This window comes from Homalodisca vitripennis, chromosome X, assembly GCF_021130785.1.
Source record: "Homalodisca vitripennis isolate AUS2020 chromosome X, UT_GWSS_2.1, whole genome shotgun sequence".
NCBI classification, from domain to species: domain Eukaryota; kingdom Metazoa; phylum Arthropoda; class Insecta; order Hemiptera; family Cicadellidae; genus Homalodisca; species Homalodisca vitripennis.
The window spans coordinates 57,290,066-57,404,987 of NC_060215.1; the positions used below are offsets into that span (position 1 = coordinate 57,290,066).

The 114,922-nt window shown below is 33.0% G+C and overlaps 2 protein-coding genes across 3 annotated transcripts; one reads left to right on the forward strand and one right to left on the reverse strand.

Moving 5' to 3' along the window:
• Window positions 1-251: 251 nt before the first annotated feature.
• Window positions 252-35,281, forward strand: LOC124369028. Its single transcript, XM_046826703.1, has 9 exons — window positions 252-488; window positions 7,772-8,022; window positions 9,813-10,050; window positions 13,372-13,588; window positions 15,053-15,150; window positions 19,415-19,532; window positions 23,098-23,458; window positions 25,869-26,080; window positions 28,421-35,281. The coding sequence occupies exons 1-9, from the start codon at window positions 485-487 to the stop codon at window positions 28,587-28,589; spliced, it is 1,668 nt and encodes a 555-aa protein (XP_046682659.1). The 5' UTR covers window positions 252-484; the 3' UTR covers window positions 28,590-35,281.
• A 30,584-nt stretch (window positions 35,282-65,865) lies between these two features.
• Window positions 65,866-112,041, reverse strand: LOC124369030 (histone-lysine N-methyltransferase PR-Set7). Of its 2 annotated transcripts, none has more exons than XM_046826705.1 (6): window positions 111,702-112,041; window positions 103,974-104,240; window positions 92,058-92,205; window positions 78,766-78,952; window positions 74,277-74,467; window positions 65,866-68,521 (listed from the first exon to the last, which is right to left on the reverse strand). In XM_046826705.1, the coding sequence occupies exons 1-6, from the start codon at window positions 111,709-111,711 to the stop codon at window positions 68,311-68,313; spliced, it is 1,014 nt and encodes a 337-aa protein (XP_046682661.1). In that variant the 5' UTR covers window positions 111,712-112,041; the 3' UTR covers window positions 65,866-68,310. The 2 variants fall into 2 exon arrangements, with proteins under 2 accessions (XP_046682661.1, XP_046682660.1); XM_046826704.1 differs by having other exon boundaries at window positions 92,046-92,205.
• Between the last annotated feature and the right edge of the window lie 2,881 nt (window positions 112,042-114,922).

Sequence of the window (114,922 nt, forward strand, 5' to 3'; positions counted from 1 at the left end):
CCTATTCTTGCCGTTTTCAAAACAGATCCATCCATTAGAATAATAATTGGAGAGTCATTGATTCATATCCGTTCGTAATTAACAACCACTTTGAGAAAGTCTGATTACAGCTCAATGCATGCATCACTCATGAACTTTTAATAACTTATTCTAGGAACCAAATATATCATTATTAATCTTAGTCTGGATGTGTCAGCATGGGCTTTTCATTTTAAAGGAAAAACATCTTGATTGGTGGTGGTTCTTGGCGTACAGATGCATGTCAGTGGTCGATGACGGTCACTACTAAACTAAGGCAGAATTAGTTATGTGAGTCAAGAGTGTCATTGTTTTATTTTTTGTTTGTTTTTGTTTGTTTTTAATTTATTAAAGACCTATTTGTGTTACAGTTATTGATTTAAGTAAAACAACAACAACATCAACAATTTAATGAGCATGATTTTTATTTCATTCACTAAATGGTTCAACATGAACTCCAGTAGATATGGGTAAGTCCAGAAAACAAACACACTAAGGTTGATGCTATCATTAAGGAAACTATTGCAAATTTAAACAATTTGTTAGTATTCTTGAAGGATTCAAAAATGCATATTGTTTAGGTAAGTTTAAGAAATTTCATTTCGCTTAGTTTATATTTTCCAAACAGGGTTACATGTTTATAAGATGTCCTATAAGTAGTTAGCCTATATTGTGAAGCATAGGCCTCCTACAATATTCAAATTGTTGGGATGTTTCAATCTCATGATCCAAACAAAATGATTTTAACTTAAAAGGTTGTCTGTAAGTTTGTGTGTCACTGAGTTAAACTTAGCATTTCGTGCTTCGGGTTTTACATAGGTGAAGTACAGGGGAGGTGGCTTTGGGCTCCCCACCAGCTAGATTTTAGAGAAGGTATTTTATACTCCTATTGAACTTAACGTAGAACTGAAACTTGGGTAAATGTGAAGTTAACTGCTGCCATGGTTAGGGCTGGAGTTGCTAACCATTATTTCAATTCTATCACCTTATTCTGCACGTCTTTCTGATCTCTGAGTGAAAGATGAAACTTTGTATATATTGTACATATTTAAATAAGGTAGGATCCAAATTTAGTATTTCATTTTATAAGTGACTACTTCTTTTGGCGGACTATGGATGTATGTTTTGCACGGGGAAAAATTTTTTGTTTCGCCTCACGCATGTTTATGTTTTCCACATGCTTTTAAAGTAGAATGACAGCTTTACCAAAACATAAACAAACCATTATATAAACATCTGATCTGAACTAGCAAAAGTTGACATTAACACGTTCGCTGCTGCAAAACGGACAACCATACACGACGAGTGCTGAGAGCACACTGACTGGGTTTCTAAACAATGGCGCTGTGCAGTAGATCTACGTCATGCGCGCCTGGCGCGAGGCAGCCGTGCAGTAGATCTACCGCAACCGCATTGAACGTGTTAATGAAAACTCTGTTAGGAGAGATTGAAAGGTAAATATAAACTACAATAACATACAATATTATATATGATAAGGAAAATAACGAAACGCCTCTCTAATCTAGTAGTGTTTTATAGTGACTTGTTTTCTAACGGTTCAATCAGTTTACTCATATTATTGACGTAAATGTTGTTCGAATTACCACATCGTCTGGATTATCCCTGCTTCTGCAGACTTTCCTTGGTTATGGAATTTTCAAGTTAGGTTACTTAAGCTCTAATTTAAAAGCTGTCAAAATTTTCAAATTCAATTCATACTCTGCTATTAGTAGCTATGTTGAATTTAACACACAAAAAACTTCCAACGCCAAACAATTGTTGTAAAAAGACTAAAATATATGGTAAAATACTGATTTGAATAAATCTATAAACTACTAATTTATTTATTAATGAATTCAACAAATACATAAAAACAGATTTTAATACAAATTTTGCTGAAGAAACGTCTAAATCTTTAATTGACTTTAAAAAAAATAAATTAAATTTAACAATATCAAACGATAAAAACATAAGTACAAGATCTGGAACAATAAAAGATGTGTTTACAAGATATTTAGCAAGATTTTATTCCAGAAGTTTTTTTTCTTATTTTTTGTTTATTTAAAAAAGACTATTTACATGGAAACAATGGGTTATTGTTTTTATAATGTTCTCCCAATATTTGTGAATAAATTTACATATAATTGTTTACATTTGGAGTAACTGTTATGAAATGTGATACGTTGTAAAGAATATCTGCGTGGCTGTTGAAATAGAGCCGCCGGTACATAATGATACCTTTGCCAGTTATAGGGTTAAGGGATGACGATAACAAACAATGAAATTGTTGACCATTAACCCTTCGAGTGTCAAGAGCTGATGTGATCAGCCGGCTGGTATTTCTGAAAAGTGCTGAGGGCTGATGAGATCGGCTTTTCAAATATTTATTATTCTGTTACTAAATGTTGACGACACATGGCATTGTACTTAGTCTTATGTTATACATAATAAATCAAATAAACATAGATTATCTTGATTTGATTTGTTATAGCTGGTAAAAGGTATTTGCGAAATATGAGAGACAACTTGTATGCGAGTGCAGATTTTCAATATTTTGCACTAACATATAAACATATAAAAGTCATACTCAGTATTACAGATACTTACTTTTTTGAAACTTGGTAAGTTATACAATACGTAAAAAATGTTTATATATAATTTTTGTCATTCATTTTGTCTTAATTATAATAACAGATTTTATCATCTAAATAAATATTATAAGTCACATTCTACTTTCCTCCCAATCCAATAAAACAAAATAATCCCATTATGTTTATTTTTGAAAAAGTTGTGAATTATTTTGTGGAACAGTGCACAAATACCAAATATAAAAAGTCAAAACTCAGTTATACAGATACGAGGGGGTACCCAAAAGTAACCGGAATTGTATTGCTGGCAGCCGGCAGCGTGTAGTACACATTCCTGCCGCTAGGCGTGTGTCGCGCAACCCATTGCGAGCTCAGTGACCCCAGTTCCGTTGTCCTAGTGCATTCTGTTCGTTCGTAGTGAACTGTTTTCGCTAACCCTGTTTTGTTCTTGTTTCGTTTTTTGTCATGGCAAGTTTAAGTGAACAACGTGCAGCTGTGAAATTTGGTTTTTTACTTGGTAAAAATGCTGCAGAAACTATTTTAATGTTGAATACAGCTTACAAAGATGATGCTATGGGGAAAACTCAGGTCTACGAGTGGTTCGCTCGATTTAAAAATGGCGACATGTCGATTGAAGACAAACCTCGTTCTGGACGTCCATCAACCTCTCGAATGGATGAAAATGTTGAGAAAATTCGTGAACTTGTGCTCACCGACCGTCGACAGACAATTGAGGAACTATCAGAGAGTAGTGGGTTAACTTGGAGCTCGGTTCAGCGAATTTTAACAGGAGATTTAGGACTGAAAAGGGTTGCTGCCAAATTTGTTCCTCGACTTCTGACTGACCATCAAAAGGCACATCGAGTTGAAACTTGCCGCCTTCTGAAAGAACATCTCGAAAATGATCCCGATTTTCTGGAAAAGGTAATTACTGGTGATGAGTCATGGTGCTATGGTTATGACTCAGAAACGAAGCAACGGTCAAGCCAATGGAAGTCGCCATCTTCACCTCGTCCAAAAAAATGTCGGCAAGTCAAATCAAACATCAAAACCATGTTGATTTGCTTTTTTGATGCTAAAGGTATTGTTCATTCTGAGTTTGTTCCTCCAGGTCAGACTGTCAACCAAACATTTTATTTGGAGATTTTAAGAAGATTGCGCAACAGTGTTCGCCAGAAAAGACCCAATTTGTGGCAGACTGGAGACTGGTTCTTCCACCACGACAACGCACCGGCACACACAGCCATCTCAGTTAGGCAGTTTTTAGCCAAAAAACGGCATGGTTCCGCTGCCCCACGCACCTTACTCGCCTGACCTCGCTCCATGCTACTTTTTTTTATTTCCACACATGAAAAGAGGCTTGAAAGGTCAACGATTTGACAGCGTTGAAGAGGTTAAGAAAAAAAACGAAGCTCGAGCTTGCAGCCATTTCTAAAGATGACTACAAAAAATGTTTTGATCAATGGAAATACCGTTGGGACAAGTGTATTAGTTGTAATGGAGATTATTTTGAAGGAGATAAGGTCGTATTGTAAAAAATTTGATAATATATAATTTTTATAAAATAATTCCGGTTTTTTTTTGGTACCCCCCTCGTACTTCCTTTTTTGAAATGTAGTGTGTTTGTTCCTATGTACATATGAAACAATAAGGAAATGCATACAAAAATTAAGATAGTAAAAGTACAATTTTTGTATTTCAAAGTTTAAATTTTGTTTAATTAAAGAGGAACTGAACGGTCTATAAGAGCCCATATTAAATTTGCTAAGTTTAGGTGCATCTTTCTCAGGAACCCTTTAACCTACAAGCTTTACACAGCCAATCTGTATGCTTGAAGAGTATACTGAACTAGGATTTCGTCTCTATGGTTACAACTATGAACAAATTTTTTAAACCCCTGTATTTTTTAAATTTATTATAAACTAGATTGACATGATCCAAGTTTCACATATTAGTTATACAGGGTGATTCAAAACTAAACGGCAATCTCTCGAGAGCTTATTCTATAGCTAAAAACAAGTAAAAAAGTTCATATAACCATATGCCCGGAAACGCTTCGTTAGCGAGTTTACGCCTAGCGAAAGATTTCACCCGGAATTTCAGAACCCTTGGTGAAGTCAGGCCGTATAAAAAATGGTAAAAGGTAGTTACAAAGATACAAATACGATTGTTTTTTTAATGTTTTTTTATATCTGAAAAAATTTATTAAAAATTCGTCCCAGAGCTGTAAATGCAATACTTTCAGAGATATCTTACGTAAAACACAAGAATTGGTGCAAAGAAAATAACACATTTTTGTGTTTAACGTAAGATTACTTCCATAAAATGTGTTAAATATAAAAGGTCATTTTTTTCTTAAAAACAGATTTGTAGAACATTTAATTCTGAAAAGATTCATGTGAATTACTTAGGAAAAAAATTAATAATAGGTATTGAAATTTAGCTTTATTATAAAAATAAAACAGACGCACAAAAATGCATATTCTTATCTGCATAAAATATTAACTAATGTTTAGGTTGTGAGTAACAGCTGATCATTTATTCAACACTTTTTTATCGTCATATTTTCTTTGCAAAGGTTGGCAATATCAGCTGATCAACAATTAAGTTCATGAAGTAATATTTGAATAACCTTTAATGGAGGTTTTTTGTATTGTGGCGTGTGAAGATTGTATTTTGTGAGATCCTGTGATTATTTGGAAATATTTTATACAAGTGTATAAAATATTTTATTAAATATTTATTTTTAAAATATTTTATAAATATTTATTTTTAAAATATTTTTATAAAAGTGTGTATGTAATTATCTTAGTAAATAATGGCAGATAATGTAAATGGTATGTATTCGTTTTGAAGAGTATACGGACATGATACTGATTTACGGCAAAGTTAACAAGAAATGGTTTAGCTGCAGTTCAGGAATATCGTGATACTTTTCCCACAATCGAAGAACCACCTGATCGCAAAACATTTGAAGCTGTGGAGAGACGACTTAGAGAAACTGGTAGCTTTAAACCGAAGCGAATAGATTACTGGTCGTCAACGTAGCGCAAGGAACTATAATAATGAACAAGCAATAATAAATGCTGTAGAATTATCACCAACCACAAGCACCAGACGATTATCACGTCAGTTAAATATTTGCCAGTCAAGCGTATGGCGGACACTTCATGAAGCACAGTTGTACCCATTCCATATAACACGTGTTCAAGACTTATTACCGCAAGATCTTAATAAACGGAAGATGTTTCTGCCGCTGGTTAAGAAGAGAAATTGTTTACGACATCAGTATTTTCTTCGGCGTATTCTCGTTACTGATGAATCCTGTTTTACTAGAAATGGAATTGTAAATTTTCGTAATACCCATACTTGGGCGTACGACAACCCACATGAAACTGCGACGAGGCATTTTCAACATACATTTTCAGTCAATGTATGGCTTTGGTGTTCTGGGTGATAATTTGATTGGTCCATTTTTTCCCTCCCTAATCGACTTAATGGAGTAGCGTACTTAAATTTTTTAAGAACAAACCTGCCTACCCTCTTGGAAGATATTCCTGTTCAAAACAGAATAAATGCATGGTTTATGCACGACGGAGCACCTCCACATTTTTCTAATGATGTGAAAAACTATTTAAATGATACATACGGTAGACAATGGATTGGTCAAAATGGACCAGTAAAATGGCCACCACGTTCTCCTGACCTCACGCCAGCAGACTTTTTCTTATGGGGTTGGATGAAGTCAATTGTTTATTCAAAACGGATTAACACCATAGAGGAGTTACGTAATCGCATTACAGAGGCGGCAGAAACTATCAAGAATGCTCCAAACGTTATGAAACGCGCTAGAAAAGAGTGGATTCGTCGTGCGAAAACGTGCATTGCTAACACAACGGAGGACACTTTGAGCAACTATTATAGGTGATTATTACAGTTTTTATAAAGATAAATACATTTTATGTTAATGTTCAGTCTAGAATAAATGATCACCTGTTACTCACAACCTAAACATTAGTTAATATTTTATGCAGATAAGAATATGCATTTTTGTGCGTCTGTTTTTATTTTTAAATAAAGCTAAATTTCAATACCTACTATTAATTTTTTTTTCTTAAGTAATTCACATGAATCTTTTCAGAATTAAATGTTCTACAAATCTGTTTAAGAAAAAAATGACCTTTATTTAACATTTATGGAAGTAATCTTACGTTAAACACAAAAATGTGTTATTTCTTTGCACCAATTCTTGTGTTTTACGTAAGATATCTCTGAAAGTATTGCATTTACAGCTCTGGGACGAATTTTAATAAATTTTTTCAGATATAAAAACATAAAAAAACAATCGTATTTGTATCTTTGTAACTACCTTTACCATTTTTTATACGGCCTGACTGACTTCACCAAAGGGTTCTGAAATCCGGGGGCGAAATCTTTCGCTAGGCGTAACTCGCTAACGAAGCGTTTCCGGGCATATGGTTATATGAACTTTTTTACTTGTTTTTAGCTATAGAATAAGCTCCCGAGAGATTGCCGTTTAGTTTTGAATCACCCTGTATATAACAAGATATCTTTATTACTTTCTGAACAAAGTCTACTTATAAAAAAATGTAAAACACCATTAGGTTTTATTGTATTTTCTGGGTATAATTTCCTGATAATGTACTGAGCCAATCTCATTTGGAATCTGTTTCCTTGATATAACAGTGTGCTATCGTAGTCAATGGAATACAGGGGATTAATTAAAAAAATACCTCATGGTATAAAAAGTGGAATGAGGTCAAGTTTAAACTAGGAACTCAGTAGCCTACTAAACTATTTCAAGATGTGGGATAAGTGATAATGATGGATCAGGACCTATCAAATAAAAAGATATTCAAAGATCTGGACGCCTCTTTGGTTAGTTCTTCAATTGGAGATAGAAACAGTATAAAAAGGCTGACTAAATAGATTCTACATTCCAAGGTTTGGAGGAAATAAACACAAACATTGTTGGTGTACAATAGTAGCCAATAGTCATGATCTTTTGTTTATTCCATATGATTATTTTATTTGTTAATTGCTGTAAATAATAACTAATTATAAAATGAAAAAATCTCTGATTTAAATAGGCTAGATTACTAAAATTATTGATTAAGTATAATAATAATCTATTGTTTTGTTAGATTATGAAAGCCCTCAGCCAAAAGTCGAGATGGTGGCCAGTCTTCAATCCCGCAAGGATTCTCTGGAAGCAAAGCTGAAGGAGAAGAATGAAGAACTGAAAGCACTATGTATTCAAGAAGCTGAGTTGACGGGTGTGTTGCCTCCAGAGACTCCCCTTGAGGCAGGGGAAAGTCCTCCAGTCTTTCGCAGACGAGTAGGAACAGTCTTCACCTATCCTGAGAACCTCATCAACAAGCTCAAGTCCAAAGAGGCTAGTTTATTATCAAACTTTTACATAAGATGCTTAAGCTATATGGTAACTCATGTTACTACTGAAAAATAAAACAACAAAATCCTTTTCAAATATGACTTATCATCTAATCCATCTTTTTTATTTTAAAAATAAATAACTAGAATATTTCTTTATTGTCTTAAAGTGCAATTTAGTATTTTTATTGTTAGAGCTCATTTTGCTAAAAATCATTGCTTTCAAATTGACATAAATAAAAGGTAATTCTTAAATCCATACCTCTCATTGTCTAAAAACCAGGGACTGATCTCAATGAAACATTACATTTCTATAAGATAAGTTTTTAATATTTTGACACATGTTGTATTATTAAATTAATAATTTTTATGAACCTCTACTCTTTTAATTTAAGAATGTTTATCTGTAGTATGGCAAGAAAATGTCCGTATTTTCGTCTTTTATCTACAAAATTACACTTTTATAAACAACTTGATAACAGTTATCTGTTGTGAGTGCAAATTTATATACAAAATTTTATATCAATTTGCTTTTAGCTTTAGTTTATATTTTATGTCTTTGACAATGCATCTGTATTGTGTACCTTATACCCATATAATACATCATGTGCAAATAAAGAATGACTAATGACTAGTTCCCAGCATTTTTGTTTTGTTTCAAAATGTATTACATGTGAGGGAACACCTGAATAACTTCAACTGCTTCGAAGAAATTTATGATTATGATACTAGACCAGCTAACATATTATTGCATATTATTTTAAACTAAGGAAAACATTAGTAGTAGCAATAATAATAATTAAACCATACTAAATTTTTAAAATGAGAATTGTACTGTCTGTAATGACTTGCTAAATGGTGGATGAACCTATATTATATTAATTTTATTGATGGTATCTATTTACAGTTTACGTTGATAAATTACATCAAAGAGATTCTATTTTATAACTTGCAAAATTATTTTCTATTTGTATTGATTAACCCTCTGACTGATAATAAAAAAACTCTCAGAATGATACACCAGTTTTGTCTTTGTACAGCATATTTTTAGACAGTTTAAAACAAATAAATGCTAAATGTTAAGTAATAAGTGTTATATATCAATTTTTTGATAGAAACCACAGAAAAATGTAAAATAGTAAAAATATGCACTTACTAGAGTTTGTATTATTTATGTGTACATAAATTGAAGAATAAATTTGTTGTTTTCTAAGTTTCACTCCATGTAAATTTCACATGGGTTGAGATACTAAGATATTGTAAATGTAAAAAATATACACTGTTTTGTAGTGAACAAAAAGATTATACACACACACATACCCATATATATATATATATATATATATATATATATATATATATATATATATATATATATACACATATTTACAACACAAAACAGTTTTTGATAAAAATATTAAGTATGTACTACTTTTTTTGGCAGTACACATTCATATTGGTATTTGACTGCAAGAGGAATTCCTTCCGTATGCCTTTGGGCATGAGGATTATCGAATTATGATGAATTATTGTCACTGTCACTATTGATTTGTTCACAACCCAACTCACATTCCACCGGTTCATAATCATCCAGACTACCTGACAACAAATCTAACAAAGAAATATCATCACTTCATTTTCCGATATGTCACTTGTTTTTACAGAGAGGTTGCAAACAGTTTTATACAAATTGATTAGTCAGTTAATTCATTATATAACAATTACTATATTAATATGTATACTATTTAATCTTATAAGTGCTAAACTATTATATATTTACTATGTTTTCCATAGGAAGAATCACTGGCTACTTTGGAGTTAGAATTTAACATCCAAACTGGAATTGCTGAAGCAGCAAGAAGTCTTGCTAATGATTCAACAGCAAGCAAAGCTGCACGGCGCAAGCACCGTGTAGTGTATCAACAGAGTCAGCGGCGGTTGTTGGAGCTTGAAGCAAGACTTAATCTTTTGCGCCAGGCTTCACGATGTCCTCTCAAACAACGAAAGAAACCTAGACCTCCGCTCGAATCAGGTATCCCCTGGCCCATTTTTTCTGCTCATGACAAACTAAAAGTATCTCATATTTTTTATTGTTGAGAAGTGACGTCATTTTTATACTACCACAAGCATTAACTCATTTAGATTTGGAGTTAAAATGATCTTTGTTTTTAACAAACATTTTCATCAATTATCTTCATGAGTCATTGGTGACAGAAAATGGTCGACCATTACTTTCATCATAGTAAGTTTATAGTATACTAAATACTTCCTCTCAACTTTACAAAGTACAATGTGTGATAACGGAAGTATTAGTAGTTTTTGTTTAGAAAGGATCTTTATCTAGACATATTATAAGTTTCTCTTAGATGTCTTCTCCATGGAAATAAAGCTTTTCCTAAAAGCGATTGTGCTGCCTGTGTGAATAAATGTTGTGATTTATAATCATCAAATAGTGACATTTCTTTTGGAGATTTGGTTATGGTCTTGTATAACTTCAATTTGAAATAATTACACCTAATGCCACTTCTTTAATTCTCATTTCTCATCCATGAAAGGCTTAACAATTATGTGAAAGGCCTTGTTTTTATAAAATATTTTGTTAATTTTATAAAAAAATAAATGTGAGATTACAAATAAAATAATAATATTTTAACAAATTAAACAAAATTACAAAATACAACAATCACAATAACAAATATAGAACTAAAGATTAAAAATTAATTTTTAATATATTTTGAAATTAATCTGGTTAAAGATTTTTAAATTGTTACTTTTCTACATACTACATTAGTTGCAATTATTGGTATTTTTGTTGTGACTGTTGAATATGATTGTTTATCATAGATTTCTCTAAGTAACATGTATTTAATATTTATGCTATATACTGTTTCATCCTATTTATTCCAGCTATAATACTCTTGTTTATTGGGTATTCCACAAAAACACTATAATTGTGGTATAATTAGTAAAATGTGTTATTTGAACATAACTATAATAGCATTCTATAGTAGTATCATGTGTGAAAGGAGCCTTAGTATATCACAGTGATCGGGAAGACAACAATGTGACTATTACAATTAATAGGACTAAAATATCTTTTAATGTTTTTCATTTTACATTGAAAAATAATGCAAATAAAACTTGTTTTGACTATTATATATTATGTAGATACTCAATAATATAGAATTTTAAAAATAAAACAGTTGCATTTATTCCAACTAAAATGTGAAACATGAAGATATTCAAAATAACACTATTTCTAAAATTTAGGAATAGAAGATAACAATGTGCAATTACTACCCATAAACACCTCTTATTCTGGATTTGACAGCAAGCATAACATAGGCTCTACCCTAGTTATATAAACTATTTTCTATTATCTAATTTTTAAAGATTCAGGATGGGTTACTTGGTAAGTTACACACCCTTAAGTCTGTGACTTTAATAATCGTGGTATCTGTTCATCCAAGCACTGATTGAACAGTACTGAAATTGATGCTTGTAGTTAAACAACTTTAATTTTTCTTAATATATAAGAGACACTGTTTTGAGTGTGTTCATATCTCGTCGTGTTGAGAACTATTTTGATGCCTATCTCCTATCTTTTATTACTTGAGGAACTCAAGATTACTATTGTAAATTTGTTACCATACTTATGCAAGAGCTGTGTATTCTTTCTTTGAGAATCTTGAAAGCCTTGTGACCTTTTTGTCTGATAAATAGACCACTGGTCTGTGGTGATGACATTAATGTATAGTTGGACATAACCACAGATAAATGGGCCAGTTATATACTTGTCTGTGGTGATAACATAACCACAGATGAAAGGCCAGTAAGATAATTCCTTAATCTGTTCAATATGTATTGAAAAGAAAAGGATTTAGAACATTTACCATTGTTATATGTTGTAAAAAAGTATAACACTTTAAGGATTAAAATCTACCCTCTGGAGTAATGTATACTCTACATGATCTATCCTAGAAACGTAACGTTATACTTTTTTGTTACATGAAAAGATGACAAATGTCTGAAATCCTATTATTCTTTCAAATAATCCATAGCCAGTAAAAAACTTTAAACCATTGTGGGTGACACCAGTGGCCGGACTTGTTTACAGTGATAGGCAGTTGGTCGCCCCGCCACGGCGCATACACAGTTTACTTGTGGTAATTTTAAAAGCACTATTTTAACACATTATATATTTTTGTAATTCAATATGCATTTATTTATTTAGATAAGTACTCAACTAAAATAAATCTAGAACATTCAACTTGTTCGTTGAAGGCTTCGCAAAACTCGGGATTGTACACTAATATTCTCGAACAAATTCGAATTAATTCATTGTTAAACAAATCATTGTTGTTACCATATTCTCCATCTCTGCAACTTTCTGATAACAATGTGTCAAGTTCTGAAGAACACAAGTAAACAACAAACATGACCGACTGCCATTTATTACAAACAAAACTGAAAGTGAAGATCATATTAGTAACAGCTGATATTATTTATAGGCTAATACTGCAAAAACAATACAGTACCTAATATAACTAGGAGCATCCGAGCGTGTTCTAGTGGAAAAAGCACGAAATAATTAGTAATTGTTAAACAGCGAACAGAGGACGCATAGCTCACGTCTTTTGGCGTTTGGTCCACTGAATGGTTGGACGTGTAGCACGCGTCTTCCGCCTGCAATGGGTTGTCAGTCATGATACAAAAATCTGTATTGCCCTAACTCTGAATCAAAATGCTCAAATGTGTCTAAATCATGTTTTCTCAAATATTTCAAGTGGTAATTATTTCTCTTATGTGGAACATTTTCCATAGTCCCACCACAATTTTCTATGTTAAGGATCCATGTCACCTATATATCCAACATCTGTGGGTATGAGCTTACACCACAGCTACTCTGTAAATAGTATTTGTATAGGATTTTTTATAACTATTATGTTAATCAACAACTAATGAAATAACAATAATAAAATAATAAATTTTAGGTTAGTAATGTTAAGAATATTTGGTTTATTGCATACAATTTATAAAACACAAATTATTATTTAAAAAATTGTTGAACAATTTAAGTCGGAAACTATTCAATTCGGAAATAGACAATACATTTTGTTATGACTTGTAATAATTATAAAAAATGCAATTTATCACACAACCAAACCATCTTCATTTTACCATTTAATGAACATCTTAAATTGAATTAACCCTTCTTTAGATATTTTACTTCCAACTTGAGATCTCATACTATTGTAACTAACAGTAGTGAATGTTCTTACCATAAGCTTGTATAAATAAATGAATAGGTTTATAGTTTGTATATGACATAGTTTTATAAAAATCTTTACAGAAGTAGACAATGGAGTGAGTGCAGACATGGTGAATGGCGTCAGTTTGTCGCCAGTGCAGGAGAAGTTGTATCACCAAAGCCACCAGATGAGCAAACATCAACATCAGTCGCTGAATCTAGTAACTGAGAGAAGTCACACAGTACCTTCACGATACAGCAGTGCGCGGGAACCCGTTGTTAACTTACCCTTGCACAACTACAATCGTAATTCTCACAGGTAAGAATTGTGGTATAATTTATTACAGTTATTTTACATATTACTATTTATTATGTTACACACTTTTACCCAGGTATAACATTATTTTGTTATCTAGGGCTCTTTGATATGAAGCTTATACTACTTCATAAAAGTATAATCTCATTTTAACTTTAACGCATGTTATGCATCATCACCAAATTTAAATTGTTACACATTGAACATCCATGCATTGAAAAAAAACATGCATCACTGATTAACTGATTATTTCTTTCTTTTCTTTTGCTTTAATTTTCTGTGTCTAGTTTGTATATTTTAGATAAGTAGCTGGTTATACCTAGATATTTTGAATTCTGAGAGTGCAAAATGTACAATCCGGGCCATAACCTTTCCAAACCAAAAATGTTTATCAATGTTGTATTCAGTCTTGTATCATTGTTGTACTCAGAAAAGTTATTTATATACATGCATTTTAATAAAAGCATTGTATTTTATTTTGTGTTGGTATAAAAGATTTATAGTTAATAATTTGTTATGAACTGTATAGGCTTCTTCTTGCAGCGTCTTACCCCAATCTCCAACACCAGCTACGAGTACCTTTATTTGTAGGATATTGAATTTAGATTTGACACTAAGATAGACATATGTAGACCCAGTGTTTGTGTACTTAGCTACTGGTATCGTCAGTTAGTAGTTTTCACTATCTCAATGTTTTTTGTACTGATAACATTGGTCCTGATAAAGTGTACTTCACCCAGTTATGCCCTGTCTTATTTCTTCTGTGCATTTTTTTCTTTTATTAGATGTGAATTTTTCACTTATTGTTGGCTTTTGTAGTGTAAATTAATGAGCCTATTTGTATTTTTTTAAATAAAAAATCAATTTTCATCAAATACTTCAAGGGGTGATCTTGACATTGATAAAGCTTTGAGCTTATTGAAATATGCTGATTGGAATATAAACTCTTACACTTTGTATACATCGTCTTAGGAGGTCAAAACCAGAAAATGTGATAGCCTTAATTCTTTATAATATATATATATATATAGGTTACAAAATTAAACAAAGTGAACATAAAAACAATATTCACCATTTTTAATACCTTATAAAATTAGGATTGGACAGATAACATTTTTCTTTTGGGCAAGTAAACAATCTCAATCTCATCATGGACAAGTGTATTTGAGTTTTCAAACTCGTTTTGTGAGTAGGCATGGGTTTATACTATAAATTAAAATAATTTAATTTTCAACTATTTAGACAAAATATTTAAATCAATTGTTATTCCTTCAAAATGTCTACTGCTTGTAATACTAAAACTATTTTATTCATATTATTTGTATTACCTCACATTAAATGATAATGTTTAATTAGAACTTCAAGAAACAGATGAAAATATTACTTATGTAGGCTGTATTAATTTTCAATATATGAACTTTGTAAAATTATTTTGTTATTCGTAATAAGTTATTTTCTTATTTTCAGGCAAGTGCATTCTGAAGTACCATACACGCAAAATTGGGCCTATCAACAATACCCTCGTGAAATGGAGAGACAGCAGCGAATTAATTATGACTCTCAAGGTATATAATATTATTTCAATTCTTACCATTTATCAACTAGAAACCTACTCGTTCTTTCAGGATAATGAATTACCCATGTGTTTCAATTTTCCCAGTTCCTGGGACACCTTATGTTTGCCATCACCTAGCACACACTTTTCAGCATTCAAAGTTTATCCCTGAGATGTGGGTACTGGTATAGTATTAATAAATCAAAGATTATTGATGTTTATACTAGTAAGGCCCCTAGACTACAAGTGCTGAAATTTTTTAGTGCGTGGGAATCCATTCCCTAGGTTGTAAAGATGCTAAATGACTATCCTGAATTAACTTTACGTAAATCGGCATATCAGTTTGTACTTTAAACTGTAATTGTGCATCAACTTGGATAAAAACGTGCTCAGCCACTATTCTGGTTAAACATGTAATGGAACAAATGATCTATCTATACATTCATAAGATGCCCAGTCAATTGTGTTGAAAATAATCTTTTTTCAGAGGTTCGACTCTTCCACTTCACTTTAAAAACTATTTTGCGTTAACATTTTTTCTGATTAGGTCCAAATCTAATTATCCATTAGAACCTCAGGCCAGTTGTATTCAAAATTGTTGATATCTCATGATTCCACTGTCTTGGCTCCAAAATGACTCAACAATTATTCTGAGTAGACGTTATATTTGTGGATTGTCTGTATCAGTTTACCTAAACTCCATAAGATTCCCAAGCTAGTAATGTGAAAAAGACAGTTTTTGCAATATCATCACTCAAAACTGGGGTTGTGTTCTCACTCAGAAATCATAAAGTTTACTGTCTTTAAACATGAATCATGCAATCGACAAAGTGATCTTTTACAGTAAGGAATCACTTATTATTATATCCATGTTTTCCTAGTGTGTTAAATCAATATAGGAAATAACATAACAGGCAATATTAACAAAATGCATTCCATATATATCTTCAAATTAATTGCTATATCATTCTAAAATACAAAAACTTAACAAACTTAAAACAACAGCAATGACTTAACAACAATAAAAACAGTTTTTTAGATAAAAATGTGAATAAATAAATTATTATAAAAAACAATAATCAACAATAAACAGATATTACACTAGTTTAAAATCTTAATTTTACAGAGTAAAAGACTTTATCCTCAAACCATTCTTTACAATTTCTTTAAATACTCTTAATGGTAGATGCTATGCTTCTTGTAGTTTGTTAAACATTTTTACTTTCAACTTTCATAATGAAATGACTATTTCTAGTTTTTTACAATTTTATGGGTAACATTTCTATCATATGGTTCTTTCTAATAGGATAGCTGTGTATCTCTTGCCTAATCTTGTATGTTGATAGATTTTCTTTAATATCAACTTAACAGCAATAAATGTATAAACTCTATTGAGCCATTATTTGTAATTCTCTAAAAAAAGGTTTACATAACTCTCTATCTGAAATGTTTGTTATTGCCCTTAGAGCTCTCTTTTGCCATATAAAAACTTTTGGATAACCATAGCTATTTCCCCACATTATAATGCCATATCTAAGATGTGAGTGGAAAATACATAGTAAGTAGTAATTAAAATGTTCACCGTCACAGAAAACCTAAGCTTAAGTAAAATATATGTTACTCTAGATAACTTTTTATACATAACTTCTGAATGTGTTGATCCCAACTTAATCAAGTATCAAGATGTATTCCCAACAATTTCACAGGTTTTTTAAAAATATTTATAAATATAGTGCATCAAGGAAAAAATATTTTTTCTGTTTTATTACTATTTACAAAAAGGTTGTTTCCTTCAAACCATTTAAATACTGTTTCTGCGGCTTGAATTTCATTCTCAACCAGTATATCCAAACTTTTATTTCAGCACAAAAGTGTAGTATCATCAGCGCTTAAAACTGAGAGCATGGTAAACTAAATGCTACGTCATTAATTGAAATTACAAATAAAAAACCGCCTAAGGACTGATCCCTCTGGAACTCCTACATATTTACATCTTTGGCCCTGTACTACCATTTGTTTTGTATCCTCTAGGTAAGGTGAAAGTAAATCATGCTCTTTATCTCTTATTCTATGTTCTAGTATATACCCCTTGTTCTAATATCTTATTAAAAAGAAAATTTAGGGGTTCTAAAATTATTTGAACAATGTGTTTAACAAAAAAGTTTGAAAACAAGACGAACTGAGTCTCTGTGCATTTTTCAAAATATCGGCTTGTCTAATTCTTTCCCATTTAAAATGTTCTTCACCCTCAAAACAGTTTGCTACACATTCATTTAAATGATTAATAGTTTGATCCTCAGGTACATTTTTATTATAACTGCTTAAATATAACTTACTAAATTAACAAAATATTCATTAAATGTATTGGAATCAATAACACTTGCTTGATTAGATTTCTTACAGCCATTTTAATTATTTGATTCAGTTTTTAAAATGTTCCAAGTGGCTTTAGATTTACTAGAAGCATTGGTAATAAAGTTTTTATTATAATATCTTTTCTAAAACTATTTTGTTTTTGTAATTTCTTTTTGCTTCTATATGTGCTATTTTGTGTTTACCTTCATCCAATGTTATATCAATTTTGTATTTGTCATATAATGAAGTAATAAATTATTTTATTTTTTCAGTTCTGATCTAAACCATTAGATTTTTAGCCTGTTAGAATTTTTTTAACTTAACCTGTGTAATTTAACAGCATTCGTTAAAAGAATTTGTCAAAATATACATAAAATACCTGCTCATCACTGGTCCATCTCTAGTAACAATCAGCTAATACTGTATTATCAGCTGTTAGTTCAAAAGTTTGCCCATATTTTGGAGCCAGCTTCTATTAAAATTTATATTTGATTACTGAGCTGTCTGGCCAAGTTAACAAATTACATTTAGTAAAATTTATTAAAATGTTTAAATTAAAATGGTTGTGGTGCCCTCATACTGTATCATATAACATTGCAATGTTTACGGAGCTACAAAGCATAGTAGAAACAGTTTAATGTATGTTACCGTTATTTATGAGACTGGCACACTGACAGGAGACATAGACATTAGTTTATGATCCATTAAAATGCAAGTAACACTGTGTATGTAGATTTTATTACTGTGGTTTAATTTTAAAAATAATAGAACTATGATTGGTCATTTATTTACAATGAACCATCTTTAATGTGCAATGTAATTCTAAAATTATGTGTAAAATAATCTTAAAACTATAATTTCTCATGAATATGAAGTTCATCTATAAATTATCCATTGAAGAAATATAGGCCTACCCTTGTCTTAACATACTGTACTAAATAACTGCTTATCTTATCATCTTGTACTAAATACCAGTAGATAAAAGTCAAGTACTAAATCAGATTAACAGCTATTCATTGCAGATTAACATTCATTTACGGGTTACTTCAAGACTTACTAGTAATCAAACTCATTCTACTCTAGATTTACAAATTTGTTAGTTACATTTGTTTTCTTGTACTTGCATATTTTTATACTTTAAATGATGACATACAGAACTGTATTTGATTTACAAATTCTAAACTGTCGTGTCTGCAATCATGCCGACAATCAAAATATACATATGTATCTACAAAAACTTAAATGTTATATTTAAAAAATTCTTGGTCATCTGTATAAATAATAATTGATATTTAAACAATTGGAATTGTGTATGTATTTGATAACATTTTGATAATTATGAATTGTTGTATTATGTCAAATATGTAATAAAAAAGTTAAATGTACGTAAAAAATTTGTGTATGCAAAATGTATGAATTATAAACCCTCTGTGTTCCTTTTAAATGGAGTGTGACATCATTAAATCACTTTTATATTCTGTACATGGACTCAATTTCAGAACATTGGCAGGTTTCGCATTTCTGACCCCATTCGTTCCTGATACTGTTTCTAAGTGCCACATTTATGTTCCTTCCTCCCTTTTTTCTGTTCACTTCAGAATAGTATTTAATCGCATTATCTATTTATTCTTGTTCGAAATAGATAATAATAATTCACTTGGCTTATCAAGTTTCAATCACTAAGGTAGTTATTATTGTGTTACTGATGGTTTTTATAAAGAAATATAATGTATCTAGTATCTTTTATTTTGATTATCATATTGGGTTATTTTGTCTTTGCTCTTATATGGAGCATAACTAGTATATATGTTTAGAAAGTATTGTATAATTTTATCAATTTGGCATCTATAATTTGATGAGTAAAATCCCTTAAAATTGGTTATTTTTGATAAAAATTAACTGTTTTTAATTATGTCCAGGTAATAGATGCAAAGAAGGAAACAACTGGTATAACACTGCTCCCACCTCACGCTATTTGGGGGTTGGAACAAAACCTGAAGAAGATGACAGAGAGAAATCTGTACGCTACCGTGACAGGTATAATCATCATAGTTTTCACATATCCATTTCTCACATAAGCTACATAAATATGATGTTTTGCCAGCTGATTCACATAAGCTGTCTTAACCCTTTTAACCCCGACGTCCGTACTATACGGACGTCGTAAAAATGGCGTCAACTCCCGACGTCCGTATAGTGCGGACGTGTACTTTTTATTACTTTACTGGCCACCTATTTCACCAAATGCTTTGAAATTTCACAGACTTGTGCACAAAGATATTTTGCATCAAAATATATTAGTTTGTAATGGTTTGACTTCGTATTTTGTCAGTCTGTGACTGAGCAATTGCAGTTCGTCTCGACTGACTGCTCACGCTTGTTGCAGACAGCTGTATATCACGTATATCAGCTGCTCTTCACAGTTTTAGGTTAAAGCAGTGTAAAGTACGGCAGTTAAAGTTTAGTTTATTATTTGTTTGATTTCAAAATGAGTAAAAGACATCGTTCAAAGTCTCCCGTAAGTGAAAATACACTAATTAGTAACCTAGTTGCAAATGGTGTGGATGTGATTAGTGACGACGATTTGAGTGATGGATATCTTGAAAATTTACATTTTGTAGTGATGTAAATATTGTTTTAAAAACTTTTTTTAAATTTATATTATGAACAGTTTTAGTTATTTTGTCAGAAATAACTTTGGTTTTATGTTTATTTTAAGTACAGTGAATTTTAAATGTCTTGTTACGTTGCCTTGCCCAAAAATGGCAAAAAGAAAAATTTACACGGCTTTACAAAAATTGATGTTACTCCACTTGTAAATCAGGTAGGCATATAATTTTTGTTTCCTTTTATTAAGGATTAAATATATCATAAAGTAAATGGGTATTATTGTGTCAAATATTTTTTTATCTATATGGTTTCCATGATCAAACTTGAAATTTTTTCATTTTTATTTATTTTTTATATATTCATATGTATGTAAAAAAAATTACTTTCAAAATAATAATTTTATTTGTATATTTCTGTAAGCTAAATGTATAAAGAAGTAAAACAAAAAAAGAATTACCTAAATATCTTACAAAATAAATGAGTTATGAATTTTTTACAAAACCCTTACATTTTGTCTGAAAATGGCTTGGGATTTCTGGCACATCACTCGATTTAATGGCCGGGGTTAAAAGGGTTAAATTGACTTTGGACAAAATAGTGTGTGTAAAAAGTTTAAATGACTGAAGACTTCCAAATTCTATATACAGTAAATAAACAAATTTTGTTAAATAGATTAATACACAAACTTAATGTCATAAGTTAAACATCTTGACATTTTCTTACTTAAAGCTGAGTTATGGTGTATATAATTTTAAAGCTTATTCAAACTATAAAACACTGTAAATAAACAGTTTTTAAATAAACATGTGTTGCAAGATAGTGACCAACATTGTAAACACTTACGTTGCACTTTCTGTATTTTCCTTCAAACTTATGCAAAACTAGAGACCCGTTGTTGTTCCAACTTTACAATTGGCAGGAACCTTACATTAGTGTTAACCTGTTCCCAGACATTGCTTAAATGTAATGTGGTAGTTATTTGAATAAATCACAGATTTATACCCTAACCCGAATCCATTTGCACTGCACCAGGTCCATATTTTCACGTGTTGAATATGGACATTATCGAGCACTGTTACATTCATCATTGTAAACAAACGTTTCAATTTTCACGCCTTCACATATAATATCTACGGTAGGGGTGAATTCATGTGAGTGATATAACAGTTCTTCAATTATTCACAATTGGTTATGAAATCGTGAAAAACTCACCTTTAGTTTATATATTTAACCAATATAGGACTCTTATGGTAATATTAATGTTTATCAATTTCGAATGTGATCACGGTTCATAGATTTCCACGGTTAGCCTGTGAAATTTTCATAACTGTTTATTAGTCAGCACCTAAGATGTAAGATGAATATGAGTAAAAAGTTCTATTTAACTCAGTTCTGTAATTTTGGAGATTTCGTGATGATAGAAATTGTAATTAATAGTATTTACAGTTCTTTGTGAATTTCCACAATCAGTTTGCGAAATAGTTGAAATAGTTTTTTAGTGAAGAAATATGACCCAAGGGAAAACTACTCTTCATATTTCAAGTATCATTACACAATATTTACAAAGATTTCGTGAGGAGTTAATACGTGAGTATTATCAATATTTTTCACAAGTTCTTATGATTGGTTTTGAAAACATGCAAAAAAAAACCACATTTTGGGGATTGTTTGGGATCCTTTGATAATTTTAATGTTTTAAAAATCCTGAATGTAATAAAAATTATCATTAAAATTTAGGATGGGTCGATTACTATACTCAATACCTCGATATTTAGTGGTATCAACAATTCTGGATACCGTGGCTCTTTGCACTCCAAGCTAAATCCATTGAATCTTGAAATAAGTCTGTTCACATATGATAGCTGTTCGGCAGTATGCAAATTACCAATCACTAAAACGTGTTATTGTTGTACTTTCTATAACAATATACAATGTAGATGAATAAAATATTGACTCTAGTTTTTTAATATTATTGTACTCACAGTTCATATTTTATATATTTATGTTGTGCTTCACTGTGATTCTGCTGCTTCTATTTGTGGACAATAGCTAATCGACATCATGTAAATTGCCAACCACTAATACGTGTTATTGTCGTTCTTTCTGTATGAATAAATGTACATGACCTAATTATTAACACATTACCAATTTGTGAACATATAATTAACAATAACAAATGACATAGTTCAATAAATAATATTTTGCTTATAGTTTATATTTTATTTCTTTATTTACACTGCCTAGAGTGTGCTGCATCTATTTATGGACAACAACTGATCGGCAGTACGCCAATTACTGATGGATAAAACGTATTTTTGTCTTACAAGGGCTATTCCAAAAGGAACCGCTGTTTAGTTATTAAAAAAACATATATATATATATATATGTTTTATATATATATATATGTTATATATACATATGTATTGTATATTCACTGTATTTGTTAAGGGACATTTATTTCAACTTTTTTTTAAGTGCTCCAATGACTAATACTGTACATGCAGAAGTAGTTGATCAATTAATGTGGTCTTTCCGAAGAAAGATGATTCTATTTGGGGGTCTCTTATTTGGTTAACTGTCATAATATTTTGTCTATTAAATAAATCACAAATATTTACTAATTTGGATGTAAGAGATAAATTTATCAAGATGTAATTGGGATGCTGACGTAAGAGACGTAAATTATTATGGGATCTAAAGATTTGTTTTACCTATGATGGTTTTGCAAAGTGGGAAGATTAAGAGTACACATGATATTGTAAAATCGTGTCTTAAAAGCTTTGTTTCTATACATTTTATTCCACAATGCACAATTTGAATGAAGTTAAAATAGTTACAAAATTATTCAACTTGAAAAGTATTACCTGCTTATTTCTACTTTTGTAGATGGTAGATATAACAAAAATGTACTATTATGGCACTATTGGCTCTTGGCAATATGTTAAGCAATAGTTCTACGTGCCAATTGTTGACTATTTCTGTCTGTAATCAGGTTTGGAAGTCTAGACCGCCGACGGGGTGGAGGGGCATGCAGCAGTGTAGAGAGCTTAGAGCCAGACCTGCGCCAGAGTCCAGTCCATCATCGATTGTACCCACCGGCCCACCATCATCCCCCACCCACTGTACTGCTGCCCAACCAGACCTACCCTGAGAACAGTCTGATGCACACTCAGTCTGTAGGGTCGGACCACTCGTCTCGTCGTAGCAAGGAGAAGGACTGGTTTGAGACAGCATTAGATGCAGGACCTCGCCCTACTCCTACCCCGCCACCAATTCATCCTCACCATTCTGGCAGTGAAGGAGACCCCGCCGAAATCCATCTACCTGTTACTCAGCAACTTTCCTTTGACACAGTATGATTGATTGATACTCTGATATATTTTCTGATAGAATTTATAATAAATCTGTTACATAAAATAATTTTGCTCTAATTCTCCAGTTTTCGTTGTCACTGGTTTAGCAAATTTTAAACTGCTCACCACATTTCAAGTGTAAAAATGATATAACTGGTTGTTTAGTTGTCAAATAATCTTGTACTTCTGATGTTTGACGCTACCACCTACCATCCTATTTATGTTGTACGGTGTTAGTGCTTATATACCCTATCCTAGCTTGATAATTTCATGAACATTCACATTGAAACAATGTTGATTTACCAATGTTAACTTTTGGGAACAAACTATTCTAACCAACTGCAAATCAAGTTGATTGAGCGCCATGCCACAACGGGTACAAATAATTTTGTCATGGCACAGTGACCGGACTAAGTGTGTAGTGTCACATCACTTATTAAAACTTCACTTTACTCAAAACATCTTTTAAAATTAAGTAGATTTTAGTTTGAAATATTTTGTTATCGTGTACATACATCTTTCACTCTTCTTAATTTTGTTATGCAAGAGACTATATGCTACAACATTTGAACTCGCCATAGTTTGGTTAGAAGACCAATATATAAAAAGAAATAGTTAATACTACTTAATGTGTGTTTAGCATTATAAAAAGGTTATAATGGAATCGCCTGTTCATCTAGTAATCACTGCAAATAATGTAACACTTTTATGCAAATTTATGCTTGACCTAATATTATAATTTGATTTCACATTCTTAGTGTCACCACCTCATATCAAATTGTTGATAATTTCTTATAGTTGTATTATTAAACATTTTTAATATGTTTAGTTACTGTTATTGATACAAATATTGGGAATGGTAAATTTCACAAATAATTAACTTAGTTAATAACGGTAAACTTACTTATTTGTTCAAATTCTTCTGTGTATTGGTTAGCTCTGCACATTGTGTTATCAACTGCTTCATTTTGCTGTAAATTTTTTGTTTACATCTGTATTATGATTAATGTTGAGATATCTTGTGTCGTTACAAAAATAGCAACCAGTTGTTTAGTAGTAAAGAGGAAGATCTTTATTTAAGATCAAAATTTATCCTTTTAACCCCGGCCATTATATCAGGTGATGTCCCAAAAGTCTCAAACCATTTTTAGACAAAGTGTAACAGTTTTTTTAAACAACTCATAACTGGGCTATGTTTTAAGTTATCAAGCTAATTCCTTTTTTGTTTTACTTATTAAATATAGTTTACGGAAATAAGAAAAAAAACTAAATATGTAATATCTTGAAAATTATTTTTCATATATATATAAAATAAATCAAAATTTTAACATTTCATGTATGTTGATGCAAACCATATACTTAAAAAAACATTTGACACATAAATATGTATTCATTTTATGTTACATTTTATTCTTATTCTAAGAAAACAAAAGATATAGGCCTACTTTATTTACAAGTTTTTAGTAACAAATTTTTGTAAGGATGTGTCATTTTTCCTCTTTTCTATTTCTGTGCAATTTAATTAATTAATAAGTTTTGAAATTCGAGTACTTAATATAAAACCAAAACTAATTCTGATAAAATAATTAAAACTGTTTATAGCATATACTTAAAAAACTAAAAAACTTTTAAATACAATATTTACGAAAATGTTTTCAGAAATGTCCAGATAGCTATCATTCAAATCGTCGTCATTACTCACATCCAAACCACTTGCAACTAAGTTACTAATTGGTGTATTTTTCGCTTACGGGAGACTTTAAACGATTCCTTTTACTAATTTTCAAATCAAATAAATAACAAACTAAAATTTAGGTACTGTACTTTATACCGTTTTAACATAAAAACATGAAGCAAGGTGGAATATTCACAACATAGTGAAATACAGCTGTCTGTCACAATCAGTGAGCAGTCAAGTGAGATGAATTGCAATTTCTCAACACAAACTGACAAAATATGAAGCTTTATGAACAATTATATTTCAATGCAATACATCTTTGCATACAAGTCTGTGGAATTTCAATGCATTTGGTAAAATAGGTGGCTAGTAAAATAATAAAAAGCGCATATCCACACTATATGGACTTTGGGGTTAAAAGGGTTAAAGTGATTGAAATTTATTGTAAAAACAGAAAGTTTGTATTAATAAATTTTTGCATTTTGTTGATATTTATTTTTTTGAACTACTGCAAAAATTTAATTTTTAAGCATTTTGTGTTTGGCTTTGATGTTGAATTCCAATGTTTGAATGTATTTTTTCCTTTCAGTTTAAATTGTAAAATAATTAATTGTAAATAATCTTGTTTACTAAATCATTTTTTGTATCTTTCCTCCCTACTCAGTTGAGGTTTATTGCTTTGTGCTCAATTTTTGTAGCTGAATATTTTTTAATTGTTTTTTTTTTTAACAGGTGGTGCCTTTCGAATCACCCAAAAACCATACAGTAGTGCAAGCTGGTATGTGGCAGCCATATCGGGAAGTGACAAAGCCGTTTGAAATGGCAGATTTCTACAAGTACAGCACAAAGTTTCGCAAAAATGCAGCAGGGCTACCTCCTGTACCACAACAAAAGGCTCTCTACCAACCACTACAGCCAATGACCTGTCAACCTCTTGTACCACAGTAAGTAGAAATTTTGCTATTAATTTGGTTGTTTAATTGTTAACAGCTGGTTATATCCAGACTGTACATAGAGTTTACATTGTGGGTGATGCTTGTTGTACTTTACATGCAGGGACCAGTGGCATCTTATAGGGTGGACATTGGATGGGATCCTCATTGGTGAAAGGGGGGGTTAGAGTGTTATAGTACCCCCAAAATAGTGGGGGGCCTAAAGTAAAGCATCCTTCACTAGAAAGTTTTTTAAAATTCAGTAACTAGTTCTAGTCTGATTCATTAACAACAGACAATCAAAACAGCAGTGGCAGTGGTAGATCGAGTAATATTCAGTCAGTTTACAGTTTAACATTTTGTTTAAACGACATGACATTGTAGCTTGTACCTGGTTACTCTTTGATCATAACATGTTCTAGTTGAGTTTATTACTTTTAAATTAATGCACTTGTTTAGTATTCTAGTTGTAATAAAAAACTACTTTAATTCAAACAAACTTTTGCATTATAAATCAGATTAAAATATTGTTAATCCTTTGAGTGCCATGGGTGAAAAATTTTGTCATGGTAAAAAATGCCAAAATATTTGTATGGGTAATATGTGAGAAGTGCCACGGATTTTTGGCCGAAAGTGCAAGGGTTTGGGAGAGACTGTATAAAAATTTTATTTATGAAGATATCAGTAGTTATGTTGTAGAGCATTTAAAGGCAATCCAAAAAGCATATAAAAAATATTGTGTTTGGGTATATAAAGTGGAAATAAATATGTTAGTGATTCCCTATGTCACACAGGATTATGTGTTATGTAAACCTTTATGTATACAAATAAATTAATAGTGTTCGTTTTCTTTAGGTCCTTATTAGTTGCTAATGAAATTATATAAAAAGGTTGGGAAACAAATTCTGATACATAAAAAAATGCCCATTGAATGTTGTATATTAACCCTTTTAGTGCTATAGCGTCTACATCGTAGACGCTGCGTTTATGTCTAAAAGTGCTAGCGTCTATGTCGTAGACGCAGCTTATTTTTATATATATTGGTTCAGTTTATGCAAGTTACTGGCTGCAAACGATGACAGTTCATCCAAAAGCCATAGAATAACGATATTTGTATATTTAATTGCCGACGACCAGCTGTTTATACGTCATTGACGTGAAATAAAAAGGTCAGTTCGGATGTTTACGTTGCGAGCGAACTGACGCTGTGCTTTGTTTACTCTGTTTTATCGATGAAATTGTACTATAATTGTGAAATACTACTTCATTAGTATTCCAAATCATTGCATTACTTCATTTTTCATTTTTGTTTTCCGTGTGTATTATATTTTACTAAGTTACAATGTCCAATAAGAACATTGTAGGTTATGATGAGTTACTTCACCTTTTTTTATAGTTTTATTACTGAATAAAAGAATTATTTAGGTAAAAAAGTGTTAACTGTGCTTGAATTTCTTCTGTATTAATAATAATAAAGTTAGTAAAGTATTTATGCTAATAATAGTAAGTGTATTACTTTTTCTCTTGAGCGTTTCAAACATTAGGCCTATATGTAGGGCAAAATTTGGCGCGGACAACATATTATATTTTTAATCCACACTTCTTATTTGTTGTGTAAAAATAAAATCAAATATATGGAATTTTTTTAGTTTTAGTTGCCCTTCCCGATAGAAATCTCAGAAAAATAATATAAAATTGTTTACATACTAAAACTGTATGCCAAAGTGGAAAAAAAAATTATAAAAAAAATTTACATTATAAATAAATTTTTTTTATAACAATCCAAATATGTACAAATGTATTTTTTAGTATTTATTTATGTTTATTGGTTATTTATCTTCAATACAAAAAAAAGTAACAAGATATGACCTCAATTAAGGAAATAGTAAGGAATTTACTAAAACTCTGCATTTATGCCCTAAAATGCTTAGCACTCTTCGGTATGGCAATGCGCCAGACCCCTTAGCACTAAAAGGGTTAAGTGAAACAAAATCAAAATAGAAGTTTTATTTGGAAAAAAAAATATGTGAAAAAGTAGATTATCTTAAATAGTAAATCACAGTAGCGAACTGCCACAGTGCAGCTGTTCTGCTCATGCCAAGGTCAACGTTTCCTCCCATGCTACAAGGAAAACAAAACTTTGTTATTTCAACTTCAATTTGATGTTTCAATCATTTAGTTATCTTGAATAGTTTTTAAGTAAGATCCTTCAAAATACCGGCATTCTTTTTTGGAGACCCTATATATATTTTCTGATAGGAAATTCTACTATTGTATTCCAAAACTTTTATCATTTTACCCTATGTTAGAAATTTGTGTACTTTTTTCTCTATGTTGATATCACTGTTGCAGGGAGTCTGTCAGTGAAGTCGGTGCTAGCTCAACACAAGATAAAATGGCTGCTGTTACAGGCTCCAGCAGTCTCACAGATACAAATGTGGGTGATAGATTCTCTCATGAGATGTTGTCTTGGTATCAGGACCAGAGTGCACCACAGCCACGTTCTGCCACCCTTGTGTAATATACATCCACTAAACAACATTGTACATTACTTTGTGCTCGCACTGATCTCAGGTTCATACTTATTTAATCATCTTTAATGTAAATTTTACTGTCATATTAACTTATGTCACTTTCATGTTGAAATGTACAAAGTCTGATGGACACTTCGGCTTAAGTTTAATTCCCTTTAAGGGTCACTCTATTTTTGGAAGAATTAAGCTGAATTATTAAGTGAACTTGTTTTGTCATGGATAAAGAAGAAGAGTAATGTTGTGTATTTGTAATCTATATTTATTTTTAATTGTTTTATTTGATAAGACATGAAAACACTTTCAACTTATTGATTCTAATAGTTTTACTTTAATTTATTTATATAAATTATGTTTAAAAGCTAAATTCAATCTATTTTTAGGATGTAGATTTCCAAAAAATCATCCATACAAAATATATATATATATATATATATAATTTATTTTTAAAATAAGCTATCTTATCTTCTTTGTTCTTGAATTTTATTTATTTTATCATTTGTATTCAAAATACAGTTTGTTAATTTAGCATGATATTTGTTGTGACATAATTGTACCGTCTATTCAAAAATTTTTATGAAACTGCTTATTAAATAATGCATTGAAGTATTCAGCCCAAACACTTTTCATTCAAATTCTAAATTTCTTTATTCACACATGTACAGGTTACAAGAATAGCATCAATATAGATTTATATTCCCATTGCATGAGCATATACAATTTTATTTCACATTTATAAAATAAAAACCATTAACTGGCAGAGATTGGCCCTGTAGGATTTTATAAAGTAAGCTACGACAAAAAAAATCATTACAAATATTACAGACAGTGCATCTACAACAGTGTGTACATTTACATTTGTTTTAATGGCATTGTCAACACGATTTTAGAACTTACCATGTAGATTTTGATTTATTAGTAAAATTCATAATTTTATGATTTGAACTGTTTCTGTTCATTATAAATAATTAATCTGTAATTTAACTTCCCTTAACTATACTCTTTATCAAGTGTTAAAAGTTTGTTATTTTTAATTTTAACATAATTTGAAATCCACTTAACATGATCTTTTTTTCTAGTTGTAGTAATTTGGGAAAGCTAGTTTCAAAGGCATAAGCATATATAGAATAAAAAACATTATATTTGGTTTTAACAGTAGGCTGATAAAACATCCAACCAATTTTCTTGTGCCAGAAATTACAAAAATAAATCTATATCAGCCTTTGTAAATTTTCTACAGTTTGTTTTCATTTATATATAGTATATATATATTTGTATCCTCTAAACCGGAAATTTCCAATAATTGTTCCTCATGGTCTGATAAAAGTGTGTTATAGTACCAGATGTCTTTAACTTTTTGCATTTCAGTTAGTAATAAAATTATCTATTTCAGTTTCGAATTCTAACGCAACTCAATTAGGAAAGTATACTTTATACTCTAAATCATATGAATGTAAAATATAATTAAAAGCATTTTAAGTTTAATCTTCATTCAAAACATTTATGTTTAAGTCTCCTGCAATAAGAACATTCCTGTGTTTTTTGCACAATGAATCACAAAGGAAATCAAGTTTGTCTAAAAAAGATTCAAGAGATTGGTGGGGAGAATTGTATATGCATACCAAGATAAATTAACATTTATTTACAGTGATTTATGATAAACAACATTCAAATTCTTTATTTACAAGAAGTCTTTGTATGACAGGGATTGATATTGATATTTTTTACTTTTCGTGCAATTTTTAACCAGTATCAATACACCACCGTCCAATGAATGACGTCTTGTGAAAAATGGACAGGTTTTTTACATTCAAATATGTGATTTCTGTTTCAGTTATTTTATGTTCTGATATTGCGACAACATCATGTTGAATTTCATTTAGATTAATGTTTACTATGTTTAGGTGTGATGACAAATGTTAAATGTCGTAATGTAGTATTTTGAGGCATTGAAATGAATGTTGTTTAAATTATTATTTAAATTGTAATAAGATTTTGCTAAAAGTACGATTGCTAAAATAACTGTTATTATCATTGTGTTTAAGTTAGTTCCTACCTTATTAATATCTATACCAATAATATTACAGACTAAAGCAGAAATGTCTTCATTATCGTAAAACACTAGTATAAATTTGGAGAAGACAAACATAAATCACTATCACTCTTGCCCATGGATTTTTCCATTTTTTACTGGAAATTGCTTTTGATGTAATAGCATTCACATTACGTATGTCTAATGATACATTTTCACAGAAGTCTAAATGTATACCTCTAGATGATGTAGTTCCCAATATTTCATTTAGACTGTTAAACACTTGATTCCTTGGTCTATTTGATTTCACTATGCTGTGGAAGGGATTGTTGGACATGAGATATTGCCATCATCAAGTGTTCTTGCATTAATTTGCCCTTCTAGATGATGCTGATGGATGTTCTTCTTTTGCGCTGTCATCATGGGATGTCCCAGAAGTTGTTGGATGATGCTTTCCATCTTCTTAATAAAAACTGCATACTCTAAGCCATTGTACAATCCATTGTTGATCTTTTTCATAAGAAAAAATTGTCACTTCTGCTCCAGAGGATTTCTGAAATTCTATTAGATTAGATAAGAAATGTTTTAATTGTATTTTATCACTAACATAGACCATTGGTAAACAAAAGAGATGTTTGTATCCTATATTTGAGTCTGCAGTTAATTAATGGAAAGCTGTGTCATAGTCTGTAGTAGTTGGTTTGTCAAAATGTCTTGTCTTCTTAACAAGTCCGTATATGCCAGCTTTGCCCTTCTATTTGTTGATAGGTTAAGTGTGAGTGGTTAATGGCTTGCCGAAATTTCTGGTGAAAACCACTGTGAAACTTGCTGTCAACGTGTCCGTCTAATCTGCTGATATAAAAAGGCTGAAGCTGTATTTTGATAATTTCTGAATTGATGAATATTACTTTGTTCCTGTTTTCGTTTTTAATTTTGCTAGATTTAGTTTTTGTTGGGTTACTACTGGCTTGAGACATTGACCAAATGACATGTGCCTCAGCTGAAGTATTGCTGAGCTCACTAAGGAAAGTTACACTCAATGACATTATACATTTCTGCTGTAAGACAACTTTATCTTGCTTGATTCCTCTTGTAGCACCAACAATCATTTGGCAAATCTTTCCTTCCCCAGCTTGTTGAGATAAGGCCATGTTTGGTGTAAAAATGTCTAGGCAGACTGAATAGGCATTATAGAGATACAGATTATTCCGGTATTTTTTACTCAATTGCATTACATCCTTTCACCAATAAATTAAAGTAATAAGAGGAACAGTTAATGAAGAATCAACTCCACCAGCTGAACATCTGCCTAATAAAGACTGTGAAGAAGTCTGTGAAACATTTCCTCCTTTTATACAAATTTATGTAGTTTGATGTTTTTGCTCGATTTGTATTTTAAGTAAACATTGACATATTACAATACAATAATCACAGTTAGTAAAAAATGTTCAAAAAACATGGTTGGGTGTTTCTGATTTGGTCTTAAATTTGGTATCCACCAATCAGTTCTAAATTCATGGCATTTATGCATTATGTAAATTTTTAACGTTATGAACAAATTGTTTATTTGGATGGAAACATACATAATTATTTTTGATAAAATCAAATGGACTTTTGGATTGCATTTGTAAAAAATCCTACCCTTTATTTTCTGCTAAAAGAAGTAGCATTTTGTAAGAATATTTAAGTAACATTAATGAGCTCAAATGTACCATTAGAATATGTTTTAGCCTATTTTCATAATAAGCATATTTTTAGACTTTGAAGTAGTGTGCGAGATTTTTACAGATGCAAGCCTGAAAAAATTTATATTTCTTGTAATAAAATATAAAATCCAGCCCTGCTACTCTGCATAATATTTTAAGCATATTTAAATGAAAGAAAGATTATAATGACAGTTGAGAACTTTTACTAATTTATTCAATTGTAGTATCATTTGTAAATTAGCTATGTGTATACTGCATAATATCAAAGAATAATGTGTCTTCAATCAAAACTTCATTCTATTTTTAGTAGTTTTAGAAAATGTTGTCATAAATATCACCTTATGTTACATATTTTTTGTACAGTAGAACCCCGGATAACCAAGCCTCTACCAACTGAGGCTTCTGTTGACTGGGGATATTCTCATGTTAAGATAAACTAGTCAGGTACTGCCACTCAAGTGGGAATGAGTGTGCCAAGAGCAGCCGGCCAGTGCACTAACCTTGAACTGTTCACAGTGAGGTCACGTATAGGGTTGATTCAAAAAGAGTTCCGTTTTTGATATATCAAATGAAGAGATTTATTTTAATGAAAATCTAAAAATAAATACATCCAACATGTTCATATATTCCAGTTTCACATATTAAAAATTATTTTGTGCATGAGGCCTCTTCTACTGAGCTGGCAAGCAACAACTCCATGAATGTCCATGAATTTCACTATGTCTGCTCAACAAGTTTCCACTTGCATTTCGCCGACAACCCGTCAAATTTCCTCCTTCAAGTCCCTGTTGTTTCGGGGTTTATTGGCATACACCAATGACTTCAGATAACCCCAAAGACGAGTCACAAGGTGTCAAGTCACATGGCGGTTGTTAACGAAATGAGAGTGGAAACTTGTGGAGTACATTTAAAAAAATATAAATTCACTTGATGGAGGTATTATTATTGGTTCCTCATTGTTTTCAACCACTCTCATTATTAAGTGAGAATTTCATTATTTTAGGTAACTATCTACCAGCTTTTTAACCCCTCCCCCACCAAGTTTGTCGAGGTTCTACTGTAATTACAAATAGGTTAGTGATGTTATCTAATGTTAATAATAGGAATTACATTACTTTATTAAATAAGTACTATTGCTGTTTTTAAACATTTAAAAGGTATAATACAACTATTGCATGAAATTGAAGACTGAGATATTTTTAAATTTAAAAAAAGCTCATTTCTTTCCTCTCTGGTGCTGTGTATATATGTATTAAGGCTTTAATGTTTATATTTGTTATAAATGCATCTTTTCAAATCATTCATCCTAAAACTAATTATACTTAAATTATATTTTCAATTTAAGTGTAACTACAATACTTTTACACAATTACACAAAGTTACATACATTCATTAATAAAGGCAAATGCTAATATTATAATATTTCAATCTTGTAGTATGTTTCTTTTTCTAACTGCCATATATATTCCAGATTTTGATTTTGCCGTAGGCTCAGCAAATTGTTACACTGTAAAAGTTTGTTTTTTATTTGCGAAATATTCTAGGAGATATTTAACTGCTTAGCGCAAGTAAAATTTTATTTTTTTTAATTATCTAAAATGGACACAACCTGAGTTAGATGGGACACAAATAGTTCCCCCATCCGGTTTGTGACCAGGCAGAGAAAAGTTTCGGTACTAATTGTATGATCCCTGTGAGATAATAGCAGCTAAAAGCCTTTTCAATAGCTTTTGATGGGTATAATTGGACATACTGTTATTTCTATTCTTCATCTATTACATAGCTTATTTTCAAAAGCCACATGCTAGTTTTGCCATTTAGCCTCTAGCCATATTCTTGTTGTGCTTATATTATTCCATTGTGAGTAAAGTAAAATATTTATTGGTTTCAAGTTTAATATAGGTAAATTATTTACTCATATTAAATAAATTAATTTAGTTTAAATTTGGCCAAATATACACAGGTTAATCTTGTATGCAGGGATGTGCGTCTTGGAATGGCTTAGTAATTTTAGAATGGTTTCATTTAAAAAATGGATTCTCTTACACAGTTATTTCATACCTCCAGAGCCACACACCCATCAGAAGCATAAAAAATGTATTTGATTTCTCAACTTAATAATATTAATGATTTTTTACAGTATGTAATTACCACAAACTGATAGATTTTTTATATTTTAATGCTTCTTTAAAATGGATGAATGGATGGAGGGACTTAAGCTTTGAGTCTTAATACATTTTTGTATCTGAAAAAATTATAATGTCATTACTAGAAATTCTCAACACTGATACACTAGGTGCATAATAAGTATATATGATGTATTGAGTTTAAAAAAAAAAACTAGGACTTTTAAGTGAACCATATGCTTTCTCAGATTTAAGTAACTTGGTTAGAATACATAAATGCTGTAAAAAAAACAAACAATAATTTATTAAAAACAGTGTATTTCATAGACACAAGAGTAATGTGTAATGCAGATCGTAATAATGTGGAAAAATGTTTTCACCTTTGAATGAAGACAACATTATTTTATTGTATACTATGGGTCTGTTTAAATGACTTAAGTTCATATTAAAGTTGATGAACTTTTTATTACTGCTTTACTGCTAAGTATAACAAACTTATAGTGTGTATTGGTATTGACTAATATGAGTTAATGGAGATACATAAAGTATTTTCCTTCTTTATATGATATGCAATGATTTTCTATTTGAAATGACTGAATAGTTTGTAAGTTTGTCACAAAAAATACAAATGCAAACTTTGACAATAAGTAGGTAAGCTATGTTGGTTCCTTGATACCAGTGCCTTGTTCTCAGTTTGACCATGGAAACACATACCTTAATTAGTAAAAAGTACTCTAGTTTATACAAGATTCAAGAAGCTTTAATTTATATTTTCTATTTTGGTAAGTTATTGTTAATAAAACTAATTTAGAGAAATATATCTTTTTTTTCTTTACACCTTGGTTTATAAAACCTTATTATTGTTCTCTAATACCACAGACAATGGATACGTTTCTATAGAAACGTATCCATTGTCTGTGCTAATACTTATATTATGATCAATTGTAAAAATATATGCTGGAAGTTTTTTATATGGAGTGTTAATTGTTAAACATTCCTCATTTGGTGTTCATTGTCGTATTGATGTAGACTTATTGTGGTTATTTTTCGGTGTACCTGATTTAGCACCCCTGGACATAGCACCTCCTCGCTTGTGACATCAAATTGATGTCATGAAAGGGGGTGCTAAGTCAGCGTCTTCACTGTGTCCATGCCCTGATTTAGCACCTCCTTGATCATATTTCCAATGACTCTGTGCTCTGTGTGCTTGTTTATTCCTCAAATATTGTAGTGAAGGTATAACGACTTGGATTGTAGATATTAATATTCCAGAGTATTAAGATTTAAATTATGAATGAGACATCCAAGACAATATAAAATATTTTTTTATTAGTAAGCTCTGAGTGAATATTCAGTACAATTTATTAGTAAATTGTTAACTATTAAATATTATCTGGTTTGTCTAAAATAAAAATCACAGTTCTAAATCAAAATAATGGATTTATTTTAAACTGGCAAATTAATAAGTACAATGTTTCAGAATTTTCATCACTCTATTTTCCACAAAGAATTGACAAACCGTTTAGTAATTTTAAAAGGTCCTTTGGCAAGAAATAAAAATATATTAATCAAATATATCAAACTAAAAATCAGAGCTCTCTTCTGAAATAAAATAATAAAGTTTTCAAATAAAAATTAAATACCGCTTGGAAATAACTAAAATAAAAATGCTCACTTCTAAATTCACTCAAAATTCAAAATAAAAAATCAAGCTTCTCTTTCCACTAGTTGTGCCTTAACTTTCAAGTCTTTACAATTCAGATACAACTCTCTCAAACAATTATTAAAGTTTAATCAACTTCCAATTAATAATTCACAATAAAACAGTACAAATTAAATATTAATAAATTACTAAATTTCCAAATTTCAATTAAAGTTATTAAAAACGTTCAATTTTAATTCACTTTTCTTGCAAGTTTGAACCAAATGTAACTTGTATGATTCTATTGTGCTCTATTGTTCATCAAGAATCAGTTATTCAGATTGCTCTGTAGTTTCTATAAATTTAATTTTTCCTATAAAAAAAAGACAACAAATTAATTTAATATCAGATCTGGAAGACTATTTCAATATAACGTACAATAAATTTGGTGCTTACCTCAAAACCCCTCATGGAAAAAATCTAGAAACACGGTGCACTGTAATCAACGTAATTCACGATAATAACCAAAAGAATGGTGAAAATTATGAGCTGGCGGTTTTATAGTTCCCTTTCCCCCCTTCTGATGGACATCCGTGGTGTTCTCTCATTGGCCCAGCCGTATTCAACTCAAGAACAATAGCCTTCTCAGATCTAACGTAACTGCAGAACAAGACAAGTTCTGATCAATTCAAGGCAGTGAACCGCCTTCCTAATAATTTAAAATTACCAACACTAACTTGTCAAAGGATTACATATTCGTTTTTATCCTAACTTCTCACAATCTAATTAAAATTAAATCCCAATATTTCTTTCCCAACATTTTCATTTAATTTAAGTTTTAATTATTTAAAATCAACCAATGTAGCTTTAAAACCGCTACAGAAGGCAAATGTCTTATTGGATCATGTACTAACATTATAGTGTTATAATCATTAGTCCGGTCACTCTTTTTTATATTCCTTTAGTTACTGTGAATATTCACTGCCATAATGCCCAGAGTCCCAATTATGGGTTACATACATATATTGACAATTTCGGTTATTCAATTTAATTTTATAGCAATGTTTAAGTAATATCCATAATACACTAAATGGTTCTTTGTTTGAAGTTTATTTTTGACGATGGAAGGATTTTGAAAGAAACAGGTGGCCCATCATAGGTGGTTGGTAGACGAATGCAGACGTATTGTGACCTGTATTCTGTAGTTCAGTTCTAATGATTAGTGTTGTGTATAGTTTTTTATTAAGTGCATGTTTTAGAGTTAGTGAAGTTGACACACAACATGGTGGTTGTGATTCCTGACTGAAGGGTGTCAAATCAAATCTGTTTTATTGCTGAGACAATAATTACATCATATGGCAAATGTCAATTAATAAGGATATCATAACATTTCTGTCATACATACTATAATACACATACATACATATAATCTTTACAATCACACCTCTTTCATTCATCACCAATGCAACCCACTTCGACCCTGATTCAGGAGGATGCTCTGCATATGATCTCTGACGAGATGCCACAAAAGTTTTCCTTTAACAAACTCTTTAGGATTATTATACCCTCTAGGGATGATTGGTCGGAGGGAAGGAAATCTCTTCCACCAGAGAAGCTTGAATGGTTCACAGACGGCTCTAAAAAAAAGCGGCACAGGCGCTGGCATTGTGGGAGTGAGACCATGTAGGGGCTGGTGGTCCCTATGGGTCCGTATCCGACAGTTTTTCAAGCGGAGGTCGCAGCTACTATGGAATGTGCTCGTGAGAATCTTTGTCTGCGATATAGGAGCAAGACGATTAATATTTTCATGGACAGTCAGGCGGCTAATGGCGTTGGACTCTTGCGTGATCAAATTCAAACTGGTTTGGGATTATTATCAGGCCGTTTCCTCTCTTGCCAGAATCAACAATGTGACCGTTTGTTGGGTTCCTGGTCATGAGGGGATCCCAAGGAACGAAAGAGCTGATGCCCTGGCCAACCGGGGCTCAGCGTCAATTATGACGTGCCCTCAACCGTTCTGCGGTGTTCCAAGGTGTGAATCCTTTAGGGCTGTCTCGAAATGGGTTCGCGTGGAGCATGAGAGAAAGTGGAGGTTGCATCCGGGCTTGAGAATGAGCAGAATAGTATTACAGTCGCCTTCCTCCAGAGTGGCGTCGGACCTTCTCTCATTAAATAGATCAATGACTTCTCGGGTTATTGGTCTTATCACAGGGCATGGTCACCTGAGGAAGCATCTTCACAGAGTTGGCATCCTTCAGGAGGATCCGCTCTGTAGAATGTGTGATGAGCAGGATGAAACTGCTGAGCACCTGCTCGTTGACTGCCCTTCAATAGCAAGGGAGCGGTATGCCATCTTTGGTAGTTTGGACAAGGGTGGTGAATTTCCCCAGGAGGACCTGATAGGTTGTTTTCGGCGGTTTGTGGAACTGCTGAAATCATAGACTGGTAGGCCTCATGGTGTGTTTCCAGGGTGCGCAAAAAGCCCTTGAGGCTTAAGTGCATGGCAGTAGGCTGCCCCAAGAGGGTAAAAAAATAAAACCACTTCAAACAGCGGGGTCAGTCTTCTAATTGGGCAGCATCTCAGTTGAAAGCCAAAAGCTTACCTGCATTATAAAATGCTTGAGTCACAACGCTTTGGTATGATTTGTTTATTTTAACCTAGTTTGTAATATTTATTAGGTTAGTTATTTACCTGAAGAAGAGATCAGATTGCAGATCTTGTAACGTAGTGTTACTTATTTTTTTGTTTTACTGAACGATGGCAAATGTTCAGAAAAATCCTGTTTCCTTTTACAGTAAATGGTGCATATATACTAAAAGTCACATTACTATACATTGTCATTGCTGTTTACAGTACACTACTATCTCTCAAAATGCTTGCAATTTCCTGTTTCATTGGAAACTCTGGGATTTATACATGTTTCCCATTTTCATCCATAAAAATAGTGGATTATTGCGATATTTTCAAAATAAAAATAGCCTTATCGGTCCACCCGTTCTATAACATTTTATTTGTATAAAATCACAGGTAAATTATTCATAGGTTTAATCAAGTAAGCTGCACTGACATAAGTTGTATGTTTTTTACATTAATGTAACAATGCGTTGCAGTATTATACATCTAGCAACAATGCATAAACCAAGCATATAGTTATTGTCACTCCGCTACAATATACTCAATAAATTACTCAAATAACGCCCTAATGACATGGAATTTTTTCTCTAATGCCACAGGTTATATCATTTGCGGATCTCTTTTCATCCAAGGAAACTTGCCAGTTAACACAGTTTATAGGTAACATGGAATAATTGGCTCTTATGGCACATTATTACTTTTGTGAAACATTTTTTAATATAAGAGTAAATCATACTGCACGTATTAACAGTGAAATAGTAGCGAAGTTTAGACATTTTGTGAATTTAAGAAACAACTTAATTGTGATTAATTTTTATCTTCATGACAGCAACTCTATAAACACGAAAGGCTGTTGTCCCTTTACATTAACACATTAATTAATCTAACTTCAATGTTAGTTAAACTGGCCTTTGCAATCAAATGCATGCAATCTTGGCAATGGTAAGGAATTTATTTATCTGCTTAGAAAGGTGTTTAGAAAATATATTGGACATTTTAGCCAACAGGACACCTTACAGGCTAGACCTTGCCTGTCAAAAATAGTTTATATCCTGTATTCTTATTAACATGTAAATAATTATACAGTTGTATAGTTGTTTGTGATTCATCAGAAGGATAATTTTCATATCTACACAACTTAACATTATCATACCAACTGACTTTTTTTTAAGTTGTACTATTTTTACAGATAAGATTTAATATTTTAAATGCCCTCACAAAAAAGTTTATTAATCAAAATCAGTTTATTAAACAACTGAAATCTAAATATTAAATAAAAGATGTAATGACTTTGTGTAGTTGAAAAATAAAACAAATAAATAAATACATTTAATTTCAATACACTTATTTCAATAAATAGAAATTGCTGTTAGTTCACTATAATGAATTTGAAGAAACCAACATTGCACTGCACATGTCTCACATTAATGAAAACATGATTAAGTTTAATTTTATGTTGAAAACTATTGGAAAGTTGTTGAAAATGGAAAATCATTACCACAATATTTTATAACCACAATAGAGATACAAGGGTTACAAACATGTGAAGAACTTAAAAGAGTCAGTTATAAAACATTTGGAAGCTTCTGAAAATATGGCTCCAGAAATTTAGATACCAGCAAAATTTAGATACACAGAGTGCTACAGAATTAACTTATGTTAGATGTTTCATACCCTGTAATAACTCATCCCTTTATTCCATTTGGTTAATTTGCACATGGCCATGAGAACAGATTTGATTCAGTTTAGAAATCTTTTTGGATTTTTTAATAATTTTTTGTCATAGAAAAACTGTTAAAATACGACTTTGTACGTAAAAACCAAAATTATAATTTAACAATGTTGCATCCAAAATTTTACTACAAATCAGGAAAGGTATTATCAGTCAAGCAGTTAGAGTGACAATGATTATATTTTCCTAGGTTACCAGAATTACTGTTGTGCCCAAAATTTCAAATGAGTTTCTTTGTTGTTTTACTTATTTCAATATTATGAGGGTTGTTAAGTCTATGCAAAAATAAAATGTGCTTAAATTTTCATAATGAACAACATAAGTCAACACTGTCTCTTCTTAGGCTTATACCCTTTGTCCCATGCTGCTCTAGTTTTTTGATCCTATCCAAAAAGTACGATTTGCACAATTCTGCAACTAACTGGTTTCAGGAATTATATCCATATTTGAATAAAAATCCCTTATCAACTAGCCACTTTTTCATATCAGAGAACAGATAGTAATTTGAGGGAACAAATTCTGAAAAATAGTAGGGACAAGGAAACTTATTATCAATTTTGCCCTAAGGCCTAAGGAATGCATGACAGAGGGGTGGTACATCAAATGAAGCCTTTGAGAATTGGGACGCCTTCCATGGGTAAATAGCCGTACCTGACCATATGGAGCTCTCACCAGGTGGACTTGTTACTTCCCTGGTACTTGTGGGACTCTTAAAAACAAACAAAAGCTGATCAAACACATCTAGATCTGGAATTGTTATACAAGGCAGTTGCGTATAGCAACCTGGGGCATTGGACGTCTCAGCCTGTTTACTGCAGTCAATCACCACCGATAAAAATGTGGCAGTTGGTGGTGGTAATGTAGAGGTGAGTTCATGGACTCAGATTCTGAGTTAGTTATATGTGAACTGGACTGAAACCTTAAGTTGCCATTGAAGATGCATAAGCAGATGGTAAAAGAGCAAAATATTACTAATGAGTCTTGGCTTTTGGATACTGGAGGAAGCTAAAGGGCAAGCTAGCTATGGGTGGGGAAATTAAAATCAGGGTGCTTCAAATCAACCTTCAACACAATATAGTGACATAGACTGTGTCTTGCAGGCATTTTTTGGTAGAGGTCTTTCATGTGCCTCTTAATATAGAAGCCTCATGGAAGGGTGAAGTGTCATGGCTGTTGATGACAGGGGCTGAACTAGTTAATGCCCTTCCAGAATGTAAAGAGCTTGTACTGTTTTAAACAATAAGTTGAACAACACTATTCTGGGGGTTGCTTCCAGGGCCTCTCTACCATCAGACTACTTGGGACTAGGGCTGGCGCTGGATGAGCCCTGATGCTCTTATTATCATACCCTCCCTATGATAGGCATGGATTCTCTACCCTCTATAGAACTGGCTGCTTGCATAGTGAAGTAGTATGGGGCACCACCATCACAAGTAACAAGGGTAAGTCACCTCAGGAATTTATCATCCCTAGTAGTCATTGTGAATGTGGAAAATGAACCACCAGGATAATAAGAGATGTTATTGATGTAATGGTGACGATAGCATGTGTCTGACGAACCTTCTAAATTCTTTAGACCGATCTGTTGTCTTTCTTCTAAGGCTTTGGAGAAGATGATTCCAATATTTGTTTGGATGGGCCTCTTTTTGAGCATCCTTTTTATCTAAATCTGCATACTTACCAGGGAAATCACGCGACCCAGCCCTGCACCAATTATTGTTAAGAGTGACGCAAAAAATGTATTTCTGGTCATCTAGAAAGCTTTTCTTAACACTGGCTCTCAAGCGATTCTTAATGCAGTCTTGAAAAATTGCAAAGACTACTAGGGGCTGCCTCCAGCCAGGGTGGTGTTGTTTCTCCTCTCCTGTGAACCTATTAGTGGACAATCTGCTTAGGTCCCAATAAACAGTAGTTGTGTCTTCAATCAGCTATATGCAGATGACATTCTTTTTGTTCTCTTAGGACAAGAAGCTTATAAATTGCATCTAGTCCTATAAGACCTTTACGCTGCTTCCGGAGTGACAGTATATTCTTGATGGGTAAGGTTGGGGGTAGGGGCCGCCTCCTATCAGGATCCATGAGTAAGAATTTAGGCCACTAATCTCAAGTCATGTTCCCTCGAAAGAAGGGGAGGCCAGCTATGAACCAGTCTCTCCAGTAAAACCAGGCAGGGGGTGGCACACCCTTATGTTAAAGCTAGCAAGAACCTCTGATACTTAGGGAATAAACCCCACCGACTCCAACAGTCATCTCCTGCAGTAGACTAGACCTAACGAATTACCCTTGCACCCTAAAATCTCTACATTTGCGGTTAGTGATGTGCCGCTCCTGGACATCCATAAGGTTGTCCAGATTTAAGTGAAACGTCAGATTTTGCTGTGCCCAATGGTAGGTTCAACTGGAAGGTATAAACCAGTCAGAAGCGATCCCTGCTGGATAAATGATGTTATATATCTGGATACTTGGAAGTTTAACATAAAAATCATGGAATTAACTATTTATATTTGTTTACTAAAGGTGTTCATGACACGATTAGGCGTAATAAAAACCATTATTGATTTTTATAGATTTAGCTAAAGCTTTTATACAGTTGATAGATAATTATTACTACAATAGTTAAAATATATTGGAATACAAGAGAATTCTTTGAAATGGTTAAAAAGTTATTTGTCCGATCGATATCAAGTTGTTTCTGTTTTAGGCCATACAAACGTTCCTCAGAAAATTGAGTATGGGGTTTTGCAAGGCAGTACTCTTGGTCCCTTGCTTTTCTTAATTTTTATTAATAATCTAGGAAGATTGACTTTGTGTAAAAGACAGATATTTCTTTATGAGGACAACACCACTTTGTTGTTTAAGGGTAAACGCTGGGAGGAAGTGAGGGATGTGGCTGAGTGCGGTCTACTCACTGTCAAGTGCTGGTTTGATCAATGTCAGCTCACAGTTAATATAACCAAAACTAAATGTATGCCAAACTCTATATGAGCTCACGGCGATCCTTTAGTTTTTAAGCTACATTTACAGACATGTGGTAGCCAGGGTGGATGCGTTTTGTGTGAATGTATTGATAGGGTGAGTGAGTGTAAATACTTGGGTGTAGTAAATAATCGTTTGAAGTGGTATAATCATGTAGCTTATATGCGGAGTAAATTTAATGTAATATTTTGTAATCTGCGTAATATACTTACAATAGATCTATTAAAAACTGTATATTATGCTTATGTATAATCAATTATTCTGTATGGTAATTCAGCATGGGGTGGCTGTTTTCAAAATAACCTTGCTCCTTTAGAAGTTGTTCAAAAAACTATTATAAAAGTAGCGCTGAAGCTAAATCGTAACTGTCCAACCAATTTATTATTTGAGGAGTTTTAAGTTTTCAACATCTCACAATTATATATCCGAACATTAGTTTTGTACATTTTTCAACATCGAGATTCAATTTTCACTCATAGTAACCACAGTGATTTTACGCATTCTTCACATCATAATAGAATTATTGTTCCTAGACTCGTTAAAACCTATAATTCAACATCATTTCACTATATTGCTCATATAATTTTCTCAAAATTATCAAACTTTATAAAAAGCCCAAGACCCTGCATTATTATTATATACAAAAAATTAGTCAATAAACGGTTAGTAGATGCTGGGTGAGATGGGTTTCGTTAGTATTTTTCCTCAATCTACAACTAGGTATGCTGTTTTTTATGTATTAAATTTCTGTTATATGTTTTTGTAATACATTCAATGTTAGTTCGAGTGTTTGTATAATCTTTCGAATGCAAGGCAATGAGGTGCGTGCATGTGTTGTGTGTGTGTGTGTGAGTGGTGTGTGTGTGTGTGTGAGTGGTGTGTGTGTGTGAGTGGTGTGTGTGTGAAGGATGTGCAGGTGTGATTCAAGTCTCTCTCTACTTTTGTTAGTTAATTTTTAATTAAAGTCTTTCTGATTGCTCTTTTTATGTAAGTTTTTTACATTACCTTTTTAATGTTCCAAAATGTATTTCCTACATAAGTTATATTCCATTCTAATTTTAGATTTTTTATTACCTAAATGTACTCAGGTATTCCATGCTCTGGTCTTGTATCGCTTCTTTTAGAGGTTAAATCGTTTTTAATTTGTTAATGAAAATTTTATTAACAATTTTAATTCATTCGCTTATTTTAATTTAAGAATTATGAGTGTAATTAGTTTAGTGCAGGCTGATGAACTCGTTTCCCCACACACAGGCTGATTGATGCCCATGTGAGGATAATTTCATAGAAAGATATTTAGTATTTATCTTCATTACTCTGTATGTAAATTTTGGAAATAAATGCAATAAATCAATCAAACTATATCAGCCCTGAAGACGCTAGGAAACTGTAGTGACAATGTTAATATCAGTGTTAATACGACCAAGCTTACCACTGTCAACTTAAAAAGGTGTCAGTTGGGGGTCATTGGTGGCTTGTTGATGAGAGGCTCTACCATTAAGCTGATCTGATCTGGGTGTTGTTCTTGATAGGAATCTAAACTGGAGACCACATCTGGAAAGAATCGTGGTGAAGAGAAAGTGGTCCTTAATGTAGACCAGAAATGCAATAAACAGGTCCTGGCTGCTTAAGCCGAGGCTTCTGTACTGATTACACTTGCACTGATGTTCAAGGCTACTGTGTAGTAGACAAATATGGAAGTGAAGAGGGTAGTGACCAGGCTGGCAAATATCCAAGGATGGCCTGCCCGGCTGTCAACCGAGCCTTCCCAAGTGCCCCGGGCTCTGCCTTAGACCACAGTCTTAATATTACGTAATTGTGTGCTTACTGTCTTCAGCAAGTAATAATTTGATCTGTGTCAGGCTGCAGCAGTGGTCACTGTAAAATTAGCATGCTGATTCAAGGAGATAATATCTTACTCATAGTGTCTGATCACATGCCTCAAAATACCTGGTTTGGTACCTTCTAGGGAGGCTTCTTGGTCTCAGGAAAGGAAACCTCTCTTTTACCAGTGGAGCTTGAAAGGTTTACTGATGGTCCTAAGGAAGAAACTAGTACAGATGCTGGAGTTAGGGTGAGACCATGCAGAGAACTGTTGGTCGCATCCTCATCTCAGTTTTCTTAGGCAAAAGTCACTGCCATTATGGAGTGTGCTTGTGAGAGTATTTATCTACAATATAGCAGCAGGACGATCATATTTTCACAGATAGGTGGGTAGCTTTGGATGCTTGAGTGTTTAACTCCAAACCTGTCTGAGATTGTTATCAGGTCGTTTATTCCCTTGACAGAGTTAGCAATATTACTCTTTGTTGGTTCTTGGTCATGAGGAACTAAAAGTTGATGCTTTTGCACACCTGGGCTTATGGGCCTATACAACAGGGCCTCGGCTGTTCTGTGGAATTCCTAAGTATGATTCCTCAAGGAAGGTTCACACTGAACAAGTGAGAAAGAGGAGATTGCATCTAGGTTTAAGAATGGATAGGCTGGTTCTACAGTTACCTTCCCTCAGGGTAGTGTCTGATCTTCCACCCTTAAGTCTAGAATCTTAAGGGTCTAGGGGATGGGCTGAACTCAGTTTAGGTGATTCCCAATTGACTGGGAAAGTACCTCCCAGTGGTGACACTGTCTCTAGTGCTACTCAAGACCAATGGGGGATCTAAATCTAACCAATGGTTGTGCTCGGATAAACGCTTGTCAAGCATCCTGCACAGCCCTGCTTATACAGAATCCCAGGATCTAGGCTAGTCCCCTCATTATGCACTCCGCGACGGTGATTATCCTAAGCGTCTCGCAACAGTTGAGCCAGTTCGGGCATGGCCAGTCTCGATTGGTCTGTCTGGAATCGTACCACATACATACTTTTGTATAATGAACTGGGAGTCTCCAATCCCACGGTGTGAAACGATCCTTGCCTAAGGTATGTATAGCGCAGGGGCAGTGCGTCGTGAATGGAGTTAACCGCCTCCCAAGCGTAAATAGCCTTAACTGGTCATTTTTTACTCTGACAGGGCGAACCGGTTATTTCCTCGGTACTCATGGGACCTTTTATGGATCCTGAAATAAAAAACACAAAACAAACCCCACAGATCTTGAACTGGAAAGGTTACAGCATGAAGCTGCATCTGACAGTTTGGTTTTGGATGTCTCTCGTTGTTCATCACTCTTAGCTACCATCGACGAATACTTAGTAGTTGATGGTGTTGATGTAGAGGTTGTGCAGGCCAGATAAAGACATGAGGTGATTTTTGGCGGAAGAATTTCACGTGGCTCTGATACAGGAACTCTGGATACGCAAGGGTACAGTATCAGGGCAACAATGAATCATTAATGACAAGGATTAACCACTCAGCTGTAGAGGGAGACATATGAAGCGTGCCACTCACTCACAATGTAATTTGGCGTGTTGTGTAATAACCCTCAGAGTAGGCGATTGATTCGTTTAGTTAGCTGCTGAGGGAGACTGAGTAAGATGGATATTCTCCTTCCCCGGCTGTGCAACGCTTCTGTTGCACTCAGGTACATTCCTCTCTCTTGAAGCGCCGTCTACATTCAAATCAGCATGTTTACATTCCAGGAAGATTATACAACTCAGCACTGCATCAATTGTTATGTAGGATAGAGAAGGATTATTTTGAGTGACAAGTTCAACACAATGATTAGCGTCAATCTCACCAAGGATTGCCTTTACAAGAAGGTGTCAGTTGGAGGGTATTAATCCATTCTTATGAGAGGTTCTTCCATCGAAAAGTGTGAGGTCAAGTAAATGGGCGTTATTGGGTACTGAACTGGGGGCCCATTTGGAAAAGGTCATCGCCAGAGGGAAATGGTCTTTGATGCAATGCAGATGTGGGAACTAAAGCCAAGGCTTTTGTATTGGCTTTATGTCTCCGTGGTTAGAACTGCATTACTTTTTGAGATTGTCTTCTGTTGGCCAAAAATGGAGGCCAAGATGGCGAGATTGGTTGCCCCTATGGGTCCTTACCTCACAGTTTTTTCAGGCAGAAGTCACAGCCATTATGAAATGTGCTTGTAAGAATCTTCGTCTGCGGTATAGAAGTAAGATGATTAGCATTTTCACAGATAATCAGGCACCATTAAAGACTTTGGACTCTTTGTGTTCAACTCTAAAACTTGTCTGGAATTGCTATCAAGTTGTTTTTTTTCTTCCCTTGACAGAATCAACAATGTGACCTGTTTGTTGGATTCCTGTTACGAGGGGGTCTCTGGGAACGAAAGAGCTGATGCCCTGGCCAATTTGGGCTCATCGTACTACATGATGGGGTCTCAGCCGTTCTGTAGTATTTCTAGGAGTGAATCCTTTGGAGATGTCTCGAAGTGGGTTCATGCTGAACGTGAGATAAGGTGGAGGTTGCATCCGGGTCTGAGAATGGTCCAACAGTTGCCTTCTCCCTGGGTGGCGCCTGAACTCTCCTTGAGTAGATCAGTGTTTTCTAGGGTTGTGGGGCTAATTACGTTACATGGTCACCTGAGGAAGCATCTTCACAGAGCCGACATTCTCCGAGAGGATATGCTCTGTAGAAAGCGTGATGAGCAGGAGAAAACTGCTGAACTGAAAAAAGTCTTTGGGCTTTTTGATGCACTCTCTCCTCTGGCAACCTACCGTACTGTTTGGACTGTTCTTTGATTTTAAGTCTGTAGTAGAGATTTAGGTTTCCACCACAGTAACAAAATTACATTGAAAGTCATCTGGATTTCACCAAACAGTTGCAAATTGTCTTTGGAACACTCCACAATCATATTTCCATTGTTTATCAATTGTGAGCAATCACACCACATTTTGCAGAAAGATTGTTCATGTTCAAGTGTTGGTGCAAAGTATTTATATTATGTACCTTTTCACTTGAGTTGCTTACAACACTAATAATCTCAAGTACCTTCTTTTTATATATCACCAGAACATGAAATTAACCAATGACTTATGAAGTAGTATTCTTGACAGAGCGTTTAAAAATTTCAGTCACTTGGGGTCATGTGGCCACCCTGGAAAGTTTGAAACCACTTGTGACTACTAACCTCAGGTGATTTACTTTAACCCTAGAGCTGGTATGAAACGAATTTTCGTCGCCAAAGGCCCGTCCGATTTGGCAATGACGAATATTCGTCGCCAAAGTAGACATGTACAGTTATTGAAATTTTTAGGCAATTAAGGTCATATAAATGATTTTTATTTGATATATTCTGGAAGAGCAATAACTATAGTACCGATTTACTGTTCTTACTTTGATTATTGTCTTCTTTGTTTACCGTAAAACATAGTTTTTTTTTTTGGACAGCTGACGTGAACGTAGTACGGGTCAACCACATTGTTGTGAAACTGTAAACAAGTGCCGGGTTTTGTGTTTGAGGTTACGAATCCGATAGTATTTGGTGTTGTTATTATTGTTTTTTTTTTTAGCTTTCTTAGGTTATAGTTTTAGTTGTTCAGTATGGGTGAAAACTTTAGAGACCGATCAAATGATCTTAGAGAGCTCGCAGGGCGGGATCTAGTGACGCTGAGTGAAAAATGAAACTTTGTATATATTGTACATATGAAAATAAGGTAAGATTAAAATTTATTATTTTATTTTATTTTTGTTTTAACTGTCATACTTATATAAGTATAAATGCAGTGAAGAGATTATGTTTACCCACGAACAATAATATTTATTTAGAAATGTACGCATTTTTGAAAATAAGTAAATATGGGTGCTTTTTCATACAAAGCCCTATAACACATACGTTTTGAGGTAAAAGTTGCAATAATTATATATTTTTGGAATCAGGACAAAATTTCGAATAAGTTATACATTTACGGTTTTGATGTAAAGCTTATTGCTAAGCAGTTACACAACGGAATATTTACAAAAAAAATTTCCAAAAAACATTTTTCTTACATTTTGTAAAAAAAATAAAAATATGTTTCCGTGGAAACAATAAGATATTGTTATTATAATGCTCTCCATATAGTTGTGAATACATTGACATATAATAGTTTATATTTGGACTAACAGTTATGAAATGTGATACATTATAAGAAACATCTGCGAGGCTGTTAAAATAGAGCCGCCAGTACAGAGTGACACCATTGCCAGTTCTAGGGTTAAGAAAGTAATATTTATTATTTAAAACCCAAAATTATTCCATCCATTATAAGAAATACTAAAATGATTCCTCCAATAAATAGTATTGCACTTATAACCTCAATACCTGCAACCATTGATATTGCTTTGACTTTTCACAGACTTATCAAACCTGTCTCACAGAATAGCTACGAGGTGTGTTAGAAAAATAATGAGACTGATTTCATACTAACCAAAGTTTTTATTATTTTCAAACAACAATGTTATCCCCTTCAAAGTAGTTTCCTTGGGCAGCTATACATCGGCGGAGTCGTCGTTCCCACTCTTGGTAGCAGCGCTGGAAGTCTTCAATTGGTATGGCTTTTAACTGGTCGGTCACAGTCTTTTGAATGTTCTCCAGAGTTCCAAAATGACGTCCTTTTAGGACATGTTTCAATTTCGTGAAGAGGAAAAAGTCACAAGGACTTAAATCAGGTGAATAGGGGGGTTGAGGAACAACAGTAATGCGTTTTGAGTTCAAAAATTCACAGATGGAAATGGCCGTGTGACATGGAGCATTGTCATGATGAAGCATCCACTTGTCTGCAATTTCCGGTCTCACACGGATCACTCTTTTCCTCAAATTTTCAAGGACACTTTTATAAAAAACACTTGGTTGACAGTTTGTCCTGGTGGAACAAATTCTTTGTGTACGATACCTTTCCTGTCAAAAAAAACAAATTAGCATGGTCTTGATCTTTGATTTGCTCATTCGACATTTCTTCGGCCGAGGAGATGACGAAGTGTGCCATTCTTTACTTTGCCGCTTTGTTTCAGGATCGTACTCAAATATCCAGGATTCATCACCAGTGATCACACAATTGAAGAATTCTTGGTCATTAGCAATCCTCTCAAGAAGATCAACGCACACATTTTTTCGATTGTCCTTCTGTTCAGTTGTGAGATTTTTCGGCACCAATTTGGCACAAACCTTTCGCATGTTCAAATCATCTGTCACAATTTGATGCACGGTGAAAGTGTTTAAATTTAGCTGTTCACTGATCATCTTTATTGTTAAAACGACGGTCTGATCTCACAAGCGCCCTCACACGATCCATGTTTTCGTCCGTTCTTGAAGTCAAAGGTCTCCCTGAGCGAGGTTCATCTTCAACGTGTTCTCGGCCTTCCAAAAATGATTTGTGCCAGCGGAAAACTTGTGCTCTCGATAAGCACTGTTTCCCATAGACCTGTTTCAACTTTTCAAAAGTCACACTCGCGGATTCACCAAGTTTAGCACAAAACTTTATTGCACAACGTTGCTCTAAATTTCGATGCTCCATTTCTGTGACGCACAATTAAAACACAACTTTACTAATGGCGCTGTCAAAACTAATGTGTTAACTGTACGGAGTTGTAACTCGGACTGAGGAAGTGGAAGGGATAAATAAACAGGTTTAGCGTCAGCCGGTAGACACAACGTTGCCAGATCTCCCGCAGTGTTACCAATCTCATTACTTTTCTAACACACCTCGTATATCTTTTTAATATGGTATGGAAATTTGAGACTAAACCTGCACAAAATAAGACTAATAAATCAACTAGAAAGGATGTTAAGAAATTGAATTAATTGGTGAATTAGACAGAAGATTTCCTCAGATAATGTGTTTCTCTATCAAGGATGAAAATGAAGCTTAATGAATTATTACCAAACAAGAAACAGACACGCAAAAATAGTTTAATAAGATCTTTGTAGAGTTACCTTTAACAAACCCTAAATATTAACCTCCCTCTATGTTTAGAGCAAATATACTGTAAGCCATTTTTTTTATTGTCTTTTTATTGTATAATACTTTATCAAAATTGTGTTGTATTAGTACATATTCATTTGTACCACTATAAACAAATAAAACTATAATTGAGATGTATTATTTTCACATGTATCAATTATGTCTTTTACAAATCAAACAAAACAATGAACACATAAAAACATAATGATTATTATTGACATATAAAGAATTTTTAATGGGGCTTATTTAATGTTACAAATTCATTACATACGCAATTAAAATATGTAAATTTAAAATTATATATATCTGATTTTACTTCCAGGAAGCAGTTTTTAGGGAGAGGCAGTGTAGTGTTTATGTTAAACAAAAGACACTAATTGAGTTTTTCATAAAGCCGTAAACAATGTTTTTGGTTGTAATTTTATTGGTTTTCTCTATAGTTAATTTCTGTAAAATGAAATAAAAAATTGACTTTCTGTTATTCTTATATTTATAATAAATCAATTTCTTACTATCTATAATGTATTGCATTTTTACTGTAGTTACTGTTTATCTTGATTTTTATTTGTCCTCAGCTCTGCCAGTCCCAATTAATTCAGATAGACAAGATTTCACTAAATATGACATTTATATAATCACAGATTCAAAATATTAAATGATTCATTCAATTATCACTTAAAAAGACAAGGTTTAATTTAGTTTTTAATTTATTTAACAATTTTTTAAAGAAGATTGTTATTAAAGTCCTAAATATGACACCACATTAATCACCTGCTTGCTCACATACTCCATAATTAGATCAAAGGGTATTTAAAATGATACAATACATTGAAGGTCAATAACTTTTTAATATGAACAGTTCTCTGAAAAGTTCAAAAAATAAAATAAAACAAACTATTTGCATCATGCTAATTAATAATAAAGGGCCCTGGTCTTCATACTAAACCAAATACTTAAAGAGACTTGCATCTATTACTACTATTAGATAAATATGAGATTGATTTTACTAGGTTAAGGTTGATAGAAAGCTCTACCTGTCTTATGATAATAGAAAAATGCTGATTTACCACATGATAATTGTTTCCAAATGGATGGTACAGCCTCTAAAATATTGTGTAGAGGGAAGTAAAGGCTCCACTTGTTAAATCTCTCGATCTCATCAAACCTTCATTACTGTACCAGTGCGGAATAAGTCCATAAGTTACAGAGAGCAATTTTTTTATTGTCCAGAGTGAGCAGTGTTGGATGTGGAGGTTAAACATGGTATCAAACAAATTTAATCTGATAAAACAACAGTTCAATAGTTAACAAATTATCAGTTGTTAGTTGATACATATTTGTTTCTGCTTGTAAACTAATCAATAATGAACACACTAAATATGTACCTTGTTAACATAATCTCCACCATTTTAAACAAAAATAAAAATAAAAGGGAGCCTTGTTTTTAAAACATTCTAAAATAAAGTACTATATATAAAAATACATTAACCTTTTTGTTGAGCTATTACTAAACTTGGCTTCACCTTGCTGCGAAATTTTCCCCGTGAGTGGTACTTATTGTCGAGGTGATTACTGAACTTGGTTTCAACTTGTTACACAACTTTCCTCCTCGAGTAGTATTTATTTATTGTCAAATAATAACACAACTAGGCTTCACCTTGTTGTGTAACATTCCTCCTTCAGAAGTACCTATTGTGAAGTGATTGCAGCAACTTGGCTTCACCTTGTTGTGCAACTTTCCTCTTTGAGCAGTTCTTATTGTCGAGTGATTACTGAACTTGGCTTCACCTTGTTCCATAACTTTCCTCCTTGAGCAGTATTTATTGTCAAGTGATTGCAGCAACTAAGTTTCAACTTGTCATGTAACATTCTCACTGAAGCAGTAATACAGGCCATTACATAACTTGTTAGTACACAATTATATTAATTTAGCATGTTATAAAGTATGATATCCAAATTGAATCAGGTTCATTTCCTATTAATATAATTTTTTAAATTATTTAGTTTAGGGGAGCCCAACGCCATAATATTAGTGCATCATTATTTAAATGCTTCTATTCATCTTTTAGAGACTTCTATTATACTTTTAGATTTTGGGCTGATTTAGAGTACAGGTGACCTTTCTACTCAGATTTTTTACAACCTAACAATAAAGAAAAATAAATCTCATTGGAATACACTACAGAGCTCTAACAATATAAATTAACAAACCGGTACAACCAAAGAATATATATAAAACAAATCTTAACAACTACAATGGTGTTTTTATTCTAAAAAAATCAGTTCTAAGTGCATATAACAAAAACTTACACCAGAATTCACACAATAAACAATACAACTACACTCTAATAAACATGCTTGCTTATCAACAGTCAAAATTAAATAAAAAGAAACTCAACTATTAATGTTAGTGCAATCTGAAGTAAGATGAAGACATTAAATTACAAGTACAATGATTTGTAACATTTTTGGTTATGTTTTTTATCTTTGCATATACTTGCTCATAGATTTTCATAGCTCATTTTTTATCATGAACATAAAATTTATTTGTACATATATATATGATCAAATTTCAATATTCAATAGGAGAACAATTATTTTGGATAAAATTAAAAAATAAATATTGTATTTTCCCACAAACTAAAAATTAAACTTGCCCAAGACACCTACTTTGTTTAAAATAAAAATCCCAAAAATATTTAGGAACTCCATAGATTCTGCAAACTACTCTTTAAATTCAATGTAAAATCTTCAACCCGTCAAATGATTTCCTGCTTTTTTGACGTCATATTGTATGATTATTCCCTACAGATTAAAACTGTCACTCAAAGGCTTTATTTAAATTTTATAATAATTTGAGAATCTTATTTAAACCTAATGTATGTTTCATGGTTACATAACTTAAAATCATGGACTTTTCCATAAAATATCTTAAAATTCATCCCGATTTAAATTTTGGGTTTTACACCTTAGATGTGTAAATTCAAATTAATTGTTGCAAATATTGATGTATTTGCTACTACTTATTTTCTGATGAACAGTTCATATTTTCACAGTGCACAGATAGATAAGATAAAATATTAGGCTGTTATCATTTAGATGTTAGTAGTCACACAATGATAACGCTTAGAAAATATTTAAATCTCAAATAAATTTTGAGTTAAAGATACATAGTACAAAAGTAATATTTATATGAACCAGAATTATTTTTTTAATTATACTCCCTTGTGTAAACTCCTAAAAATCATCTGAAATATTAAAACTCAGTTTTGTTTTAAAACAATTTTTAAAATAGGTTTTTATTGTAATGAAATTAATTATGAAAATATATGTTCATATTTGCAGTTGCCCATATTCTTCCATTCTAAATTATGAAGCACACAATATTTAGTTTAGATAACATTAATCATTAATATACCATATACATTAGATATTAACTTTTTAATCTGTATCTCAAACTGAAAAAATACAAGGATCATTAAGTTACTCCTTTCACAATGTAGAAATTAAAAAAAACTTTGAAATTTCAGTTAGCAACAGTTAATGTTAACAGGTTAATACTTATACACGGCATCATGAAACATTAATAAACAATAAAATTAAATATCCTTGTAGTATCATCCTAACGTGAGTTTTACATAATAAAATGTAAAACAAATAAAATAATACATATATGTAATAATACAGTAAATAAGAGATGCATGGAAATCAGTAAATTATTACCATCCTCTGCAATCGCCAAACACAGTGACTCAACACCCAGTGGTCTACCTGAAGATATGTGTTCTCATTCTTGGTATCAACTTAAATTGTTTTTGCTCCAACAGATAAGTTAATAGAATTTAAATAATTCACCAAAACACACATGGTGTATTAACTTTATCAAAGTAATATGACATGCAAGTAAATATTGATTAGCATGGATTTAAGTATCATTGCTTAGGGGTTTCCTACAAAGCTTAAATGGATTCAATTACTATGCGATACCAATTCTTTAGTATAATATTAAAGTTCAACAATTTTCTGGAAGATGACACAAAAATATTTATTGTCAATTCTTAAATTAAGATATTTTTCATAGTGTTAAAGTATTTTTATTGTTGATTACGATAACATAATATTATAATGAGTTGCAAATGTGATCTTGAGCACTACGAAACGAGAGTGCAACTTTTGTTGAAATTTTACACGATAGCATTGTGATGAGCATGAGTTTTAACTTCAAAGTGGAGGCTTGATAATTTAAATCGACTCTCAATTGACCAGGGCCCAACTGATATGGTTGGGTTATTTAGAATTAGGTGCTATCTATTTACTAACAAAATAGTTACTTATCACTACTAATGAAGTATAATTTTTAGGGTACCTTATTTTTCAACTTTTTAGCTGATTTATTAGTGTGGCCCATTGGCGTTTCACTGTTCTTAAAATAAATTTTCCTTTTCTCAACGTTTTGAGGGGGTATATATCCTGATATCTCCAGTGCTAAGCCACTGCTGATGTATAGACGTGCTGACTTTTGACCCAATTATATGGTTTGATGTCCATATAACTAGTGATGAGCTTAACTTTTATTACCAGTAAGCTTTGTTACAAGTCACGTTATATAGATCATGCTAAAACAACCATGTAAAAGGATTAAAATCAATTTAATTGTAACATACTCTTTACTTGCTTTAAAACCTAAAATGAAGCAAAGAAATTCTGTTAAAAAGCTTGAAATGTTATCTTGTGTCAGCATAATAAGCCATGATATCCTCCTGTCCTGTAGAACTGAGAGCTATACTTGGACACTTGCAGTTTTGGACTAGATATCAAGAAGTCGGCAGCACTTGGTTCCTTGTAAATTGTTATGTTTACAGAGGGAGAAAGTTATGTTTAAAAACAAGGATTATTATCAATATTATAAGACTTTCTTGTACTGAACATTAATGTGAAAATATTGTCTTAGACAGCAGAGGACAGTAGCTCACAAAGGTATGTTTACATCGCAAGAGGTTTTTAACAGCTCAGGCAAGACATTGAGTAGACCAGGAATATAGCTAGATCTAGGTGAGACATTATATTAGAACATTGTTTTGACTCTTATCTTTTTGACGTATAAATGACTTTGTCAACGCTTCTACATAATGACAATAAAATATTATTATTACTGAAATCCAACCATGAAGTGTATCTAGCTCATAAATTGAACTCAATAAACAATATAAACAAATTTCATTGCCTGAGGTACCTCAGATCCCAAAACAAACAAAACTGTTGTACCCAATATACTTGAAAGGGATGGCAAGTACAGCTAAACAAACATATTGAAACAGATTCAAGATATATGTAATGTGGAAGCTGTCTGGAACTTTCCAGAAAACACACTACAAAGAAGAAACCAACAACATATGGTTAGGACATCTTGTATCTCAAGAGCCAGAAGTAAAGATTTCTAGATAGTTATAGTTCTCTACTGAGTTCCAGAAAACTTGCTTCTATTTGCTATTACTTTTATGATTATCTTTTATAAAAAATCAGTTATACAATAAATGTTGATTTTAATTTCCAAATATTAAAACTTGTCTGCACCCCACATGAATGATAAATTTATGGAAGCTTCTAGTTTAGTGCACAAACAGAAGTTTTAATACTATATGAGCAAGTCAATGACAGAGTTTGGGTAAAACAATATAGTTTACATATTTACTATTTCATGGTAATTTACTTAAGAATAATTTATATTTAAATATTTGAGTGTTATTTAATATGGGGTTAGTTTAACGCATTTATAACTTTGTAAGTAATAATAATGATTGAAATTAACATTATCATTTAAAAAGTGTACAGTATTTATTTTATTGACAGGTGATGATAAAATATCAAAGAAAATGGTTTACATTATTAATAATTGATTAATAATATAAAATGTTAATTACACATAATTGAAGGAAACAGGATTTTTCCGGACATTTGCCATCGTTCAGTGAAACAAGAAAACAGTAACACTACGTTTCGAGATTATTATTTTAAATTTATTCTGCAAATTAATAAAGTAGTGAAGGTAACACCAGAAACAACACTTCACATCAGGTACAATGTCTTCCTACTTTTTTCTATACCCAATAATGGCAAATGTCTGAAAAAAATCTGTTAACTTCATAATAAAGTAGGTTATGACTCAAGAAGAGAAATAAGATCAGGTGACCCATTTTACAACCATACTATAAGGGTTTATGACCCCTTCTGTCTTTCCCTGCAAGCTCTTACAGATTTCAACATTATGGGAATAATAGAAAGTCTTGATCACAACTCAAATAATGAACTCATGCTATGTAATCAGGTGCAGAGATTTATCACTTTGTAATAGCATAAAGATGACAACCATACATCTCTCTAAAAATGTATTGTAATTAAAATCTTTTAAAAGAATCCATATTTTACAGTAAAATAAATAAATCTCATTTTACATGACTAGTGCAGAATCATGTAATCATGTGGAATTTCATACCACAATTTAATATATGACTTGTGTTAAAATAAAAACACGGTTAATCAGGAAATACTCAGCCTTATAACATTTTATTAGATTTAGGCTAACACACTTATTTGACAACACATTTTCAATTCATTTTGTAATAAGTTAAACATTAAAACACATACCGGTCCTTTTCTAGTTTATGATTTACTGGTAAAAAATATCTACATAGTACACACTACTATATAAAGATATAAAATTCTAAAAACAAATTTTAACTATCGTAGTTCTAAAAAAATATTTATACTTTATATCATTTTTATCCATTATGTCAACAGCAACATTTCATAGATAAAGACGACGCTGCTCTATTCTAATCTGTTCTCACAGACTATTATAAGTACTAGAGTGTGGTGAAAACTGTAAAAATTAACTTGTACGTATTAAACAAAAAGGTAACTTTTTAAAAACGAATTGCCGATTAAGTGTCTAATAAAGTTCCTCTGAGAAAGACGATCTCCAATTCTTGCCATTCCAAAAATGTATTTGAGAAACACGAGATGAAAATTATTCACCACCTCAAAATATTGAATAATCCCAAAATGATGTAATGTTACCAATTACTGATAAAATAAATAAGAATTTTAAAAATACACAATTTACCAAAGGTAAAACAAAACTTGATTCTCTTGGATAAACACAGAAATGACATGAGCTGATCTACTTCAAAGGTTAGTTTTGATTATCAATTACAGAATTACAAAACTTACATTGGTCAAAATGGATGAGTTGAGGGATGGGAAAGGACCCAGTACCGAAATGACATAATATGAGCCACTACTTCAGCTATAATATATATCATAAATATATCCAATATAACTTCAGATTGTTTAAGCAAGTATGCAGTTTTAAGCAGACCACACTTTTAATTGGAAATATATACTTTTTGTGATTAATAATTGAAAGGTTATTTATTTTATTATAGCAGTTATTTTTGTAATAAAAAAATATGCTTAAAGCTAATTTAAGGTAGATAAAACAATATATTCAAAAATACAAACACACAAGAAACAACAAATTTTAAAAATCAATACTAAACATGATAATTCTTAGTTAAAATATTTTGCTTTAAGCCTTTGAGCACAGTTTAAATGTATCGTCTTTCTCACAGGACAATACAAAATTAAATTGATATACTTCAGCATACTTATTTTTATAAAGCAAAATAAATTATTCTACAAAGGATTGATAACAATTTTATTCTAAAATCAAGCAGTTACTTTTTAATGAGCTATTATGAAGATATTTGCCTAGTAATAAAAAAATGTTAATCAATAAAATGAGTTTACATTTGTTTAACTGTTGCCAAAACGTCATCTGATTACATACAGTATATACAGAAAACGTTCCACACCTTACACTCCATTAGATATAATAAGTAAGCATTATGAATAAACTATTTGAAACAATGCAGCTTATATCTTGTAATTTACATTATTTACAAGTTACTAGCTAAACAATTTAAACTGACAAACAGAAACTTCTAGGCATTTTAGGAAGTTTAAGAGAAGAGAATCGGATAACACTCAAACTGATGTGGAAAATCTTCAGTGAAGCTGACAGGTTCATAAAAAGGATTGGATAAGAAAGGCTAAGGTTTAACGAAGATATACTAGTGATAATCCAGGTGAAAGTTAGATAAATGACAATATGTCACTATTGTTTGGAAATATGAACAAGAATGTTAAACAGCAGGCAGGATAAAAATAACTAAAAGGCAGTTGATTACCTGTATAAAAGCAACTACTAGATAAATTCACGTAAATTTATCTACGTAAAATTCTACGGTAAATTCTAGATAAAATCTTTTATCAATTCTGACTATGCCTGTCACAACCTATTTTGTAAAATAATAAGTTCCCATCATTCTATAATTAATTGGATATTTACAATTCAAGTAATGTATAAGTTGTTCAACAATGTTCAAACAGTCTGATCCTATTCTCTTTTTAATTAAAATATTTTATAAAATCATGCAAAACAATAAGAACAAACTAAAATAATCAATTTTGACAGCCCCTATTATTAATGTAATACTTTTGAGGACATATACGCAATGTCACTATATTCTTTTTAGGTAAGCTACTAAGTGAAATTTGAAAGTTTTAAACCTGAATGTCCACCCAACAAAAAAATATCCTAACTGTATCTTTGGATATTTTTAATGGTGTAATGTAATACAGTTATAAAATCATTGGTAGAACAGTTCAAGAAACTATTGGTGTGGCTGTTTCTAGACTGAACAGTTTTTAGATGTTACTATTATAAAAAGTTGCCTATTTAAACCCCCCCCCCCTCCCCTGCCAAGGGTAGATATTTAGTCAAGTGAGACAGAACCCTAACTTCCACCTGATCCTATGAATATTATTCTATTCTACTTTTACAACAGTTGGTAAATGTAATTAAATGTAGACAAGTTACTCTTAGACACACTATATTTACAAAATTAAATTGCTAGACCCAAGCAATTTCTGAAAAAACAAATTAAATTTGCCAACACAGCTACAATGAAAATCTCATTTCAGCTTGGTAAGTTATCTGATATCTTTTCTCTAAATGCCTTTAATCTGATTATGGTCTCCCATTTTAACCTCGACTCACAACATCCAAAATAGATATACATTTTAAAATAGATGTTCGTACATACATTAGTGTAGTGCAGTTAATATTTTAATATTCTTGTGTTTTAATAAAATGCATGAATTATTTCAACTTTACTGATGGTCAATAACACTGTCAAACTTAACATATGTTAGACAATGAAAGAATCAAACAAATAAGTGCTTTTAACATCATTTTACTACATGTCGTAATTATTGAAATTAATTTCCAACAACACATTCAAATGTTCGTTGTTTCATTAAGAAATTTGCATTTACTGCATTATTAACTGGTATGAACAATTGTTGTTAAAGTAAGGAATAACATTACCAACTCTGTACATTATCGTTGTTGGGTTCACGTCAATCCTGACAAAAACATCATTTAAAATAAATATAATTAAAAACTTGAAATGTAAAAAATGTATTTGTTAATAAACATATATTTTAACTGCATCCATCAGTAAAGTTATTGTTCCACCAACAGTATCTGGCAGTGTCTTGCAGTCTTCCACACTACTTCTCAACCATTACAAACATAACTATAAGCATAATTATAAAAAAAATACTAATATACAAACATTCATAATAAATATAAATATGAGGAAACAGCGGAGTAATGAAAACAGCAAAGCCACACCAGCATTAGGCACACAGTTTCATATATACATGATCATGATTGAACAGTTAAATGTGGCTTTGGTGTATCCAACTCTTCCTCATAAACAGTTGGTTCTGTCTTTTCAAACAAGTAAATGTTATTGTAAATATTGCATCATTGTTTTGCATATATAATATAAGGCTTAGCTGAAATCCTACAACGGTTTACAGCAACACAATCATTTACTTGAAAGAAACAATAATGGAACAAGATGGAAATATTGATAAATTATCATTATCACTTTAATTCCAAAAATATAAACCTAGTAATAACAAAAATTAGAGCAACTAAATTTAGTGCCTTTTAGCTGTAGTGTATTTAACAGCTGAGTAGTTTATTTAACAACTTGTTAAATTGAACTTTACAACACTGGCTCGCCAAATTAAAGATCTCAAGTATAACACAGGAATTGAACATTAAGAATGAGAATGAGTTTAAATCCTGTTAAGGTACCAGTATACATATCAAACAGTAGTTTCCTAATCTGCTACACATTTATACTAATTATTGAGAGAATGTAGTAATGATATAAATTAATAGAGGTTTGTTTTGTAAATAATGATCGAGGATAATATCTTGGATTAGAACATCTTTCAATTAAAGAGTGCTTTGAAGGGTGGTAAAAATAATATAACATTATTCGATACATGTGTTTAATATTTAACACAAATTATTAAAATTATCAGGAAATTGCTACAAGGACTGTTTATCGGATACTACACGTCCTGATAACTCTTGTGTGCATGATAAACACAGAGAATTATACCTACCTGATGTTTTCAAAATAATTTGTACACTTATTTTTTTTCTCAAAACATTAGGAACTATGCGGTATTTGTATTTATAACTAATGCAGTCTGTATTTGTTTGCATTTTGCCTTTACATTTTAACTTTAACAGTGTCATTAGTTAAATTCCTCATGATTCTTACACTCTGGGAAATTAGAAAATTTGGAACTGATATGTACAATAAATTTGTTACATATCAGAAAACACTATCATAAGATAAATCACCTCATCCTGAGAAAATAACTTGATATGCTTGGTCTTTTAGTCTCCAATGTAAGAGTATCTTTTGTTTGTTTTATCAATATTATCTCTCCCGTTTAATTTCCTATAAAAGTGTAATATTCAATTGATTGCTTTTGAACTAAATGTTTAGATTAACTAATCATATTCTTAAATTATAAAATATTGCATTTTATAGCTAAATATCCAGTGGACCTTTGTGTTTCATAAGAGAATATGTGTATAAATTTAATTTGAGTGAAACTTAAATCAAAATATATACATGAAAAGTTCATTGAGATGACTCAATTTTTAACAATTTGAATGTAAAAAGTGCACATCAATATAATCTGACAAATAATCGTTTATATTATCAGTGACTTAACTTTCTCAGTTCCACTTAGGTTTCCATGAGTGGAAATCCACAATGCAAGCAAAGGTCATTTTAAGACATAATTTTAGAGGGCTTAGTGATATAAAAACAAAGGCATTAAAAATAAAATTGAAATGACCCTGCAAATTGTGGCTATTTCGGAGTTTTCAGTATTGCAAACTTAATATTTTATGCATGACGTTCATAAAAAGGGAACTAAAAAAATTAACTTAGTTAAAAGAGTATAAAAAAGTATTTAAGTATAAAAAAGGATGCTCTTAAAACAAATGAGTAGCCCAATGGTAAGGCCAATTATATACAAAATATGAAATCTGAGATTGTTGTAATGAATAGTTCTTTTGTCTGCTATGTGTTTTGAGTTTAGAAGCAGTTTTTAATATAACATAACATTAGTTAAATCTCAATACAAATAATACAGAAATTAATAATGTTCAGTTGGCTATACTGATCAATTAATGTTGTAATAAAGATATGTTTCTTTACATATAATTGATTTACCTTATAATACAGGTTATGATAATTGTATGCTTCTCTAATGATTCATTTTAGATTTGTTGTCGTTTAATCTATCTTAGGAAACACAAACATTGAGTTAATAACCTAAATAACGAGGAAGTTTTTATTGAAACTCCAAATAAATAAGTCTAGAATGAGAAAAGCTAACTCCCAAACTTAGAAGATGAATGTAGCAAAGAAGACGACGTAAGTGTAAACATTAACTTAACAATTTAAGTCTAGATTTTGTTCTGATTGTTCACATACAAAATGAGTTTTAACTTTAGCTCTGGCCACAGTGTTTATTCAGTAGACAAGCCATTTTAGAAGTTTTGGAGCAGTTTTTAAGGTTAACTATTTGCTTGTTACCTAAAGCTAGCCTAAAACTAATGTATATAATAAAGTGAAAGTCTAGAATGTTATCTTTTGAGTTATACAAGGTTCAACTAGATTTAGATTTGTATTTAATGATAAATATTTAGTTTAAAAATACTGCATATTTGAATACTTAGGTGCCATTTATATGTAATTTACTATTATTGTTTCAATCATATTTTGCTTACTGTCTGGCATAGGTTATATAAGCTTTTCTATTTCAGGCATCGACCAAAAGGATTTCCTCAAATCCCTAACTGCCAATAGTGAATTTAGACATTCTGAGCTCTCTCTACACCACAAAAATAACATCTATTCCCAGTATCCACCCTATTCTACAACTTGTAATAGTGTTGTCAGCTAAATGAAGATGTCTTCCAGGAAAAAGGTTAGTAAAATCCATCATCTTCCAAAGCAAAGTGAGAAAAAATAAGCAATATAAAACTTTGTAAGGCAGCATTCCTTTGTAAATCTTTCCAGCCTTTACAAAAAAAAAAAATGCCAATATCTGCTTAGCGAACTTAACATTACTAAAATGCGGAAAATGTATGAAAAGGCTATAAATGATTAAATGCTAAAAGTAAACAATGAGTTATTTTTAGAAACGTGTTTAATCAAAACTTTTATATAGGATTCAATGTACCGTACGTAAAAAATATTCATGTAAAAGACTTCAAAACCAAATAAATGCTGAGATTTATCAAATCAAAAAGGGACCTTTTGAATTGGAGCTAACAGCTCATAAAGCTTGGGCTGACCAGTTTTATGAACTCTTAGCAGAGAGAAGCAAGAGAACAGTAATGAGCTTTTACTTATCTATGTCTACCCCCCCCCCAAAAAAAAAAACATTTCCTAATTCCATTTTTAGTCTTTTGTTTATTACTTACCAAGAGATTTCTTACCTAATATATGTAAAATTATAAATTTTTTAAAGACATTTCTTTCAAAATGACTATCAATTAAACAGATGAGATTATATTATTCATATTATTATATTTAGAGATAGGATAAGGTGAGCCCATTTCTTTAGGTCAAATATAACTTTTAATTTTGAATCAAAGTACTGAAAAATGTAGAAAATGTGCCTGATAGATTTTGAATCATAACCAACGAATTCGGGGTTTCTATTATCTATTAAAAGAGATACGACACAACGTGTTCCTTTGAGTCAAAACTGACTGAGCATCCTGAATGACCCATACTTGCAATGCATGGATTTAACCTGTTTTTACGTTTGGTGCTGTAACTCAGTTATTTGTTATTAAATCTTTTTGAAACAAAAATTGTTGAATTGGTAATAAAATACACTAAAAAAAGTTATCCTGGTGAATTTGTTGTCAAAGTAGCCGTTTCAAAGCTAATACAATTTGAAAATTTTGAACGGCCGCCATTTTGAAATGCAATGAGATATTTGTTTTATTTTTTTCACTGAAAAGGACCAACACTAGGTTAACATAACTGTTAAGTTTGAATTCTGTATCTTAAGTGGTTTTTGAGTAGTAATTTTTTTCCCAAAAAACACATACAGACGGACAGACGCTAAACGAAGCGAAATAGGGCACCTGTTATATTGCATTATTTGTTAGTTTTGGCCTGCTGAACAATGTGGCAAAGTTTGTTCGAATGGTTGCTGGACACCCTGTATATTCCTCAAAATATACTTTAAGAAACTTCAACCTAAGTTACACTTAATGTGAATTAGAGGAGTCATTTTTCTACTACTCGGTTTTATGTTTTACTAATTTTAATTTTGTTAATCTTTTATATATAATATTAAATTTTTGGGTTGTGGACACCCCAGATCTTTATATACTTAAATATTGGCATCTTGCAATGTGCCATTTTGACTATTCTTCAACAAGACCAAGCTGGCATCGAGTTAAAAATTTCCCACAGCTAAAGATGTTCCTAGGAAGAAAACACTTTCAAAATAATAAAGCGCTGAAGCAAGCACTAACGTCGTGACTTCAGGCATTGGCAGCAGACAAGTACAACACTGACATTAAAAAGCTTGTGGCTCTTTAACAAAGTGCCTTAATAACTATGGCGAGTATGTGAAAAGATAGGCTTAGGTTTAGTTTTATTGTAGTAAATTACACTTCGATTTATATCTTCTGAGTTTTACCACAATCCCCTATAGCTTCTGGATAGAACTGGAATATCAACCTCAGAAAAGATTAAATCAATATGTTATGAGAGGTGTGATGTTTATAAGGTATAAATAAAATGTATTTATACTGTCCATGTATTTAGAGTTTTTAAAATGCCCATTCAGTACTAGTACAAAACTATTTGAAATATATCGGACTTAACGTAGTTCTCTAAAGAGCTGAATAAATTTAATCAACCATAAGTAAAATAAACACTATCTTACTTCAACAAAATTGAAAGACATAAATTTCACCGAGTAACAACAATCATTCATTTCATTACTGTGACTATAATAAATTCATTTCAGTCATTTTTATTTTATCACAAATAACTAACACATTTATGGTGGGAATACACAAATGCATAATCAGTTTCCTTAACATTTTATTAGTTTTGATTCAAATTCTTATGTATTTGACTCAAAAAATAAGAATACAGTAGTTTACAGATAAATGTTCTAGCCGTAAGCTGCAATTAAGTAGATATTTGCTCATTTCAGATGAATGAACTTCACTTGTTTAAATAAGAAATATTATTCAAACACGTAGTCTGTGTCCACTGTTTAGACACAATATGTCCTTTTACAATAAATTTCAATAGAGTGTGATGGAATTTGAACACTTGACAAGTGCCTTGTGTAGTTGTAGTATTCTAATTATTATAAACATGTCCTTTACTTTATAAAACATTAAAATCACAAGTAAAACAACAAAAATTCTTAAAAATAAATATAATACAATTAGACTTACTGTAAAATTGTAAAAATGAAAATTCTCAAATTTTTCAAAAATTTTGTATGGGAGACAAGACTCAAAATAAAATTTATTTCCATAAAATAAGTGCTTCATGAAGTAAAAAATTAATTTATATATGTATATGGTTAATCTTATCTGTTATGTATCTTAAAGGTTATATACTCACAGATAAAATTAAGTTATAACCTCACAAAACACCTTGCCTACATATAGAACAAGTGAAGTATATTTTTAAGTATTTTAACACTGTTCTTTCTTATGTTTAAAGAATTTTATTGATGTGTAACAAAGGTTTGGTGTAACTATTGTTGTTTAAACAATCTTTTAAATGGAAAGGTTTATTTTTTAATCTGAATAGATTTGAGATACTTCTCGAACACGTTTATGAAATAAAAATGTATGATAATTACAATCGGGTATGTAAATATTTTCCTTCTTTGCACAAGAGGTCACAGTACATTTTAGTCGTATATTAAAAATACAATTCTAATAGAAAAGCCCTCTTGCCCTCACAAATGTTAAACTAATGATATGTACTCAAATAACTCATGTAATAGAAATGTGCATTTCATACAAATTTAATCTTCACAATTCAATAAAAGCAGAATATTTTCAAGATATTTTGAAAGGAATATAACATGGCTGCTTAAAGAAAGTAATACACTACCTCCTTTTTTAAACTCACAGATTTTTTGTTTTATAATTAACAATTATTGTCAAAATAAAGTAGTTCCTGGTTAAAAAGTTCATTATACAGAGTAAAAAAAAATCAGTAATAGCATAACAAACAAACATTTTGCTGAAAACATTTGCCTTGAAATATTCATTGCAACTTTCAAACATCCTAGCAAATAAAATGTATAAAACAAGAAATTATTATTATGTATTAAAATCTCCAAGTGGTTATTAATGATTACATATTTTCACATAAATAAGAGAAATTACATGTCATGTGTATAGCCATTACAGATTGTTCTCTGATTGTATCTTGAAGAAACACAATTTATTTATCAAAATATTATATTCTTCACACTGAAATGTACACGAAAGTATGATTCCTTTGTTTTGAATGTAAGATCCATCTACAGTACTGTTGGCCATTGTTTATGTTCACAGATTTAACTGACCAAAAGCTACACACAAAACAAGTTATTTCCTGTCTCACATAAAACCATATTTTAATAAAATGTACTATAATAATAAAAGTCACATTTTCCAAACTTGTAAGGAGGAAAACAAAGAAAACTTTTGGACACAATGAACTAGACAAAATACACATATCTTAAAAAGAGCATTTCTGCGGAGATAATTCCCTCAGCAAACTTTGTATATCTTTTAATTGATTGACTATTAGTTTCTTATTTAGCTCGGAAACAGAGTTTTAAATGAAAAAAAAAAAAAAAAAAAAAAAAATTGCCAATTACTATACAACAAAAGGTAGTTCATATATAGAAATAAAAAAAATAAAAGCGTAATGATGACAGCTAACAAAAGAAAAGTTCAACTGTATTTTTATGTATTCAGTAACATTTTAAAATATGTTAAAAACCAGGACAATAGCAATCCAAAACAGATTTATTTATTTGTAAATGTCAGCACATCTTATTTATTGGGATTTTATTACGGTTGTGTAAGTTTTGTATATTATCGGTGAAAAAACATTTCTACATTACATACATTTTGAATTTTAGCCAAACATTATTACATCAATTACATCTTGTCTATTCAAAAATGTTTGTCCTTGCATATCCAATTTCTTTACAATGTTTGGTGAAAGTTACGATGACCCTGAAAGCTCGTGACGAAGACATGATTATCACAACCCAATCTTAAAAATAATAGGTAGGTTCTTGTGATAATCTCTCACCATTTTCATACATTTTACTGTTCATCTTAATAAACTAAAAATTTATACAAACACAATGTTTAAAAATATATTAATAAATTTCAATCTAAAATGTTTAAAGTAGTTCTTGATTCAGTCAAACCACCTAAACTTACAACTGAGATCTTATATTTAAAACTCAAAATGTAGAACTTGGAGTATATCAGACTTATTATGTGGCTAACCACGGGTGGTACTGTAGTGATTCTTTACTTCGGTCTCCATAGTCGTAAGTGACTTCTTCACCAGGCTGAATGTCCTCCTTAGCGATCAACACCAAGTGAGGTATATTCTCAATCACAACCGTTTTGGTTGTCAAATTTCCATTGCGAGAATGATTTACTAATCGACCCAGTCGATCAGATTCTGCTGTTGCGTCAACACTGTTAACATAAAAAAACAACAATGTATTATGGCTCAAACTAAAAATATTCATTTTGATGATTTCATATGAATAATACTAAATCCATTTAGTAGCCAAAAATTGGTGACAACTAAAAATTATATACAAAGGAAAGTTGAATGTTTTTGTAATGTAATTCATCTCCCCCATATTTATAGTCACTCTGTAATGACTCAATACTTTTAAGTTTTTAGTCAGCTATTATATGTTTGTACAGAAATACTTTATATCATCAGAAATTAACTCTCATTTTTGAATTATGTGGACTTTACTCTCACCCAAAATATCTTGATAAGGAATACAGATGAAGAGCTGTGGTTCACTACCAAGATTCTTTAATATTTTGTTTTTTTCTAAAAATATACTGCAATGGAGAAGACAATGGTGTAGTTTTTTAGTTGGATATATTCCCCCTTCCTACAAGGAGACTTCCTAAAATTTTGAATATGTCAAAAAATAGATCCCATTAACCTAGGGATATTCACTATAATTGTTTAATCAACCATTAAAATATTAGCTGGGAGGAAGAACTTCTTGTTTAACACTTAGAGTGCTAATCCCGTAATTTTACGGAACAGCGAAACTTCCGAAGAATGCTAATCCCGTAGTTTTACGTGGTTGTCATTTCAATTGGTATTATATTACATTGTCCGTATTTAAACGGGTTTTGCCTACTCTACAATGTTATTTGGGTTTTTAGTAACAATTCACCGCTAGAAAGCGTCAGATGTATTGAATGAGCTCGATGACAAAGCAACTTCGGTCGCTTTGTTTACGTGCCGCTGACGTGACGTTCGTTGCAGCCGGCAGTCGATGTCGCAATCATGGCTTCTCGCAGCTTGAACGACGTTGTGATCAGTGATGTATTAGATGAAGATAGTTTTATTGGTGTTGATAGTACTTTTGACGATTCTGACATTGATCCTGATTTCATTGAAGAAGATGAGACACATATTTCAGGTAAGAATAAATCTATTTATCACATAAACATCAGTCTAAAAGTTTGGTTATGTTATTGTTTTTGTGAATCAAACTATAATTTGTATTATAATAAATTAACTTTATTCAACTAATATTCTATTCATATGAATAAAATGAAAATATGTTCATATTTTACATAGTATATTATTATGTTACAGATGCTGAAAACAGTACTGACGGCGAAAGTGATGCCGACGCATCAATATGTCGGCATAGTTTTTTGTCAAAAAACTACAAAACATAAAAACATGATTTGTATTATTCAAAGGACAGTTTATATTTGTAAATGGGTCATTGTAAATAATTGTATATATGCTTAGTTTAGTTTGTTAGATAAAAAAACTGTCTCAAAAAATATTTTTTTGTTTTAAATATGTTTTTCACACATTTTGTATGTGTAATTTTTGAAAAAAAAAAAAACACTATCAATCTCAATTTAAAAGAAAGACGAAAGTAAGCTGAATTAAGGGATGTAAGTATTTTTCTTATACCTTAAATACTTTTTTTTAATAAATTTTTGAAAACCACCAAAAACGCCTAGCATTCTACAGAGTTACATGTTATTTAGGGCCAGCACTCAAAGTGTTAACCTATATATATATATATATTGATTTTATAACAATCCATAAGGACTAGGTAAAAGTTTTGTTAGGTTAGGAGGTACCATTTATCTCGAGGACACTTACCACAATGTTTCAACTACCTGGGATTTGGAAAAGGAGGAAGTTTGGTGAAAGGTAGGTTCAGAAGGTAGCCGGCAACAATCTGAGAAAGTAAAACAATTCAATTCATTAAGGAATGGAATGAACATGGAATAAAAATAATGACATAAGTTATTATTTTAGATACATCTTACTTTATTTTCTTTTTTTGTATAAGAAAACAGTCTAAAATATTAAGGACACAAGATAGTTACAAACGTTTGATATTAAAAATCCTATGTGATAGTTACATCCCTCCTTTGTAGCTAGAAAGATAGAGATGCTGCTTAAGGGTGAGTTTAGCCGAGTAGTAATTTATTGTACATACATGTCATCTATGGTGAAAAATTCTAATTCACCGTTCAGAGTGGAACAAATCATGTGAGTGTAATTCTCATCCACCAAGCTCATCAACTCATCAAGCAAGGCATTAATCACTCTAGGTACCCTGCTTCACTAGCTATAATTTGTTTCAATGGTCTGGACAACACATATGCAGCATTACTGCTCTTCTGGTTTCTTGATTGTAAACACTCCCTCTTTATACAATATTCAGAGGGACTGATCCAATATTGCTAAAAAGAAACCAACAGCCTAATGAACACCTGAATTCTGTAAAATTTGGCTGATGGGATATCTTCTTTCTTCTTCCAAATCGAATTTTAAATTTTTATTTTGTTAGTATGGTCTTTTTGACAGAATTTACCTTAAACATTAATTTATATTACAGTTATACTATTTGAATAGTGCATTTTTGTCATGTGAAGTATTTTATTACTAGACTAGGTATGTTCAGATTATTCTTAAAGTACTATTTATTTCATTTTAGTTTATTACAAATCTTTGTGTAATTATAATTTACCTAAGGTTAAGTGTAAGAATGAGCTATGTAGGCCTAACTTCACTTTATAAAATTTAAAGTTTATTCACCTACTATAGAGGAAAATGTGGTTGATGTCATTGACCTTGAATTTGTTAAACACTATAAGCTTCCAAACTTAACTATCTTGAACAGGTAAGCTAATTACTACGTACGGTCAGTAACATAGGATGCAATTAATGCACCAACTCTTCAAACAATTTAATCCTTTATAGCAACATAAGCATGCAACTTGAGTTGCTTCGTTTGACCTCCTTGTAGATTAAAGGCTGGGTGCGATTAACATGATCACTGAAAACATTCTTCTTAGAATGAATGGCTGGTGAAAAAGTTGGATTTGGATTTCAACATATTACGACAGTATGGAGGGTTGGGTGAGCGTGATTTTAAGAAGTTTATTTGTGTAACAAAATGATTTCTATTTTCTTATTTATGTTCAATTATATTAATATATTTATAAATTTGATTATAAAAAGTAATTGATACAATTAATTTTGTTCTAGCAGTGTCTTAAGATAATCATGAGCAGTTATCACTTGTCTAACAATGCATGCCTGTTTTTCATCCCTAAAAGGGACTGAGAGTATTTCCTTCTCTGGGTCTTTAATCAGTTACAACAGGTATTTATTTATTCTGTGCTTCTAGTCCCTTGTATTTTTATATTTCTTACCTACACACTATTAGATTTCTCCCTGTCACCCCCTTTCCAAACCTATCTTCTCAATAGTAGTTTTTTATAATGGTTTCGTCAACCCCATATAGTGGGAGACAATGACTCTGAGTCTGAGAGAACCTTCATTTGAAAGTAGTTTCTACACCACGCAAAGAGCTTTACCAATGGTGAATAATGGTATTTTTCCAAATTGTTAGCTAAATGATGTTTAACTTGCTAGCTATTAACCCTAGATCGGAGCTTGAATGGTTCACAGACGGCTCTAAAACAAAAAGCGGCACAGGCGCTGGAATTCTGGGAGTGAGATCATGTAGGGAGCTGGTGGTCCCTATGGGTCCGTATCCGACAGTTTTTTGATTGCCTCGCAATAGCAAGGGAGCGGTATGCCATCTTTGGTAGTTTGGACAGGGGTGGTGAATTTTCCCAGGAGGACCTGATAGGTTGTTTTCAGCGGTTTGTGGAACTGCTGAAATTGTAGACTGGTGGGCCTCATGGTGTGTTTCCGGGGTGCCCAAAAAGCCCTTGAGGCTTAAATGAATGGCAGTAGGCCGCCCCAAGGGAAAAAACACCCTAGATCTGGCTTTTGAAATTCCTGTAATGTCAGTGCGGCACTATTTTGCTAGTTGTGCACATCATCATTCAAATATACTCGTATGTAGAATGTTTATTATTGTAAGATAAAGTATACCTTAATTTATATTTTCTAGTGTGTTGCAAGGAACATTTATATGCCATTAAATCTATTTTGTATTTCAATTAAGGTTTTTTGGTATTACAAATGAAAAATAGTAAAACAAACAAATTACAAAGTAAATATTTATAAAAAATAATTAACATTTTTTTCTAAATATACAAAATGTCCTACAGAAGGCTTTCTTATGCAAAACAAAACAAAAACTGCCTATTCAAAAACTATTTGATTTTTTTGTAGTAAAATGTTGTGTTTTCACAAAAAAACCAAATATTCACATTCAAACATTTTTAGACATTTTCAACATTATTATTATATTTTGAAACTTTTGCTATAATATATCACTTGATGGCAAATTTCACAATGAAAAGTTTAATGTCACTTGATACAATCACAACTCTGTAACAAAATAAAAAGTACTAGCAACTACTAAAACTAATCATTTGATGACATTATAGAAATGCCACTAACTATGTTTGCAATGTTTTTTTTTTTTTACCAGAGTAGTACACAGATGTTTGGAGTAAATGCTCTTGTAGGAAATAATTCTCAACACAGTGATGTAGCTAATTTTTTCCCCAAAGTGGGCGACCAAAAATTGTATTGTATTGCAGCTTTATAATTTTGGTGTGTAATTTTAAACAATATTGTTCTGTAAACAATATATCAAATTAAACTGTGAAACATCCCAATTAATCTGATACACAATTTGTAATACTTAAATCTCATTTTCGATAACAAAAGTTTGATTAAAAAGACAACTCAAAAACAACTAGTCTTTAGTCGTTTGACAGATCTAAGGTCAAGTTATGAAACTATATATATGCATAGGGTAAGCCTTTTGAGGTCCGGTTTGTGGCATTGTGTTCTACTATAAAAGACCTTTATGCTTTACAAGATATTATTAAACCGTTCTGGGACTTTTCAAGCACACTGTATGTGTGTGTGTGTGTGTGTGTGTGCGCGTGCACGCTTGTGTGTGTTTTTTTTAAGTATCTGTTAGAGTTCATCACAATAAATTGTTTGTTTAACATAAAAATAAGTTTTAAGTGTAAGTAGGTAGAATCTTTAAATGATTTAAATTTAATATACAAAGCAGTTTGTAGAATTAAACCATTATGTGAATAAATTCCAAATTAATTTTCACTACTTGTTACAGCAAAAGTACTAATTTTGGGACCAATTCTGTTTTTGTACTACCCAGGAAAACAAATTTAGTAACTGGTCATAACAAAAACAATATTTTTTATACTGACAAAATAATTTTTTTAACTTGTGATGAAAAACTAAATGTAAAGCAAAAATTACATGTACTGTATAGTAAACATTTCAAACAAAAACCAGTTTCAATACAAAAATTCACATTGTTAATGAAAACATTATTTATTTTTCAATCATACAAAATAAAATTATGTTAGAATGAATAATTATTTTAAACAGAGATGATACTTATGTACAGGATTATAGATTAGTATATACAAAACAACCCTCAGAAGCTCACAAATTGGAGTGAAGCTAATTTATAGGCTTTCTGATATCATTAATATAATTAAATAGACATAATTTCAAAGTCTATATAAAACGCCTGTTGGTGTTAAAGGCTTAGTTTGTGAAAGAGTTCATGGACGGTTGCTGGGAAAATTGACTGGTTGCTAAAAATTTGGCTTAGAAGCTGGATACTCACAAATTAATATTTAGTTTTTAGTACATGATCTTATTCTAAGAATGACAACAATTGGACATTTATTATGCATATGTCATTTATTATGTACAGACATGAATAAACATGGTTTAATTTGATATACTCACCAATATTGAACATTGTGGTGTTTGAAATAATACATGTAGCAGCCTGTGTTCTGGTCTTGTGCATAGAGCTGTTCCCTCTCCCGGGCCTCGTCACTGGTGATCAGTTCTCCCGCGTACTCAACCACAAACTGACCGCGGTAAAATGGCTGAACAGCAACAATACCTCGGCCTTTTCCTTCGAACATGTGCACCTAAAAACACAAACATAACTACACTTTTAGTCTTTCCTACCCCATATGTCAGTAACCATTTCAGGCCACTTTTCACAATTCAAATACTAAATTGTTTATCCAAAACCTATTTTGATTTTAAGATACCCTATCAAAACCCATATTCCATAAAACCGTTATCCTTGGTAAATTTAAATAGTTTAAATTTGTCACAAATATTTCTTGTAGGGATGAGAAATTAAGCACATTTAAGCTGATTCAAGGTTTGTATCACAAAAAAGTTGAAGTCCTTAAAGCTAGAAAAAAACCATAATAACATTTATTGCAACATTATAACACAATAATGAAGAGCTTTGTAAAAGGAAAGTGACGTAAACCAAAACTCTAATCTCTATGTGTATGGTACAAAAAGACTATTCATTTATGTAATTCAATTTTATAGTAAAGTTGATGATAGTATTTCACCAAATAAACAATAAATAAAAACCAGTATACTATAATATTAGAGCCAAAAATGAAATGTTTTAATACCAAAATCGTTTTAAATCACTGTATTCAAGTAAAACTAAACAGTGGAACTCACAGAATTAAATTAAATAACTGCAGTAACATTGATACATTTTAGTGCCAAATTAAATTTAAAGACCCTATATTCATAATTCATAGTACTCACATATATTCTATAAAAGCAGTTATTTCTAGGTTCTAAACAAAACATTCATGTCTACAATGCAAAATGTCTCAAATTATAATTAAGAGGCTCCGTTAAGAATTCATCGAGATATTGCAAGTTAATTTAGATAAATTATTTTCAATATTAAACTGTCTAACTTTTCTCCATGTCCATGCTGGTTAAAAAAAAATAAAATATACATATGTAAGCTCAACAGTGTTTTAGAAATTATGTCTAAGAATTCTATTTTATAAATTAAACATTTTTATAGATACGAGGGTCGTCCATAAAGTAACCGCCGTTTGGGCGTGGCGCGATAAGTAGTGGGGGTAGCGCCGCCATTCTCACATCGGTGTGCGCAGCTGTTCAGTACGCTTCTAGCTGTGCAAGGGAGAGCATCGTGCGATCGCGCGTTCTTTTGTTACAACGTAAAAACATGAGCGCCATGATAGAAAATCCCGCCAAGTGTAAAGTACGTGGTGTAATAAGATTTCTATGGTCGAAAAGTTACACAGCAGCTAAAATTCATCGTGAATTGAGTGTGGTGTATGGCCCAAACATTATGAGGGAAGGTGTAGTCCGTCAATGGGTTCGTTTTTTTTTTTTTAAATGGAAGAACGAACGTTCACGATGAAGACCGGAGTGGTAGGCCATCTCTCGTCAGTGATGACTTGGTGAACAAAGTGGATGAGAAAATTCGCAAGAACCGTCGCTTCACAATCTCGGAACTTTCGGATCATTTTCCTGAAACCTTTTACTGTGAAACTTTAAAATGGCTACGACGAGCAATTCAAAACAAGCGTCATGGTCTTCTGACATCTGGTGTTGTGTTTGTCCATGACAACGCCCGCCTTCATACAGCTCAAAGAACAACAGAACTTTTGGAAAAGTTCAAATGGGACGTTTTTGACCCCCCCCCTCCTACAGCCCGGACCTGGCTCCCAGTGATTTCTATCTTTTCCCGTACATGAAGCGGTGGCTTGCATCTCAGAGGTTTGCGAGTGATGAAGAGCTTCAAAACGCTGTGACAGGTTGGCTACGTTCTCAGGCGGCAGATTTTTTTAAAGACGGAATTTCAAAAACTGTTAAAAGATATGATAAGTGCTTGAATTTGTATGGTGATATGTAGAAAAGTAGAGAAAAGCTGTAGTTTTAACATTTATATAATAAACTTTTTATATCTCAACTGGTTTATTTTTTATTTCAAAATGGAGGTTACTTTGTGGACGACCCTCGTACACTGAACATTCTTTTGATTAAAGTTCATATATTTTTAATGTGAAGAATATTTAAAATTATTGAATTTTTAAATAAATAAAAGCATAGATTACAAACATCTATTTTAATGATGAAAATAAAATAAACCCACGATATAAAATCACTTCCAGAGACCACTTATATACAAGAAGACTATTAACCCAAGTTATAATTTTAAGCCGGCAGGGACAGTTTAATTTTATTATTGAATTCAAGTAAATCAAACTTTAAAACATTTTCCACAAAACAAAACGTACATAAAATTGAACCATTAATTATAGTAGGCAAAGATCTCTTAGCACAAGAAATTGTACAAACTTTCTAGGTTTAACCCTAGATGAAAACTTATCTTGGAATGAACATGTTCAGAATGTTTTAAACAAAATCTCATCTGGAATTCATGTCTTGCGCCTTATGCCAAAGCTGTGTGACTTAAATGCTTTGAGAAAAATGTATTATTCATTAATCTATTCACATCTAGCATATGTGATTAGAGTACATATGGTGCAACATAAAGAAGATTTAGATAAAATATTCATAAAGCAAAATAAAGCAATTAAGAGTTATACTAAATCTAAAGAGACATGATTCAGTAAAACATTTATTCTTTGAGCTTAAAATCCCTACAACATATAGCTTATATGTGACAGAAGTACCTAATCAAATTCGTAAAAAGAAATTCTGCTCAATCTTCAACAGCTCGGCATGACTATAATACACGTAACAAAATCATCACTGACAAACACAATTTGACATTTTATGAAATGAAAACTGATTATATGGGGAAAAGATTTTAAACTATTTACCTGAGGAAATCAATGAAATGAAACTAATTATAACAAATTTTAAATAAAAATTAACACTTTGTACCCAGAGCCTGAGTATAGGTCGGGCCGCGTCGGCAGCGCCTGCTACCGGCACCCGAGTATAGCTCGGGTCGTGTTATTTAATTGCATTATTTAGCTCAGTCAACTTATTTTTGGATTCAAACATTTTGATTATGTTCATTGGTTGTCTAAGTTCGTATTTGTTGGTTTTGAGATCCCTGGGTCACGCTTTAGTAATGAAATACGTATATTTATCGTGGTACTACAAGCCAGTCTAGACAGCTGATCGTAGGCGCCGCGGCTGATCGTCGGTACTGTCAGTTTGCTTTTTAGTGTTTTACGTTGTGAGTCTAAGTGATGTCTTACTAAAGTTTTCTACAAATCTTGCCGACAAATACTGAAGCAAATGTTATTATAATGTATTATAAATGTGAATTTCACTATTTGTAAATAATCAGAACTTTAGTTACTTACTGAATGAAGTAAAGGCAATGTGAGGTTATCCTTGTGTTTTGTTTTGTATTTACACTCGCTTTGTACTTTCTTCTCGACTTTCCGTTGATTTTCTTTTATATTCTTTACTTATTATTTTCGAGTTTAAATAATATGGGTGATGAAATCAAAAGTGATGCAATTTGCGATCTTTTGTTTGACTCCGAGTCGGAAAGTGACGATGATTTTGATACACACCTGGGACCAAATATTGATTTTCTGAACGATCTAAACGAAAATTTGCGAGATCCTGTATTTGATTCAGACCATTGTGCTTTAAAAATTACCACACTAAGGCGAACTACCTGAACTAACAAGTTATGTAGCAAAAACTTTTTTTGTATTTTTTACATAACATTCAATAGTATGTAATAATTTTATTTTGAAAATAAACTTTATATTTGTATACATTTAAAAAAAGTATGTATCTCTATTTTTGAAAAGATATATAGTATGAGTTCATAACATAATTACTGTAATAACACAGAATTTTTAAAAGCATCATAAAACCCCCAGGGAGCCACGCCGAAACATGTATTAAGGGCCCAGGGTACAAAGTGTTAAGATGCGTCTTACAAACAAATTACTTTACTCTATTAATGCATTGGTAAATAAGGTCAAAAAATAATTGAGGCAATAGTTTTAAATGCTAATAAAGTACTGAAAATGTAAAAATTAGTTTTAGTTAGGTTTAGAAACTCATATTTTAGTAGTAGTATTGACGCTATTCATATACATTTAATGTATAGTATATTGATGGAATAAAGATAATTTTTTCTCTCTCTCTCTCTCTGAATTATTTAATCAGTCCTCTAACGTATTGTGAACTTATGTTGAATAAATTATCATCAAAGTTTATTTCCCACTATTACAATACACTATTACAATAGCCATATCCAATATTAAAATAACAGAACTGACACAATATACAATAGCTTTAGTTAAATGCAAACATACAGTAAAAAATTACAATACTTGAAAATATTTATGAAATAAGAATTGCAGTTTATCAGTGTATTTTATAAGAAACTAGCCAATGGTACAAAAGGACATTATGGATTGCTTTTTACCTCCAGTCCATCTTCCTGCTTAGCTAGGACAGCTTCTTGCAGACATTTCTGCTTTTCTTCCAAGACAGTTTTCTTAGTCTTGCGTACACTCCGGCGGACAGGGAAATATTCTGTGAGTTTGTGGTTATTGTTCACTGACCTACTGCTCAATGGAGATCCCAAAGGTTTCACAGGATGAGTCGGATATCTATTATGAGAGAGCAGACAATTAGACACAAATGAGAAAGAATAAATACATAAGGGAAAGAATAAATTATTACTCCTGTTAAAATATTTTAAAACTGTTATGCTTCACAGAAGCGAAACAAGAGTGTTGGTACTTGAAAATAATGATTTGATCTCAAACCCCTAAATTTTAAGAATGCACATCCACGTACATGTACACACACACACCCACACATACACAAAACCATGAGATTAAGATACTTTGATTGGATGCACTTTAAGTGACAGAAAAATTTTCATAGCCAAGGTGTGCCACTTTAATCACATTTAATCCGTCAATTCAGACAGTGTAACCTTGTTAAGTTAACCTAGCCAGGACCGTGGCCGATCTGACATAATGAAAATCTACGAGGGGTATCCAAAAAGTAAGTTTCCATTAATTATGAAAAAGTTAAAAAGACTCAAAAAATAACTGAAACACATTTATTCAACTTTTTACATCATACCTTATTTTTCTACATAGTTACCATCCCTTTCTAAGCACTCTTGGTATCTAGGAAGTAGTTTTTTTATTCCAGCATAACAAAATTCACCCGCCAAATTTTTAAGCCAAGTATCCACCTCATTTTGAAGGTCATCGCTGTTGGCAAATCGCCGACCGCCAAGGTGTCTTTTCAGCTCCGGAAACAGATGAAAATCGCTAGGCGCAAGATCTGGTGAGTATGGAGGATGACCAAAAACATCCCACTTAAATTTCCTCAAAAGTTTCATTGTTGCATGAGCAGCGTGTGGTCGGGCGTTATCTTGAATAAGCAGAACCGTGCGCGACAAAAGTCCGTGCCGTTTATTCTGTATTGCCCGCCGAAGTCTGGTGAGAACTTCACAATACCTTTCTGCATTTATGGTTTCGCCACGAGGAAGATAGTCAATCAATAACACTCCACGGCAGTCCCAAAAAACTGTAGCCATTACCTTTCCTGCCGACTCAAAAACTTTGGCTTTTTGAGGAGCTGCCTCTCCTTTTTTTTTTGCCACACCATACTCTGGTGTTTGGTCTCTGGAGTTGAGTGGTGAATCCATGTTTCATCACCAGTGACTATTCTACTAAAAAGGTTTTCATCTTCATCGTCAAACAATCGCAAGAAAGACTGGGCAGCAGCCATTCGTTGTTGTTTATGGGCATTGCTCAATAAGCGAGGCACCCATCTTGCACACACTTTTGCAAGCTGAAGATCTTCTGTCATGATATTGTGCACAGATGACCGGCTAACTTCAACACTTGACGGCAGTTTATCCATAATTTCATCGAGAGTCACTCGCTTATCATTGTCAATAACTGCTCGTACAGCATTAATGACGTCAGGTTGCCGAGAATTGACCGGTCGGCCACTACGCTCATCGTCATGAACATTTTCTCTTCCTTCCAAAAACATTGCACGCCAACGACGGACCATCTGAACGGACATAACATGTTCACCATACACTTGACACAACTGACGATGAATTTCAACGGCAGTTTCGTTTTTGGCGGTCAAGAAACGAATAACACTACGGACTTCGCAACTGGCGGCAGAACGCAGTGGAGTCTCCATGATGTTTGGGCAGCAACTGACTGAGAAGCGTGACAATGGGCCAGTGACCGGCGCACCTGTTGCCAACCGAACCGCGCTACATATCCCCGCCCACAGCTGCACGCTGTGTTACGTACGCGTCTTTTTACAGAACAGGGAAACTTACTTTTTGGATACCCCTCGTAGGTTCAAACAGAGAATGTTGAAAAAGAGAACAACAGTATCCTCAGTATCCTCTCTGTTATAAGTATCTTTATCGCAACAAGTCGCAATACATGTAATTTAGTCATCAGTAAGAGTACCATAGCCTCCGTTGTTGTCAGCCTCCAACCAACTTTCAATATCATTAATATCAACGTCTGAGCATCCATCCATCGACATTTTTACCAATGGAGCAGGTAGGCTATTCCTCCTCTCCCCCAACGTTGTCAGCATCCGGCTGACTCTCCAGTTCTAGAAACAGTTACTGATAAACATCCATTCCACACTCAGAAATCTGGACGGACGGAAAAAGCTAATTTTAAATTTTCCTGAACTGATCCGGGTTACCTGGAGATCCGACATAAAGGGATCTGACTTAATGAGGTTGCACTGTACTCCGAACTTTATTCAATGATATATATATATATATATATATATATATATATATCTAATATTATATACAACCGCATGTGTAACTGACTGACTGACTGACTCACTTATACTAATTCTAACCTACTTCCATGATGAGTTAGAGACTTGAAAATTTGGTACACAGATAGCTCTTTCCACGTGTAACCACCAGGAAAATCCCGAAAAGTGGTAGAATTTTTCATTTTCAACCCCTCAAAAAAATTCCCAAAAAATCGCGCATTCTTCACCCCTGCAGGCATTTTTTGTAAGCCGATAGCGGGCGAAACCGTTGGAGCTAGCTCGGATCTGACGGAAAATTCATGGTCAGGAAATGAAGTGAACTACAAAAAAGGTCTAATGACTTTTTGCTCTATCTTCCATGGTTAAGCGACAAAACGCTCGAAACATTTGAAATTCCAGAGATTTTTTTCGATAAAAATAATGGTTTCAAGCCCGATAGCGGCCGAACCGTTGGTCGTAGCTCAAATCTGATTGACCCATCAAATTAGCACAAATTGCGCGATCTACAGAAAAGGTCCAGTAATCTTTTGCCCTAATCTCGATTGGTTTGGGCCGAAAAAAACGTGATTATGTACAATTTTGTTGTAACTTTTACGCGAAACTTTTGTTTTTGGGGTCGATAGCGGCGAAACCATTGGTCGGAGGTCAAAATAAGGGACTAACGTTTTATTTAGGAAATAAGATGACCTACAAAAAAGGTCCAGTGACTTTTTACTATATTTCCCTTAGTTTGACCGCAAAACGCGATTAGTGAAAATATTGGACATTTTCGCCTAAAAATTTACATTCGGGCTTGATAGCGGCTTAAACGGTTGGTCGTCAACTCAAAACAAATTTTAAACGGATTTAGGAAATCACGTGATCTACAGAAAAGGTTCAGTGACTTCGGGAGTTGGCTGAGCGTTAGCTAAGCGTCAATAGTAGATAGGGACAGAGGAATATTTTATTATGTTCACAGACACAATACCCTCTAAAAAGGCCCAAGTGTGTCATTAACCCCCGGTAATATTAACCCCCCCCCCGGGGATTTCCTGGTATGACCTGATAACCTCCTGTACATTCAACCCCCTGATGTGTTAACCCCCCTGGTAACATTAAACCCCCCCAGGGAATTTCCTGCCATGACCTCATGTCCGAATTTTACCAGTCACCTAATCTCTTAACACCGCCCCCCCCCCCTGGGAAGATCCTGGTATGACCAGATAACCCCCTGGAGACTTATCCCCCGGTAACGTTAACACCCCCCCTGGGAATTTGTTCATATGACCAGACAATATCCTGACGTAAATTAAACCCCCTCTTGTCTTAACCTCCTTAAACATTAATCACCCACCCAGGGAATTTCTCGCCTTGACTAGATAGTCTCCTGGTGATATTAAACCCCCCTGTTCGACTTAAAATACTGCCTTGAGGTCGGTTTTTATTATGTTTATACTAAACAATTCAAGATAGCTGACCCGTGCAGACTTTTCTCCCGAGCTCATTTCTGGCTAAACCATAGGTCGTAGATCAGATCTGAGGGCACAATCGAACAAAATTTAAATTTCCAACAAGAAAGGTCCAGTCACTTTTTGTCGTATCTCTAACGGTTTAACCGCAAAATGCCCTCAAAGTCAAAAGTTTTTCGAATCCGGAAAAAAATCTATGAAAAAGGTCAATTTTTAAATCCTTTGTCATTTACTTAATGTCCGGACTTAACCAGTCACCGAAATTCTGCTTATCCCCGAATTTGCAAGCGTTTACTTTGGGGGCCTGGGGGCGTAGCCCCAGCGAGCCGAAGGCGAGTCTTAATATATATACAACCGCATGTGTAACTGACTGACTGACTGACTCACTCACGTATACTAATTCTAAACCTACTTCCAGATGAGTTAGAGACTTGAAATTTGGTACACAGATAGCTTTCCACGCTGTAACCACCAGGAAAATCCCGAAAAGTTGAGAATTTTTCATTTTCAACCCCTCAAAAAAATTCCCAAAAAATCGCGATTCTTCACCCTGCAGGCATTTTTTGTAAGCCCGATAGCGGGCGAACCGTTGGAGCTAGCTCGGATCTGACGGAAAATTCATGGTCAGGAATGAAGTGAACTACAAAAAAGGTCTAATGACTTTTTGCTCTATCTTCCATGGTTAAGCGACAAAAACGCTCGAACATTTGAAAATTCCAGAGATTATTTTTTCGATAAAAATAATGTTTTTCAAGCCCGATAGCGGCCGACACCGTTGGTCGTAGCTCAAATCTGATTGACCATTAAATTAGCAAATTGCGCGATCTACAGAAAAGGTCCAGTAATCTTTTGCCCTGTCTCGATTGGTTTGGCCGAAAAAACGTGATTATGTACAATTTTGTTGTAACTTTTTACGCGAAACTTTTGTTTTTTTGGGGTCGATAGCGGCGAAACCATTGGTCGGAGGTCAAATAAGACTAACGTTTTTATTTAGGAAATAAGATAACCTACAAAAAAGGTCCAGTGACTTTTTTACTATATTTCCCTTAGTTTGACCGCAAAACGCGATTAAGTGAAATATTGGACTTTTCGCCTAAAAATTTACATTCCGGGCTTGATAGCGGCTTAAACGGTTGGTCGTAACTCAAAACAAATTTTAAACGGGATTTAGGAAATCACGTGATCTACAGAAAAGGTTCAGTGACTTCGGGAGTTGGCTGAGCGTTAGCTAAGCGTCAATAGTAGATAGGGACAGAGGAATATTTATTATGTTCACAAGACACAATACCCTCTAAAAAAGGCCCAAGTGTGTCATTAACCCCCGGTAATATTAACCCCCCCCCCCGGGGATTTCTGGTATGACTGATAACCTCCTGTACATTCAACCCCCTGATGTGTTAACCCCCTGGTAACATTAAACCCCCCCCAGGGAATTTCCTGCCATGACCTCATGTCGAATTTTACCAGTCACCAAATCTCTTAACCCCCCCCCCTGGGAAGATCCTGGTATGACCAGGTAACCCCCTGGAGACTTATCCCCCGGTAACGTTAACCCCCTGGGAATTTGTTCATATGACCAGACAATTATCCTGACGAAATTAAACCCCCTCTTGTCTTAACGAGGTCGGTTTTTTATTATGTTTATACTAAACAATTCAAGATAGCTGACCCGTGCAGACTTTTCTCCCGAGCTCATTTTTTCTGGCTATACCATAGGTCGTAGATCAGATCTGAGGGGCACAATCGAAAGACAAAATTAAATTTCCAACAAGAAAGGTCCAGTCACTTTTTGTCGTATCTCTAACGGTTTAACCGCAAAATGCCCTCAAAGTCAAAAGTTTTTACGAATCCGGAAAAAAAATCTATGAAAAAGGTCAATTTTTAAATCCCTTGTCATTTACTTAATGTCCGGACTTAACCAGTCACCGAATTCCGCTTTATCCCCGAATTTGCAAGCGTTTTACTTTGGGGGCCTGGGGGCGTAGCCCCCAGCGAGCCGAAGGCGAGTTCCCTATTATATATACAGCCGCATATGTAACTGACTGACTGATAGGGTATACAAATTCTAACCCACTTCTAGAAGTGCTGGAAACACAAAAATTTTGCACACACGTAGCTGGAGTCTTCAAACCACCGGGAAAAGTCTGAAAACCGGAATTTTTTACTTTTGAACCCCTCAAAAAAAATTCGCGAAGTGACCCCTGTTTTGGGGCCTTGCAGGCTTCCCTTTGAAGCCCGATAGCGGGCGAACAGTTGGAGCTAGCTTCGATTTTGACGAAAAATTCATAATCAGGAATGAAGTGAACTACAAAAAGGTCCAGTGACTTTTTGCTCCATCTCTTGCGGTTTGGCCGCAAAAACGCGATTAGATTAAAAATATTTTGAAATTTTCGTCCAAAAATTTACCTTTCGGGCTCGATAACGGCTAAACGGGTTGGTCGTAGCTCAAAATAAATTTTTCAATGGGATTTAGTAAATGCGTGATCTACAAAAAAGGTATGTAACTTTTTGCCCTACCCTCAAATGGTTTAGCGCATAACGCGTTTTTTAAAGTATTGATTTTCAAAGTTGTTTTACGTGATATTTTGTTTTCTGGGTTTTATTGCGGCCAAACCCCTAATTGTAACACAGAATAAAAATTTGATTTTATTACTAATTAACGCGATCTACAAAAAAGGTCCAGTGACATTTTGCTCTATCTCCATTGGTTCGGCTAATAAATGTAAATATTTCATAATTTCTTTTTTAATAACTTTGTTTCTAGAGTCGATAGCGGCCAAAACGGTTAGTTCTAGCTTAAATCTAAGAACTTTTTATGACTAACAATTGATGGGATCCACAAAAAAGGTAATAAAAACTATTTGTTGTATGTCCTTTAATAAGCCAGAAAAACGCTATAAATAGCTAAATATTTGTCGTGAGATTGGCAATTTTTGGAGTTTTTAAATTATTATGTGACTAATATTTGTGTACTTCATTCCAGATTCAGTTTGCACTTGCTTTGCTACGTTAACGGGTGAATACAACTCCACATTAGAAACTGGCTGAGCGTTAGCTAAGCGTCAATAGTAGATAGGGACAGAGAAATTTTTATTATGTTCACAGACACAACACCTCTAAAATAGGCATTAAACCCCCGGTAATATTAACCCCCCCCCCCGGGGATTTCCTGGTATGGCCTGATAACCTCCTTAGTACCTTAAACCCCCTGATGTGTGTTAACCCCTCCTGGTAACATTAAACCCCCCCTAGGAATTTCCTGGCATGACCTCATGTCCGAATTTTGGAATGTCCTGGCATGACCTCATGTCCGAATTTTACCAATTACCAATTCTCTTAACCCCCCCCCCCCTGGGAAGTTCCTGGTAAGAGCAGATAACCCCCTGGTGTCTTATCCCCCGGTAACGTTAACCCCCCCTAGGGAATTTCCTGGCATGACCTCATATCCGAATTTTATCAATCACCAAAAATCTCTTAACCAACCCCCTTGGGAAGTTCCGGGTATGACCAGATAACACCCCTGACGTCTTATTCCCAGTAACGTTAACCCCCCTGGGAATTTTCCTGGTATGAATCATGTCCGAATTTTACCTATCACCAAATCAATCTTATCCCCGAATTTAAGGCACTTACTTTGGGGGCCTGGGGGCGTAGCCCCCAGCGAGCCGAAGGCGAGTCCTATATATATACAACCGCATGTGTAACTGACTGACTGGATTGACTCACTCACTCACGTATACTAATTCTAACCTACTTCCAGATGAGTTAGAGACTTGAAATTTGGTACACAGATAGCTTTCCACGTGTAACCACCAGGAAAATCCCGAAAAGTGAGAATTTTTCATTTTCAACCCCTCAAAAAAATTCCCAAAAATCGCGCATTCTTCACCCCCCCTGCAGGCATTTTTTGTAAGCCCGATAGCGGGCGACACCGTTGGAGCTAGCTCGGATCTGACGGGAAAAATTCATGGTCAGGAATGAAGTGAACTACAAAAAAGGTCTAATGACTTTTTGCTCTATCTTCCATGGTTAAGCGACAAAACGCTCGAACATTTGAAATTCCAGAGATTTTTTCGATAAAAATAATGTTTCAACAAGCCCGATAGCGGCCGAACCGTTGGTCGTAGCTCTAATCTGATTGACCCATCAAATTAGCAAATTGCGCGATCTACAGAAAAGGTCCCAGTAATCTTTTTGCCCTATCTCGATTGGTTTGGCCGATAAAAAACGTGATTATGTAACAATTTTGTTGTAACTTTTACGCGAAACTTTTGTTTTTGGGGTCGACTAGCGGCGAAACCATTGGTCGGAGGTCAAATAAGACTAACGTTTTATTTAGGAAATAAGATGACCTACAAAAAAGGTCCAGTGACTTTTTACTATATTTCCCTTAGTTTGACCGCAAAACGCGATTAAGTGAAAATATTGGACATTTTCGCCTAAAAATTTACATTCCGGGCTTGATAGCGGCTAAAACGGTTGGTCGTCTAACTCCAAAAACAAATTTTAAACGGGATTTAGGAAATCACGTGATCTACAGAAAAGAAGGTTCAGTGACTTCCGGGAGTTGGCTGAGCGTTAGCTAAGCGTCAATAGTAGATAGGGACAGAGGAATATTTATTATGTTCACAGACACAATACCCTCTAAAAAAGGCCCAAGTGTGTCATTAACCCCCGGTAATATTAACCCCCCCCGGGGATTTCCTGGTATGACCTGATTAACCTCCTGTACATTCAACCCCCTGATGTGTTTAACCCCCCTGGGTAACATTAAAACCCCCCCAGGGAATTTCCTGCCATGACCTCATGTCCGAATTTTTACCAGTCACCAAATCTCTTAACCCCCCCCCTGGGAAGATCCTGGTTATGACCAGATAACCCCCTGGAGACTTATCCCCCGGTAAACGTTAACCCCCCCTGGGGAATTTGTTCATATGACCAGACAATATCCTCTGACGAAAATTAAACAATAACCCCTTTTGTCTTAACCTCCTTAACATTAATCACCCACCCAGGGAATTTCTCGCCTTGACTAGATAGTCTCCTGGTGATATTAAACCCCCTGTTCGACTTAAAATACTGCCTTGAGGTCGGTTTTTATTATTTTTATACTAAACAATTTCAAGATAGCTGACCCGTGCAGACTTTTCTCCCGAGCTCATTCTGGCTAAACCATAGGTCGTAGATCAGATCTGAGGGCACAATCGAAAAATTAAATTTCCAACAAGAAAGGTCCAGTCACTTTTTGTCGTATCTCTAACGGTTTTAACCGCAAAATGCCCTCAAAGTCAAAAGTTTTTTACGAATCTGGAAAAAAATCTATGGAAAAGGTCAATTTTTAAATCCCTTGTCATTTACTTAATGTCCGGACTTTAACCAGTCACCGAATTTCCGCTTATCCCCGAATTTGCAAGCGTTTACTTTGGGGGCCTGGGGCGTAGCCCCCAGCGAGCCGAAGGCGAGTATATATATATATATATATATATTATATTAAATGACATTTTGTTAACTGGCAGACTGTCTTCAAAATTCAGCTCATTTAGTTTTCAGGTTAAAAAAGGTTTTCTGTGTTACTCACATCATATAAATTTATACCTGTTTGATCTAACTGTGTATGCACTCAATAATTCACATGTTTTAACCTTCCACCAAAATATTCATATTTATAAAAAAAGTATGAATAATGTTTCCATAGTATAAAACAGACTCAACAAAAGATTAGGCAGTCATTTTACCACTTAACCCTGAAACTGGCTGTCAAATTTCTCTCAGTGGGGGAGTGCTTGTTGTACCTTGGACTTTGCTTGATATTTATTTTAATAATATTTATTATATAAAATAATCATATTGTATTACAAACTATTTTATTCAGGAATATTCTAGGAACAGTTTACTTATATAATTATAATAAATATAAATGTATTTTAAACGTAGTCAACTTGTGCTTACAAATATAAAACAAATAAATTCGAAGTTACTGGTGGTAAATGTTATGATTGGTAATATAAAAAAATAAAGGGCATTTAATTTTGAGTAAAGCAAAATAGTAAGGTTTAATTTTTTACATATTATGGTAAAATAAAATAAAATCATAACAGAATAGCCACTCAAAACCTCTTTTCAAATTCCTGGTTTTTCCCGGTAAAAAATTTCCGATTCTATTTTCAAACCAAATGAACAAATATAATATTGTATTTAACCCTTACACAGGGTGCAATAGTGACGGTTTATCATCACCAGCTGTATTTGCAAGAAATGCCACAAAGCTGGTGCTCTAGCTATTTGTCACAAGTAATATGCTAAAAAAATCAGTAACGATCTATCGCTAACACCTATTTTAAGCTCCTTAGTTTTTATCTCTGGGTCGATGAAGCGCTACTGTGGGGCAGACTGCAGTCCATCATTACAGGTCACAAGTCTGCGGTGGACAAACTTTTGGCACAAAACAATGATTTCGCCGGTACAGAAGGTCGGTCCATCCGATACTTCATCAAATACTTTTATCTGAACTCTACTCAATTAATTTATCCTTTTTGGGAGGGGGGGGGGCAAGCCTAAGACGCTACTTCAAAGCAATTTGCAGATTCTTCTTTTAAATTATAGAAATAGTAGATTATAAAATGAGCTTCCAAAATATACTGTGTACGTAAAAATATATGGATATATTTACATTTATGGAGAATCTATTTATGTACAACACAAAGTAAGGCATATACATAAAATAAAAATTATCAATTGCTTATTTTCCGCTAAACAGCTAACATCAGCGCATAGAACTAAGGGGCACAATGACGTTGACAAATATAAACATAGAAATACGAACATCAATATATATTAGAAAATTCCGGTATTGGTATTTTGTTACTCTCGTATATGTTTCTAAATAGTTTTTATATACAAAGAACTACAAAAACACATTTAACCAATCAGTAATTTGCATACTACCGATTGTTTTTGTCCACGAATAGCAGACTCTTGACAATGCCCCAAAATAAGTATAATAAATACTAATTATCGCTAAAATATTACAGAAGTTTATTAATTTAGGTATATATCTCCATTTTTTCATACTTAAAGTACAAAAATGTTTAAGCAATCAGTAATTTGTATACTACTGATCAGTAGTCATCCGGGAATAGAATTTTTTTCAATTCGAGATTTAGCTTCCTCATATGAGTAATATATTGTGAAATAGTGATTATTCAAGCGTATTTAAACACTTCTATTGGTATCGGAATCGAGTAAAAACAACCCCTGGTACAGAGTACTGAAACAACCCCTAAAAATTTCAGAGACACTACAAAAATTCACGCATGTTTCCCAGAGTCCACAATTCATACATAATGCATGCATGCTTTTCCAGATTCTAATTGTTGGCGGTAGCCCTGGTTAGAGTCCCGCGAAAGTATCGTGGCTCTCAATATTTTTTATTTTATTTTTTTATTTCTTTATTTGCACAAGACGTTTAGAATATGTACATACACATAGAAAACAGGTGCATCGTCAAACCTTATAAAAAATTAATAAGGTCAATTAGTATCAATTTACAATTACAGAGAAAATAAAATACTTATTAATATATATCCCACTGACGGCCAGTAAATGAAGAATGCACCAGAAAGTTATCTGCTACGGAAATTACCGAAGTGCGTTAAGTTCGCGATCTGTAGAATAAGTATCTAGACACCAGTACTAAACAGTACCTTCTATATCTGCACTCAAACAACCACCACAATGTTCAATTACTGGCTCCTAAACATTTTGTATCAGCCTTTAATACAATGCAAGAATAGAATCACCCCATCACAACTAAAAAGTAAATAAACGCATGAAAGGTTGTTGTTCATCACAACGTGTTCGTTAGATTATAGTCATAGACTACGAAACAACATGACAAGGCTCCTTATGTTGGACTATTTGGTTTGAACAGTTTGAATTGTCCGACTGATGGTCAAGTGTGTGGGGATGTCGTTCAGGTAAATAGTTGATCAGAGAACTGATGGGTTTCCAGCTGTCATCCAACCAATCCGAAACTGAGGTGTGTGTTGATTTGGTCGGCTGGTTGTCTGCTGCCTGTAGACTGGTGACAATATTAAGCTGAGTTTACACTGGCAAGTACAGTTGCAAGAGAATTTGCACAACTACTGTCACATAATATGAACAAGATAAGTAATTTAAATCACGAGAACTGTCGCAAGTACTTGCTACAGTTGTATCACTGGTTGTTCCGAGAATCAATACGAAGTCTGTTCACACATGGCAGTGGTGTCTCTGCAATGTTTATAGTTGAAATTTTAATAGTCGAGACTGATCTCCAGTTCTTGCAAACAACTGTCCGACACTGGCTGGGGTGGCGCTTGCGATTGCTCTTGCACCCGTTGAGACACGATTTTTCAATCACACACAAAAATTGCAATTTTTGCCAGTGTAAACGCAGTTCAGGCGAGGTTTGGATGTGACCGTGATATCAAAACATAACAAAACTTTCTTTGTTTTAACCCATGTAATATTATGAACAATCGGAACGAGTGTGAGTAACAATCATTCATAGACCAACTGAGGTCTCGGCCGCGATACGAGTGGTAAGCGTTGGGCGGTGAGCACTAGATCGAGCAGCGACTTAAAGTTTAATGTTTGTGTTGTACACTCACTAATTTGGAGAACACTCATGACAGACGTGAGCGGCAGGGCAGTACCACACAATGCTGCTTATCCGCTGCCAATTCTAGACAATAAATGTTTCTCCTGCCGCTCAGCCATCAGAAATTTAGTACCTTTTCTTAATTAACAGACTAAAAACAAAAATAATTCAGAGAATCATCTCACTCAAACCTATGGTAATGTTTGCATTGTCAGGCATTACATGTCAGAATAACAATTGATGATATCAAACATTTAAGATGGTTAATCAAGTTTTAAATGTTGGAACAAACACAATCATTTGTCTGGGTTATATTTATAATAACACAAAGTGGTCATAGTAACATAAAGTTAATATGACCACATACAACTAATTTTAATGCACCGAAAAACGTATAAAGGCTAATTCCAGTTAACAGTGTCACAATACTACAGTGCTCTCTGGTGGGGACACGTTGTCTTCTATATGACTAGCATCTTAGACCATTTACAATTCAAGAAATAATGTATGAATTCAGAGCTGATCAAAAATAAGTTGCTACTTTGAAATGCAATGTACTGTTTCGAGTATTCAAGTGAAACCAACACAATTTACTTTAACATATACTATTAAAAATTTTCATTAAATTCAAATTAATGGGGCCCCAACCAAGCACATGTAGTTTTATTTAAATGCAACTATGAAAAAGTTAAAGTGCAACTTTTAAAGATATTTTAAGGTTTCAAAAAGTATCTTGGGTTGTAAAAGTTTACTGTATTACTAAAGCTACTGACTGAACATTACAATCTCAGTGGAAGTTGGTTTTTAAGTTTACTAACTTACAATGATACTAACTTTTTTCTTGATTTGGTGTTTTTCTTTGGACACTGGAAAGTGAATCTATGAAGTGCACTTGAAGACAATGGTGGAGGAGAATGCAGTTCAATTTTATGAGGGCTAGGGCTGTTCTGAGTTTTATCCTCATTTCGGCTATTCAAAACACCTGGAAATTTTGCACAGATTGTATTAAGCTTTTGCTAACAACACAATGCTTAAATATACAAGGTCTATTAAATATTTGATATACATATCTGAAATACCCTTTGGATAGGATTAACAAAGTTACTACCAACATTTTAATTTTACATAGCACCAAATTATATACAGGTTGTCCCGTAACAACTGCCCAAATTTTACCATGTTATTCAATAAGCCAAAACAAATAATTTTTATCATATGATGTATAGTCCTATCTAGCTTAGTTGTCCGCCTGTCTTTTTTATAAAATATTTGTTATCTCTATAACAGTTTGAGATATTGAATTAAAAGTGTGTAGGTTTGTTTATATTATCAGTCAACATTTTAAATAAAAGTCTCAAACATTGTCATTTACTAAAACAAAATGACAGCTACTTAAAAATTTCAACCCTTAATAACTTTTAAAAAGAGTAGTTTTTGTGAAAAATGGCAAGGTGCATAAAAGATAACCCTTTCAAATACTAACATTTTGGTACTTTATTCAGTGAAAAGTGTTGACCTTTATTTAACATGTAAACTGATAAGAAAAACAAACCTACAAATTTTTAATTATATATCTCAAACCGTTGGAGAGATAAAAGATATTTCATAAAAACAACAAAAAGACAAACAAACAGACAACTAAGCAAGATAGGACTATACATTTTATAACAAAAATTATTTGTTTTGACTTATTGAATAACATGGTAAAATTTTTGGGCAGTTATTACAGCTCCAATATTGATGACACCCTGTATATTAATGACATTTATAATTTTAGTGACACCCTCATTAAGTATTTTAGTAGAACATAAAGTGATGTCTTAATTTTTATTTCAATTTAAAAAAAACATATTAAATATTAGATAATGATGTTTAGGTACTTTCTGATTACAGAGGCCACTCATCCATCCAAAGCACGCTGCGGTTATAGGCTTCAATAAGTCTGAAAAAAAATTTTGTAAAAGAAATTAGTAATTGAACAGGCTTAGTAATGTCTCCGGCCATCATAACAGGCTGCAGCAGCAGCTTCTATGCTGCCCTGTGCTACTAGTCAAGTACGAAAAACACCCCTCAAGATAGTACACATCAGTAAGATAGAAGAATTCTAGTCTGATTACGAATGCTTGAGAGAGCCAAAAATATCATAAGATAAAATGTACGATAAGAGCTTATCGTGTACTAACCAGTGACATGGAGGGGTCGCGTGTACATGCTGCCGCTGTGTGACCACATCGACCTTGACTGACTAAGTATGTGCTTCCAGCCAAACAGAACTTCCCAGATCTTGATAGCTAGCTACCTTTAAGTGAAGATAAAACATAATCTACAATATTTACAGTAAATTTGCCAAACAAAAATAGCTCCAGCGTGCTCTGAATGGGTGACCTCCCTCCATTTTATCAGAAATTACCAATGTTTACGATGAACTATTTATTTTGTTTATAAATTTGGTTAATTAGCAGTAACTCTATTTTACACTTTTTTATTTTTACCACAGACAAAACTTCCTTAAGAAAAACCTGGATACGCTTCAAAGTTAGATCAGTTTATAATTTTATGTCACAGTATTTTTTTAATGAAAAAATTGCTGGTATTCCTGAGTGTCACGGATTTTAGTGGTATACAATAAATTAAAAAATACACACACAAGCACTCAAACCATGGGGTAAATTGGCCAGGTCTTAAGTTAAGAGTGTTAAATATAGTTATTTTCCAAATATGTTAATTTTATCCTCTTAATACTCAAATTCAACTCTAAAAATTAAAGATATTTGTGTACCTAAAATTACCTAATTGAAGTACCTAGGTGTACCTAAAATATTGATTAGTAGCAAACTCAAAAAGTTGAGAGATGTATTTTAAATGTGGAAAATATATAACATTTTAAACTTTATATTAACAATTTGTTTAAGACTAACTAAAACTAAATTATATAAGACTAGGCCAACCATAAAACCAAATGACATATTTAGTTTTAAATTAGATTATTGTTTTTTCTGTCACACAAAGTTTAACAAGAAGTTCATTTTTTCAAACTAAGTGTTAGATTTCAGATACATCTCTCAACTGTGAACTTTTATAACATGTTCTGAAAATTCTACATTTTAGATAGGTCTGAAATCCATTAAATATTTATTAGAATTTTATGTTTTTGAGTATCATGAGATAAAATAAAGAGATTATGATCAAATAAACTACTTAGTATCCAATAACATTGACCGTCTTAACCAAGGTCTTTTTTTACTGAGAAGCACTATTGAGAAAATTCAGTCAGGTTTAATAATTAAATCAACTCATCATAAATAAAATGACAGATACAGTGTAACCTTGGTAAAATTTACCAAACTAAAAAAAGATTCACCTGTGGATTAGATCACAATTAACTTGAAACTCTAATATAATTCAAACGATTGTAGGACTGTAGGTCCACGCCTAGTTTGACAAGGGTGGCTGACGTCACTTTTCTGCAGGGTAGTCCACGGGTGTTGGCGTGGACTAACTGTCATACTTTTCAAAACTGACCTGGCCGTGAATTAGTTTTTCTACCTGCACTTATTCTTTATTCTGGTCAGTGATGCTTCCACTAAATTCGCACAGCGTACTGCTAAAGCAGTAAATATTAATAACAGTTTACTCAAGCTATCACATAGTGTATTACTAATTGGGATTATATCTAAACGAATTCCATACAGCATTATTACTATCTGATTAATTTGGCATTGACCTAATGAATCATTAACATCGACAGTAGGTTTGTATTAGTTATTCCTTATCTTGGACCATCGTTAGTATAATACTGTATATGCCAGTAGACACGTTACTCGTAGTATACGTTAATTTAAATGAATGGTTTATTGTTTTATTAACATTGTTAATAGTTAAAATAACCATTTAGTTCATATCTAATATATCATTTTTAAAGATGTACCAAATTAAGTTAAATAGATATACCTATACGGAGACAAAATATTTTATTACCTTAAATAGAGACTCTTGGCATATAATCCAAACAGTAAACGAAACATCTGCCTACAGAGACATACTAACTTACATAATAGTGACCTTATGCCGCTAACAATAGGTTTTAAATATCACTCAAACAGGAATTCGATGAAGAACGGCTAAAGAATTTGTCTAGTTTCATTCAAACTTCCAATTGCTATTCATCACTATATCCCGCTGCGACAAAGTTTAACGTTAGTTAAAATAGTGATCCCGGAACGACAAGAGATAACATGTTTAATTACTAGCAGTTATAAGTGACTTCGAACGCACTAAATTCTTAAATGTATTCTTAAACCCTATTAGTTTTATTCCCCTTTAAAATAAACCATTAAACGTGTTAAAATTTGGAGTTTAGTTAATAAAAAAACACAAATGCTGTAAGGGTTTTGAAAGATACACGATTACAATGCATATTAAAATTAGTAGTTCCCTGCGGTTTTGCATGCAATTTCGTAGGCTTTCATATGAGTACTTCTGATTCGAGTGAATTACATATCCGACGCCTATGTTGAGATTTCCTTATTTCTAAGACCAAGGAAATATGTCTTAAAGTGTATACTTACGGCAATCGTAAATTATTCCAGACTTAATACATTTAATATTGCTTTGGTTCCTCGAACAAGGTACATACAAACTTCTGAGAAGCCTACTTCTGTCAAAATTCAAATAAACTATGCGTTTTATAACAGTCTTTAAATAAAAGTTATATATTACATTCCTTTGACGTCTGCATACAGTACTCACCATGCATACTCAATATTTACTAAAGTGTACAGTTAAAAGTAGACTTTTAATAACATTTTTAGTTTTCTTATCTAAATATTTGTCTTATTTGTGCTCAACAGTGGTTGCAAAAAAGTTTGAAATAAGAACTGTTGTTATTATCAAGCTTACTCTATGCTTTTACGACTAAATGTAAGGAAATTAAAAATGGTGCTCAAACTAATTTCATATATGATTGTGCTACTATAAAACAATGTTTACACAGAACAATTGACTAAAGTTAACAGGCTCTTATACTATTATATAAATGTCTTATTCTCTTTACCTGATTTTTCTGTGCATTCTTACGATAATTTAACCGTTGTTCTCCTAGTCAGAGCGAAATCTTCTTAAGTTAGAAATGGCATAACTAACCTGACTTTATTTTATGTATATAACTTTGTTTAATTCTTTCTGCAGTTGTCTTATGTAGTGTACTGAAAAATATTTAGCAGATATAGAGTTTAGATCTCGAAACATCCATTCAAGTGCTGCAGTGTGAGTACGACGATCCCTTGCCAACCCCTCGTCAAAAGAAACCCGTGAGTCGGACCGTGTTGCCCACCCTTTAACACGTTCAATGCGGTTGCGGTAGATCTACTGCACGGCTGCCTCGCGCCAGGCGCGCATGACGTAGATCTACTGCACAGCGCCATTGTTTAGAAACCCAGTCAGTGTGCTCTTAGCACTGGTCGTGTATGGTTGTTCCGTTTTGCCGCTCGTGGGGATATACTTTTCCCGCGTTTTTTGTGGTCGCCGTTCTCAGTTAGAGTTTTGTGGTTAGTTTTTTTAGACTACTTCAAATTTTACCGTTTTTGTTGTGTGTTTAGTGTTATTCTTATAATACAATAGACATGGATTTGCCTCCTGGAACTAGTGGAATCCAGAATAGACGTCAGTTTTGTGGCTAATAGTGATTCTGATTATGAAGACGACCCTGGTGTCCCCTGGTTATGCTCCGGACCTCGACGATGAACAAATACGAGACTGATGAGTCAGAGGTCGAAGACCAAGACTATGACGTAAGACCACCAAAATGGAGTCCTCAAACTATAGGTATGAAAGATGTACCGTTTACAAAAGAGGAAAAGTTTTTAGTCCCTTTGCCTAATGAGAATTACCCCAATCAATTTTTTCTTGTTGCTGGTGGATGTGATTTTTTTTGGGGAGGGCATTGTGGCTACTACGAATAGATACGCGTTGGAGTTATTCTGTGGACCTACTACAACCCCAGGCTCACGAATCCATAAATGGAAAGGCATTACCGTGGAGGATCTTCAAATGTTTTATTGCCTATTGCTGCACATGGGAATATTACAATTACCCCGAATACAAGACTATTGGAAAACTTGTAAGCTGTTTTCAACGTGCTTCCCCCAAATTCATGGCCAGGGACAAATTCATGCTTATTTTGCGATGCATTAATTTTGAAAGGTACCCTAACCCAAACAACAGAGCTTCTAAAGTACAGTTTCTAATTGACTACTTCAACAATAAAATGGACTCAATTTATTATCCTCAAAAAAAGTTGTACATTGACGAGGGAATGGTTTTATGGAGGGGGACGGTTTGTACTTTAGGCAATATATAAAAGGGAAACGCCATAAGTACGGGCATCAAACTGTACAGTTTTGTGTGACCCCCATGGCCTAATACTTCGTTTTTTTATGTATTGCGGAGTTTTAGATGATTACGGTGGTAAGGGGCATGCAGCCAATTGTTGTATTGAAGCTGATGCAAGGGAAACTCAATTGTGGCCACAGTTTATTTATGGATAAATTATTATAATAGTTTTACTCTTGCCTCAAGCCTGCTCCGTAGGAATACATATTGCACTGGAACTCTTCGGCTGGACAGAAAATACGTATCTCCTGAAGTCAAATCGGCAACCCTGAAAAAGGGTGAAACCATCGCCCGCTACGCCGAAAGTGTTGTTGTCGCCAAATGGAAAGACAAACGCGTTGTCTCTTACATATCCACTGAATTTGAAAATGACATGGTGAATTCAATTAATCGAGGTGGTTTGGAGAGACTAAAACCACTACCAATTGTTCAATACAACCATTTTATGAAAGGCGTGGACCGCAGTGACCAAATGATATCATATTATCCTTGCGAAAGGAAAACACTGCGGTGGTATAAAAAGATTTTTGTCCACGTAATTCAGATGATGTTAGTGAATGCACACTATCTCTATAACGAAGTTTCGCACATCAAGTGGAGAAAACAAAATGCCATTGTACGACTTCCGTCTGGAGGTTATTGACAAGCTACTCCCGGACGTTCCCGAGCCTCCTCGACCTCTGAAGCGCCGCCGCCGCGTCCCCCATGTACCCTCACGGATTACAGAAAAAAGTGGCTTGTGGAAAGAGAAGTAAACAAAAGAGGTGCAGAGTTTGCTATGCAAATGGCAGAAAGAAATACGTGATGTGGCAGTGTTTAGAATGTGATGGACAGCCTGGGTTGTGTGTCCCACATTGTTTTGACCAATTCCATGACTAATGAAGCGTACCTTGGGGAGGATGGTTGGGTTGTATATATTAGTTTTTAGTGTTTTTTTATCAATATATTTTTAGTTATACTAAGTGATTTGTTCCCAGTATTATTATAAACAATCGTTAGTGGTCTGTTTTTCAAAAACAATAAGGAAAACGGTGCGCGCTTCGAAGAGAGACTGGCCCCAGGAGCGTGTGCGGTAGATCTACTGCACGTTTTCAAAATGGCGAAATTCGGCTCTTTTGGGTGTTTGATGACCTTTCTGTACCAACCCGTGTCACAACAACTAAAATTGGTAAGTGAATACTAATAAAAAAAAAATTAGCCTCTAGCAACATACATTACTTAATTTTTAGCAGCGAACGTGTTAAGAAGTAGGTATGAAATGCTTCCGACAGTTTTATGACATGAACCTACAGTTCCGTTTACCAATTCAAACAAGCAGCGTTGTAACACAAATATCTGATCAAAATGCTCAACTTATAGTATGGAATATTTTAAGAGTATAAACAGAAAACTAATGGGAAACATTCCACAGAAAATTCAGAGACAAAAATACCATACAATTCTTAAGAGAATGCTTCCTCCTGATTATGAATCTAGGTGGGAAGTGCAGAACTTAACCTTGCTTAAAATTCAATGTCATTCTGTCAGTGTTCAAATATTATTTTTATTTACACTGTTTTAAACTATATACAGGAAACATTTTGGTTTGGATAACAGATGAAATAAGAGTAAATAAGTATAAAAATACAGTAATGGAACTGGAGTCCAATATAACAAATACAAGAAAATAAAATACTTAAAATTTAATACAATAAACCAATCAATACACAGTGAAAAAATGTGTTTTGAGTACAAACTCAATAAAAAAAAACAACACTTAGAAATATTCAAGTGATCTACAAGTAAACTGTAGTCCCTAAATAGAACAAAACTCTCATAGATATAAGTACATCTATTTTCATACATATGGGTTTGATCCGGTGCTTTTTTATCATTGTATTTATAGAATATTACATTAACTTTCCGACTAATAACTACAGTGTTTGATTATAACGCTATGTAACTTTAAAAAGTTAAAAATTTAAATGAGAAATCATGAACCACGAGGGCTATTCAAAAAGTAAGGAACGTTCCCACCTGAACGTTGTGCACCCATCGCATATAATGTTGATGTGCTCATGCTCAGCACTTCAGTCAGCGTCCAGCCATGACAGCGGGAACATCTCTGAGCCGCTTGTTGTTTTAATATTCAAATTTGAAATTAGTGCTGTAATTGAAAATCCAGCCAGTTGCCAGTTGTGAAGTGCAGTCTATGATTAATTTTTTGAACGCACAAAATTTAAAACCAATAGAAATTCATCGGGAATTGTGTGAAGTGTACGGAAACAATGTAATGACTGAAAGTTCAGTTTTAAAATGGCAGAACAATATTCATGATCAAGACAAAAGTGGACGTCTGAGCATTGTGACGATCTGTTCGCCAAAGTTGAAGAAAATAATTGTGAAAACCAGTTTCTAAATAAATGAGCTTTTTCATGTTTCCCATAAGTTTCATGGACTTTATTGTTTGAAATTATTTCACAGAAGCTAGGCTACCACAATTTTTGTGCAAGTTGGGTGCCAAAAATGCTCACAGATCAACATAATGAACAAATGGAGGCAGCTTTGACGCTTTTGGAGGCCTTCCACAGTTTTGGTGATGCCCTATTGGATCAAATCGTAACAGGAAACGAAACCTGGGGGAAACATGTGAACTGTGAAACAAACTAACAGTCCATGGATACCCAGCAGGGATCACTTATGGCTGGTTTATACCTTCCAGTTGAACCTACCACTGGGCACAGCAAAAACCGATGTGCCACTTAAATCTGGGCAACCTTATGGATGTCCAGGAGCAGCACATCACTAACCGCAAATGTCGAGATTCTGGGATGCAAGGGCAAGTGTGGTTGATAAGGTCTAGTCTATTGCAGGAGATGACTGTTGGAGTGTGGTGGGGTTTGTTTCCAAACTATCAGAGGTTCTTGCTAGCCTCAAATAGGGTGTGACACCCCCTGCCTGCTTTGACTCGAGAGGCTGGTTCAGAGCTGGCCTCCCCTTCCAGGAGGGACATGACTTTGAGATTAGTGCCCCAATTCTTCCTCATGGATCTCGATAGAAGACGGCCCCTACCTCCTAACCTTACCCATCCTGAATATCCTGTCACTCCGGGAGCAGTGCTAAGGTTTTTATATGACTAAGTACAATTTATTAGCTTCTTGTCCTAGGAGAACAAAAAAAAAACTGTCCATGCAGTGGGAGCACACAAGTTTTCCTAAAAAAACCCCATGAAATGTCTGCAAACAACAAGAAAGATCATGGCAACAGTGTTCTGGGACATGCAAGGTGTTCTTATTGATATTCTTAAGCGTGGTGCAACAATAAACTCTGAGCGGTACTGCCAAACATAGCAAAACCTTAAGAGAGCTGTACTAAACAAGTGCCAAGGAAAATTGTCATCAAAAACTTTGCTTTTGCATGATAATGCCCGACCTCACATGGCAAACCATATGCAAGAACTCTTGAACTGAGAAGTTCTTCCTCATCCTCCCTACAGTCCTAATCTTGCCCCAAGTGATTTTCACATAATCCAGAAAATCAAGACATGGCTAGCAACAGTGTTTTGACGATGAGGAGCTCCAGATATGCGTCACTGAATGGCTGAGATGGCAGGTAGCAGAATTTTATAACACAGGAATTTCAAAGCTTGTCCACCGCTAAGATAAGACTGAATTTGTTTGGTAATTATGAAGTATTTTAGAGTCTCTTTCAAATGTATATAATAAAATGTTTTTCTTGTACTTGGTTTTATTCTTAATTCCAAAACGCTCCTTGGTTTCTGAATAGCCCTCATATTCAGTGAAATTTTTGTTGAAGAATAGAGTATTTTTTATGAGTTTCCAATGGAATTTATTTATCCATTAACAAGTGTTTAGCATTCAGAATAATGCTTACAATATAATAATAAATTAACAATGTTGAAGTAGTCATTCATGAGGTTGATAATTGTGAGTTTAGACGATGTAAATGTCGGCTTCATACCAATGCAATGTTGCATCAGAATCGGGACTGTCCTGACTTAGTACCCTTTTGACCCCCATCCCAACCTGACACCCATCGGGTCATATTTATTCCTGATTTATACAACAAATTTATATTTTTCATGGTCATTTTTACAGAGTAATTACTTTAACATTATTACATGATTTCAACCTATATTACTGGATGCACTGCAAGGCTAAAGCAACAACTGCCTATAGCATAGTGTAAATAAACAAACATTAGAGGCACTCATGTGAGTGAGAGGCCATTGCGTTAACTAAGATATATTGACAGACAGCGACCCATCAGTGTCAGCAGTGACGTTCTACGCTTTGAGATTGGTGTTCATCACAGTGTTCACTTCTGTGTGTGTACAATAGACTTCTTGGTCATTAAGTATTAAATAACTGTTTATGTTCAATTACAGATGATGACACAAGACACTGATGCAGAAGATGACATTAGTAGCAAAACCATCCACATCAAAGAAAGTAAAATAAATAAATAAATATATATATATATATATATATATATACATGTTTCGTGCTGAATGGTTGAAAGTGTATGGGTGGATAGCAAAGGGGGTCAGTAAGCTCTATGATAGGTGTCAATTTTGTTTGATTTTTCAATTTCACATGCAGGAATTAATGATGTTAAACATCATGATGCTGGCGTAGAGCATAAGAGGAAGATAACTACTGGAAAATCTATGTTGTAATTTAAAAATTTTTCCATCAGCCCAGAAAGAGAAAATTTCTTTTCGTGAATTAACTACATTACATAATGTAAAACATTATATTTTATGCAACTCCACTGATTGTAGCAATAAATTTTTACTGCGACTATTTACTGAGTCACATATTCAAATAGATCAGCTGCAGAAAGATGAAATATCTATTGTGAAAGAAGTCCTTGCTCCTCTGGTCGGATATTATACATAAGTTCTGTACACTACACTTTTTAAAGTTTTTTAAATGAATAAATTTCCATTGTTTTGGTTAGAATTTATTGTATTTTTGTATAGTAGCCAAACATCAAAACTAGATGATTTAACAGTTATAGAAGACAGTGAAGCCATGGCTAATTCTGATGTCAGAGCACAGCTAGGTTCGGTTGGTTTATTTTGAGCAACGGTTCAACATTTTTCCAGCAGGTGGCCTTCTATTTTTCAATGGTGGCCTTGAAATGTCTACATGATCTACTTTCCTGAAGCAGTGTATGAAAGTTAAAAAGAGGACTACCTAAGTTTTTTTAAGAAACAATAAACATGTCTTTTTTTTAATTAGTTTTCTTTTTAGTGTAACCCTGTAAAAAGAAATGATAAATTGGGTCTCTTTTACTGTTATATTTGATAACAAATAAATTCCTTACTATCTGTAGTTTATTGTGTTTTTACTGTATTCCCTGTTTATCTGGATCTTTGTCTATCCGGATCACTTCCAGTCCCAATTAATCCAGACAAATGGGTTGTACTGTAAAACGAAAAGAACAAATAATCAAAAATAAAAATGTAAACAATTTAAAGCAAATTAAAATGAAATTTGGAATAAACCATAAAAGTGTAGTAAGAAAGGATCTGGTGTTTTAGATAATATATGATGTGTAACACATAGGGTAATGGGCAGAATGATCGTCTTACCACTGCTGAAGTTTTCATCCCACTCTTACCACACCTGGTGGAATTACTTTTTAAATTACTAATATTTGGTATTTATGTACTTTAAATTGTTGTAAGCGTGTTATTATTTATTTGATTGTGATCTGTCTTTTTTCAGGGTAAGTAGAAGAGAGGGCTACACAGCTCTAACTTCGCCTCAGAAATAAAGACTATTTTCATTTCATCTTAACATTAAAAATTTGGTTTTGATGTTTTATTCCTAAAATTTTTTTTAATCGGAAGGTGAAATGGAGCTGAACTCAATATTCGCATTGAAACAACCCTTCCCCCACCATACCTATGTCATGAATAGAAATCTTGGTTGCTCCGCCGTATGTTTGGGATAGTGTCTAAAACATTGTAGTGCACTCAATAATAATTGTGCATCTGATGAGACAATGAGAACACCAATTCATCTAGAATACACTTGATTTTGTAATCAAGCTGCCTCGGATGTCGGAACGACGTAAAGGGTTCGTTTTCAACTTCTTTGTTATGAACTTGTTTTGGATTTCTCCAGTCCAACCTGGGCTCCACATTTCAGGAGTCAAGTCTGTTACATTGTTAGATTTCAGAAGCTGCACTAAACGGAAAGTGAAATAGAGCTGAACTCAACATATGCATGTAAATAAAATATTTTAAACTTAAAAAAAAAGAGCACTGGCGAGTAACATACAACTTGAAATATGTATTGTTTAAAAGGTAGTAAAATATCCCAATAATAATTATTGAAAGATACTTACAATTGGCTTGTTGTAAGACCGACATGGTACTGGCATGCCTACGTGGAGAAGTCCTGCCAATCACAATAGGCATCGCTGGAGGAGACAAAGGTTGACAACTTGATACAGTTTTAGGCACCTGCGGTGGGAAGAAGCGTGTTATCCTGGCAGGAGATGTGGGATTATGGGATAACTTTCCTTGAAATTCAGATTTTGAAGCATTGCCACCATCCTCTCCTTCACTAGAAACTTTACACTTGTTATTGACAGTTTTAGTTTTTCTCCTTCCTGGAAGAAAAAATAATTTGAAATAAATTTAAATTGATTTAAATGACATAAGGTAGATATACCTATGTATGTATATAATCAATTTCATGTCTTTAACACGTCCACTCTCACTATACAAAAACTTTCTTTAAATATAGACCACCTGGCACATATCTGTTACACGGTTTGTAACCACAGACCAGCAGCAAATACATGTCCTGGTCGGTGTATTGAAATAGACCGATTGCACAAATACGTGGTGCAGCTGATTTCATCGAACTCATTATTAATTTATTTCATAACGCTGTATGGTAAAGCTCTGTGATATTTTAGATGTAGCAAGTTCTGTTGATATGTTGAAATCGTCAGGTATTAAACCCCCTGGCTTATCTAGTTTTAAGTGGACAGTTGTAAATAGTAGAGATGTATATAGTTCTGTGTATAGGTTAAGTTAATTCCAGATCAGAAGATGTCTATGGACTTTCTAAAACTTTGTATTAAAGGAAATATTAGATGCTATAATCTATCCTTTAACACAGCTGATAAACTGGGTGCTTACTGATGGAATATATCCACAGTGCCTTAAAATAACAATAACAGTACCTATACATAAGAAGGGGTGACAAAATGAATTTAAACAATTACCGGCCTATTGCCCTAGTACCCGTTATATCAAAGTTAATAGAGACTATTGTGAAAAACCAATTGGAATATTACTTTGAGTACAATAATTTGATTTCTTCATCTCAGTATGGGTTTAGGAAAAAATCTTTCAACTGTTAAAGCTGTAGAAAATATCGTATCTTATGTATTGAATAGCTTTGAAAATAAGGAAGAAACAGCTGCTGTGTTATTGGATTTAAGTAAGGCATTTGACGTTGTACCTCATGATGAACTCATTCAAAAATTGAAATATTATGGTCTGGAGAACAATGCTTTGTCTTTGATTATGTCTTATTTGAGCAATAGACTTCAGCTTGTCAAAGTAGGTGACCAGAGATCAGGAGACTTAAGAGTCGGTGGCAAGCGGGGGTTCCCCAGGGCTCAGTCTTGGGCCCCTTCTTGTTTACTGTCTTCATTAATGATCTCCCTAAATTTGTCCCTGGTAAGGTTGTCTTGTATGCTGATGATACTACTCTGTTATCATCAGACAGAGACTCAAAATTAAATGATGTCGTTATGGGCTATATGAGGGAAAGGTCCTATCTCTGGTTTCTCTGCTAATAAATTAACTGTGAATAATAACAAGACCGAGGAAATTGTCTTTAGTTTACGTAATTCTGTAAATAAGTCTGTAAAACTACTTGGTATCCAATTTAGACTCAAAGCTTAGCTGGGGAATCCATACAAACCATTTATGTATTAGATTGGCAAGAAAAGTAATATTTCTACTAAAAAAACTAAAATTGTATACAAGTCTTAATCTTGTTATTTGCGCATATATTACGCTTTCTTTAATGTACACCTTCTGTATGGGGTTTTACTGTGGGGCAACTCTAGTGGAGCCAAGACTGTGTTTAAGTGGCAAAAGAAAGCCATACGCTGCATAGTAGGAATTAGCGACAATGAGTCCTGTAGGCCATTTTTTGAAGAACTGGGTATACTTACGCTTCCATGTTATATATATATTTACACAGTTTAGTTTTTGTTAAGGAAAAAATCTCGACTCTTTCAATCTTAGAAGCTTTAACCATGAACACAACACTAGAATTAAAAATACAATTGATGTTGCAATATGCTAGGTTAAGTAAAAACTCAACAGAACTATGCAATAACCGGGAGCTAGGCTATTCAATAAGTTACCATTAAGTGCTAGATCAATTTCTGTTGGTAGGTTTAAGAATGTTGTTGCAGAGTGGCTCAAGAGAAAAAACATTTTATTCTGTAGATGAGATGATTTTTTTATGCTAATTTTAGTGACTTACAATTTTAAAATTTTAAACAATTTTAAACTTTTAACATAGATATAGATTGTATTTATTTTAGGCTCTGTAGGCCCTACTTAGTGATATTTTTAATATCATATTTGACTTTGTCAATACAATTTTGTAATTGTTGGGACGACAATAAAATGATTCTGATTCTCTAAAACTATGTATGCAGTCTATAGGGATGTGTAAAGCTGGAAAAATTTCATTTCTGTCTCTGTCCGCAAGATATCTCGAAAACGAACTGACCTAGACACTTTCAAATTTGCAAGAAGCTTTATTTTTAATGATGAACACTGAGTATGATTGCGGGGATTTGGGTTAGTTTAGGCGAATATGTTTACATTGGTATGGGTAACAAGGTGGCAACAGGAAAATGGCAGAATAAATAAATTTGTAAACTAACTCAGTACACTCATAAGAGAGTTTAATATGTGGTATTAACACATAAGCCTAACTATCCCAACACTTACATCATTTATGATGACTTGGTGTGTAGACTTTTATTAAATAAACACTAATATTTGGTACATGCAACCAAATTTAATGAACAAAAATATAAATATATCATGTGGCAAGATATTTCAAGACAAATAATGATATCTCTGCAATTTGAAATTTTGAATGAAACTTCATTTCTACATAGACAAGAATAAGTTCAAGTCTATATCCAAAAATTGAATTTGACTAAGCGTCTTTGAAATATGTTACTCAGTAGGTTGACACAATTTCTCTTTCGTTTGCCGGGAGATGTAATAATTTCTTTTCCATATGATTTGTCTGTAGTTCTATCTGTTAATAATGAAATGAGCTATAGACTTGAAATTTTGCATTAAACCTCAGCGAAACCCGTTACGTGACACTTAGTGTGGCATACTCCTACCTTGTTTGTAATACAGCTGACTCATACAGGCTGTTGTTTTGCAAGTAAAGTAAACCTAAATGTACGGCAAGGTCTTTCTTTTGGAGATTTATTTATCTATAGGATTTGAAACATTAAACAGTTGAGGAACGATGGCTTAAATTACAGCATGTGACATTAGAACTTAGTTTTCAACACTTTGCCAAATGTTTTCCTAAAACAAATAAAAAAAATGTATAATGATTTTTTTTATCATTAATATAGGGTCATATATCCATATGATCTTCTATTTTCATGAAAACATCAGATTTATATGTGGTGCCTGCTGGTCTATAATAATAAAAACTACAATGCACTAAAAAGTAAAATAAATTACTTGCACTTGAATTTATATATATATTAACGTATTTGTCTTTTTAAAAAATGTAATTTTTGTGGGTAGTCATAAATGGCTGATCATTGGATTCACTTTGCCTGGCACATATATATGCCGCTCAGGAGGTGAACGTGTTTAGTGTATGTCTCACTCAGAATGCTCACATGATTACGTGATCATTTGTGGAAAAGTTTTTCTATACAAATAATTACTTAATCATCTAAGTAATTTTATATAAATGTTCCTAAATACGTTGTAACCAGAAAAATACTACCAACTCATGATAATGGATGTGAAGTCACTTATCAGAATGAGAATTCACAGCACAAAATAATTTCCAAAATAGACGATTTTATGACATTTCTACTTGCAAAAATCACTGCCAATATCGTATCACTTTAAATCATATTTTATATTAATAATATTACTTTTATATAATTTATAAATAAGCCAAACAAGTGATACAAGATTATTAACACTATGTTTTCAGATTTTGTAATATGTTCTCTTCTTAAGGTGAATAGCTAACCTAACATATAACTATAATCTAGGCTATAATAAACAAATAGAATACTAGAATTTTGTAAAACACATGTCAGAAATCATGATAAACATGGGCAGCAGTAGAATATCAAAATAAAATTTTTGATATCTACTAATGATACAGACAAATTTAATTTCAGTTATTTTTATCTGTCAAGTACAACTACTGAAAATTTAAAACAATAACTCCTTTAAATATCGATCTTTGTGAACATGTTTAATTGATACAAGAAAATAACAACAAAATCACTCAAACAAGGGATGATATTTAATTTAGCACAATACCTAGCCGATTACCTTCATAGAACAGAAATATAATTATGTGACAAGGATCCATTCCCCTAAAACCGTGAAGAATTTTTACTCTGGAAAATAAAAGGAAATTATACGTTTTATTTATTTTTATGTGTTGTTTGTTAGCTTTGTTTAGTATAATTAACCAACTTCAACTTCTTTAATATTGTTATTTAATAGTAGTTGATATAGATAACAACATTTTTTTGTTTAAATAATTTAACACTAAATATTAAAACTAAACTAAAAAATACAGGTTATCAGTTATCAGTGGTTGATTATTGGGCGAAGATCTATTGAATCTATTTGAACCAACCAAAAAAATCAGGTTAGTGAGAAAGAAAAATATATAAATATAGCGTAACTAAATATTAGATTTACTTATATTATGCTGACAAAAAGTTTGCTTACAAGAAAGAAAATATTAGAAACATTGTTTTTTTCCTTTCTAAAAAACAACATAACTTTCACAATTTTTTTGATATCAATCAAAACTGTTTGTTTGTATTTAGTTTAATTTTCTCTTCAAATTTATATTAAGTTTTATACTGGAATAATTTTTCATAGTGCTACTTTATGTGAAACTGAAAAATTATATACTGAAAGTAAATATTTTTCTCTTTTTACTTAAAAAATTAAATAACATTTAAATATTAGACTAATTTTATAGTTTTTATGAAGAATTGTATGAATTATTTTTCTGCTATATTATTCTAAATGAAGTTTCACTTATTCAGTACTCAGTGATGGCCTGTGTATTTTATAAACTTTATTTGAATCTAATGAGTTTAGATTATGCCTATGAGAAAAAGTAAAAACACAGGTTTGCACAAAAAGTAATGTTATCTTTACAGTTTTGTGGAAAATAAAATATTTTTTTTGTGTATGTGTACAATTTTAGTTGTACATAGTATTGTCAGTTGTTTTAAGGATTTTTTTTAAGTGCTATTTTGCATACGAAGCTGGAAGAATGTTCAAAAATATTAAAATATTAAATATCAAAAATATTAATATTAAATAGTACAAGAAACATTTGTGTGTGTGTTTTTTTTTTAATATAATAAATTAGCAGTATATGCATGTTTATGTTTTAACTGAAAAATTTATCTGTAAAGAAAATAAAAGGAAACTTAAGAACCTATCTAAAACAGTTTTGATTTTATGGATATTACAGTTAACATTTTACAAAATAGCTGAAATAGGCTTGGCATTTTTCAGCAGTACCTTCAGAGAAATCTGTGGCATTTTTCAGAAAATGTTTTATCATGCTCCGGCACTAAAAGGGCTAAATCTGACTACAACCACTTAATAAACAGTTCTTTAATTAAATTGTTTCATTGATGAAGGAAATTAGATGGTGCAGTGGTTTCATGAAAATGGCAATTTAGAAATCAAGCACAACAATGAAAAACTCATGTCCATAATGCTATTTATAGCCTGCCATATGTGAGGCTTTCATTCATGTTTGTTAAAGAAGCCTTTTCAGAACCAGCGAATCTTATATATAAAACTGGGAAATCAAAAGACTTGATATATAAAATTATATTTTCTCTATTGTCTACTCTATTGTTTACGTACTGGTAAATATGCTAGTCAGATAGAAAAGGTTTATGTAGTACAATAGTGGCATGTTCATCAGACTTAACCAATAGAATTCATGTCACGCAGCACATACTAACCAGTTTCAGCATGTTGTTTCTCAGCAAGTGTAAGCTATTTCAGATGCTAAAGTTTATTATGTTTCAGTAATCCAAGGCCTGGAGAGGCAGTGTCTAAATAAATATATTTGAAAATACAACTTACAATTGTACACATAATTATAGAATTTCAATCACCTCACATCTCCATGTGCAATCTCAATTTATTAAAATATTTTATTGCTATTAGATGAACAAACAATATGTGATCTAAGCTGTTTTCATACACACTAAAGCGCTCAAGGCTAAGACAGTTCTTTTTTATTATTTAAATGACCTTAAACTGGTGTATACCTATTTACATGCTCACATTCATTACAAGCAGGCTATTTATAGTTTTAGGAACACCTGATTTTTGCACTAAAAATTGTTCAGAGCTACTCCTATAGCGTGTTTTAATGTAAAAATGCATTTGGTTATGGACTAATTGCGGCAAGAACAATAACAATGTACATGTGTTCTTTGTTTTACACGGAGTCCGACACGTCTATCCTTGAAATTAGATAAAGGTGAGTAAATGTATGTATGGTTTGTAACAGTTTATAAATATTGATAGCATTTTTTTTTTTTAATTTGCGTTAATAAATTAGTTTTAAAGATTAAAAACCAGCAGAACTATATATAGTTTTTTAAATATCTATTAAGTTATTTGATCCAACAAATTGTTTTCTGTTTTCAGAATTATTAGATGTTCATAAATATTGATGATTCGATTGTGTTGGTAACTGTTTATTACACTGCAGCCTGAGTTTTCATTAACCTAGTTTATTTTGTTGTGTTGAAAGTGCTTCATGTTGGCGATCCAGATATCCCTCCTCCTCCTCCTGTTTATTTCCCACTCAAAATCAGAATCTATCCCGGTTCTTTAGTTTGTTGATGTCAAATAGCGTAGGTATTGGGTTAAATTCGAGATGTCAGCATTAAATACTCAGTATTTTTTAATACATTCCTCACTAGAACTTGCAGTAACAATGGAAGTTCACATAGCCAGGAATATTTTTAAGTTGTGTTTAGATCATTTTAGTGGTTGTCCCTAAAACCTATATTTACGTCATTACAATCAAGCCCATCTAATCATAGCCTATATTTGATATATATATATATATTTTTTTTTTGTCTCCCTTTTTTATTAATTAAAAATATATCTTATTTCCACGAACTAACCCAACTCCCAATTAGGCCTAGATGCATTAAGTTTCAAAGATGACATTTCATCGTCAGATAACAGTATGAAAAGGAATGGAATCTGCCAAATGGCTTCGATTTATAGATAGATACAATTACAATGAATACTAAAAAAGTTTTATAATCACACAGTAAAACTTACAGGCTTACATTTAGACATTCAAACCTTGGCATGAACCTTCATTTCATGCTGCAGTATGATGCAGGTGTCAACAAAACAATGAAACATTCGAATGTGTTTGGCCTAGTATAAACGTAAAACTGTTTAATTAAGTTTACATTAACTGTATAATTGACTGTTTAACAGTAAAACAAATATAGCCTATTGTCATAGGCTATTTTTATATTGATTTTTTTAATAGACATTTAATAGATACCACAGCTTAGTTCAAAAGCTTTCGCAGCAAACTTATATGGGGCTTTAATTTGCACAATTAATAATAACTTAAATTAGGATAACCTTAAAAAGAAATGGTCTTAACAACATAATCCTAACTTTGTTTACTGAAAAAAGTCACCGCCTAACCTAATGAAAAGCTAATGACTTTTGAGAACCTAGTCCAAGTTATTACGAACTAACAAATTTGTAGTACTTACCTCTCACCATGATAATTAGCGTATTAAAACATTCATTCACTGATAGTAAAACGTAGTCTTTCAAAATACAACTTGAAACTCTGTGAGGAACTAAACTTTTTCAGTTGAAAGTATAACTTGGGCTGGGTTGGAGCTTTAATTATTATAATAAAAACAACGTCTCCCAATAAATGGAATACCATTAAAAGTAAATACTTCCATAACAATTAAGAATTACTGTAATAATAAACCATTCAATTTACGTTAATTATTTATTAGTTATTAACGAATATCTTATAAAAAATATTACAAATTTAAGCGATTCTTTAAGACTCCTGATCTTCCAAGACCCTGATTGGTGGATAACTATACAGGGTGCATTGATCACAACATATTCAAACACACGGGCTGTAACTGGTTTACTTGGCACGCCAAGAGATGGCGTTGACGTAAATAACCAAGTTCTCACTACTTCATTTTTTTTATCGTACAATAATACAATGTGCTAATAGTTACGATCTTTTCTTCAACATAATTTCATATAATTTTGATGTTCTCAAGAGCATCTTGCCTGGAAGATTGCCAATGGTGCATAATGTACGTATAAAAATTCTCTATATTCTCATAGTACCAAATTTCAGAAGTGTTCAGTATGAAACGGAGGGAGCGCCATATAAGTCTGTCGAAGTTTGAATTTTAATATATTGCCGAACGTTTAGATTTGCAGTCGTACAAAGCGATTACACCGAAAAATCCAGGTTCTATACGTACAACTGTGCGTAGTATGGAGCAATTTGATATACTTACCTCTTTCTTAACCGAAAAGAAATACCTAATAGTCCTTTGGTTTTAACTTCTGTACCGAACATGATTCATATCATGTTCTATAACATCAGTCCAGAAAAATAACAAATTTATTTATTACATCGATCCATTTTATACAATTTTTATCATAATAAACTATTTTCGATACCTAAGCGTGTAAACCTTTTTAATCTTATACTTCCGGACTACCTTCAAGGGACATATTGAACATTCTGGCATGTGTTTGCGAACAAACAATGGACTTGCGATAGCATAACATACAGCGTTTCCATTGACCTGCTAGTGTGTAGTTGTTTTATAATTTTAAATGTATTCTTAGGTAAATGTGTATGAATAACAAAAATCATTGTGTATTAATAGTACGTAAAACGGTTTGCTCTTTATATCGTGCACTTATAGGGGAACGAATGAAAAGTGTCCATGGTCTGCACACTATAAACAAAGTAAAAACCAAGACCAATGTTAAAATTTGTTTAGCCTAGTTCTAAAAGATGTAAAGAAAGGAAGACACGGACGTAATTTCCAGAACCAGTGAAACAGAGACTTTTCTTCCACACAGATTTATAAGCTGTAAATAGGTGAATTAACCCTGTCAATATGTCTGGAAGCTTCTAGCTGAACCGATCATCTTTATTAGTATTGTTAACTTTGTACGCAACTTTTTCTACAATCGAGTAGCGAGTTGATTTTTAATCGACTTAACAAATTGAGCTTTTCTACATCAAGTCACAAGACTGCCGGAGAAAGGGCGTTCTATGTAAATAAACAAGATTCCCAATTAATGTATGTGAGGTTTAAATCTTCCAGAGTTTTTAACAGTTTATTTTTTAACTTCATATAGGCAATGAAACCGTGTCAGAGTCTCCGGTGTTAATGAACCCATTGTATATAGGTGAGTTCATTAACATACCACTCTCAATATCAACCTTGTTTATCCTTTCGTACTAAAACCTCGTGCTATAGATATCTTAGTGAATAGCACTATTCACAAAGATTAATTTGATTAACAAAGTTACTTGGAATTGATCGTTCAGTGCCGACCTATTGTGACCTGTATTCTTTAGTTTAGGTTTAATAATTAGTGTTTTGTGTTTATTAAGTGCTTGTGTTAATAGTTGCATAACTAGTAAACCAATATTTTAGTGAAATTGGTGAAGCTGCGTCTGTAACTTATGAGCACGGTGCAGTCACCAAAAAGAACTCCTATAGTTCTCATTCCTCCAGTAGCGAGCATTCTGCAGCAGCAGCAGGTTAACCCTAAGGAGGAGGAGACGAATCTCCGAGAAATGGCGGAGATCATCCCGATGATGCTACGGTCCGTTGAGCACCAGCCCAACGTAAACTGAGGCATTAAAAATAGTTTGCCAAAACCCAAAGTGGTATGTGGAACGTGGGGGTGCCTCTCTGAGGCGTTGAAATGCACAATGAATAGGCAGCAAGAAAAAGCGCAAGTGAAGGCCTTAGCTTCTCCGAAGGCATAAAACTCTAAGACGGGAACGAAAACTCCCCCTTCGTTGATGTCCTAGGTAAACTCCGAGCCAAAGCCAAACTGGAGGATACCGAGATGGCTGTCAAGTTCGTTAGTCCCAGAATGGAGATGTTCTCATAGAACTGAGAAAGTTAAAAACAATGTGGCCTTTACTGGAAGACTGAGGGCAGTGATAGGGAACAAGTGGACTGTTCGGACTCTTGTTCCTAAGGCATCTGTTGAGATTCGGGACCTCGACTTGGTTTCAACTGAATAACGTGTCCCCACGACCGTCATAGGGGCTCTCTTGGAGCTCGGAGACTCATCTGAGGACCTGGTTACCTAAGCCGAACCGCATCCAGCACTGGCTGGCTGTTCTTGAGCTCAGAAAAACACACGCCAACAGGCTGCTAGCTCTCCAACATCTCAGAGTAAGCTGCAGAATTCGTCGGAGAGTGATCGTCCCGCGGTGCTCTCGCAGTCTCGGGTTTTGGCACGCCCAGATCGAACAAACGCATGTTTTCTTATATGGTGATGAGGACCACAAGAGTCAGGGATACCAAGCACTATCCTACTTTCTTAAAAAGTAATCTGGCATTAGTGTGACTGGCCAAACACACATACCGGGTTCGGGACAATGTAGCATATTTAAGGCTGCACTTGCAAAAGGTAACAGTGCATAATCCAGTTTCTCCAGTGCATTCTTAAGAAATACTGTATCGCTGATTGTTTTCTCAATCAGCTTGCACAGTACCACGGTGTCGACGCCCTTTTAGTCAGTGAACAGTATTGAGACTGGAGTCTATACTCTAGGCTCCCCGATACCTTTGGCACTTCAACTTTCTGAGCACGGAACCCCCACGAAGTTTTAGTGGCTGAGGATTAAGTGTAAAGATGTTACTATTTACAGTTGCTATCTTACCCCCAACAAGGCCATCCGATATGTCCA

What these genes read in the sequence shown, in the direction of transcription:
- LOC124369030 (XM_046826704.1), bottom strand. An exon ending in GGTCTTACAACAAGCCAATT is followed by an intron (nt 92,206 to 103,973) that starts GTAAGTATCTTT and finishes CAAAATTTCCAG; the next exon opens with GTGTTTTGAATAGCCGAAAT. An exon ending in AGCAGGAAGATGGACTGGAG is followed by an intron (nt 74,468 to 78,765) that starts GTAAAAAGCAAT and finishes TTGTGTTTTTAG; the next exon opens with GTGCACATGTTCGAAGGAAA.
- LOC124369028 (XM_046826703.1), top strand. An exon ending in TCTGTACGCTACCGTGACAG is followed by an intron (nt 19,533 to 23,097) that starts GTATAATCATCA and finishes GTCTGTAATCAG; the next exon opens with GTTTGGAAGTCTAGACCGCC. An exon ending in AGCAACTTTCCTTTGACACA is followed by an intron (nt 23,459 to 25,868) that starts GTATGATTGATT and finishes TTTTTTTAACAG; the next exon opens with GTGGTGCCTTTCGAATCACC.